This window comes from Melospiza melodia, chromosome 4, assembly GCF_035770615.1.
Source record: "Melospiza melodia melodia isolate bMelMel2 chromosome 4, bMelMel2.pri, whole genome shotgun sequence".
NCBI classification, from domain to species: domain Eukaryota; kingdom Metazoa; phylum Chordata; class Aves; order Passeriformes; family Passerellidae; genus Melospiza; species Melospiza melodia.
In genome coordinates this window covers 17,708,268-17,852,446 of record NC_086197.1, presented here as the reverse complement: position 1 = coordinate 17,852,446, position 144,179 = coordinate 17,708,268, and the positions used below count along the sequence as shown (strand labels likewise).

The 144,179-nt window shown below is 38.5% G+C and overlaps 1 protein-coding gene across 1 annotated transcript; it reads left to right on the top strand.

The window, feature by feature from the left end:
* The first annotated feature begins 63,743 nt into the window (after positions 1-63,743).
* Positions 63,744-109,171, top strand: SYT10 (synaptotagmin 10). The gene is made up of 7 exons (XM_063154086.1): positions 63,744-63,927; positions 76,692-77,049; positions 83,123-83,687; positions 94,648-94,768; positions 95,098-95,269; positions 96,767-96,896; positions 97,972-109,171. Exons 1-7 carry the CDS (start codon positions 63,777-63,779, stop codon positions 98,041-98,043), a joined length of 1,569 nt encoding a protein of 522 aa, XP_063010156.1. The 5' UTR covers positions 63,744-63,776; the 3' UTR covers positions 98,044-109,171.
* The last annotated feature ends 35,008 nt before the right edge of the window (positions 109,172-144,179 follow it).

Below are 144,179 nucleotides of genomic sequence, written 5' to 3'. Positions count from 1 at the left end.
ATAAATTGGTGTCATTTCACTTGTTCCTTTCTTACCAAAGACAAATTACATAATTTTCTTTTTATTTCTTTATCTCTTTTAGCCCAGAGAGATTCCCCAATTTCTTAAGCAAATGATACTTTTTTACTTTTTATTTTTGCCTGAGTGTAGTTTATGTACTGAGATACTTCAATCCAGATGTCTCTTCAAGTAAACTTTCTGAATAACTTTAATATACATTGAGTTAAGACTTAAGGGACTAACCTCCATAATGATTTACATCAGTATAACAGCAGCATTAACACTACTGATCTATTCCAAAATTTTACAGATAAAAATCTGTTTTCACTTATATCAGAAGCCTTGTATCATCTCTGTAGTAATATGAATGTTTCCCTTTTTTTCTTCACTATGTTCTTTCTTCTCGTGTTTAATTTACATTTTCTATTCTATATTACAATTCTTTTATTCTGCAAAAATTTTATTATGCTCCAGTTCTTCATTTGTATACTACACTGATATTTTTTTCTTACTTTCTTTGCAAGTCTAAAACTCTGCATTCATCGTCAGTTGAACACAATAAATTATTTTCTATGTGTTTCAGCTAGAGAAACTCAGGTTTTTTGAGATTATCCCATCTCTAACCCTGCTGTTGGTGTATCTACTCGATTGCTGTGGAGGCTGCAAAGTGCTACTTCACAGCCCATGAGAAGACCCTTCAGTTTCACACAGAGAGGCCACAAGTGTGGTCACAGATATCATGAGCAGTTTCCATTTGGTTTGGCTGCTGCTTTTCACCATTGTCTGAAAATGTGTTTATGTTGCTACACTTCTAAAGAGCAGTTCCAGCCAGTAAGAGAAAAGAGAAAATCAAACAAGCTGGTATGGAATGAGGTGCTGGAAAGCAGTGCCACACAAAGGGACCTGGGGGGCCTGGTCATGGGAAGTTTAACCTGAGCCAGCAGTGCCCTGGCAGCCAGGGCCTCACCTCAAGTGCTGGGGGCAGTTTTGGGTGCCACAATACAAAAAAGACATGAAACTATTGGAGGCCATAGGAAGTCAACAAAGATGGTGAGGTGTAGAATTCACATTCTCTGAAAAATCCCTTCACCCAGCATTTTTCTCCTCGGAAGCTCAGAGGCCTCAGAGGAAAGGTAAGTAATTTTTATCTCATTTGCTTCTGTGTTTTGCTCGTGTGGAATGTGTTTGGAGTTTGTTTACCAACAGGTGATTGTTTCATTGGATTCTGGTGTGAGTTGTTTTCACTCTTTGACCAATCAGGGCCAAGTTGTGTTGGGACTCTGGAGAGAGTCACACGTTTTCATTATTATCTTTTAGCATTCTGTAAGTATCCTTTCTGTATTCTTTAGTATAGTTTAGCATTCCTTAATATAATATTGTATCATAAAAGAATAAATTAGCCTTCTGAGAACATGGAGTCAGATCCATCACTCCTTCCTTCATCGGGACATTCCCAGCAAATACAACAGTGAGGGGCCTTGAGGGGAGGCCGTGTGAGGAGCGGCTGAGGGCGCTTGGTCTGTTCAGCCCGGAGGAGACTGAGGGGAGGCCTCACTGCAGTCACAGCTCCCTCAGGAGGGACAGGCACTGATCTCTGCTCTGGGACAGCGACAGGACCAAAAGCAATGGCATTGGGAGAAGTAGCTACTCGCTTTTCATAGTTTAGGAAGGTATTAAACCTTATAAAAAATACAACAGAAGACAGAAAAAAAGGTTACGGCACTGGGAGCAAAATATTTTACCTGCCTTGCGCTCAGTCCCCTCACAGCGGAGGTTTTTTCCTTTTTAACCCTTTAACCCCTCCCAAAGTTCTGTCCATCAACCCCTTCTTCACTGTCCAGTGGTGGAGATCTCCTCCTCAAATTCTGACTGGAGGTCAGGCATCACCACAGCGACAAGCCAGCCCTCCCAGATGTCCCAACTCCCGCTGTCCCTTGATACCCAGCGTGAGGGGGTACAACATAACTATAATTCTATAAACCTTTTCTTCACCTATATACACGATCTTTGTCTATTCATTGTGACAGTCAATCATCACATTACTCATCTATCACAGACTGAAGTTGCATCAGGGGAGATGTAGGTTGAATATTAGTAAAAAGTTCTTCACCCAAAGGGTGGCTGGGCACTGGAAGAGGCTCCTTAGGGCAGTGGTCACAGCACCTGACAGGATCAAAGAAGCATTTGGACAATGCTCTTGGGCACATGGGGTGTCTCTTGGGGATGGTGCTGTGCAAGGCTGGGAGTTGGATTCATGACCTTTAAGGGTCCCTTCCAACTCAATTTATTTTGTGACTTCTGTAATCAGGTGTTCTTCACTGATATTAAAAGACATAAAAGAGGCTGTTCTTCCAGGTAATGTGCTGGCTGATCCTTTTGTTCAAGAGCTGGTACATCTGTGCCTACTGCTTGCTGCTTTTCAAGCCAGGGATCACTGATTCTACCTGACTCAAACAAGAGACTCATGATTCAGGGAATTAGGGCAGTAAATACTGTTCTGATTACAATGGGTAAGAAAAACAAATGGGCAACTTTGACTAAGGAGAAAATTAGACAGCGTTTTGAATTGCAGGATGTAATTAGGCTCATTAAGGACTCATTAAAAACAAATTGTATCTGACACATACTTAAAGCACTCATGAAAATGAAGTTGTTCAAAGATAAAGCCATGAATATATTTCACCTTGTTATGTTCAAAGGCTCTTGTGCTTCACACTACAAAAGGATACACTTCAGCTCCCTTTTTTTGGTAGTGGTCTTCTTAAAAATAAAATAATTGCAAGCTAGGGTAGAAGGAATCAAGCTAACGTAGAGGAATCTGAATCTGATAAAGATTCAGATATCTTTTGCACTGAATTGGATCAGTTTGCAGTTGGCACATTCCTTGTAGACATCAACTCAAAATTTTGGAGAAAGGGGAATTGTTATATGTCTCTATGTCAGGAGAGATTAGGTGAACCCTCCCCTTATTAGAAACTAGTGAAATTTCTTACCCATAAGAATTTATAGAATATATAATAAGTATGTATTCATTTCTGGAGTTCTTTTTAATAAAAAAACAATGAACAAAATTAATGAGAAATAACGACTGATACAAAAGTCACAATTTATTGCCTTTGGCAAAAATTAGATTGTCTCTGTTATTTTAATAATTAAAGTGTAATCATTTTTAACCTCTTGCACTAATAAGCAAAACAATCCAATTACTACTCACAAGGATGGGATCTGCTAAAATAAAAAGGAACAAAAAAGCACAGCTGTAGGAAACCATTTAAAAGAGGTAAAACATAATAAATGAGTTTTTGCATAGTTTTCGGCTAAGTTGCAGAATTACCCTTTAGCATTTTAACTTTCTTTGTACTAACCTCTAAGAAGGATCTGTTGGGCTAGAGGGGGCTCAATGATTTATTCTGGTAAAATTTGTAGCACTTCAAAATGGTGCTAAGTCCAGGGGAATAAAAAAGCTTTACATGAAAAGCCTGAGATAGGAGAGGATGGTGCTCTGTGTTCCTTTTATGTACAAGCCTTTAGCTAAAGTTCACCTGCTCTGTCTGCATGCTGAAAGAAGAAATAAGAGGTTCTTGTGATGAGTTACACAGCAATCTAACACTTTCCAGGAATGCAGCTGCCTGGGTGCTTGAGTCAGGAGCAGCTTTTCAAAGGCCAGCCAGAGTGTTACTAAAGCAACAACTGTGCTTGGTGGTAAGGACTGTCCTTGAAAACAAAATTTTGGTCTTCTGGTAATGGTGCTGGGAATAAATCCCACACCATGGCTGCTCTCATGAGAGACATTTAACACCATGACCTGTGTCTAACAAGGAAAACAGCTTCAGAGACTCAGAACTTTATGTGCTGGGGATATCCCACCTGACCACCCAGCAAATAAATTTGCACTATGCCATTTGTGCGCACCCAGACATCCAGGTGCCAGTGCTCACAGAGAGACCAGCCCCTCACAGCGCTGTCACCCAGGGCACTCCTTAGATGGTGACAGTTTTCTGTACCTGTCAGAGTTTGACTCCAACCCACTGACATTGAGGGGGAGTATGTACCCCAGACCATTGCAGACCTCATGATGAAGACTACCTCCAGCTTCCAGCTGCTTTTTGCTGCTGATGTTATTTCTAGAGAAATGAAATTATTTCATACTTGGTTTCAGTGCAAAGCAGAATAATGAGTTAACCTTGAAATATAAGCGTGGACTGGGTCCCACCAGCCAGCCCTTGCCTTTCTGGTGTTTTAAAAATGTTTCATTTTTTAAAATTATTAACATTATTAAAATATTGAAATTATTAAAAATATAATAAAATAATATTAAAATATCTAAAATATATAAAATATTAAAATTATTTAAAATAAACAGTTTATTTTTCTGAAGCCACTAAATGTGAACTGCTGATCTGAACAGAAGCCAAGCTGTAAAGTCGGATCATAAGTTTTCTTTAAAGTGGTTGAGTTCTGTAACATCTGTGACTAAACCTATACTTAATTCTGATTTCTTTGTTCTACTGAAATTAGGAGAGACTCAAATGACTACAGACTGTTCTTTGCCATCATACTGTTGTCTTGAGAACATCACATATGAATAACCTTCTAGGCTATTATACAGTCTGAACTTCCTACATGATATTTCATTTGCTATTCAGTTTATCTGTAAGTGCTTCTTCCCTTGTCAGATTCTTGTGTCCTTATGTATCTTGCCTGTCTGATTCTTGCACAGCTCAGGTTTCCACTGAATGTCCTGACTTTCTCATAAAGGCAATTTGTGGAACTTATTAACTGTCTGGCACTGATCAGTGTGCTGCTAATCTCAGGAGAGAGTCAGATGCTGTTCCCAATTATAAATGCTGCACAGAAAACCTGGATCAAGGGCTTTATCTGATGGCAGATGACATCTCTATTATAAGCAATAAAGTTCTGATCAGCCAGGAGGTAACACTTGATGAATATGCAGCAGGACAGTCAATGAAAGAACATTATGACAACTCACAGAAAGAGTACTTAGAATATTGTTAAAATGTTAAAAATAAAAGCTTCTATTTAATTACTCAACAGGTTCTTTCTGTCTGTCCTATTAATGGCAAATCTCTCCTCTTTCTTGCAAACTTTTTTCCGGTTTGTCTTGGATACAAAAGGATTGTGTAAGGGGAATAATGAAGAATAAGACTGTGAAAAGGTACAGCACAAAGGTCAGCAGAATCCAATAAAATAGAGATAGACAGAATGAAGTTTACATGTGATTAGAATTTATTGGTGAAGTGATTAGGTGGAAGGAAGTGAACTACAATGTTTATTTATAGATCAGGTGTAGTTCCAAGCCAGGAAAGCAGAGAGCTCATACTCCTACTGTGGGACCAAAGTACTGAGGGGCAACACCAGAATTTTGGGAGAAAAGAGAACAAAATTTGTGAATCATGTATGTTATCCATCTTAGAGGTTTGGTAGATGATGGGAGAGCAGTGAACATTGTCTACCAGGCTTTCAATACCAACTCCCATAAGGTATTTACAAAGATGATGAATTATGGGTTGGATGAACAGACAGTGGCTGAGCAGGGCATTTGGACAAGATGACCTGTAGGTGTTCCTTCCAACCTTGACCACCCTATGGTTTCAACAATCTGATTGACATGTGGGAGTTGGAAGAATAAGGTGACCCTCTGTCTGAAGTGTGAACTTCCTCTTTTATGTCCATTTTAGTACTTTTTCATTTGATTTTTAGGCATATCCCTCAGAAAAATATCAACTGTATTAATCATCAATGTGGTGCAAATTTAATAGAGTAAGAATACCCCTGCTTTCAGCCACTCTGATCCCAGATGAGAAGTTAAGCAGTGTGTTATAAGATACCCACAGGGCATAACAGGATGGTTCAGATGAGGAACAAAAAGTGAACCTGGAGCAATGAATTGGTGTCAGGATCAGACAGGATCATTGCTCTTCTTGATTTCCTGGTATCATTCTTTCTTAGTCCAATCTTTTTTATACAGTATGAGAAAGGTCAGGTAGGCAATTCCAGTTTCTGATTGGTCTGAACACTGCCTTGGCAATCTGACACAATGGACATGGCATAGAAATTATAAAAGAAAGAAATATGAAAACCAGAAGAGCCTTCAAGGGTAGGGTGAGGAAAGAATGAGGCTGAGGGAGAATGGAAAATCAGTGTTGCAAGTGAGGAGCACAAAACTGATGCAGGACCCAGAAATAAAGATGCAAAAATAGAGAAAATCAACTGGATGAAGAAAATAAACACATTGCAAAAATAATCATCATTATTTCCTCACTGTACAAGAGTAAATCATAGTGTTTTGCACAGCATGCTCAGTGGCAGGGTAAGAAGCAGGTTGGAGAAGAGACAGGCATTGCATGGACAGGGAGTTCTTTCTGTCAGGCACCATTTATGAGTTATTTTGTGTCTCATCAAGTTGAAGGCAGACAGGGGAAGAAGATGTTTCAATCCTGGCTGGGGCCCTTGGGTGCCATCATCACAATAAGACTTAACAATCTTAATAACAGCCATTGTAGTTTTTTTTTTTTCCCATCAAAATGCAAGATTTCCAGGCTTTAGGGGAGCCTGAAAATTCACAATGAAAATCCAAGCTCTTCATGCTTTAGTTCAATTCAATTTGATTGAAAACTGACATTCTCTACAGGCTCTCACTGTTCCTAAATTATTATGGAAGAATTAACAGGAAAAAGTCCAACTTCTCTGCCTGAGCAGGAATGAACGTTTGACAGGTCTCAGGTGGTTTTGCAGGCATTCATTGAGCTCCTGGTGCAGCAAGTGTCCCTGCAGTGTGATCACTGCTGGCTGACCTGCAGCTATTTTAGCAGCCATTTTTTGCTTCCTCCTGAAGGAAATCAGCACAGTGTTCATACAGGTCAGAATGCTGAAAATTCAGACTGTTTAAGTGCATCTCTTAATGAATAAAGAGTGATTTATTTGTGTTTGGAAAAGGGAATTTAGTAATTGCAATAGACATGTCTGAGCTTTTTCTGACCAATGAATGGTGCATGTGATACAAGTTATTTCTGATGGGTGCCACAGTAAAAATAACATAGCTTCTGTTTTTCACCATAAACATTAAAACAAATCCCGGTGTCTTGAAAATAACTGAAGTTCAGCAAAAAGACACCAAGTTCCATGCAGTGAAGTCATACTACTTACAAGCACCTTGAAGTAAATCAATATTTTTTTCCAAACCATCTGTATCACTGAAAAGTTTTTGTCACTAAAAGATTACAAAAAGCCCCTCAACATCTTCAAACCAGCAGTCCACAGATGTCAGGCATGAGAAGTGAACTTTACCACTTGCACAAAAGGAGAGATATCAAGACTTTTCCAGTTCCAGGAATCTCAAAAGTGTCCTTAGGTCGTGTAAAAAGGCTGAAGCTGTAGCTTTGGCAAAGACAAATCTTTCCCCTCAAAACTAGCTAAGTTTCCTTCTACCCCCATCACTGCCTGGCTCTGTGACATGGGGGAACTCACTGAACTTTTTGGTACCACAATCAGCCTCACTGCAAAATAAATAAGAGAGAGCTGGACTCTTCTTATTGGTGCCAGGAAATGGATAGGGTGGAATGGGCACAAACTAAAATACAGGAAATTGTTTTAAAAATTACAAATACTGCTTTTTTTCTTTTTTTTTTTCTTTTTTTTCTTTTTTTTTTTTACTGTAAAGGTGATGACACACTGGGGCAGGTCGTCCATAGCCTTTATGAAGTCTCCACTGTTGGAGATTTTCAAAAGTCAGTTGTATAGTAGGGGAGAAAGAATAGAAGGCTCCCAAACTAGAGGTGCATTCACACCCCTGCAATTCTGCAGTTCTATGATTCTGTATTCAAAGGAAATCTTTTGAAATCTATGAGAGAAAATAACTGGGCTGATAGGTAAAAAAATGAGATGCTGAAGAAAATCATCAATTAAAAAATAATCATATTCTCACTGCACTTGATTTGCATGCAGTTGAACTAAGGGATTAAAGAGTTGTCAGAAGAAAATATTCTTTAGTAGTTCATTGCAGGAAAACATCAAGAGCAAATTTACACACATCTATCCAACAGCCTGCTAATCTATGTTCATTAACCATCAAAACAGTATTTAATGAGTTTGGCTTTTATCTAGTCCTCTGGATTCCACCTTGAGAGAAAAAGTTTGTTCTGCTTGGTATATTTGTTGACCGCTTGGGATGAGAAAATTCAAGAACTCTCTAACGCATCTTGGTGAAGAGATTTGAACACCTGAGTGTTTTTCAGAGTCGGGTTTGGGGCTTTACCACAATAGATGACTTCACCAGAATCAAATCGAATGTTCTGTGATTTACACTCAATATCATCGTCATACAAGATTTTGGCCAGACACAGAACACTCCAGCTCCTGACGAGAGCTGCTGTGATTTCATTGGGACCGTGATTCAAGGTCAACAACCAAACAGAAGAGCATTCTCAGAAGTTGTCCAGGTGTTAGTATCATCCAGGTATGGATACCCTCATCCATCCCCTGACCCAAAAGCACTCAGAAGTCTCAGTCTCCACTCTCATAGGCAGGAGAGTGGCAGCATTTGGCATCCTGACTGTGAGCAGCTGGGGCACCTCTGCCTTGGGCAGATTTACAGTGAATCTGGAGGTCAAAATATCAGCAGGAGAGGAAGGATGGAAGCTCTTGCTCAATAAGATGAAGGGGAAGGAAAGGCAGAGTTAGGGCTAAATGAAGTATACTTTCCTTTCATCTTTGGTTCTGTTGTGTTTTGCATTTTTGGAGGTAGGCTAAACTTGTTACTTCTTGTAAAGACAGCTTTAATGAATATAACAATAATGAATATTGCTGGCAATACAGCATTGGCAAGAAGCCCATAGCTTGGAATGGACACATGATACTGGGAGGCAGAATGGGTTAGGACCCCTTAATTTATTGCACTATTCCTACTGACAAACCTTTCTACTGCAAGGTTTCTTTCACTGCACATTTTAATGGATAAACGAGGATATGGAGAGTAGTTAATGCTCTCTGCCTGGAGTCTGAGCAATCTTAGAGAGAATTTAAATATATGGTGGCTTCCAGTATGTCTACACCTCTCAATAAATTGGCACTGGGCAACAAGCTGAAATACTAAAAGCATGGTCAGCAACACTGTGCAATTTTAATAGCATTCTCAAGTTCTCTTTTGGTGTCATTAAGTTAGCCTTCTCTTGAATGAAACTTGGAAACCACTTGGGACAAAACCTGTTCTGGGTCCTGCTAGTAATGGATATTACTGATATCCAACAGTTGTATGCATAAAATCACATGCACTTTGATTTATTCAGCATTCCAACCATCTTAAAGCTCTCCTTGTGTGCTCCTTGTTGCTCTCAAACATGCCTGAGAGTACCCTTTACATTCTTAATGCATTATATTATTAAAATTCTGTTTTCAGTGGTTGCAGAGAACTCTCTGCACTATCAAGGGAAAATTAACCTATCATAGTAATTCAGAGTTGGAACCACTCAAAAATCTAGGGCAGTTCTCATGTTTTCAATCTTTGTGCATATCCCAGGAGTCCTGGAAGCAGATATTCCTGCTCTGTTGTGATTACTCTGGCAGGTGGCAGCTTGTGGTGGTGTTTGCAGGGGTCCCAGGATGAGGGAAGGGATGAGAATGTTGACTCCATGTTTCAGAAAGCTTGATTTATTATTTCATGAAATATATTATATTAAAATTATACTAAATGAATAGAAGAAAGGATTTCTTCAGGATTTCATCAGAAGGCTAGCTAAGAATAGAAAAGGAATGATAACAAAGTTTTGTGACTGACCAACAGTCCGGACAGCTGACTGTGACTGGCCATTAATTAGAAACAACCACATGAGACCAATCACAGATGCACCTGTTGCACTCCACAGCAGCAGATAATCATTGTTTGCATTTTGTTCTTGAGGCCTCTCAGCTTCTCAGGAGAAAAAATCCTAAGGAAAGGATTTTTCATAAAACATGCCTGTGACAGCAGCTCACCTGGCACCTCCTTGAGAATTCAAGGAGTGTAGGATGGGCATGAAGCCAAGGATCAGCCCCAATAATGTACAGTATGGACATATTTATTCTGCACAGGGGGAAGGAGAGGGGAACTTGGCAGTGGGGAATCCTTGGCCCACAACAATTCCCACTTGTCACTGCTTAAGAAGAGGATGCCAGCCTACCAGGAGGAATATGGCAGATATCAGAGAAGGTTAATACACCTGAATTATCAACAGAGATTCTCAAGCCTCACATGATGGAGCAGTGTCTCCTGTGATCTGTGTTATCAGAGGCACATTCAACAGAGTTCTCAGTGAAAATGTATGCGTAGCAAAAGACTCAATACAGCTGGGTATGACATTTTCCACATGGAACAGCTTCAGAAGGACTCATAAAACAGAAGGCAATGGCCACTTTTGGATCATGGAAAGGGCCCAGGGACAAGCAAACTCCTTCTCAAAGAATTGTTATAGTTCATTGCAGTAAGCAAAGATGTGATCTTGTGCTGCTTACATGTAGCAGCCTATTGTCAGCACAAATATGGACTTGTGTCCCTCTGACATTTGACTGACATTTAAAATGAGTAGTTCTCCAGGATGATATTTGTCTTTGTATCTCCAGTTTATAATGTGCTTGTTTTTAATGATATTTGTCTTTGCATCTCCAGTTTATAATGTGCTTGCTTTTAATGATGTCCTAATCATACATGAAACACGAAGATCCTGATATTCAGATCCTACAAAAAATCTCTAATTACTATCATGAAATGCTATAGTTTTTTTATTTGAGTTGAACTAAACGCTTCATGCTTGTTTTAGTAAACAGTGTACAATTCGTAGGATTTCTTAAATCTCATTATGTAAACTGCTTGTGAAAATAACAAAGCAGCAGGGAATTGCAGTATAATGACCTTCTTCCAGTTAATGAGTATTGTTATTTGTTAAAAATAGTGTTGGTTTTAGTTATTCTGTGGCTTTGGTTTTTGGCCTTCCACATCAAGAAAGAAATGCTCAATTAACTGAAAAATATGGATAATTCTGAAACCAATATACAGGCTAATGAATAAGAGGACATAGTTTTATTTAAATACTAATTCAGGTTTTAATTACTGTTAAGCCTAGGTGCATTCATATGTCCAAACACAAGCACAGGCACACAGCACACAAGTATGCATTTTCACAGGTTTAGCATTTTATCAGTTTTTTGTGTTGTGTCTGTAAAGTTTCTGTGTCCAACTACTTGAGACCTTCCAGTCATAACCCATTGCCTGCTGTCCCTGAAACCATCAAAGTCTGGTGTAAGCTGTTACAGTAATAATTTTGGTGTTCTTTTTGCATTAGCCCGCACTAAAATGTTCTCAAATAAATATGGAAGATTTCAAGAGGTGTCTTGGGGGATGTGGCACTTGGGGACATGGGTTAGGGGTGATCATGGGGAGACTGGGTTGGTTGTTGGCCTAGATGATCTTAAAGGTGTCCAACCTTAATGATCCTATGTTTCTCTGATGTGGCTTTTATTTTTCTTGTATCATGAAGTAGTGGCTAGGATTTGCAGGAAAAGGGAGCATCTCACCTCTGGAGTAAAGTAAAAAACAGACCACATGATAAAAAACCAGCCAACTTACTGCAAATTAAACTCCCCTTTCTGATTGTGTGACATTTAGGAAACCTTGGCTCAGAGGAAGCCTCTGAAAGTACTGAAAGCTCTCTCTGTTTACATAATGTTAATGTTTTTCTTCTCAGTCCCAACTTGCAGTTTCAATGGGGAAAGGCTCACAGTAAGAGAATTGAAACAAGGTTCAAAAAGGCAGTGTAGGCAGAAAAAAGTTGCATTTTTGGTCAGAAAAGTGTTGACAGAAATTTCTTTGTTGTATCAGAAGAAAGGAAGCCAGAGTGGGGAGTAAAAAGAAGTTGGAAATAATTCAAATTCTCAAAGACAGTAAGAGCCAAGAGGATGGAAGATTAGATCCTCTACATAACATACAAGATCATCCAAAGTTCTTTTCTTGCTGTTGAAATTGATTTTTTCCCAGTTTTACCAAAACAAACAAATGTAATTTGGCATGACTAATTGCATGTCACTTTAACTAATATGCCTCAATTTGCCAGTTTTACTCATCACATCTGCAAAGCCACTGAAGTTTGGGAATGTTTGCTGCTTAAAATTCCACACTGGCTGCTAAATTAATGAAATTAAGACGTTTTATAAATTCTTGCAGCTATTAGAAAAAAGTAATTATTGAAAAATATTATCCAAACATAGAGAATGTGCTGCCTGAACACTGGGGCTCGAGGGAAATTAAATAATTTTGCTGAGTGTACATAACATATCACATTGCTGCTTCCAAATTGCCTCAGAGCCATCACTGCAGTGACTGATTTTTCAATGAACAATAGTTTTAAGCAGATCTGTTGGGTCCTGCAATGATGTCCCTTGCTGATACAAGAAAAACTATCAATTATATTTCATATAGATACCAAATTCTCACTTAAAATCACTTGGATTTCTGCTGTAGGAAGGATGTTCCAGAAAGTCTGTCCTCTGAGTATTAGAAGCTGTAAACTAGCTGTCAATATAAGTGTGTTTGTATTTGTCTAGCTTCTACTTTCCTCAGGCCCTTATTAATTAACATTAATTGGTCTTCCTCTCTCATGTTTAGTCCATGCAGTTTTAGGGAATTACTCAGCTGATCAAATCAAATGTTAATTAAATTAAATCTAATTAAAACTTAAAGGCTTTCTGTTCCTTCAAATTGTCTTTTTTTTTTAGCTCCATGCCATCTAGTTTGTTCCTTTCTTTATTTTATTTGGAGAATCTGAACTCCAAAAGACAATTTGCTAGCTCCTCACATGAAGCCAAGTCTTGACAGCTTGACAGGATTGTCAGATTGACACAAAAATACTTCCTTTTCTTAATCCCACACCACAGCAGGAGTTGCAGAGAGTTACCAAATTCAGAGTCGCCATCTGATCAACAAGTGCCTCTAAAACTTTCAACACCTTGTATTTTCTAACTGATTAATTCCTCAGTTTTCATTATTAATTTCTCAATGGAGGTATTTCCATTTTACAGTGTGAAATTTCATCTTATTTCTTTAATAATTAGGTTTTTAAGGTATTTAATAAACAAAATTAATGGACTCTGCAAAAATACAGATTTTTATGCTCCATGAGAGCTTAAAAGGGTGTGTGCAAATTAAGGTCTGTGTACCTGTCAGCCACTGCTGTGCAATTCTGTGCCCTATGCTCTGAGATCACCTTCCTTGAGCAGGGAAGTTGGACAAGATGATCCCACACTGGTCCCTTCCAACCTGACACATTCTGTGGTTTTGGAATTCTCCCTTGGTGCTCTGTTTCTTCAGCAAATTCCATCACCATACTTTTTTTAGTAGTTACTTTATTAAAAGTATTTTTTTTTAAAAATCTCAAGGATTGTAATATTTTTCCTAATTCCTATTGCTGTGCAGTATAAATAACTTCCCTTTAGCCTGTTTCTTGCTCATTTTGCTACCCATGTTATAATCCTCATGATCTCTCATTTTACTAAAAATTTTCTGTAATAGTTGTATATTGAATAGTTCTTTCCTTGTTTTACCTTTGCAGTCTTCTGATTGCTGCTCCCTGGTTTTTCTTTTCTAAGGTTAAGAATTGAAGGATAAAGAAAGAAGCAGTCCCTGTGTCCATGGAAGCTCTTACACAGTTATACAGGGGGTGTCAGCACCCTCTTGGGACAGGAGAAATGAGAAACTTCTCTTGATTAGGTGTCTCCAAACTTAAAACCTTTTACAGAGATGGAAATTACCCTCACAATACTTTACATCACAAAACAGACCCACACTACTCCTCAGATTTGAACCCAGTTTCTGGAGGCATCTGAGTTCCACACTAATTACCCATTTGGGTTTGGATTTCATACAGGTGTGAACAGCTTATTTTGTACTGCAATGAGCCAGAACTCATGATATAACAACCCCTCCATGGATGCTCAAAAACTGGATGCTGGATTTTTTTTTTTGCTTGATGTCCATCTGCATGATGCAGTCATTAAAAATTCCTGACTTATGAACGCTGGGTCAATATACATTACATAACTTGAATTTTTAAGTATTTTTCATAACAGTTTCTCTTCCTTCATCATTAACCATATGAAAAGATTTAATAAAAGCTGTGTAAACTACAGAGGAGGTTTAAGGTTTTTCATTTTATGGTTATGTGGGATTTTTTTAAAAGAGTCAGGGAAACAAGGTCTAACCCACCCGCCCATCTTTAACAAAACCAGTGCAGTTAAGAACTCCTTGTGATAGACCAGTGGGAAGAGCCATCCCACATACCCTTGGGTGCTCTCTGCCCCACAGGGACAGGGTGTGACTTCTTTATTTCCCTCTCCTGAGACCACAATCAGCCTCCATGGATTAGAGACACACCACAAGGAGCTGTGGTCACTCTCACAAGAGATGAGTGCCATTCTCTTTAACAATTCTTGGTGCTTTTAAGGACTTGATATAAAAAGTTCTGAATTTAATTTGAAGTTTAAAAAATATCTCCTCTCCTGTCACTATAGGACATGAAATAACACGATGTGGACACGCTGCTCTTTTCAAAGTAAAAAGAGACTTTTTAATTTCTGACTCCAACATTTATAGATTTCCAAAAGTGACAGTGGATTGGAGGGCGAAAGTGCCACCTCTCCAATGACATTGGGCAAACCAACAGTCCATCAAATTTCTCCTCCTCCATAAAAGAATGCAAAACAATAAGTTATTTACATAAAGTGTGTGAGAAAGTTCATTACAAGAATGTAAAGACCAGAAGGCTTAGAAAATCTTAAAAAATCAGGCTGACATTCTCCTTTCATTGTACTATTGCAGGATGTACCAACAAGCAGCAATGGACTATTATATTCTGAAATTCCTTAATAATTTGTTATAAATATCATGTATCTGTACCTCTATGGTCATACTCGCACATTTACAGAGCCTCCCATCTCTGAGTCTGCAATAATAAATTAAGTTAATAAAAAAGGCAATAAGCAGCTGTCTTGTTTATGATGTAATTATCAGGAAGGACATATTTTATATAAATAACATGACTAGGAATATTTCTATGCTAATGGAAGATGCCTCATAATTTAATTTTTGTTTCATAATTTAATTCCTCCCCATCCAACATCCTGAAAACTATATTGATGACTTTGTAGGTTATTCAATATCTTCATACTGAAAAATATCAAAGAAATACACCATTTTTTTCCCAAACTGTTTCAGTTGGTTTTGTTAGGTTTTGGGGTTTTTTTGAGGAAAAAGGATTCCTAGAAAATGTAACTTTCTAATTAAATTTTAATTTCTTTTCATTAACAGAGGTTTATCAATGTGTTTTTGCCTTTGATATTTTAATATTTTATAAATAAACTAATTAGGTAATTTTTAAAACAGCAACACTTAAACACATTAACTATATGTCAAATAAACTTATCCTCAAGAAAAAACAATAATCAAAATGTTGTCAAATGGCCTAAAGCAATGTAGAAAATACTTCCTACATTGAAGTAACTATTTATTATTGAAGTTTATGTTTGTCTTTGCAGCTTGAAAATATATTTGGCAATTCTTTGGTAATGAATATTGTAGACTAAGACCAGAGGTTCAGATTCAGAAAACTTATTTAATCTATTTTTCCTTATGAAACTGTTGAGACTGAAACATTGTAGACTAAGAGGTAAAACACATGAATAAAAATACAAAGTAGAAGTCCAGGAACAGGAGTTAAAGTTGTTCTGGAAAGTAATTTTAGTTTCTGGTATGGATTTACTGTCTCCAGTGACAAAATGAAAGGCAGCCTCACAGAGTGAGAGCAGCTGTGCTAAAGTGAAAGAGGCCTGAGTCCTTCATGCCCATCATCAAATAATTTCCTGTTAAATTCTCATCTGTGACTTCTGGACAACCTCTCTGATCCAGGTGGGTTGTACTGGTTGTCACTGGGGAAAGTGTCCGAAGGAAAAACAAGTACTGAATCCCATCTCCAGACTCATTCAGACACTGTTGCTTTCATTAGTTATTATCTTATTTGAGGAAGACAAACCTCCGTTGCATTTTTAGATTTGGTATCCAGATGTCTGTCCAGGCAGAGCTTTCCTGTAGCCTGGAGATTAGATCCCAAAATATCTAAAATTTCATTACACCAACCTAAGTGTTTCTTTTTCAGAAAGAACATGATTTTAAACACTGCATCACTGTAAATTCTTCTTTATAAATTGTATTTTATTCCACACTCAACATTTTCAATCTACTCCCACAGATTGTTTTCCTAGATTATGATATAACTGAAGCACATTTACTGAGCAGCCATAAAAGTCAAAATCTTGGTTTCTCTTTTGTCTTTCTTTGAAAGGTGGCAGGTGTAAGGTCAAGGCAGGGGGAGTCTATGTTAGATTTTTAGTTCAGATCAACTGTGACTGCTTCTGAATTTATTCACCTGGTCATCCCCATTTTCTGCACTTTGGGTCCCACCACAGAGTTTTGGAGTGCATGACTCGTTTCTTTTCAGGTGAAGCTGCAGCATCACGAGATGAGCTGATTATTTCAGGTCAAACTGAACTGGAAAATGCTGACCAAATGTTAGAGGGCCATGGGTTTAGAGTGCCAAAATTCAAGGGCATGGGATGAGAAGGGAACCCTGCTTCTGGCTCTTCCCCCAAAATCATGGGTGGTGTGTTCACTGCATCCTCAGCACCAGCAGTTCCAGCTCCAGACCTTCTCCTTTTGAGTCATGGTAATCTGCAATAGGACTGAGATTAAAATTTACAAGATATTTTTATATCTGTGAGACTGAAATAGAGTTTCAGAGACCAGGCTCAAAATTCACACTTAGATAAAACTTCTTCTCATCTAAGAATAGCAGCCATTTGGGGAAAATTACACATTGAACTGCTTCAATTCGCTTTCTTTTTTTCATGGAACATAAATCAATGTTTTCCAATTGCACTTCTTTCAGTAAATTTGAGTTATATTGAGTATTTGAGATTGATAATTCATATTACCCCCAGGACTAATGATAACTTGTCCTGTAAATTAGGGTTCGTAAAGACATGGGACTGGTTTGTTGTTCTTCTGAAACAAATTTTATTATTGTTGTTCTTCTGAAACAAGCCTTATTCAAAGAGAATCTCTCCCTGTAGCAGAGTGAGAACAGCCAGAACAGCAGCACTGCCTGCAGCCAAGGACTGAAAGGTGTAGCCCTCCAGAGCATTTGCTTTAAAAAGGTCAGTGAACAAAACCCAAAAATCCCAGGCTGTCTCCTTTCCTACTGAGCTACCCAGATGAAGGTAACAATAAAGGAGAGAGCAATAAATGATAAGGAGTAGATTTGGAGACAAAGTACTTCTCTAATTAGCCTGAATTCTTAAAGCTTGTTTAGGATTGTGAAAGATGAATACGTTTTGTCTAATGTGATGTGTGATACAAATGGATATTATACAAAAAGTAGAGGTGAAGTAAATAAGATGGAACCAAAAATCTCGCAGTGTTTTATTACAGCAAAGAAATGGTATTTTCCCCATGTCCTCCATATAATCACTGAAAAATGGGAATACTAGTACAGATCTACAGCCCTATCATTTGCAGAGGATCAATACAGCACTACTTTTGTGACAAGTGGATCTTTAAAGAAAAGAACATCCTGTCCTGGTAAGGTTTCAATACTGGGGAAAGGTTTCTCCTAATAATTCAAACCAAAGGAGCAAAACAATCATCCTTCGGGAGGAGAGAAGTGTGGACAGAGCCCAGACTGCTCTGGCTGGGGTTTGCACAGATTTAAATGAGCAAGCCCTGCCCTGACATGGGGGTTGTCTGCAGTGGTTTCTCAGCACTGTGGACTTCAGTGCAGTCAAGAAAAATTAAACAAGAAAAGGAATTTCTTCATAATCCATACTGACCTCTCTGCTGCCACACTTAGCTGTTTATCAATAAGAATTAATAAATCTATAGTTGTAGATATGTGTGATGAAAGGTCAGAGCCTGCCACCAAAACAGAAATTAGCAAATCTTAACTGCACTTAGAAATCATGAGAATAAATGTCCTGAAACCTGCAGATAGAAAAAGGAAATATTCTGAGTTTTATTCTGTATTGTTAATTACAAAAACTATTTAAATTTTGTGAATAATTGCATTTATAAAGGCTTGTTCAGTAATTAGGGAAGTTAATATATGCTTGAGCAACTACTTTTTGTGAATAACAGGCTCATTTAGTTATTTTTGCTACACTTAATATCTCTGACTATATTTTACATTCTTCTAAAGAAAATAATCTCTTCAATGCAATTTTCATTAAGGATTTAGCATAATAATATCACTTTGTTGTAATAACCCTTTATCAATCACTATTTAGCTATGTTGTCCTTGCCAGTCTGCTCCCTGAAATTACAAGTTCATTTGAATACAAACCTGAAAATGCAGACATGAATAATCAGTTCTAAATCTTTCTAGTGTTCTAATGAGTAGATAAAATTTGCTCAAATATAAGGGTAAAGCAGAACTAATATTCAAAAAATAATCAAGAGTTTTCTGTGAATGATATATCAAAGGGAATACTTTTAAGTACCAAAAAAACAAAGATAAACAATGTTTCTCATAAAAAAATAAAATAGACCAAAAAAAATACACACACTCAAAAAAATAACACCAAAAAAACCCAACCAAACAAACTTCCTTACAAGGATCTATATATAAAGTCTTCCAAGAAAAATGGTATTGCCATATTTCCATCAATGTTTGAACATTCATGGTATCTTCTCATCCTTTCTTTCAAACTGGAATAACAATATCATAAAATCTCTTTCATTCCTTTATAACGTTCATTGTTCAACAGCTATTTTTAGAGCCACTCTATATAACTTTGAGGGTTGATGTCCATTTTCTCTTATCAGATGCCATTTGAGATTGTAGATAAGCTGCCCAAACATGGCTGAAAAAGCTCTGGTTCTGTTGCTCCCCTGAGAATTTATGGGTGATTTCTGTTGCTCATCTAGGGATTTTTGCTTGTTTAATATTAGTAAAAATTAGTTGAATATTGGTTAAAAAAAGAGGCAGCTGCATTGATCATAGTGAAAGGGGTTAAGGAACCTGGAAGAATATTTCAAGACAGGGAATCCACCTAGCTGCCTGCTGTCTGCTGACTTTGGACTTCAGGGAAAGGAGGTTCTTGTTCTGATAGGTGAGGAATGATCCACAAACCAGATATTGCTAAAGCATGGCCTATAGTGCAACACACTTCCTGGAGAGGGATGTGTTTTAGGGGTACAGGGGTATTTTGTTATTTTTTGTATGAACAGCTGATGAATTACCTTATTTTTCATACATCAGCATTGCCAGTCCTGCACAGGGCTCAACTTTTAACTTCCTCTAAGCTGGTATTGTGCCAGTGCTCTGTGTTAACTTGGGTTCTCTCTCCTCTGGAGATGCTTTAAATTTTTCATTTTTCATCAGCATTTTTCATCAGCAGCTGTCTGTGTGACCATGTTTCAGACTCTCAATTATATCTCAAAACAGATTTTCTTGAAAAGCCTTTAAATGGAAAGGGTTCCTCCAACAGATTGCTCTGTAAAATGTTGAAATGTGTAAAATTCAAAACTTACTGTGTCTCAGTAATTTTACATTGTTTTTCATGATATGTTTGCGTCTTGCATTGCTATTTTTAATGGTGTAATGGATAACCAGTGAAATAACTGGGATATGATTTTGCTAGGGTTTTTTTCCTTTCAAAATCATGATGGAAAAATATTCTGTAGGTCTCATTCCTAAGTAACAAATGGCAGGACAAGAAGAAACGACCTCAGGTTCCACCAGAAGAGGTTTAGATCAGATATTAGGAAATATTTCCTCGCGGAAGAGTTGTCAAACATTGTTCAGGCTTTCCAGAGAAGTGGCTGAGTCATGTAGATGTAGCACTTAGGAACATGGTTTAATGGTGGGCTTGGATGTGTTGGGTTTGTGTTTGATCTGGATGATCTTGAAGGTATTTTTCAACCCAAATTATTCTATTATCATTGCACTTGTATTTTAGTGAAGGAGCTTGACGCTAGCTAATTAGAGAATACTTCAGAAGACACTTTACCATTTGTGAAAAACTAGAAAAGCACATAAAATAATAAATACAATTTTAAAGAAATGAATGGTGATGTAAAATTAAAATTTTTATAATCCCAAATGATATAGTGAGCACTTAGATTTAAATTTTTCAGGGAGGATAAACATACTTAATTTGTATTCAATTTAAATTAGAAATAATTTTAAGAGTTCTCTATTCCCTGTATAACTGATATGATGACTTTTGATGGAATTAATCAAAATATCATCTCATCAAAATATAACCTCGTTTTGTTGGGTTTTTTTTTTTTATTTTTAAGTTTGTTATTCTTAGTGTCCATACACAATATGGATATATTTTAATTAACTTTTGACTGAGTGGGCTGAGATCATCTGTCTGATTGACTTATGGTGGGGAAGAAGGGATATTTTCAGTCTCAAACAGAGACCTTCTCCCTTGTTTAAACAAGATTGGGCCCTTAAAGGGATGTAGAAGAATTAGCAAATTAGGTTTTTTATTAGCTTTAATTTTCAAATCTCTTTGCATCTATGAATGTTCTTTGAAATACAATAGGGGAAAAAATAGTAAATTAGTAAGAGATCTATGTGATATTTCTAATTTGGGTGCAGTCAGGGTGATTTGGATATGCCAAATGAAAAATTTTGTATTGTGTAATATGATGGTGATGCTGAGGATCTAAGTGTTGAATAGTTTGGGGAATTTGAGCAAAACCATCAAAGACTTTATGGGTTCCTCATAGCAGTTTACATCACATGGACTTAAAAATAAAGAGCCCAAACAGCATGTTTTGAGGGACATCAATAAATTCATGCTGTCAAGAACGCATCTTTTTTCTTGTATGGCCACACTTTTATCATAGAAAATTTATAGTGCCATTTGTAATGGATGTCCCTTTCTTAGATGAAAAATTGACACTTTCAGAGGAGGCTGAAAGGTGTCCTAAACCCAAACCTAAGTCTTGGAAAATGTATTTGGGCCATCAATGTACAAGGGGGCAGGGAGAGATACAAGATACTGGAGTATCTTGTATCTAAGTAGAAGTAGAAATTTAAAACATTTTTGACAATTTCTATACAAAAAGTATTTTCTTTCTCAGAATTCAGTTACTCCTTGGCCAAGTTCTTGAAATTAGGATCATTTCTTCACTGTAATGTTCATATATCTGACCTTTAAAAAAGAGGTAAGATATTTTCCATTTTTAATTGGAATGTGGAAGGCTTACAAGTGGTTCCTTTTCAGCAAAATGTCTGGAAAGGTCCAAAAGGTCAGGGAAGAAACAAGAAAGCTGAAAAAGTAGTTTTAGGAGTTCGTGATTCCTTGAGCTAGAAAGAAACAGATTTTTCTGAAATCTGGAGAAAGTTACAGAGGCCTTTTCATCAAATGTGGCAGCAAAGAAACCCTTGTAAAATCTGAGACAAGCAGAGAGAACTTTTGGGCTTTTCTTCCCTGATCAAGGAGGAGTGAAATGGTTTAGCTGAGGACTAAGACACCTCAGTCAAGGGGATAGCAGTGTCCAGATCCTGCCATTAAATACACAAGATAAACACAATATCACCACTTGCTCTTCTGCCCAGATTTCAGCAATAAAACACCTACTTTAAAAAAATTATGGCTTTTAGTGTAGTATTTATATTGTGCCAGCTTAATAAGACTATAAAAGGTTAAATATCTATATTTGAACCCATAAATGGAGAACAAGGAAAGAGAAGGGTGTTTTATGTACCTAAATCCCATGCATGACATATTTGAAGGAGACCCCACAGACAAGGTACATATTATTTGCTTTCAGTGGCATATGTCACTTTGCAAAATGGAAAACTGATAACAAAGAGGAAATATTATTGCCTCTGATTATGGAATCTGGCTAGAATATTAAACAGTAAATGGTTCTATTAAACTCTGTAGATCTCAGATCATGAGAACTCGGTGCAAGAAGCTTAAACATAAAGCTAAGCATGAAAAAATCTGAGCTTTAGTCTCATGCTATCTTAGAGCCCTCAAGGTTACAATCAAGAGTAATCAAATATATACACCTTAAAAATAGCAGCATGGCTGTTCCCCTGCTGCATGTCCCCCAGCTCAAACAATATCTTCCCTTGGGTAGTTCAGGGGCAGCAATGAAGGCAGTCCAGTTTAATTGACTTTGTGACTCTTGTGCAAACACTAATGTAGATTCAGGGCTAACCACAGAGCACTGGGCACAGACTGCACTCTTTTCCACAGGACATTTTAATATATCCATGGTTGGCAGCCTGTTTTTACTCTGTCATAGGAATGCACCACATACAAAACTTGTATTTCCTTGGCAAACCTGGATTAAGCTAGAAAAAGAATTCAGAATTGATTATAAACATCAGATATGTGCCCTTGCAGACACAAAGAATAGGAAACTAGACTGAAAGAGAACAGATAAAAAACTGCAATAAAAGTACAGCTTTAATGTAAGCTGGAAATTTCTCTTTGGCTGGTTTTATTTGTGCCAAGTTTTTAGGGTTTGGTTTGTTTTCTGATTCTTTAATGCAACTATGAAAAAAATTCCCAGAAGAAGTGCTTTGGCTTGTCAATCATTTTCTGATAGCTCCTTTTCTTCCTCCTTAAGCAAACAAAACCCCGGTTATGTGCCAGAGAAGCCCCATCTTGTGCCCTCTGCAAATCTCCATCTGTTTGTAACTGAGCAACACAGCTCTCCAGTAACTTTGCCTTTGATCTCTGCTTAATAGATTACAGGTAATACTGTGATTTAACAGTTATTTCCTCTATTCTTCCTTTAAAAGGCATGCCAGCACTGCCTGGTTTATGAAAGAATTGTATTAAATGTTTATCATCATTTTTCAGTATTTGGAGATTTTATTTCCTACTTACTCATGCTCCAGAACTCTTGGTAACCCAGATCTTAGTAATTAAATGTTAGCATTTTAAAAGCAATCCCACTGGTACTGTTTGCAGAACGAATTTATGCAGAAACTGGATATTTTCATTACAATGTCTTGTTTCAGTTTTGACCAGAGCTTCTGTCAATGTTTTGCCAAACTTTCCCCCAGCTCGGAATACTTTGGATGATAGACAGTAGGTCTCCAGAGTTATCCTGAGCTGTGCAGCATGTATGGCTCACCAGGATTTAGATGTTTTCATAGCAGAGGTTGTTATTACATGCACCACTCCTGGCTGTGGGGAATAGATCTCAGCCACAACTTAGTGGCTGTTTGATGTTTTCCTTATTATTTTTAACTTCTTCCCTGCATAGCCAGATTCCAGCTGCTTCTAGAGCTCTGCAGTACATTGGTATGGATATCAGGTGCTGCTTTATGTATCATTCCTTCATAAGTCGTGTCCAACACTTCCATTTTGTGACCAGCTGATCCAAAGAATTAACTTTTGGTTTTTCTGTGTTTTCATTACTACACCTCACTGCTACCCATAAAATCCTGATAGGTGCCTTCCTAACAAGTGGGGGTTTTTTATTATTTTTTGAAATCCTGCAGGAAAGAGTCACTCTGAGAGTAAATTTGAGTTTTCTGTGCTATTAAAGCACAATTTATTCTTTGGGTGGTTTTTTGCCCTCAAAAATGAGTAAAGTATCTTACATGTAATAAAGCTTTTCCTTGTTTCTCCAGTCTTCCTTTGTTGTCACAGGAGAATCATCAAGAAAAAATCCTGCAGGCACAGAACTGCACTGTCCTTACCATTCCTTGGAGAGCTGCAAGCAGAACAGGACAAGTTGCTTTATTTATTAAATTGTCTCTACCTCAACACTGTCACGGTGATATTTTCTGAAAAATCTCTTCACCAGGATTTCTTCTCCTGGGAAGCTGAAAAGCCTCAGAGAAAAATGAAAACAAGATTTATCTGATTACTTCTCCTGTGTTTTGCTGCTTTGGAGTGTGGTTTGGACATTGTTTACCAACTGGTCATTGTTTCATTGGTTTCATGTGAATTGTTTTTCACTCGATGACCAATCACATCCAGCTGTGTCAGGACTCTAGAAGGAGTCATGAGTTTTTCATTAATACCTTTTAGCCTTTTGTCTGTACCCTTTCTCTATTCTTTAGTATAGTTTAGTATAGCATTCTTTAATATAATATAATATCATAAAATAACAAATTTGCCTTCTAAGAACATGGAGTCAGATCCATCATTCCTTCCAATGAAGGGGACCCCAGAAAATACCACAACAACCCATTCATTTTCTCACTTTTACTCATCCTGTGCTCTCCCCTTCCCACTGGAAGTGAGTGAATGGGTGCCTTTGTGGGGTTTAGTTACCAGCTGGGGTTAAACCCCAGCACCTGTCTGCTGCCAAAATCCTCACTTATGGTTCCAACATTTGAACTGTGATATGGATCTGTTCTCAGGTGAGTATTCCCAGAGGGATGCTCATGAAATGCTGCTATACCCTCTTCCTCCAGGCTCCCCAAGCAAGGAATGCTTCTCTTTCTGTATGAGCTCTGTTTCCCTCTGGTTTTCATGGTGTTCTTGGGAGATTCCACTGATGTCTTTCCAAAGAGCAGCCATCATTTACACCCTCATTTTCTTCCTCAGAAATTGAGACATTTCTGGTTTCTCTGCCTTTCAGAGCTGGGTAGGAAGGTTGTGTTCACTGTTAGAGCATTCCTGGCCCAGTTCATGCTTTCTGCTGGCAGGTCTAGGACAGGTTCTGTTTGGGAAACTCCATCTCCTCATCTCTTTTCTGATGTCATTTTTTATTTGGGAGCTAAATACAAATCCATTTCTGGCTAGAACCTTTTAATGATTTAGTGCTATTCCCAATTATAACACTTCTAATTACTCTAGGGAATACACCCAAATGAATTGAATTTCATTGAATCATCCCTTGATTTTGCAGTTCATTCAGCTGAAGTTCAGAGGCCTTTCTGCTTGCTGCACGCATAACAGAGAATTATCTTTAGGTGCACCTAAAGATTTCTATGCCAAGCCCAGTTTTTTGTTTTTTTCCTGAAATACTCACTCAATGTGTTCAATTTGCAGTTCAAACAGGTAGACTCAGCTTATGCCCTCCACAGGGTGGAGTAGGGAGATCATTCCTTCTCCATTATCAGCTAAGAGGTATTTGCATATTGTAGGTGTTAAGGAAACCTCCTTGCATGGTATATTGCTTGCTGTTTGAAAAAAAAAGACATATTTCCTTTTTATTATAATATAAATTTTTGTTTTGCTTGCATCCTCAAAACAAGATGTAGGTGGTCTCATACTTATTTCCATTTTCAGTATTTAGTGGTTGGCATCATTACAGGCATCCACAATCTGAATTAACTATAGAGGAATTTATTACATCTATAAAAAATTTTGAGTAGAGTCCATCAACTCAAATTTACTCCCCTGCAGGACAATAAGTACTCAAACAATTTCCACTGTGCTTCTCAATTTATAAACCTTAAAGGGACATAAAATCCTTGTATTCTTTTTACATATATAAAAAATTTTACCATAAAGTCTATTATATCATACTAATACAAAACACATCCCACTATCTAGACCATTAGATGTTTTTTAGGAAGTCTGTTTCTGGCTAAGACATGATTTAGTTCACCTCCAGAGAGGCATTTCGGTCATTGTTTCTGACAATATCTGATCTTTAGTGGCTCTCCATAATCCTTCCTCCCTTTACTTCTGGAGGCTGTTTCTTCACCCTCAAATAACAAACTTGAACACCAGAAAATTTTTCTGAAAAACAATTCACATAATAATTTGAAGGCCACCAACACATCAGACAGAAGTATTTCCTGTATGTATCCTGATAGGTGTCATTTTATTTGCATGAAGTATTAGTAGAAGTTTGTTTGTTTAAAAGAAAAGCAAAATTCATAGATACATTTTTTCTTAGTTGTTAACTACATTTTTCTGCTTTACTTCATGGGAAAAGCATGTAAGTCATTGCAAATGGCATATTTTAAACTACAAAGTCATAAATTCACCCTTTGTGTGTCCATATCTTCTAAAAAATATGTGCACAAGTATTGTTACAGTGTAAATATAAACTGAAAGGCATCCTAATCTTCATTAAATTGCTACTTTCCAAAATTGTACTCATTCAATGTGTTGCTTTTTTCTTTTAAAAATATCTTCTTTATGATATGTTTTATCTTTTTGCAGTTTTACCAGACATGGCAAAATAAAATAGCAGCAAACCTCAAAGAAGGATTGACAGAACAATCTTGTTTTTGTAGAGATTCCTAAGCAATAAATTCCACCATCTCTAACTGAAATGAAGCACTGCAAAAATCCAGATTATAAGCAAAGCTAAAATCCTGTGCCTCACCATCTGCTTCCCCAGAATTCCTAAAACTGTAAGGAGGAAACAGGCCACTTCTTCAAAATTTAATTGGTATCTCTTCTTTTTTTCTCAGTCTAGGAGTGGACAGAGACTGTGATTTATGGAGACTTTGATAAAGATGTTTCATGTGTTCTGTCACATAAATTTCAAGGTAGTCTAGCTCTGAAATTATTTTCATGGACTTCTCTTATCTGCGGTTCCAAATAATAATAAAAGGCTTCTATTTCTTTGGAGTGAAACATATTTATCTGCTGAAAATAGCTGAGACACCCAACAGGAAGGGGAGGAGAATAACTAACATGTTGAGCTGAGTGAAAGCAAAACAATTGTTAAGTAATTTACACTAAATTATTGGTTATGTTGAACTTCTGTTTCTTCCATCTTTGGTGAGGAAAAAAAAAATCGAAGTCCTTCATATCTTTCCAAGGTACCTCCAGCACTGCATATTTTGTTATGCAATCCTTCTGTCTGTTTTAGCTGCCTCCTTTTGCTCTCCAGAAGCCCAGGGAGGATTTATTGCTGGGGAGCTGTGAAGGGTAATAAACAGTGTGAGCCCCTCACGTGTGGTGCTTGGAGGAAGAGCTCACCAGCAGAGCTGCTCAGTGCTGTGCCTGGATGCATCCCTGCACCCACAAATCCTGCTGGTTTTCCTTCCACCAGGCAGCAAAGCTGTCAGCTCCCCAATTCTGAATCCACTCTCCTTAGGAAATATTTAATATTTATTCTTGAGAGTTTGAGGCCCTGCTGGAAATGACCTGGTGTTTTTCATTCTTTGGGTGTGAGATGTGCATCATGTAACTGGTATTGAACCTTAACTGAGATGTCAGGGCCTGAGTGGTCTGAGGTATCTGCTGATCTATCCTTCACCTTAGACCTTCACCAGGATTGCCATGAAAAACCCTTCGGCTGTCCCTGCATCCCTTCTCCTTAGGTCAAACACAATACCTGCACCAAGGCTACAGAAGATTGTGTGTTGCTTCTGCCTTTAAAGGAATTGAATATTGGTTTCTAAACAGGCAGTGATACTTTTCATGGGAAGGGTTGTAGATCAGATTTTATTTTCCATTATAACTTCCAAGCACTCACCTAACTGAAAAATCTCAATTGGCAAATAAATTTATCTTGAGTCTCACGCAATGGGGCACAGACTGCTGCTAACCAAGTCACTTCTCTTCCTGCCCTGGTGAGGGTCAGAGATTGTTTTTAGGGGAAGACTTCTTGCTATAGTGAATGTGTACTATTTGTGCCCAGTTTAGTGCAGTTGTTCTCTCCCAGTAGATAAGCTGAACCCTCTACCCTGAACTAAGACAAAAAAATGCAATTCTTTCCTAAACAGGACAGCAGTGCAGAGGATTCCCCTAAGCATTTTAATGGCTTACATGTGGTACATAGGGCTGCAAAGATACATTTCCTGCAGAAATGCACATTTCTGCATGTCTAGTTAATATTGCAGCTGTCTGTGGAGGTGACTGTTAGTGATGGCCCTGACTTATCGTATGCAATTTAAATGAATTCCAGCAATATAAATTTTAATTCTGTAACAGGCAGGAAAAAAATAATGGGTTCATCAATGAAACCATATTCCACTTTCAAACCAGATAATAAAATATTAAGGCAAAATGATCTCCATATACTTTAAACCACCCATGCTTGGACTCTATTGGTGAGTGTTTCTAGCAGAACTCTCCACATTCTCAGCTCTCTTTCTTTTTTTTTTTTTTTTTTTCCTGGTTTATATCCTTCCTGGAACCACTTTGTCATTGTCATTTTCAGTGTGTTGTGTATGACCAGTCACTCTCACACATAAAGTTAGTCTGGCCATGTCCCTGAGTAGACAAGAATATGTGGCAGACCCAGGAGAATTGCCACATTCAAATTATTTTAGGGAGCAGTAAATGCTGGAAAATCTGAGACTGCAACAGCTGGGAGTACATTCAGATGGAAGAAGTTTTCTGTATTAAGCATCACGCAGTTGTTGAGCCAAAAAACTAAAAAGAACATTCTGTTTCAGAATCATCCTCCTTCTTAACAGACTTCAGTTTTCTGAAAAATCTGTGGTCCTCCCCTGTGTTTGAAGGTGCCATAGTTAGAAGTGCTGTGTCACAGGTATGTGAGTGGGGAACAGGCATTATCAAACCAATTTTACAAATCAATAACCCCAAATATTAAGTGTCTAAAATCCACTGCAATCAAAGCGGAGAAAATTACCTGTTTCTCACAATAACCAATGTATTGTGCTACCCACTGAACCATGCTTCTCTGAGACACCAAGAATCAGAGTGCTCAAGGTGCTCCTGTAATTATACAGCCACATGCTTCCATATGAAATGCTTTGTTTGATAATTGCACAAAGGATGAAGAGTCTGTTGCAAAACCCCTTTGGATGTCTCCTGCAAGTTGTCATTAAGACTTCATATAATACTATGGGTATTTTAAGAACCCATGAAGTTACATATTTTTTGTCTTAGGGAATAAAGCACAGCACACATTGATTTTTTTTTTACCCCATTTTATAACTTACACATCAAGGTAATTTTATTTTCTCGACAACAACCATTATTTTCAAAGGTATATTTTGAAAAGCAAACAATCGTTTATCAATTTAAAGCCTGAAAATTTTCATAAACTCCATTTGCAAGTATGGAAATTAAATATTTTAGAAATAAAAAGATAATTTGCAGAAATGCAGGGCACTTCTGTCTTTATTATTACTCTTCAGCAATTTTCCTGCGCAAGTACCTAAAGACTGTCAATAGAAAGAAAACAAAGATATCAAGAGAAGCATTGCAAAAGACAGAGAAAGGAGCAGCTGAATTAATAAAGAGAAGAGCCAGGCTACAGGATTTTCATGATTATTGGTTTGGTAAAATGTAGAAAGTCAAGACTCAAAGGACCAAGGGAGGATAATCTTCATGACAAAAATTCCCATTTCCAGGTTAACTCACAGGACGACAGAGGAGGTTGTTTTCCTACCATATATTCAGGTTAAGAAGCTCCTAAAATGTTAATTATATTAATATTTTTAATTATTATCCTTTTAATTTAACCAGAATTGGGCAGAAGCAGGTAATATATCAAATGTTGATAAAATCTCCTCTGGTGAAACAAGACAGTAGGGAAATGTATGTTTGAAAAATACATAGAGTCCTTGTTGTTTAAAGTGAGAGACATGCATTTCATCTAAATCTGATTTTGCAGGAAGATCAAAGTTCTGCAGATTCTTCCACTCTCTGGAGGTGGAGCTCTCTAGGAAATTCATGTTTCTTTTCTTGACAGCTGATTGATACTAGCAGAATTAATCACATTGTAATGTGATACAGCAATATATAGAGCCATGCATTGTTAAAGAAAGAGCAAAAATTAATTAAGAAAATCTTTGAAATGCAAATTAGATAGATAATGAATTTATTAGCTGATTTATTGTGGCTTGAAATGATAAAAAAATAAATTTGTGTCATTAGACCCTGCCTGTTCCTGGTTTCAAAGACAAACTGACATTCTTTTCCTCCTCCGCTTACTTTTTAATTGCAGCAAGTAACTTGTTAAAGTGTTCTGGTTGATGGAACTCTGCCAGCCTATTTTATTATAACACATTTTGATTCACAATGAAAGAAAAGGTTATTGCACATGTCACATCTTTATTGTACTTGACAAGCTGGAAAGCATGTATCCCAAAATGAAATAGAAAGTGAAATATCAGATTACATTTCTATTATCCACAACACGAGCTGAGATGTTGTGACAAAACAGTGCTGAGTGGACACTGGCATTCCAGAGTGATTCATTTCGGTTTTGCATTCACTTTCCAGGAAAAGGAATATTAAATGCACAATTCCACAGGAAAACCTGGACATTGATGCAAGTGGTGTTCTTAGTGAGAAAAGCACTGTTGTTGGACTTGCTTACACTACTTGAACTGGAGAGAATGTCCAAAAAATAAGCAAATTCTTATTACTCTGAATAACACCTTTATCCCTATGTCATGTTGCTACACTTTTTTTTTTTTTTTTGATAAAAAATTGTGAAAAAAAAATTTTAAATTCCTTTCTCAAAATATGGAAATATGTTTTCAATTTTAAAAGAGCTTCTGATTAGTAATGTACATGTGTTTATGCAACAGTATAAAAAAGACCTCATTTGATTAGGATCTCTGAATGCTACAAAAATATTTACACTTTGTATACTAAACTCTTGAAAAATTACTTGTAGCTACTTGGGAAATTTCTTCACCTACTGAGCAGACTAACCCTTTTTTCTCTTATTTTTTGTCTTTGATGTTAGTTGACAGAAAAGAGTTTAATTCAGATTTTGCAAGTGTAATCTCCATGCATATTCACCCCACAACATGAAAAAATAAAGTCATGGAGGTAAAAACTAAACTCACAAATTAAAAATTACCTCTGTGTATATTGTTCAGGAGATTGGGGCTTGATATTCTAATAGTTACCTTAATTTTCAGAAGAATTTTTACTGGGTCCCAAAATATTACTTCTACATTCTAGTACTAAATGCAATGAATAATTGAATATTACAATATTTCAATATCAGATCAGTAGAAATTAGCTAAAAGGATGACATGAAGAAAAATTATTTCCCCTGAAGACAGATGATATTTGAAAAGAAAATATAGATAGCAAAGAAAAGGATGCATGATATGTAGTTCTAGGATTGACAGACACACAGAATAAAGAAGAAGAAAAAAGGAAGACTGGACTTAGGCAATATTTCATCTCTGCAGTAGAACATTTAATTAGATGAGTTTTTAGTTTGCAATAATGATCAAGAACAGCACAGTGTCCAGATTAGCAGGCATCAGTGCTGCCATAAATCATTTTAAAACAAGATAATTCTTCAAAGAAACACTAAACTTGTCAGTGGTCCATCTTTAAATAGCATTTAGTATTCATTTTCATGCCACAGGGAGAGCACTTAGAAGGAAGTATTTCTGCATGAAAAATCATATTTAAAATAATACATTCAAAAAAGAATTCAAGAAAAAATCAATAGCCACAGTATGGGAAGAAGTCTGACTGTAATGATCTCTTTTGTTCTGGAAGGAAAGAGAAAAGGATTAGACAATTCTGTCATTTGTTTTGTTCATCCTGGCAACAGCAAACCCTGGCATTTAACCAGCAAAAGAGACTCATAAATTTGCAAGATTTTAAATAAAAAATGGGAACACATATGTCATGTATAGCTTGAAAACAGCACAGAAAGTTCCATGAAACCTTTAGTATTATGTGAACCTGCTTTTGTAGAATCCTGAAAAAACAGAACGTTATTTTCGTCATGGTTATTTGTACAGTTCCATTGATTTAATTGCAATTTTTTATTACAAAAACATTAAAATGATATGAGAGAGTCTCAAAGAGCCAGGGTCCACAAGGCAAGTGTAAATCACACATTCAGACATGATCTGATGGCAGGAGACAGCCCTCAAACCACAAAAATGCTGAAGGAAATAACATAGACAGTTTTCTTCCTGCCCTTTTGCATTCATTGAGAGGCCATTCAAAGAAATTTTGCGTGAAAATTCAAAATAGAATGAGCTACTTAATGGTTCCTTTTCCTCACAAAACACGAAGGACAAAATTTATAACGATATCTCAAACGTCTTTCTTTGTGAGTACTGGTACATTGTGGAAGCTAGCATCTTTTCTTAGGAACTTTTTACCTAGAATCAGCTCCAAGAAACCAAAGAGTAAGAGAAACTTGTGCCTTTGAGTGGGTCATTTTGCCAGCATCAGCCTTGTGGCTTTTTCAATGTGCTCTGGAGCCTTCAAACACTTTGGAATGCTGCATCAATAGCATGTGAGGGACTGGATGTGTCAAACCTATTCCATCATACAGCTGTCGAACGGACCTCGGGCACTCTGTTCGTAGCTCTTGGATATTTATTTGCATGGAAAAGGACAAACTTGGCCTCTGTATATGCAAGATTCTGCCCACTATAATTTACAGATGAGCTTCATAACATTTACATTTTCAAAGCAGACACCAGCGTTGAGCTAATCCCTGACCTTGAGTCCCATTAATTTCATCATCTACCTGCTGGTTTCCACCAGCTCTCTTTTTTAGCCAGATGAATGTACTGCACAAAGTTATGTTCTCATTTTCAAAGGTCTCTAACTCCTGTTTCTATTTATGGACTAAGAGGAGATTTGATGGACTGTGAGACCTTTTCTTGTGAGGAACCAAGATGTGCTCCTGTAGAAAGTCAACTCCTTTGACCAGCAGAGCAGCAAAGGCAAGGCTGATTATATGGAAATTTCCTCTTTTCAGGTAGTGAGATCCTATTTTGGAGCTTCTTACCCTGATGGCCTCTTTTGGGCAGTGCTCATGTCCTCCAGCTGGAATGGGACTGTATCTATACCCATGGATTGAGACATGTGTCTCCATTTACTTTGTTTTCTGCTCCTTTAATCCACTGGGTAAAAATAAACACACCCCACAGCCAGTGCCCAGCAGCTCTCAGGTGGCTGCAGTCACTGAGTCATGAAAACTTGAACCTGCTGCTCCTCCACCTTTGCTTACACACTTCCATAGACTCCAAAAAGCCTCACAGCCACAAATTGGAAGCTGAACAAAGTACAGGAATTTTATTCTAATGGCTGTGAGAGGGAAGATCTTTCAGCAATGCCACTGTGAGGTTAGATGAATTTTATGCTCCCTTTGTGCAAACACAAATTACTACCTGCAGTGTTTGATGGGAGAGCATTTGTTTGGCAACTGACAAGTGTCTCATCTCTCCCTTTATTCTAGTTTGGGGTGGAATTTCTGATTGTTTTTTTGCAATTTCATATTGAATGCACTGAACCTGCCATAATTAAAATGTATAGGTTAGTGATTGCTGAGGTTTCCTTCTCTCACTAAGAGATATTATTCTTCACATACAAGTAAACATACTCACTTGTGGCAGCATTTTATAAAATGTTCGTGATAACCACAGACCTGTAATTGTCCTTAATCATCTGTTGATTCAGAAAAATCATTTGCTGCTGCATTGCTTCACTTGGCTCTCTGATGTTTTCTGCTGGCACATCTTGCTCCAGGTGTTTGAAGGGTTAGTGGCTGAAGAAGTTTGTGTTCTGCCAAAGCTGCATGGGATGGTTGCTTGGTAACAATACTTGTGGCATAAAAAGCATTGCGTCAGGCATATGCCTGTTCCTACCTCTTTATAGGGGACAGGGAAGAATTATAGAGAAGATATATTTTATTTAAGGAGCCTAGGAGATCTAGAAGAATTGCTGTCTGAGAGACGAAGCTGAAAAGGGAATGCTTTGAAACCAATATATCATTGGAGACTGCCTTCAGTAAACCACTGCAGAATTAAATTAAATTCCATTGGAACTCTCTAGATAGCTGCCATGGTAAAATAACCTGCGTCCAGCTGCTTGCTGAAAATCTCACCCCTGCAAGGCAGCCAGCTCCTTTGGGGAACCATTTGGGCAGAAGGTCCTCCACTTTTTGGCCTCAGAAGGGCTTCTAAAAGATTTAAACTACAGACCACGTGTTGCTGTCTGCAGCTGTGGCAGTCCCCAGGCACTGCACCAGCCTCCTCTCCAAGGGCAAACACAGCATCACACAGCAGCCTGAGTACTTGTGAGAGTTTCTCCACAACTCCCACTGCTCCATGACCCACCCAGCTCTCTGTGCTGTGACCCACAGGCTGGCCAAAGCAGCACCTGCTGAAGAGATTCATCTTTATTAAACTGCTCTCAGGGCTGCATGGGACCTCTATTGTTTCCTTCTCATCTTCCCAACTGTGTACTAGTAGGGTTAATCCTGTGTCTGTGCACTTGTCAAGCTAGCAAAGTTCAATTCTTTAGTAATTAATAAACACTAAACACTGCATAAGGGGCAGAAGTACCCAGACAGACTGAAGGGGTATTTTGCCTGCAGTTTGGGAAGCAGTGAGCATCTATGAAGAATCTGTGAGTACCTTTACAGCATGCCCAGTTCTAGTTGTTTTGGATGGGCAGAGAGGTATGCTGCTCCCAAGGGGTAAAGATTACATGAGCTTGGAAGAAAATGTGTTGTGCTAAAGAACCACTACACAAGTGAGATGGGAAGAGACCTCCAGAAATTGTCTAGTCCAATCCCATCACTCAGAGTGTCAGCTAGAACACGTTGTCCAGCACACTGTCCAGTCCTTATTTCAGAGGGTCTCTAATCCATAGCTTTTACTCTTTTCAAGCCTCTCCTGAGTCCTCAGAAGTTCACCCTGACCTATAACATTGATGCCTCAGGTTTCAGCTTTTATGTTTTTCAGATTCTGTGCTGCTTTGGTGTGTAGTTCTGAGCTTCATACTATCCGATGGTGAGCTCTCTTCACAGAGTAGGGAGACAAAACAATTCCTTCTCTAGCTGGGGACCAAGGACAAATGATACAAATTTCAGGCCCAAGAGCATAAACAATGTGGACTGAAGAGAGAAAAAAAGAAGGATGGAACTTCATAAGCTAAAGCTGTAATTGGACAATTAACTCCAATATGCAAATGGACCAGAACTTATAAAAGTGTGAGACCCTGTGACTGGTCATGCATTTTGTGACCATTTTGTGACTATTTTGGGTTCATCTGGGGTGTAGGCCTGGCTGGGCTCTTGTGCTGCCCAAGGTGGATCCATTGAAGCCTTTTAATAAATCCCTACTTTATTCTTTAACTCCATCTAGTCTCTGTTCTAGGTCAGCCTTCACAAGGCATCACATAAAGCCAGACATGGTAATGTCAAAAGGAAGAGATAGGGTCTTTCTAGCCAAACTCCCTGTTCATTACAGTCAGAGATGCTTGTCTATTAATTGTGGCATCAAGTCCCATAACCTCTGGTTGATTAGAGCAAATCTTTCAGGATGACATTTTAATCTTCAGTCTAAAACTCCAAGTGACAGAGAAGCTAAAACACCCCTTGGACAAATTACTCTGATGATTAATTGCCCCTTCTATTAATAATAATTTTTAAAAGACAGTATTTGCATTTTTTCATGAATATGGTAAGTATGTCTGCTAGATTAAAAAGACTTCTATTGCTGGGATTTTTCTGCCAGATAGATATTTATGCACCATGATATTTATACTTTTATATGCTCTTGGCTGATACATCCAGTAGCAGCCATAGCACAGTGTTCCATGCCATTTTAATAATCATCCAATCACTGGTTTGCTCTGCTACTATGGATTTGACCAAATAGATTTGATATGATCCATCACAGTGTATTCTATAAAGAACTGAAAGGAAAGTAAGTGCTGGTCAGCTACTCTGATGTGAGGAAAAGGTCTAAACGTTGAAATGAAGTTTGTCATCAAATCTCCTGTCTTCTATATTTTGTTGTCATTAAATGGAAATTTAATCCTGGGCACCAAATTATTTTTCACCCTTTGAGATACTCTTTTACTTCTTTCATCCTCCCGTTTGCATTATTTCTGTTTAAGGTCAGGCTGACAAGCAAATTCCTACCACTATTGTTTTATTTTTCTCCCCTACCTGTTCCTAGTTTGTTTTTGGTTTTTTTAAATATTTGGGGTTTTCAATGTTTCTATGTACAGAGGACAACTGAGCAATCCCAGAGGTTGTTTTGCTAGGTGCTGGGCAGATACTTGAAAGGGACAGATCCTAACTCAAACTATCAAAGATGGACAAAAGAATAGATAGAAATAAATCATGTCTTCCTCTGAGCCTTTTTTGTGTGTCTGCATATGTCTTTTGAGGTACAGACATCTCAGAAAACATAATGGTTTCCCTAAATCTATGGAGGAAAAGTATTACAGAACCATGGAGAGATTCAGGACCTACTGTCCTGCTCTCAGAGTTTAATCACAAACCAATCTTACCTTTCTTGGTACCTTTCCTTTCAGAAAGATTTTTAGTGCTCAGGACACAGGCACAGCTACCCAGTCATGCTTCTTGTCCTCAAGGCAGATAGACGTTGTTAAAATGGATACACATGAAATTTATGTTTGCCTTTGTTCTAAGACTGATATGACAAGAGATTGGGTTAGACTTCTTCCTCAAAAAGAGCCTCAGGACTCAGATGCCATGGGGAGCTGTGAGACAGTAACAAAGAAATTCTGGAAAGGAAGCTATTAAAGCCAGAAGATTGTTCTGTTTTCCTGATGGTCTCTATCTGTGTTTATTAATGTGTGTTTTAGAGAGTGGCTTCAAGGATCAAATTGTCCAGCAGGTTCAGATTCCTTTGGGGCTTTGCAACTTGTATATGAAGCTGAAGTTGCCACTCTCTCAGACTGACATAAAAAGAATTCAATGCAAACAGAGATAGACAGCTTTTCCCACATTTGATTTCTTTGCAGGCTTTTTTTTTTTTCATTTTTTCCCCTTTTTTTCCCCCTCCATCGTAATCTGTTTATTTCAAGAACATTCTTAACAATGTAAGACTTGTCCTCAGGGTAGTTCTGAGGACTGTCTAACCCAATAGTCTGTCTTTTCAACAGCAGATCCCTCACCAGAATGGACAAGAAAGCCACTAAACCATTCTTTCTAATTTATGCTAGGATTTGGTCAATTACTGTAAAATAAAATTTCACTCTCTCATGAAAACTTTCTTTTCCCCTGTAGCTTGCAAATGTTTTGAATCTCCCTTTAGGTTTTGGTTCCTGTTACAAAAACCTGAAGTAAGAAATTCCTATCAGTCTTCCTTCTCTTCTGCGGTTTCCATTTCTCACATTTATAGCCTTTTGTTTCTATATAAACTAGTCTAGACCTATTTGTACCAGTCAGGAATTTGTGTTCCACCTGAACACTGCGTATTTAAACAAAATTCTCATACTAATATGGCAAATTTTCTTTCATTTGTTGAGAAATTAATTTGTTCTCACAACACCACAGTTCAAAGCAGGTGGGAGACATCTCCTCTAGCCCATAAGAAAGCAATAAGAACACAGAATAAACAACTCATTATTTCTGATGCTCGGCATATCATTCACATCCCATTCAGTGAAACTGAAGAAAATATCAAGTTTTGAGGAATATAAACTAATGAGTCCTAAGCATTATTCTAAATGACCTAAAATGCAGATTTTAAATATCAAGTAGTGCCATTTTATAAGGAATGGGGGGGGGGGGGAATAATGCAGCAGCATTCCACACACCATCTGGGAAAGTCATGCAATACAAATGCATGATTTTGGGTCTCTCTTCCCCCATCCAGCCTCTGCAAAGCAGTGTCTGGCAAGCCAGAGCAGGTTGATAGGCAGTCTGGCACTAACAGGGACCTTGTTAGTTGCCATCACCCAGAGTCACTCTCTAGTTCCTAAGCTTAGGCGAGGAGGAAAATAAGAATAGCACTCAAATATTCATTATTTCCCTCTCAGCAACTCCCTGTAATTGCAACTGAGAACCACAGAACACAAAGATTGAAATAGTCAGCTAAAGCAGCTGACTATAAATTTAGAAAACGCATTTTCTTTCCCTGACAAAGGGAGATGAAACCAATGATAATACTAACACCTTTACCTAGAGAAAAACAAAGTAAGTTAGGAGCACTAGTTCTCTGTAAGAATATTTTAAATTCATAAAATTTCTGTTTAATAAATAATAAATAAATTTATAATTTCTTTCTAAATAGGGAATTGCTAAAGAGCAAATTTTAAGGAGCTCTGCAGAAAGAAATTGGCATCATTATTCTTTCTTAAACAGATAGCCCAGGTACTCAAGCCTTTAATTAATTATGGAGGGTTTCAACAATATTGTCCTCCATTAAGGAGCAAATGAGGAACAGTTTCTTTTTAGGCAATTGCATTCATTTAAAGTGACTTTTAAAGGGTCTGTTTCCTAAAATTAAAAATTCCATTCAAAGGCATCATCAAAATTAATTCCACAGTGATATAGAACCTGGCTAACAACCCAAGATTCATATTCATTTGGAAAATTGGTTTCTGCATAGAGTCATGGAGCTGTCCAGAATAAATAAACAAAAATCAGTATACAAAATTTGCTATTAATGAATTAATTCATACATATTCATAGATATCTGTGTGTTTCAGACCTCCAAGTATATCATTCCATAGGCGACTATACAGAATTCCTTCTTTACCTGTAACCCAGCTCAGCTGGAAATTAATTTCAGCCTCTGCAATCCTTAATGAATTATTGGTAAATCACATCTACTCACTCCACTTATGTGAGGGTAGAAGGTATACCTGATAGCATCTCTCTGTCATTCACAAGGGATGAAGTAACAAAGCTTTCAATTTTTTCAGTCAAGCTTTTAAGAAATGGGAGAATAACACACCCCCTCAACACTCCTGGCTTAAACTAATATTTCCCCAAGTGATTACACCAAGGATTTCATTGTAAACGATTAAACTGTATTCTTTCTTTCCCAATCTCATATTTTTTCTCTCCTGAGAACATTTAATGCTGCAAAGACATTATTTCCCCTAGAAATGTAAAATCCCACCAGTGGGTGAGCATTCCTCCACCAGCACATGTAAGAGGGTGAGGATCTGAATAAATAAGTCCTGAATATTCAGGGTCAGGTTGGACAGGGCTCTGAGCAACCTAATCCTTGAATATGTCCCTGCTCATTGCAGGGGCTGGATTCAGGGGCCTTTAAAGGTCTCTTCCAGCTCAAACCATTCTGTAATTCTATGATTTTACAATACTGATTCCATTCTCTAATTAATTTAAGTAGGAGTGTCATGGCAATTTCTGAGGGAGAAAAATTCAATTATGGGTTAAAAGGAAGTGTATTTGAAGTTATTACAGATCATGATGAACATGTCAGTCTAAAAATGAATCTATGATGCTCTGGTTCTTCCTTTAAAAATACTGTTTATAACACCATTCTGCATAGCAGTAATTAGTAATTTATTTGTATCCTTATCTTGCCTCACCTTTTCATCCAAAAGGCCATTAATTCAAGCAATTCTTCCCATTACCATTTCAAATGGATTTGTATTAGAAAAATGACAGCTGAATTTGTTTTGAATACAGCTAGAAATAAAAGTCATTTATGGCTTTATGAGATAAATACAGTGATATTAATCTCCACCCAGAAATTAAATTTACATCAATACAGCCTGCATGATCTTCCTTCAGAACAACTTTCTGGTCAGTGAACACTTTGAATGATTTCAGCCTCATGTCCTGTTCAACCAATTTCTTTGCACTTTCTATGTTTTTAGAAAGTTTTACCTTCAGCTCTTTCTTGGCAAAACTTTGCTCTTAAGGATGAACAGATAATACAGGAGTAGATCTGCCCTTTATCTATATCAGCAATGCTCCAATAGCTCAATGGGCAGTATATTGATTTATGTGAGTTGGGCATGTCCTGTGGTCCCTTAAATTGTCCTCTTTGTTTGATCTAAAGACAAATCAGAATTAATGTGCAGTAGATATGTCTGAAAGCTAAATCTTTCCCATTATCCTGACATTCATCACTTACCATGCCCTGTGCACTTTAGATTGTTTTCAGATTCCATTAAGTCCAGCAAAACTTGTAATTAATGATTGATTCCATTTGTGTTTTGGCACTGTACCTGTAGGGTTGCTGTCAAAGGAGTGTTGCTGTATTACACTTTTACTTATTTATTTACTTGTTTCATTCTCAGTGCTTTGATGAGCCTGCATTGCCTCCAGAAAACTGATGGCAAGACACAAGGAAAAATGACAGCTTGGAGGGACACAGTTTCTGGTATTTTATAGCCCAGCCTGCTGGTAATGCCCTGGAACTTGTGCATGTGCACTCGTGGAAAGAGCAGAACATCTGATTAAAATTATGGCAGTTTTAGGAGCCTTTCTTTTTTTGAGTGAATTAAATTGGTACCATTTTTGAAAGCACGGAAGTATTTAAACAGAAGTATTTTAGAAACCAAGGCAAGCTGCTTTCCCTACATATACACAGTAAGCAGTAAACACAACTTTCCAGTTTCTCACAGATGTTAAGGAAGGTAATATATGCCTTTAGATAATCTCTGGGACTGGGACCAGCAGTTTATAATTTGTTTGCTCTCAAATTCAGTTTTCCAGATAGATTAAGTCAGCATTTACATTGAATGTAGTTAATGTAGTCAATGCCAAGGCCAGATCTTCAATAGCTCTAAAGGGTTCCTTTGCCTCAGTTGCTGATATATCTGTCTGTAAAGTCTTTTTAATCCTGGACTTTCCACAAGTATGCAACTGGAATTTTATTTCCATGAATGTCCGAAATGTAACCATAAGATGAGAGAATTTTCCAAAACATGTTTTCCCCAATAGCATTTTCAGGAAAGGTCTTAAGAGTTTTAAAATATTCCTTGAGTGCTTAATTTATTTAGCATGCCTGTTGAGAAATTACATACTCACTCTGAGTAATTTTACAAAAGTACATGTTTTAAAGAATTTAAATATTGGCTATTTTTATATTGAAGCTAAGTGTAACACATTGCTTGAAGCATGTACTTGAAGCATGATGAATTGAAAAGCACAGTCCAAATAACAGTGTTGCAGAATTAATATTTTCTTTATATTTGATAAAATCCCAACATACATTTCTACAGTATCATTCCTGCATGACAGTCTGACATTTGCAATGGCAGGAGAAGCTCATGGAAAATTAGTGTAAATGTGAAAACACAACTGGTAACTCAGATGTATCTGCAGCCCACACACTGATCTTAAATGTCCTTTTGTCAAGGAACAGTCTCTGCAGATCAACCATAACATAAATGGTACCTAAATATTTAGTTTTATTTAAGGCAATAAAAACACACTGGGTCACCGTGAGGAGATGTGGGTTGGTGCAATGTCCCAGCCCACTGATGAAGCTCAGGAAAGAACAGTCAGCTTAGCCTGGTGTGAACTCCTGAAGCACCCACATGCTCAGGAAGGAGCTGCAGCTCCACTTGCTTGAGCAAATGGAAATAATTTCCAGAGCTTTTTAGGGAGTTAAGTGCTTTAGAGATTCCCTCATCTATTCTGTGTAGTAGAATGGAACACCACTCCCATTTTTTCCCTCTCCATCTTTGTAGTCACTTTTAGGAACAGCATAACTGCAGCCACCACAAAAGACATCAAATAAATAAAGAAGAGGAGGTGGGTGGCAGTTTGAATGGGACGTGATTCTCTGTTCATGACCTTGACCTCTCCAGATCCTGACAATCTGAGCACAGAGAAGGCTGAATTCTTAGCCTATTTTATAGGAGGAAAATTCTCCAATCAAGTTGCAAGATAACCATCATTAGTTCAAACTCATAATTTCTATTTCTTTGCATGAAAATTACCTGTCAAGGGAATAATAAGGCCTTTCTTTGTGCTTCTAGCAGTATAAAGTGTTGCAAAGATTTTAGGGGAAAGTTGAACAAGTTCACCTTATTTAAACTTCTGTCTGCTTAAATTCTGAGAAGCACTTACATTTCTAAAATGGCATTCAATGGATAAAAGGCAAGAAGATTGGAGGAGTGAAGTGTTTCTGTCTTTACCTCTCAAGTGCCAGTTATTTCTCAGATTGCATGCTATCTGCTGAACCTGGGGAATCATAACCTCGAGCACCCAAATGCTCATCCATCCCGGGATTGCAAAGATTTGGTTTGTAGCAGAGTATCGAGAGGAATCTAGCCAAAACCCAGACTTAATTTAGATTCTATCATTGATGAGATTTAAAAATGTTTTCCAGTGGGCTAGAAAAGCAGCACACAAGCAGTTCCCCAAACATGCCAGGGCTGAACAAAGAACTCAAATCAAAGGTCCAACTGAACAGTTTGCAGAGCATTCACCCTCCAGAATGGTCTCACTCCTTGGTTATGCCCAACAAATCTGCCACCAAATTCCTGAATGCTGTGCTTTGATCCTTCTGTTTAGAAATTCAGTGTGATGTTTCTGAGCTTGTAATGGAGAAGCCAGGAATGAAAAGGAAAATGCTGACAGCTCCCTCAGTTAGAGCAGCTGTCTGTGAAGCTGTGCTATTCAGCATGGCAGTGCAGGTGCATGTGAACACTCTCATATTCATAACAGAAAAAGAGAAAACACTGATTTCCTAAGAGAAAGCAGTTAAACCTTTACACTTACATGATCTTAATGGAAAGATGTGCATTGAATCAATTTGAGTGAGTCTTAACTCATTCATGGCCTTAATTGTTCAACAGGGAATCAGGAAATCTAAAAAACCTCCCCGCTTAATAATTAATAACCACTCATAGTGGAAAGAGGTGCAAGGATCACTGTTCATACCTAACCAGGACATGCTCCAAGTTTTTTATTGTTTCCTTGGCTACCCTATGATTCTCATTTCTATGGAGTTCCTTAATGGAATAGTCCTCACTGTGATCAAGGCTGTTCATTATTAATGATGTGATTGCTTCTTTAATCCTCTCCTTTGTTGGCTCTAAACCCTAATCATGGAAGATGTAATTAATCAAATTCTTATCTCACTAAAACTGTCATAAACCGAAATATTGAGTCAAAAGAATTATTTCAAATTTATGAAGACCCAAAATAAAATTCTGACAAAGTACAGCAAAGGTAACCAAACATAAAATTCAGTGCTGCATCCTCATGAACACACAGCATGCTACAAAGATCTGTGGACCTTCTTGAAGAAAAAATAAATGAGTGGGTAACTGATGCAGAAACAAAACAAAATGAAAACAACCTTTATCAAAGATATTTTAAAAGTGCTGAACTGCCAAGCACATAAAAAAGACCACTACACAGTGACAATATCATTGCTTCAAATGAAAAAAACATGAAATCAAAATCCTCTCTGAACAAAAGAGTTAAAAAAGTACTGAAAGTTTTGTTTAGTAAAAAGTAAACAAATCCCAGTCCAACCAAACTAGGGCATGGTACTGAACAGATCCAGGGAAGCAGGTAGACTCTGAAGGTCAGGAAACATATCAATACATTTAAATATAATTTTGAAAATATTAATTTCTAAACTGAAAATTTAACTCTGTTTTAGTAACCTTTTGTAGACTATACTTCCACCCAAATTTAACCCACTGAGTATTATCTGAATTTTGGGACATCACCTACATACCACTGTACACAAAAAGCAGTAGCAGGTTGATGTGAACTCTTCTGATAAGTGTGCCATTCTTGAGAAAAGAAATCATACAAGAGCAAATGGCAGCCTAATAATGCCTTCCTTTCCTCGACTTGGAACTGTCAGGGGAAGAGTTTTATCTGTGAACACATAAAACAAGGTCTGCAAAGGGCTGCTCTCCCTGTACTGGTTAGATTGGTAACCAGCTTTGCAAGATGACGATCCTGACCCTCTATGTCACCCAGCACTGACTGAAAAGACAGCAACAAGTCACAAACCTGCCAGAGAATTTCCTTGGATCCCTGTAGGAGGTTCTCAAAGCCAATCAAGACCCTGAAGAGGTGCCCTTGCTTGCTGGGCTGCCCTTCAGAGGTTAATGTGGTTGATGCGCCTTCCTGGCTGTTGGAAATGTTTGACTGCTCTTGCTTGCAGACAGTGCAGAAAGTAAGGACTCTCCTTGGCCGCTGCAGATTGTCTCAGGGTGAGCAATTTTTCTGCCAGAAAGATCACCTTGCTGTGATGAACTTTTAAATCTCCAGCATTTAGGTATCTTCTGGGAAATCTCCAGATGATTGGTTATCCTGACATTCCAGGTTCTTTGTTTCACCACAATCATTCACAGCAAAGTCAAAGATCAGGTCCCTGACCACCCAACAATGTTCCCTGTAGTTTTTGTGTTCACACTTTGTTTCTTCACTATTTTTCTGAAATTTTTAGAAAGTACTCTTTTTAATTAAATGAAAAATATTTACATGTTTATAAAATCTATTTATAATTCAAGATTTAAAATTTTCCAGTTTCAAAGAAATGAAATAGAAGAAGAATCACTTCTTTATTAAAAGTTAGTCTGGCATGTTATGCCTGTTCTGAACTGTTAGGAAGGCTTAACATCATCCAAAATTCATTTAATTTCTGTGTTTAATGCTCTATACAAGTTCTTAGGTCTGTCTTTTCCCATCTCTGATAATACATTATATTCTATTCCTTCCTATCCAGCAAAATACAGATCACATAGCAGTTCTTTCATTATAAATCTAACAGGAACATTTTTTAAAGCTGTCACTTTGTTAATCATTTTACAGAATCTATAGCAACAGAGTGAATATTTTTTGTTTCATTTGATTGTGACAGACATTTTGAATTACCATTTATGTATAATCTTTTCATCAGCAATATCACAGCAATGTCAAATCAAGTGATTTCATATTACAGATTATCTAAAACCTGCACCTGGGGTTTTGGGCAGATCTGTACTGACCACTCATAACTTGTAGAAAGCCTTAGATGCAGAAAAGTTCCCAACTCATCTTTTTCCTGTCATCATGCATGGACTGAGCATAATTATTTGCTATTTCCAGTTAAAAGGATTTAGCCCAGATATGCAATTGCATCCTGCACTTGCAAAAAATGTCTGAAGCAGAATGCAGCCATACTGGGTCTTCACAGAGAAATTATATAATTAGGTTAAATGCATTTTTGCCAGTTCTACTTTTGTTTGCAAATACTTCCTATTGAAGCTTTCAATCTGCCACCATGCCCAGTCTGTAACAGTTCCATTTCTCACTGCTGGTCACAAGCAAACTGATCCATAACTTGATGTGATGGGTTGACCCTGATTGGGTACCAGCTGCCCACCAGAGCTGCTCTATCACTCCCTTTCCTCTGCTGAGGACATGGGGGAGAAATATCCAAGTTTACCCTGCATTTTCTCCCATTTGTTCGGTGTATGTTGTCCTGTAATTTCCTGTCAAATGCTGCAAGTGTTGGCAGATTCTGGCAACCTCATTGTCACTAGAACTGCTCTTAAAATGGGCACATCTATTTCCTCATTGCCAAATCTGTACTTGAGGAGCTACAGAATGTGATGCCTCCTATGAGTAACCAGAAACAGCCTTTGTAGAAATCCTGCAGAATGGAACAATCATGTCTCATGGAAAACCCGAGTGGAAGATCAGCAGTGGAAAGCTGATGCTGTTTAATGGATTCATAGATAGATGGATTTTGTAATGTTATTTAGCAGATATTGCATTCGGATGGACCTTGGTTTGGGGCAAAATTTTTACATTTGCATAAACTTTGCACAAGGATTTATATCACTGCCCTCGGACAGGCAGTTCTAGTCCCAAATCAGAAGTTCCAGGGCACCAAGGTCCCTGCTGGGCTCCTTGGAGCTGGTCTCAAAGCCAGTTGCAGTCCCTGTTCCTGGCATTAGCATACTCAACAGCCTTTCAGAAATGTGAGGACAGGCTTAGATTATTACTTGCATACTTGATTGCCCTTACATGTTTATAACTGATTTATTCACCTCGGTACACTCCTCTCTCTTCCCTAACTGAAGTACGTGGCATTCACATTCTCTGAAAAATCCCTTCACCCTGGACTTTCTCCTGGGAAGCTGGGAAGTCTCAGAGATAAAGGAAAACAATTCTTATCTCATTTTCTTCTCTTGTGTTGTGCTCACATGTGGAATGTGTTTGGAGATTGTTTATCCAACAGTTGGTTGTTTCATTGGGTTCTGCTGTGAGTTGTTCTTACTCATTGGCCAATCAGGGCCAAGCTGTGTTAGGATTCTGGAAAGAGCCACCAGTTTTTATTATTATCTTTTTAGCCTTCTGTAAGCATCCTTTCTGTATTCTTTAGTATAGTTTAGTATAGTATTCTTTAATATAATATAGTATCATAAAATAATAACTTAGCCTTCTGAAAACATGGAGTCAGATCCATCATTCCTTCCTTCGTCAGGGCACCCTGCAAACACAATAGAAATATTGTAAATGTTCTCTTTTCTACCCACCGATGATTGGTGGTCCAGTTGTTTTGCTATACTGCCATTAAGGTCAGTAGCCAGAGAGCTCATGAAACCAACATGTTGCCACTCTCCTCTAGTATTTATTCCAGCTGCAAAATCCCTTACATGATTTCTTTGTTGTGCCAATAATGGGCAAGGAAATAATTTGCTACATCAGAGTGAAAAAAGTTGTTTAATTGGGGTTTAAGAAGCCTCGAAAGCTGCTCACTTGCTTTTCCTCTCCTTAATAACACTTTGCAAATGGAGACAGATCTACAAAGAGTCCTGATCATTGCAAAGCTCAGTACACCAACACTCTCCTTATTTTGGGACTTGGCCTACAGTGAAGGATCAACAATCCTCACTTATTTGTTCCACCTTAACCAAAAAAAGGGAATCAACTGCAATAACACCAATTTAAATTATGCAAATTATTCCTTTACAAAGATTGTAAGGAAAATCTTTTTTTTCTATTTTGTGATGCACATTTTCTGTGAAAAAGCAGACACTAAAAGAAATTTAAACTTTTAGAAGAGTTTTTATTTTCTTCACATTTCTGAAGTAGCAATGCTAAGACTCCTGTATATGTCCACACTTTTGAAGGTATTGGAGGAATGCAATATTAATAGAGCTGGAAGTCTCTAGATAAAGCAAGAACAAGTTTCAAGAACAGAAGCCTTGAAAACTTTATTGTCCTGACTTTGGGAATAATTAACCTCCTAGGAGCACTGTCTGGCTTAGAATGTGCTCTTACATCTATAATATGGTTTTACCCATGCAGGTGGACACCATTCTTCTCTCTTCTGCTGCCTGATGTGCGTGGCATCCACCTGATCACCAGGAATAACAAGTAGCTCACCTAGAAGGGCACATTTCATTTCTCACTCTTTTAAGCATAGCACTTTGTTCCTGTATCAAATAGAATAATGAATTCTGGAGCTCATGTAGAAAATCTTGCTACTGCCTGTAAAAGGAAAATCTCATTCTATCTTGCCTGTGTACATAATAATCTTGTTGCCTCATCAACCCAGAGCCAGTAGCAGGAATTTGGCTACAATTCTTAGCAGCAGAAAGGACAGGTGAGCTTTGAAAGAACTTGCTGCACTAGTTTGAGGCATGACAATGCCTAAATATTTAATTCAGTCTCTTCTCTTTGAGTTACTGCCTTCTAGCCCTCCAGCAAAAATGGCAGGGGGCTGGCCATGATTCATATTCTTCCAGACATTGTTTAGCATCAGCACTGAGGGTGGGTTTGCACTGTGCCCCCAGACTGGGAAACAAAGGCTGTGAGCACACCAGAGCAGGGTGACCTTGCTCTGCACCAGGAAAAGGCTGCATAAAATTGCTTTGATGCTGTGATTTAAAGTTTTATCTAGGAAATATGAAAAATATATATTATATATAAATTTATTATAGATTCTGATTCTGAGCCTAAAATATGAGCTTCTGGAAAGCAAGAATTTTTTTATTTTATTTTTTTTAATTAGAGGTATGCACCTACTGGTGTGAAGAACCCTGACTCTAGATCAGGAAAGAAAATTTCAGGAGGGAGAGGTTTTTTGGCAGCAATTAGCACATTAAATTGGTTGTACATCAGGAAGGTTGTTAGAATCTGGTGGACAGAGAAGGATCTTGCAGCCTTTTTCTGAAGGAAGTGCAAAGAACTCTCTGTGTTTCTTGCACTCTTTCCAAAACGCTGTCCGGTGTCTGAAGGTAGATAAGGAGCTGGATGGACGCTGGCATTAAACAGTTTGACAGCACTGTGACTGCCCTCCTTTGTCATCCTTATCGTGCCTCTGCTGGCATCATTAACCTGATATGAATATGCACAAAAGAATGTGGGACTTGGGGCTTTTCTGCTGCTGAAATATTTGCACTGATCTGTGGCAGCAAAGACGTACAATCTTACACCATAGTAAAATATAATTCAGACATAGCAAGGATTACAAATGCCTGGTAGCTACTCTGGAGGCATAAAAATGCTCAGTGGGCTCAAATCCATTGAATCATTGAAGAGTTTGGGTTGGAAGGGCCTTAAAAGTCACTTGGTTCCAATCCCCCTGCCATGGGCAGGACACCTTCCACCAGAACAGGGTGCTCAGAACCCCATCCAGCCTGGCCTGGAACACTTCCAATAATGGGACATCCTCTCTGGGCAACCTGTTCCAGTGCTTCACCATCCTCACAGTAAAAAATTCATTCTCTCTTCTCCAGAGCCAGGAAAAACCATAAGCTTTTGAATGTCATTTTAATTCTGTTCTAGAAATTAGGAAACAGGACAAGTTTCCCATGTTAGATAAAATTGAAAATAACATGTTTGTTGGGATATATCTGATTTGAAATCTAATGTTTCTGACCAGCGAAAATTTCCTAAAAATTTTTCTTCCATAAACTGTTATTTCAAGACAAGCTCTAAAAAGAATTATAAAATATGAGATTTAAAAAATATATGCATGTAAGTAATGAACATGTTCATTCATTACCCAAGAACTCAAGGCATGTATTTTCTTGAGGCAAATGTGAGCACAAATTTGGTGCTACAGAAGTTCCATCTCAACAATGGGAAATAAAAGGTGTCAAAAAACACATGGTTAATTTGCCATAGCTTGGTGTTGTTCTGCCTTATGCCTACCATAAAAACTGAGCCATTAAATCTCTAAATCTCCTGAATACAGAATGGATAAAGCAGTGCAAAGACCACAGTTCTGCAGATGGCTTTGTGCTGACAATCTTCTGTGGCTACACAGAGACCCAGCAACAGAGCTCACCTAGAGAAAAATTTGCAGACTAAAATTTTTCCTCTTTCACCAACATATTTTGTTTAATAATTAAGATTAAAATAAAATTTAACCTTATAATGAGTGTTGTTCACAAGTTCTGTAATTCCTTGAGAAGCCTAAAAAGCCCATTCTGCTGGGACATTTACCAAAGCTTGTGCACATTCAAAAACATCTTTTAATGTAGCTGGCAGTTACAGTTTCTTCTGCATTCCCACTTTTATTCATTTATCTATGCAGGTGTGGCATCTTGGCATAAAAATCCACATAAGAGCATTTAGAGCTGTGTTTGGATGAGGTCAATGGCATATATATTTAAGTAGGAACAGACTTTTGTTTGAAAAATCATGTTTTCAACAATGTAAAATGTGTTGTGTTAGTAAAAAAATGGATAAAAGTCTTCTCTTTTGGTATTTTATTGTGTGAATACAGTAGATGCTGTTATGCAAAACAACAATGATTCCTCCAGCCATCATTAACATTTTATTTTTCAAGTGAAAATAATTAAGTTCCTTGTAGTTATTAATATTTTAACATCATAAATGTGTATTAAAACAATCAAAAGCTATGTTGTTTGCTGTTGAAAGAAATGCAGACCAAATTAGTCCTGGGCAAAGAGTGTAAAATCATTTCTAAGATTAATTTGCTCTACAATGCTTATAATCAGGAACCTTTTTGTGTTTGACTTTTACAGCAAACATCCTTTTGGCAGAAATATATAAAACACTGAACTTTAAGTGACCACTGGAGAATATTTGTGGAAAACAAACTGAATTTACAAACATAAATATTGCATTCCCATCCTTAGTTAATCAGGACATGAAGCTTCCCATCTGATCTGAATACACATTTTAAATCAACGAACACAACACAGATTTCAGCTTTTGAATGCTCATGATAAAGTGCTTCTGCATGGTTTATGGACCAAGAAATACTAGTGAAAATTAATAGGATATCTAAAGTATATGGATTTTGGGTTGTTTGGGCACTGAATGCATTACAAGTTGTAGAGCACATAAGAAGAGTGGTGCAGGAGGAAACCATTGGTGTTGAGAGCCTGATACTGCTCTCACATTTTTAATGAAGTTTAAGGTGGTTCCCTGATGAATGAATGAATGAATGAATGAATGAATGAATGAATGAATGAATGAATGAATGAATGAATGAATGAATGAATGAATGAATGAATGAATGAATGAATGATGAATAATCAATAGTGGATATAGGATGTTAGGCACACTCCTGGATCTCTTCTTCAAGGCTCTTTCACTTAGAAAAGAATCTAACTCCTAACTCTGAGAGCACCCCAAGAAGCAAAATAAAGCACAGAGAAAAGGAACAGCTGGACTGGAATAGATGACCTGAAACACAACCAGGGTTGCAGATGTGTCTTGTGTGTCCTGTGCTTGCTGTCAGAATTTATACTGCAAAGTGCTTCCATGCAATATGGAAAAAATCACTCAGTGTTTCTATCCAGCACTTAAAGTTCTGAGGCAGTCCTAAGTATTAGTGTAAGAACCAAAAATGCTTGCACATAAACACAAAATACTATTCACACAAGGATGTTTCAAAGAGCATGACCAGGTATATTTATTTCCTTTTGAGTCACAGTCTTCAAACATAGCATGTAATTTTATGAAACACACTTAAATTAATTTGTGATAAAGATTTTTTTTCCTCACCAATCAATCCAAAGCACAGACTAGCTTCCTTTAATGAGAAATGATGTGTTACTTTAATTTCACAGTATGTACTTTTCTGACATGAAAGAGAGATAATATAATAAATTTTCTTCTACTATGATCTTTAAAGTCAATACCTAAATCACCAGGGTTACACATTTGAAACAGTAAAAGCCTTGAATTATTTCACACCGCAAGACAGGACTGTCTAAATTTTTAGAGTTAGCAGTATGGTAGAGTAGTTTTCTACCTTTTCACCTCCACAGAAGCAGCCTCACATGTTGGTGACAATTTAGCTCAGAAAAAAAACGAGTTTGCAATTTTCCTGCTTATACCCAGTGGTTAGTCCCAAAGAACTGGTGCCTGGTTCTGGATGATTACCAGGGCTAGTTTAATAGAAACTTATCACTATCATAGCAGGGGGAGTGCCATAGTAATGACACACCAAATATCAGTGCTCCTCCACCCTTGATCTCAAAAATAGTGTGCTGGAGATTAACCTCAGCATGGCCAGGTTTCAAGGAGTTATGTGAAGAATTAGCATGCAGATGGAATAATTTCCTTCTTCTCCAGCAGATCAAATTTGAGTCACCCACTGGGAAAGCCATGAGAAAATTTGCTGTCTTTGTGTACATAATCTGTAGATAAAAAAATGTATAAAAATATATAAAAATGTGTAAAAATATCTTTGGAAGAAATTCTGTGATTGATGTTTCTTTCAGTGCAGATGCAGATGAACACACCTCCATTTTCTGAGTTTAATCCAGACATAATAGATGATTTCCATGTAAGCATCTTCTATGCTTTGTGAACAGAAATTAAGTGTTCATGGAACACTGTGTGTGTACAAAGTGTTGTACATGAGTGTGTATGTACATGAGTGTACATGAGTGTGGGTTCATGTTACAAAGTATTAACTCAAAAAGTATCCATTTTAGAAACTAGATACATAACCTAAGTTTAGATATTTGTGTGGAGAAAAAAAACCCAACCCAAAATCCCAGGAAATACAGCTACCCTTTCTATTTATTGAGCAAAATGGAGCTCTTATATAACAAAGAAAAATATCAAAATTTTCATGCCTTATATTTGTTACATTTCCTTGTTACTTGTTGCATGCCCTTGTAAAAGTCTTCTAAGTGACACAAGTTGATTCTTTTCTTGAATTTTATTTAAAATTAAGTTCATTTGAATCTGCATTTTTCTTCATGAAAGCAAACACAGTCAAATTGTTTTATCCAGATTTACACAGCAGTGCTCTTTTTATAATGATGCGATAGCTGCATTCATTAGGGTTATACTGGTATAAAAGTTAGATAAAGCTAGTGAGGAATCAGAACCCTTTTCTCCTCATATGCAGATCAGTTTCTGCTGGAAACAAAACCTGCATGTTTTCAACTTTACATATTTTAAATTAGCTGTACCAAAAAAGGGAATGATGTCTATTACCAAGACCTACACTCACTATTCATTATATCCAGAAAGAGAGGACAGGCTCAGTTCATTACAAGGTTGTTAAATTTTTTATTAGACCCTGGCTAGTTAATCCATTAAATGGAACAAACTTCTATTCCTCAAAGTTTAATAGCTTGCTTATATCACACTGTGAAGAACATAAGAATGTGCACAAGAGACAGCTCAAGTTTTGAAAAGTTTTATCTTTTCATAGAGTTGCTTATCAGATGAAACAGATGTAAATATATAGTAGCCTTGTTTAAGACACAGGAGAGTTTTTAATGAATACTTTGCATCATGTTTAGTGTCTTTTATACATTATTTTGATCTATGATTTGTTCTGAGTGCCCTCTACTGAAAAGTGAGACGAAGTGCTTAATTATTTAGTACCCAAAGATGTAATGCTAACAAAAAACAGTAGAGAGTTGTGTATTCTTAAAAGACACATGTATTGATACATGAAAGGCTTTAGAACAAATTTACTGCTTCAGAGATAAATGCATTATGTGAATGTGTTTATGTGTATATTAAAATATGGTGTGTTTGTGCCTTCTGCTTTCAGCTCTCTGAACATATTTTTTTATTATTATCTAAGATTGTATAACAGCAGGAATCCAGTGCATTTGTTGAGTAACAGGCATCTCTTGAGAGTTTGCACCAAAACCCCTGGAACTCAACAAGAATCTGCTCATTAGTTCAAGTGGATTGGCCCTGAGTAGGTACTGAACAATATTAATCAGGTACGCAGACAAATTCAGGACCGTTCTGCTATTGTAGGACAACAACAAATTAGAGGAAGAAAAAGCAGCAGGGGGCTGGAGTTTGGACACAAAGAAACCAGCTTTAGATGTACATATGTATTTTATGCATATACACATATATAAAAATGCAAATCTCTGTCTCTCTAAACAGCTAAAATGAAATGTTCATCTTGAATGCTAGTTGAATGCTTACTGTTCAACAAGCTTCCCATCCACCATGAATTATCATGGCTTTGCTCAACAGAGATTATACAAAACTCATACTTTTAAAGTGCTGCACTATTATATGCACTATTATATTTTTTAGTCTTTTATAGCCTGTTGGCATATATTTTTTAAAAACAGAGTCCTCTTTGATTACTCCCAGCCAAAGGACATGCAGATTTTTTTTTTGAACTAAAAAAATAATAATAATTTTTAAAACTGCATGATTTTCTGTTTGATAAAACCAGCAAGATATAATGCTTCCTCGTGGTATTGGTTAGTAAATGTGGGTAAGGGATTGTTATCTGGTACTGCCAACCCAAGTGCATGAGCTGGAGATCCCCTGCCAATAAAGCTCTCTCCATCCCACTGCAATAAATATGATGTGTCACCTGCTCCTGGATCACAGCTCAGTGCTTCTGAACCTTATTGGCCACCTTCACCAATTGTCTCTGCACTCAATGCACTGCTCACTAACATTTGGGGCGTCGGTCTCACCTCCTGTTCCAGCCTGCTTTTCTTCTTCACTTCCTGTCTTATCTTTATGCAAAGTTTTCTGCTTTTCTGGGGGGATTTTTTGCTAGTCAGAGCCGGCATAACTTTAAACATTCATTTATCTTTTATTTCCCCGGTTTATTTACAATTTTTTTGATTTTAACTTCTCCAACATGTTTCCTTAGTCCCTCTGAAGAATTTCTTGCTGTTAATTCTCACTCAAGTAGCTGACTATTACTCAGGTCAGTCTTTTTTCTATATCAGACTCTATCTTCTTTAGATTTGTTCACCAAATGTCATGTAAATATTGTACACTGCAACTTTTTCTAAATTTTTAATGGATCTCTTAAATATCAGTCTCCCTTACATCCTCATGATCCTTCTTCCACAAAAACTGCTTTCACCATCACTGCCATAAAAAAATATTGTTATGAAATGATTAGTTCACTAGCTCCCAGCTTTGCTGTTCTTTCCAATGAGTTCAGATTACCTTCAGAATTAGAAATGATAGAATGTTATTTTGTTGATGATGTAGAAAAATTGAGAAAAATTGCTACAAATATAGTTTTTATTTAGCTTAGTTCCTCACACAGAATTTGTATAAAACACACATAAGTGAATTTGCAAATGTGCAGAAAAACACATTTACTTTATTCTTTTATTGAGGATGTTTCACTCCAGACCAGTTTGAGCTCATTTTTTGAAGAGATTTACCACTTCCTAGAGGGCACACCTGTGTTCATTGTAAGTAATTCCACATACCCACACAGCAATATCAGCTGGATCCATGGATGTTTCATAGAGTCATGCTCTCATGTAGGAGACCAATGGAAGGGTTCTGGCCTCCCAGAAGATGAGTGGCTGAAGGAGAAGGTTCTACAAGAAGACTCCAAAAGTATTTTGGACTATGGCTTCCATCTCAGATGATGTTCATCATGAAAAAACATTCCAAAACTCCCATGAGATCAGTCTGTGTGTGAACTATAACACTAGTGAAAAGGTAATTCCTTTCCCCAGAACCTCTGACTTCCATAGTTTCACAGAATAATGCAACATCTGGATGCTTTCTGTGTGAGCCGCTGTCTTAGAAGACTGAACTTCTCAGTCTCAGAGTTGGACTTACTGCCCTGCACTGCAATTCCTGCTCCTGTTTGGGCTGGCCATCCCTCCCCTGTCACTCTCATATTTTATGAAAAATCCCTTAGCCAGGGTTTTTCTCCTGAGAAGCTGAGAAGCCTCAGAAACGAAATGTAAACAATAATCATCTGATTGCTTGGAATGTGGTTTTGAGGTCGCTTACCAACAGCATCTTTGATTGGTTCCATGTGAATTGTTTTAACTTGATGACCAATCACAGCCAGCTGTGCCAGGACTTTGATCAGTCATGTGTTTTTTATTATCGTTCTTCTCTAGCCTTCTGATGCCTCCTTTCTGTTTCTTTAGTATAGTTTTAGTATAGCATTTTTAGTATAATATCATAAAATAATAAATGGACTCAAGATTCTCATCTCTTCCCTCATTCTGGGAATCCTCAAACACTTCCCAATAAATGGAGAGTAGATATGCCAAAAGAAAAATTTATCTCATCTGAAGGAGTCAGTAAGAGGGCTCAGATAATTCACAGCGCAGTGCCCACTTCTGTCAATAAGCTATGAGCAGATGACAGATAATACATCTACACTGTAAATAGCTAAATGCAGGAAAGACTAAGAAATTCTTCTACACTCTTCTTTTATAGGCCAAGGCCTTCAGAACTCAAGAGCTCTGAGTTTTACCTGATTTTAAGCTGATGGACAGGCACAATGGGTTCACTATCTATTAGTGTATATTAGAAAAACATTTCAGGCTGCTCTGAAATAGAGCAAAATATGAAATCTTCATCAAAATATGAATATATTACCAGTCTCACAGCTAGACCTACAAGTAGCTTCTTTGTGAACTTCTTTCCATTAAATCAAATGATAATTTGATGTGGAGAAGAATGCAGCAATATATTTATCCTTTTTGGGCAGAAGAAATCGCTGTCTACAATGACTGCCACAGAATTTGTGCAAAAGCTTTTAAGTTTACAAAAAAAAAAAAGCCTCTTTTATGTTTTTCTGCTTTTACTTTAAAACCTGTATTTTCAAAGTTCATCTCCTAGTTTTCTCCCTAAGTGCATCATTCACAGTTAGGAATATGAAACACTCCATGTTCACAGTTATTTGGCAGTGATTCTCCCCTAAAACTGTGTCTTGATTTCTGAATTTTACAGTAAATGGAAGATGCTGTAATTGCAGTAGGCCAGTATTTTGCTCTCAGTCAGGTAATATATGACTTTATGGAAGCATAATTATATTATTTTATCATTATATTTGCTGCCTTTGACTATACACATTGTAAACCATTTGGGAAAAACATTTTTAATAAAAAAAGCACCTGTGAGAGCTAATTCTGAAAAACAAATGTAGCATTTTGCAGATATAGATTTTCTTTTGAAATGGTAAAACATCCTCTACAGTGCTACCATGTTCCTGCTCAGATAGTCATTTCTGGAATTAAAGAAACACTACAGCACCTCCCTGTAAGGACATAGAGAGCAGCTGTCAGGAGAACCTTCCCATGAAAGTTAATGAATCACATTTTAGAGACTCAGATGTCCTACCATGAATGGTTGAAACTGCTTCCACCTCTTTCATGGTGTGCCTCACCAGAATGTATTTATTTAAATACTGTTCATATACATACACCATGACTATATGACAAGTTAGACACCCCTGATATGAAATCTTGATGAAACATTCATGATTCAGCCACATTTGAGACATGATTTTTATATGTTTGGGTTATGTGTATTTACCCATACATATTTTTATATGTATGGGTAAATATCCGTATATCCTTACTCTTTCCAACATCCCCATATGCACCCCAGGACTCTTACCAATGTGGGGGGGCAATCTGCCAGCATATTCAAACAAGCTGAAAAATATTTTCTTTCCATAAACACTAAAAAAAAAAAGAAATGTGCTTAAAATAAAATACCCCTAATACAGCTTTCACATTATTAATTGCTGTGACCTTTAGGCAGGTTCTGCTGCTGTCAATCTCCCCAGTGCTCACACACCAGATCAACAAATTTGTAAATATTGTACTTTGTGATATGATTAGTAACTCAAGAGGGGTAACCAGACTTGGAGGTGAGGTGAAAGGCATCAGCATCCTTACCATTTATTTAAGCCTTTTGCAAAGCCTCACTTGTGGTCCCCACCAGGAAATCTCATCTCCTTGAGGCTGAGGGCAAAAATTTGCAGCTCACTTTTTCTGGTGTGGGAGACTTGGCCGTTTTGTCAACCTGTGCAGGAAAACACCTGATGCCACAGCCCTGTGTCCTCCCTTCCCATCCCTTCTGGGAAGCTTTGCCCACTGCCAAATAGCTCTTCCAGCCCTTCCAAAGACTCCAGTCAGCAGCAACCACACTCTGCTTTTATGGAAGGCCCCACAAGCAGCTCTCTGCATGGTACTAATTCATTGTCTTTGGGTATTGTGTCTGACTTATTCCCCTGACTGTAAACAAAAGCAGCGATTCAGGGCTAGGAAGAAATCCCTGTATTGAATGATTATGGAAAATCGGAGCTGTGTTAATTAGAATTACCAGGGATTAGCTCCTTTCTCTCACAGAAAAACAAATTAAATTACAAATTATTAGAGAATGGAAAAGCTCATTTTAAACCCAACAGAATTTATTTACCATGATCCAGGTGGGAAACTGGCTCTCTGAGAACCGGAACATGAGATATCACTTTATGTCTGGGCACACTGTTAAGGTTCCTCGACCCAGCCAAAATATTATGCAGCAGGAGTTATAAGTGCAAAAGGCACAGCAAGGGGAATCAGATTAGTTCTCAATTACCTAAAGGGACTGCTCTGGTTGAGGATTGTGAAGGACTACTGTGCTCTTGCTGGCACTGTCAGACCTTGCAAGAGCCCCTGTCACTGTGCAAGGACGTGTCAGACACCCGCAGGCAGCTCTGCCTGTCCCCCAGCAGAATGGGAAGGCAGCAGGGTGACACTCGTCCCCAGATGTGTGAATGGCACCTTCTCTCTCTAAAAGTTACTTTTCTGTGCTCATTTTCCAGCGCCTGTTGTGAACAAGGAAAGTTGTTCCTTGTTCCATGATCCGCTGGTTAAGAGCTGAGAACCGAGCAGAGTCCTGACGCAAATGAACATAATTTCTATTGTGATTAAAGGACACTGTACCCACTTAAGTCAAAGCTGAATTTGGCCAGTAACATGCACCAAGCTCCAAACTAGTGATGACAGAGCTAATTAAGAAATAATGACAGTGGAATAGAACAATGTCACAGGATAAAGGTCTCCTGCTCTCAACAAATGCTGAAATGAGGCTCATTTATCATGAATGAATGTCGAGGCAGAGATGCTATCTTCTAAAAGCATGGAGCTTCACTCTTTTGACAATGCTGAGTAATAATTATTTGTTTCTTTTATGTGGAACTTAATGATTTATATGGATGTAATAATTTTATTACCTACATGTACATCTCTACAGTGGCTATTGATAGTGTAGGTGAACAGGTGTTTATTCCATAATAGTGGATCTATTTCATTCTAATTATCTTGGGATATGAATTTAATGTATTGCAGCAAAAGTGTTGCCCTTCAAAACAAATGTTTTTGCTGTAGCTGCACTACCACAAATTATTTCAGTGAGTTTTGGGCTGTTGCATTAGGACCTAATCACACATTCACTGAATAGTGTTGCTGTGAGAGCAGGATACAACCGAATGGGCCACAATACCCTTAATTTATCAGGATTTTTAAATTAAATATTTTTTAAGCAGAATAAATTTGGAGCTGTTATAGGAGGCACTCAACCATGAAAATCAAGTAGAGAGGAACAAAACTGGAACAAAAATTATATTCACCAAACAAACTCCTTGTGTCTGTGTTTAGGTTGATAACAGAGCTTGAAAATCATTAAGGAGCATGCTCACAGCTGTATCACTAGAAGGCACACAGAGACAGAAATTCATTAGGTGCAGAGGAATAACCCAAATTAATCAGCAAAACCTGGCTGCATTGAACAATTCTAGTAGCAAAAAATACCTTATTTCACCAAAGCTTAGGGTTGGCTTGTATTACCAGAGAGTATTTTAACAAAGTTGGCTTTCAGGAAAAACTTTGAAAAGTATGCTGGGAAAAGAAAAATATTTTTTTCCTATTATTCTATGGGTTCTTCATACCAACCAACTTTGCAAATCATTATTTCAGTGTGATATCTTGTCCTGAAGCTGAAGAAACCTTGCTAATTCCAGTCACAACCTCATTCCTCAATAAGTGCAACAAAGAGAAAGAAGGGAAGGCAGTAGGAAGAAAAATGGCAACAGAGATTGTTAACATGCTATGATCCAATAGAACATGTCCTTTTGAGGCACCATGTCACACACACATGCTCCAACACGTTGCTTCTCTGTGACTTTGCTTTTCTTTTGCTCCAAAAATTCTGTGAAAATGATAAATGAGAGGTTGTGTGGAGACAGCCACAGAGAGGAGGCAAGGAAGCCCTTCAGGTGAGAAATGGCAGATATAAAAGGTTGACTGGATCCAAAAATACTTCATGTACTTAAAAAAAAAAAAAAAAAAAAAAAAGAAAAGAAAAAAAAAGAAAGAAAAGGAAAAACAAAAGTATCAGAGGTGGAAATTGTCTTAAATTTACCTTTCTTACCTCTTCCCAACAGCCTGGACACATCAAGTGAGGACCAAACTTTATCCATCCTCCCCATGAGCCAGGACGAGCTCTAGGGATCTGCTGGCTGCTCTGCCATTCCTCCTGCTCAAACAGCCATAAAAAACACCACACTCCATGCTTAGGGTTTTGCAGCGAAAAAGGGGATTTTATGTAATTACCTGCTAAAAAGCAAACAACAACTCACAGTGGATGCAGGGCTCCAAGACACCAAGAATTTGTCAATGCCATGCATCACATAAAAAGCACAATTTGAAATAAAATAAAGCAGTAATCACTTTGTCCTCTCTCCCTAACCAATTATTCTGCAGGACTTATAGTAAATCTTCATAAATTGTTCCAAGCTATACATCTTTTAAAAAGTGTTTTCACAAAACTGCCAACACTGTTAGCTGCTGGCTCTCAGAAGTGGCTTCATCTGTTTGTGCAGGTCCTGAAGGACTGTCCTTGCTCAGATTTGTAGTCTAAAGTACCAAATGCACCAAATCAAGTGGAAAAAAAATAAAGTAACAGTTGCTCAGTATTTCTGAAAATTGAAGAAGCATCTGTTTGGACAAAATATGGGGAGCTCTCTTTATGATTATGAGTTTTATTCACAGTAAATTAGTAAATTAAAAGTTGGAAGAAGCAACTCAGAGGAGGACTCTGTAGTACCACATATTATGAAACTGTGGAAGCAAGAAGAAAAAAATATAAGAATGGTAGAAAAAAAAAATTAAATTAGATGGTTTTTGTAATACTGCTTAAACTAAGGAAGAGTCCCTGTTTATAAGTGCTCATGGCAGTCTTCCTTTCTAATTTGCAGGTTAGGAACATTCAGCTTTGACTGGCTCCTGGACTGCTGTGTGCCTTTTTATTTCCTTCACTTCTTACTCAAAAGTAGAGGATTAAAAATATGTAGATAAAGCAATCTTTAATGTTTCAGGGTTTATTTTGCTGTTTACAAGGAATTTGCAGAGATGTTATCAGAGAAAAAATGTAACTGTTACAAAAACATTTGTAACTATTGCAAAGGCAAACTGTGTTTGTAACCTAGAGTTTCCATCTTTTCTTCTACTCACAGCTTCTTAAAACCTGAACGTTGAAATGTCTCTTTTCTCCCAGTCCCAATGTTTGTTGGTTTGTTGTGTGGTTGGTTTTTTTTGGTTTTTTTTGGCATACTTATTGGATTCCAAATCAAGAGACCAAGGCCAAAATTTTTATCTGTGTTTATATATAGGCTACCTATGTTGCCTAATCTTCAAAACCCCCCAGTGAAGTATCCCCATTAAAGGATGCTTCTCACAAAACCGAGCATTTTGCCCTGTTTTTCCTGTCCAGAGCATAGTACCCTTACCTGTTGTTGGGCACTTCATGGACAACATCAGGATGTGAATACGTGCAATTGATTTGGAGAAAAAGAGGAATTTTCTCCCTTAGCCAAGAGGAAGCTGTCAAGGCAGTATGAACCTGGTAATGACCAGCATCAGAACAGCAGGAGCTTGTATGGCGTGGTCTTATGGCCCTGCCTGGAACCCACTAGGCAAGAGGTTCCTGTGTCCTAAAACACTGTGTGAGACCCCTCCCACAGGGAAAATTAATGGTCATGGTGGATACCAGGGCACAGGATGCAGCTGCATGTTAATTTAAAAATTGCCAGGCTATTGAAAATCAAAGCAGTGGGAGTTGTAGCTCGAAAACAAGCTGTTATGTCCTTCCATATGCAGAAAAAGTTGTTTTCCACTGAAAGAACATATTGGAGGAAAAAACCGCCGTGATTGGTAATCTGAATTTATATTTAAGACTAAAATTCTCAATAGAAAAGCATTTACTTCATCAATAACTTGACTCCAAAAATAAAAGTTGTTTCTGGAACTGGTTTAGGACAAGTTAGTCAGCATATCTCACCAGAAGAATCATTAATCTCCTGGTGAAACTAATCTCATGGTACTTAGAATGAGAAAAACTATCCTATTGATTAATTTAAATTTATATCCATGCTGCTTACTGAACAACAGGATTTAGATAATTTAGATGCCTCTGATAAAGGTACAGTAGTACTAATTAGGGTGGCTGGTGTTTGCTATATACCTACAAGCATTTTTTAAAATATTTAGGCCATCTAAGAGAGATGAGTTGGTATCCAGTTCCAGATACCTACCTGAAAATCTTCAAAAGCAGGAGCCTTTTTTATTATTATTTACTGTAGAGTACATCTTTTTGTGCTTTTCTTCATCTATGTATATGTCAATAACATCTATAACACCAAGGTGGTGGGATTTTCACTGAAATGAAGTTCTTGTGTGCAAAGACAAGCAGCTGAGAAATGCACCAAAGTCTCACTACACAAATAAAAAAGCAGGATAGCAAACTGGTCTGTGTGTGGAACTTCACTATAATCAGGGGCAAAAATTTCATTCATGGGCTGTGTGATTCATCCATGGGCACAGTCTGTAGAAAAGTTCAAAAGTGAAGGAGCTTAGCTCTCAGCCTTTAAATGCAGTCCTTGCTCTCATTAATACCAATTTCTGATTAAGACCCTTTCTATGTATGTGTGTCTCCTGTTAGCTTTTGCTGGAGTTCTGGGTAAGTCTCAAAGATAAACAGACTGCTTAATTATTAGTTGGTGATGCATGACAGAATTTTGGGAACAGGACTGTAAATGTCACAAAGGCAGTAAATATGTTCATATTTTGATGTTTGGATGTAGGCAGCAGTTGCCTTCACTCTAATGAAAATATCTACATACATTTTTATTGCTAGCAAGTCTATTTTAATAATTATACAGATTTAGTTCCCTGTGAGGGTGAAAGGAGTCTTCAAATAGACCTCCACAGTTCTGTGCCCTGCCTAGCTACAGTCTAAACATTTTAAGATTTGACAGAACATTTTGCAGCATTAACAAAGGGTTTTGACAGTGCTAGTTTCAGGAAAGGCATTAAATGGGGAACAATTTCTTTAGTAGCATCTGATATTTCTGAAATAGGTGTTATATCTCTGAAAAAATAAAAAAAAAAAAAAAAAAAACCTCTGTGGAAAAGATTTTGTGTTGATGTTACAGTTTCTGTACAACTGCTTACTACTTCCCTAAGATTTTGAAAAGTGCATGTGTATGAATTCACCTGTGTAAATGCATGCTCCTTCAAACCACCAAAAGGCTGGGGTTTAGAAATATCTTCTTGTGTTTTTAACAAGTATCTATGCTATATAAAGTATAGAATTTCAGAATTAAAACTGGAATAATAATCCATTTTCTTATTCTGTAATTCAGGTATCAAAGGATGGCTTTAAAGTTTTCAACAGTTAAACTTGACAGTTTGCTAGAGATATTTATTTACAGGTAATAGATAAAAAATTCAAAATCCAGGGGGGAAAAAAAACCACAACAGCAGAGAAGTTAACTTCTCATGCCTATGAAACCAAGACACCCAAGCAGCAGATTACAGGCAGTGCTGCTAAGTAAACTGCTGGCAGACACCTTCCATCTATGCCTAGTTAGAATTAAGCATTGCAAGACATATTTATGCAGTCAAACTAGAGGAATCTTCCCTCAGAAACATAAAATTGTGTCAGAATTTCAGTAAGCAGATGAACAAGTTAACAGACGAAGTCTTGCTCAGCTCCATAGCCAACAACTGAAACAACCACTAGTGGTACACGCTGCGCTGATTTTTAGAAGTATATTCAAACACACACCATCGCTACAACTTTTTTACCTATAAAATAACCCAACTTTACAGAATTTGTAGAGGAAACAAACCAGACAACAGTAAGGTTCCTCTAACTCCTTTAGAAGTCAAAGAAATCGACAGAGTCAATGTCGATCGCGGGGAAGCGGAGCGGAGACGGTGATTTGGTCAGTGAAGTTACTCGACGCAGCGAAGATCACCTCGCCGAGGTCACCTGGGAAGAAGCGCTGGGGGAAGAACTGGCGGAGCGCTGGGGGACCGGCTCCGCTGGTGAGCGGTGCAGGAGCAGCGCCCGGAGCGCGCCGCTGTCCCCGCTGTCCCCGCTATCCCCGCTATCCCCCCGCTGTCCCTGCTGTCCCCACTGTCCCCGCTATCCCCCCGCTGTCCCCGCTGTCCCCCCGCTGTCCCGGGGGTGCTGCTGCCGGGCGGGGGCCGCGCTCCGCCCACCGCTCCGCACCGCACCGCACGGAGCGGGGCCGCGGGGCGGGGGAAGGAAAAGTTTCCCGGGGGATGCGAGGGCCCCCCGCCCCCCGCGCCGGGCTGCCATTGGCCGAGCCGCCTGCCGGAGCCCGGAGCCACAAAAGGCGTTGCTAAGTGGATGTTTAATTTTTTTCCCCCCTCTTTTTATTTTTTTTTTCCCTCGCCCCCCCCCCCCCCTCTTTTTTTTTTTTTTTTTGCCTCCCCCCGCTCCTTCACTACTTCTTGGGAGCACTCGCGCCGCTCCCGTCGCCGCCGCCGCCGCTCCGCCCCGCTCCGCTCCCCGCGGAGGCAGCGCGGGTCGGGCGCGGAGCCGTCCCGCTCCGGCCATGGCCTAGCGGCGGCGGCCGGGGCGCAAGATGAGTTTCCCGGCGGAGGACGGCGTGGGCAGCCTCTGCCACAAGGCGCTGCAGATCATCTCGGAGCTGTGCCTGGGCGGGCAGGTAGAGCGGGAGAAGTGCGCCGGCATCTTCCCCCTGGAGAGCGCCCGGCAGGGCATCGGCGGCACAGGTACCGGCACCGGCGGCGGACAGCCAGGCGTGGGCGGCCGGAGAGCGCAACTTTTCCCTCCGCTTTCCCTGCGTGCCGAGGGGGCGGAAGGGGGGCAGGCACGCAGCCCGCTTTAAAATCCGCTCCCTCTCGCAGCGCGCCGAGGAGCGCTGAGGGGAGCGCCGGGACCGGGAGCAGCGCGGCGGGGCAAACGCGGGGGCAGCGGGCGTGGGGCCGGGGAGCACGGACAGGTGCCCTGGGGACGGAAATCGCCGCCGGACACGGCCCCGTTCCCGCGCAGCTCTCTGGTTTGCCGCCCGCAGCTCCGCTTCGGCGAGGTTTTCCTTCCCCACGACGGGAGTTTGTCTGTACGGAAAGCCCGGAGCCGGGATGCTGCTGCTGCTGCTGCTGCATGTGTTAGCGGGGCCGTGCGGGGGGGCAGAGGTCCGTGCTCTTGTCACGGGTGGGAAGCGGGACAGAGGACTGTGATCCGTGCTCTTGTTACGGGTGGGAAGGCAGACAGAAAGCTGCGGTCCGCGCTCTTGTCACGGCAGGGCGGAGGGCTGCGGTCCGTGCTCTTGTCAGGGGTGGGAAGGGGGACAGAGGGCTGCAGTCCGTGCTCTTGTCACGGGTGGGCAGGGGGACAAAGAGCGGTGGTCCGTGTACTTGTCACGGGTGGGAAGGGGGACAAAGAGCTGCGGTCCGTGCTCTTGTCATGGATGGGCAGCAGGCTGCGGTCCGTGCTCTTGTAACGGGTGGGAAGGGGGATAGAGGGCTTAAGTCCGTGCCTTGTCACGGGTGGGCAGCGGTTCGGTGCCCAGGCGCGCCACGCGTGGTCTGCACCCGCTCTCCCTCTCTTGTCCCCTCTCTTGTCCCCCCTCTTGTCCCCGCTGTCCCTGTGCGTTTGGCTGCCCGCACTGCGTTTGGGGCCCGGGCAGGGCGGGCAGCCTGCAGGGATCGGGCGCAGCTCGGCACGTCCCGCCTCGCAGTCTCCCCTTTCTGAGTGGGGTTGGAGGGCTTTGCATCCTCTCCGCTCATCTCTGGGGGAGGCAGGAGAGCCGTCTGACAGGCGCTGGGAACCTGTGGAGTCAGGGCAGAGCTTCGGTCCGGCCCGGGACACTTGCCCAGGAAAATTTGGGTAGGGTGGGAGGAGAAAATTTGGGTTAATTTAAACGTTCCAAATTCAGAAAAACTGTCATATTGAAACTAAGATTTTGAGCCCTAATAGCGGTGCCTTTGCTCCCTGATATCTGGACTTTCTGCACCTTTTTGAACCAGCTCTGCACTTTTACATTGTCCTGTGTGGTGCTCTCTGGACACCTCGTTTTCCTCGGCACTTATTTTTAGGACAGGGCTTGAAAGTTGCTCAAAGTTCTGTGCTTAATTTCTGCTAGATGGGATTGATAACCTCTACTGTCTATCCATAGAAGCAAATGAACAGCTTGCATTATGGCCAGCAAATGCCAAGTGTAACAGTGCAAATTAAATAAATTAACACCAGGTCATGTAAAGCAGCAGGTTCTCAGCGTGTGCCCCAGCTGCGCTGTCGCTGCCACTGCTGATGGGCTTTTGGTTGGCGTCTCCTTTTCTTTCAATACCCACAGATTTTACCACAAATTTGGGGTTATTTGTAGTATCTCAGATCAAAATCACTGTTGTCTGACCCTGTCCTAGTCAGCCCAGCCAAACCCAGCTGCTGGGTCAGGGCAGCAAGGCGAGGAGGGGTGAGGGGGCTGCAGCCTTTCCCCCAGCACGGATCATGAATATTCTGATCATGCTCTGTGTTAGTCTGCATGGTCTGAGTGGGAGAAGGTTGAATGAAAACAGCATTATCCTATGGAGTCTGGAAAACTGGGCTCTGCAAAGGCGGTCTATAAACAGGTGGGATATGAAGGACACAAAACATTCCATGAGGTAAACCAAGATCTGCTGTTTGGAAAATGAGAATCTTCAACACTTGGTTCAATGCTGCATTATGTATAATAAGATGAGCTTCTTTTTAAGCATTTCTTGAAGTCAACAATCTTCTTTGATTTCCATTTATAATACCTTCCAGTTGTTGGATTAGGGAAAAAATATAGTTAACAGGAACTGGAACCACTGGGTGCCACATCTCAGCTGAATTCCTGAATCTCACTTTTTCCCCCTTAAAAGCAAACCAATATTAGATGATGGGTGTCAACTTTATTGAGATGCACAGTATATTGAGCATTATCTCGTTAACAACACTGCTAATGAACATATAGTAATACTCTGTCTCCAGAGGAGGACCAGACACACTGTCATTGCTGATAATTGACAATATTTTAACATGTAAACACTTAAATAGATGAGATATAAATATAACTTTCATCAATTTTATGAGCATAAATACTCTAAATACAGTTTAAGCTGAGAGAAGTGGTGTCATTAAAAGGTGAGCCATGCCACATCTCCTCTTCAAATGCATGTAGAGTTCCTTGTAATCTCTATGAATAAAGCTAACGTTGTCCAGAGCACTGAACAACCATGGATTCTCTTCATTAAAGGTGGAAATGTTAAGTTCATTCCATTTTCCTCATCTCAGAAAGATAACTAAAAGTATCACAAAGGTTGATTCCAAAAATCACTAATGAGATGTCACTAAAGGAGAGAAGTCTAAGCAGCACCAAGCCTGACAGAGCTCAAGAAGCATTTGGACAATAATTCCAGGCACATGGTGTGGTTCCTGGGGATGGTCCTTGTGGGTCCAAGGATCCTTCCAACTCAGAATATTCAGTGATTCTGTAAACCACGAGGAGACATATTTGAAAAGGAAAGAACAGTGCAAGCAACCTTTCAGAAAGTAAAAGAGTAGATGGTAAAAAGGAAAGGAGACCATTTCTATTTAATATAAGGATAAAAACATGTTCTGGGAGTCGAAAACACTGTGAAATGCAGCTAGAACTGCATTGGTGTGGTTATGTTAGTGAGTGTGGGGATAGCCTTCTGTTCAGCCAGACCATGAAAAGCAGCCCAGCTTCTCAGAGGAATCAGCAACTTGAGGCAGAAGATACATCACAGGCTCAAAGCAAAATATGAGACAATATTGACCCCATGACCGAAGAAGTCTCAGAAGGAAGCAGAAATGCTGGGCAGTGATTTTTTTTTTTTGATAGTGTATATGCCTAGATGAGAGAAATAAGCATAAAGAAGATAAACAAACAGAAGAGGAAGCTGGAGATATAGTCAGAAGAAAAAATGGTGAGTATGGCTCTGGGAAGGCAGACTGTAACAAAATGAAGCTACAAAGCAGAAAGGAGAGATATTCAGGTTTCCTGCCAATAAGGAAACAGACAGGTTTACATCAAAGAAATTACGGATTATTCAACAGGTTTTTTCCTCTCAGTGCCAGTACCAACACCTTAGGACCCTCAATTACTGCTCACTACTTGGGTCAAGAAGGAGTGATCATATTTAGTGTAATGAAAAATCAATCTACAGAACTCATAGCAAATTATCTTCATGAGACAGAAAATTTAGTAAATTTCTAAGAACTTTAGACAAGTGTATATAGACATCTGCTGTTATATTTTCTGCCCCAGCAATGACAAGAACTATTTATTTGCTAATCTCAGGGGAATGCTCAAGTGAAAAGATTAGGAAGATGTTTAGGTTTATAGTACCTCTGTATGATTAGATGACTGTGAGCTTTCTTCTGAAAGTTATAGCATTTTTGGCAAAATGCACAATTAGATGTGCAGCTGTTTTGTTTTTATTTTACACCTCCAGTACATTTGGGCAAAATAATTAAGATGTCAATTATAAGAGTTAAGGTGGAAAATAAGTGGGATATGGATGTGCAGGATTTCACATAATAAAATTTATCTCTAAACTTATTAAATTATTCATTTTCTATAACTGTCCCAAACTCATATAAGCAGTGTGGTTATACTGGTGTCTTGGCTCAGGTTATCTCATTAAAAAAGGACTCTAATTAATTTTTTTCAGCTAAGCATCCCTCCTCATTTTCAGTGGAACCAAGCACATCAAAGGTCCCAGTTGTGAGCATTTCTGAAGATTAAGCCAATTGCATACAGCATAATGAGAGGAGTTTGGACATTCTGCTCTAGGGACACATGTTTAAAATTCATTTTATGTCCTCTGCAAATGGTGGGTACTTTGTGCTCTTTGCCTTTTTTTTAGGCCTGCTGGTCATGCAAAACTTTACTCTCTCATTATCAGTTCCCATGGGTGACAAATGTTTGTTACAGAGCTGCAAACCCAGCTCTGCTATAAACATTGAGGGCATATTTTAGCCCACTAGAATGGGTACTGAATATCCTGAGAGTGATGTTCACTCTTGCTCCTTTGTTTCAGACAATTGATTTTTGAAAGTTGACCATGCAAAGAGCATCAGCTTCTAGGGGATCATTTGTTATTGATGTAAATATTCTACTGACAGTTATTCTGTTAACATAACAGTTTAACATACCAAGTTTTTAACCCTACCCCTGACTGCCAGTTTGCTATAAAAGTACAGAGGGAGCAAGAAAGCACTGGAGCATCCTGCCCATGGCCAGTGTGTAAGACAGGCTCACTCTTCCACGGAGAGCAATGCCTTTTGTCCTCCTGCTGTAGCTGCCATGTGCCTCCTGTTGGCTGTCAGAAGCTTCTCTGACAGCTCTCAGCCTGCTGGGTGGCAGCTGATTTAGTTTACATTTAGTCCTGGCTCCTTTGAACACGCTGTGCTCATGCACACAGTGCACACACATCCACAAGCAGTGCGAGCTGTGCCTGTATCTATTTAGGGGAGGGGGAAGAACAGATTTACCCCACAGAGTGCTTGTAAATTCTGCTCAGCTGTGCCAAAGCGTGAAGGGGATGAGAAATGGCTTGGACAAATGTGAAGGCTACAGTGATCAGGCTGTCATACAAGAAAGGAGCATTTTTCTTTGTGATAAAGTAACTGTTGCGTGAAACAAGTGAGCATTATGTTACAGAGAAATGAAACTGTGTCTCTGCTATAGAGGAATGTGAGAAAATCAAATAATAAACATTTTAACAGGTAACAGACGGACCAGATTATTTACCATGCAGTTCATCACCTGGTCAGATCAATGTTGCTATCAGAGAAGTAAGGCTTGGTGGGAAAAAAAGTGCAGGGTAACTAAAAAACATGACTTACAAAATCAGTGTTAATAAGCTGTGAAATGAAGAAATACATCTAATTCAGCAGCATAAAGGCAAAACCAGGGGGGTAAAAGTACCACTGAGACCAGATTTATTTACAGAAAATGTGAAGGTAGTCACAACAATGCAGACAGCATCAATACACAGAAAAAAAAAGGGGGGTTTACAAAATAATCTTACTCTATACACATTTCATAATGAAATACAGGGGAGAAATACAGAAAGATTTATACCATCTGGAGAACAAATCTATAAAGATGGTGAAGAGACACAGTGTTTTCCTGGGTCCTGTCATATGTGTGAGGTGTTTGTTACATAATGCTGGGTGAGAATAATCATAGCCATGACAATTCAAAGGTGACACTTGAGCTGCAGGAACCTCCTTACAGCTTTTGGTGTGCTTGTGGTGAGCAGCAGCCCAGTGAGCTCATGGTGTGTTCTGACTGAAAGAGGATAGTGAGGGCTTCTTGCAGACACAAAGAAATCCTCAAAAGTGTGAAAATTGCACAAGCATAAGGCTGTAGTTTGGGGTTTTTTTTTCATTTAATGGAAAGCTAAATGGGCAGATGTGAGTCTAGCAGAGAGTCCCTCCTGTTGAGATTAAGTGAGAGTCAACAAGCAGAAAAGCATGTAGGCCAGAAAGAGCCTTGAGAGTAAAGACCAAAAATTTACAGACCCAGCCAGGCAAAAGTGAGACCCATCATCTCTAATATAGCTTAGATAAATTGATTTTGACAAGAGATTAATAATTCTGCATGCTGTGATCATGTAGTAAATCACAGTGATCCCTGAATTCATTTGGCTCCCTTCCTGTCAGGAAAAAAAGCTATCACAGAGTTCTGCTAGCATTAAGAAGTGATCTATCAGCCAGAAGATGGTGGTGGCTGAGTGAAAAAAATTCAGACACCAGAATGAATTAACAGGGAGGGAACACATTCACAATAAGGCCAGAGTAAAAGTCTGAGGAAGATCTTCTAAGGATGCTTCTCCATGGGAACAGGAGAGGAGGTCACACCTACTCTTTTAAGTGAAAGGCTTTTTTTGCCATTTGATATCTAAGTCAGGTGTTTTGACAGGTTCAGACTGAGAGAGAAAATACAAGACTCTGCACCTGCCACTTTCTGAGGCATGCTAGAGCATCGTGTCCCCATCTGAAGGGATTTGGATGAGACAGGATTAATTGTGGAAGATCTGCTAATGCAGAGTAAAAATTAATACCAGCAAGTTTTTATGTGCTTAAAATTTCCCCAAGGAAACCTAACAGCAGAAATGATGTGTTGAACTAACTACTTGATCTACATGGGGATAGGGGAGATTTATTGGCCCCAGACCTTTTATAATTTATAAGGGCCCTGCTTCCCTTCAAATCCTAGAAAATCAGAGACATTAGTTTATCTGATTGAGTTGACTCCTGGTGTTACATACACAAGACTTCCTTTATTATGGAAAGAATGGCTTGATGAACAATAGAACAAATTCAAAGTTAAAGAAAAATATGTTTGAACACAGGTTGCAGACATTGCCCTTTATATATTTAAGGGAACCAAGAGCAGATGTAGACAAAGAAATGGGCCAGAAGAGACTAGATCCCTCCTTTCCCCAGGTGTTTCTTTCACCCCTGCTCATTTTCTTTAAAGTGGCTCATATCAGATGTGTCTGACCCTCACACCTGGGCATCTACAGCACAGCACTGTATGTGTTTCTGTCTCCATTCAGTACCATGGGTTTCTGGAGTATGTTTTTCCAAATTCAGCCTCATGAGGCATAGGTTGCCTAAAATGTAAGTGACCTTAATTTGGTCTTGAAGTGGAAGTCTGCCAATGTGCATGTTTGCAAATGGATCCATGGGCAGAACTTTTCTGAGGCAAGTTCCGAACAAAAACTTTTTGAAATCCATAGTACCAAACCCAATACTCAAGACATTACCTAGCATACAGAAAAGAAAAAAAAAAGTAACACATGGGGATATTTCTGAAGTACTTGCCTGATACGAAAAACTGACTATCAAGAAGACTTCTATGGTAGAAAGGTATCAGAGGGTGTTTATAAAAATACAGAGAATTTTTGAGGCTTCTCAATAGACATGATTTTCTTAAATAAGAAATATAAAATTGTCAAAAATTTCATATCTTGAATGAGTACTTTTAATTACAAAACCATGAGGAAACAGGATGCTTTCAGTTACTAAATTTTATCAAGACTAGAAATATGACATTTAGGACAAACATCAGTAAAGGGAGTTCACCAAGAGTGAAATGAAGCCATTGGAAGGTCTCCCTCTGACTAGAAGGGGATGGTGTGAGGCAAAAAGGTCTTCTTGACATTCCTGAGTATGCCAAGCATGGGAACAAGAATGGGAAATGCAAAATTCTGCAATGTTTCTGAATTTTCAGAGGGATGTCCTGTTCTGTGCAAATCTAAATCATTGCAGACAATCTGCAATTACCAGTTCAGAAAGAGTTGTTCAAGATTGTTTTTGGGTTTTTTTGGACCAGTGAGAACATTATTAACAATGTTGACAATTAATGCTGTACCAGCATTATTTCCTCTGCCATTAAAAACTTAGTCAGTGTTTGAATTTGTCACCAGTTCTATATCTTAAAATAATACTTTTTATGTGAAGTGCAACCCTGGTCTGATGGCAAATCCATCCTTCAGTACCCATTTTTTTTCCCAATCAGGATTCCTTAGCAGGGATGTGAAGAAGCTCCAAGTCTGCAGAACTTCATCTTAATGTTCTGCATTCTTGAACCAAACATCCTACAAAACCTTAATATAAGAGGCATATCCAGGGTTTGACTGCTATTCAGATGATTTCACTCTTCACATAACAACAAATCTCTCATAATTTCTCAGTTGAGTGACTGACAGAAGGAAGGACATTGAACATTATGATTTTTATGTAAATTTTGATTTCATGGCATAGTGATTGTTTTTTAGCAATTGTGGCAATAAATGTAATTAAGCAGTTTTTTGTAACGAAGTATTTTTTGTAATTTTTCTGGCAGTTCAAACATTTCCTGTATTTTTTCACTATGAAATTCAACATGTGAGGCTGTTAAATTTATTAATAAAATAGCAAAAAAACGAGACTACAACTGTTTATAGAATTAGTTCCTTATCTCTGCTTGTAAAACTTCAGATATTTCATGAGATTATTTTACAGATATAAAACATATTTTCTGTAGAGATTTTGGGAGCTTTTTCAACTTTGAAGTGGCTTAATGGAAATCCAGAAAAACAGCTTAGAGAAAGTTGAAGTACAGGAGTAGGTGTTGAAAGGAGACAAGAAGTTATTTGAAGGCTTGAAAAATGTCTTGCAGTGAAAAACTTAAATTAGAATTGGCTAGAAATGCTTTGATGCAATGTTTTTCAGCTGATAGTATCTATTCATCAAATTGAAGCTCTGCTGGAAGGGATCAATTTTCATATTTCTGGTTTTGAAATGTTTCCAGCAGTTTCAAAGTTGTTAAAACATCCTCCTTCAACATTTTCCAAATGGAAAAAAAACCCTACAATTTTCAGTTCTAAAAGTCTTCCTCTCAAAATAAAACCTAATTATGCCAACTGTCCCTAAACTGAGCTGGCAATATTGCAAATCACCCAAAATTGAATTTAATTTTTGTTTTCTTCTCTTTTTTTTCTTTTTTCCTAATTTTTATTTATTTCTGGTAGACCATCAACATTTTCAAGAGTTCCACTTTTTGTAGAGAAAAAAAATTTGGCCAGGTTGCCTGACAATTGGTCTGGTCCAATCTATCAAAGAAGATTCTTCAGTGAGGCCTACCTCTGTAGGAATATATTAAATTCACTTTTGACTGTGCATTGGGTTTGCCTGGCCAGGTTTTGATGGCAGGAGGGGGTTTCTGTGAGAAGCTTCTGGAAGATTCCCCCATGTCCAACAGAGCCAAGGCCAACCGGCTCCAGGATGGCCTAGGCCGAGCCCTCCAGACACAGGGGTTGCAGAAAAATGTTTTTAAGAAGGGAGAAAAAAAATAATCTGCTGTGCATCATCAGCTGGAGGAGGCGAGTGAGAATTTGTGAGGAACAACTCTGCAGACATCAAGGTCTGTGAAGAAGGAGAGGAGGGAGAGCTCCAGTGTGACGGTGTTCACAGGGGTCCCGGGACGAGGGAAGAGACGAGGATCTGACTCCATGTTTCAGAAGGCTGATTTATTATTTTATGGTATATATTATATTAAAATTATACTAAAAGAATAGAAGAAAGGATTTCATCAGAAGGCTAGCAAGGAATAGAAAAGGAATGATAACAAAATCCTGTGACTGATCGAGGCAGTCCAGGCAGCTGGACTGTGATTGGCCATTAATTAGAAACAACCACGTGAGACCAATCACAGATGCACCTGTTGCATTCCACAGCAGCAGACAGTCATTGTTCGCATTTTGTTCCTGAGGCCTCTCAGCTTCTCAGGAGAAAAAATCCTAAGGAAAGGATTTTTCATAAGATATCATGAAAATGTTATGCTGCACTCCAGGTGTGAGAGCGAGGTGCCTCCCACTGCAGGTCTTCACTGCGGCAGCCCATCCCAACCCCAAGGCAGGTGAATTCCCAAAGGAGGCTGTGACCCTGTGAGGAGCCCACCCTGCAGAAGGCCCCCGGCAGGACCTGTGGACCTGTGGAAAGAGAGAGGATCCCTCACTGGAGCAGTTTTGCTGGCAAGTTTTCCTTGTCGCCACATTTCTCTTCACAGAGAAAAGCAAGGCACAATTCTTCCCAAGAATATTTCTGGGTTTCACATTCTCTGAACTTCAGAGAAAGGAAAAACAATTATTATCATTTGCTGTGCCTGTGTTTGTGCAAAAGTAGAGTGCAATATGGAGATTGTTTACCCAAAATGATGGTGTTTTGTTTCCTTGGCCTATCAGGGCCTAGCGTGTGTCTGTGTCGGAAGTGCCGCTGACAGTCACGAGATTCTGGGCTGTGGGGTGCAGTTGAGTGTTCGGCAGATTCAGTTTAGATGTAATGTAATATAGTGTAATATAATATGGAATAATATAGTATTATAAAGTAATTAATTACTCTTCTGAAAAGATGGAGTCAGATGCATCATTCTCTCCCCATTGTCAGGGGGAAAAATATCTACAGTGAGTGCTGACCCTGCAGTGGGCTTGTGCTGGAGCAGAGTGCTCCCCAAGGTCTGCTCCCAGCTGAAGGGACACCCTGCAGCAGTGTATGGGAAGGATTCCCACTGGAGTTTGTGCAGGACTGGCTCCTGTGCCAGGGACCACATACTGCAGGAGTGTGAGGAGTCCTGAAGAGGATGGAGCAGCAGAGACAATGTGTGATGAGCTGATGCAGCCTCATTGCCCCTGTGCTGCTGCAGGGGGGAAGCAGAGGAAGCAGGAGTGAAGCTGAGCCCCAGAAGAAGGGAGAGGTGTAGAAAAGTGTTTTATGGCTTGGTTTTATTGATTTGATTTGAAATAAATTTATTTCCCCAAGTTAAGTCTGTTTTGCCCATGACAGTAATTGCTGAGTGATCTCTCCTTGCCCTTATCTTGACCCTACAAGCTTTTTTGTTATATTTTTTCCCCTGTCCATCTGAGGAGGGGACTGACAGAGCAGCTTTGATGGGCCTCTGGCATCTGTCAATCAATCCACTATAGACCATTCCCTGGAACTGAGGTCATGCAAGAGCCTCTCTCATTGCTATTAATGCCTGTCATCTGCTGAAACAGAAGGGCACATCCAAACCACCCTCTAAGAATGATCATTTACCTATTGTAATTCCTGATCCCTGACTAGGAATTGGCTGGAAGGCTATAATCTCCAGACTACAACATTTTCTATACATTTTTGCTTTTCTCACGCATTTTCATGAAGAGTGGTCTGTTTGGTTCAGTTTGGTTCTGTAAGTTCTGTTTGTTACTGAGAGATGCATCTGGATATTATATATTAACAAAGAAAACATTGCCAAATTTTCACCTTCAGCTTTCCATCTTCATCATTCTGCTTCATCTTTCTGTCTTCAATTCTCATAAGCACTAGTGAGGTACATAATGTTTCATGGAGCTAATCCATACCTTTATACTCACATATAAATCTATATAAATATGCTCAAACCCTCTTTGCACTTTTCCAGTGGTTCACTTTAGTAGCCTGTAGCCTGTAGTTATGGATACAATCAAGTCTTAGCTGTTAAACTGTCAAAACTCGTTGTAACAAACAGCAGCAGCCATTACTTGAGGGATATTTAAGCAGGGCTTAGTGAATAATTTTAAGGCATATAAAAGACTGTTTTGAAAAGAAAGGGGATGTTTTGGTTATAGTATTACAAGATACTGGAAAACTCAAATGGAAGCATGTCACATAGAATAAAACTCCTAATTAGGGCTCAACTAATCACCAGGCAGTCCTGGTGATCCACCATCTTGTAAAACTCATGTGTGTCCATGGAATTTTGTTGCTATGAAATCTGTTCTCCTATCTCTGGCCAGGCTATTGCATATTCTAAGCAGTTTTGGCAGCAAAAGTCAGACACAGGGCAGCCAGAGTAGCTCAGTGTACAGCATGATCTCTGTACATCTCAGGGCATTTTGCTGTCTTCTCTGAAGCCAGCTGCAATTCCACAGCAGAATTGTAGATACTGATATATCTGTGCTATCTCGGTCTGACACAGCCTTAGTCCAGAGCTGGTGATTTAACCACAGAAATCTCTTATTTATGACAGACTTTATCTTGTTCCTATTTACACCTAAATTTTGGGGTTTAAAATGTTTCTGAAGCAGTTGGCGCAGAGTCAGAAGTTTGGCAAATCTCAAAGAAATTTGTGCATCACCCTTTAGCAGTTTAGATGTAATCTCTCCTCATGTGTACTGATAGAAAATGTTGACTGTGACTTAACTTTTCCATCAACGTGTTCTTGATGTTCTAAATACATGTTCTAAAGAACTAAGTATCAACAACCTCTGACTGAAATTAAAGTTGTTGATGTTTTCAGCATCTGTGTCCTCCATCTGAAGCTAGTAAGCAAAGGCATGTGCACATTACCCATCAGGAGAAAGCTGTCTTTATAGGTACTTGTTTTCAAAATAGGAAATCTAGATTTGAGAACAGAATTCTCTTGTGTTTGCTTTAAATCTCAGTGAGGATATTTGTTATTTGATTATAATAACTTTGCTTTAGCAAACTAGGTCAATATTACTTACATCTACTGATCTCAACATCCTTAGCCAAGAGTGGCTGGGAGGCTTTGGGGTTGTTTCCTTACTACCTGAGAAAGGAAAATTCCTGATAAGGATGTCTGAGTATGTGGTGAGAGGTACACATACTGGCCCTTGGCCTGAACAGCTAAAGGAATGTTTGTGAAGCAGATATTAGAAAATAATAAAGAAATTGTTTATTTATAATTTATTTATTTAATTTATTCATTAATAAAGAAAATAATAAATTTTAAAATAATAAAATAATAAAATCTTAAAGGTGCAGGCTGAGATATCAAAATGAAAAAGAAAAAAAAAGACAACTCAACAACTCACAACTTTTAATAGGACCTTAAAGCTCTACACAGACATAATAAAAAGAATGCTTCTATCTTCTTGCTTGTGTCATCTTTAATATTTTTTTTCTCTGCATGTTGTCTGTCACGATGCTTTTTGTTTCTAATTCCTTGCAGATGTCTCAGTCAGTCTCTTAGCAGTGGTTGTCAGCTTCTGTGGGCTCGCCCTGCTGGTGGTCTCGCTTTTTGTCTTTTGGAAGCTGTGCTGGCCCTGCTGGAGGAGCAAACCCCTCACCTCCAGCGCCAGCAATGTCCCACAGAGCAACTCCAGCGCTCCCACGGAGGTTTTGGAGAACAGCGAGAAAAAGGAAGTCAAAGAAAATGGGAAAGCAACGACCAAGGTGCTCGAGGCAGCGCTGAAGATCAGCCACACTTCCCCTGATATCCCAGCAGAGGTGCAGAACGCGCTGAAGGAGCACCTGATCAGACATGCCAGGATGCAGAGGCAGATCACAGAGCCCACGTCCTCATCGAGGTAGGTCAGGGGCACCCACACCTGTGGCACCTCTCCCAGGAACAAGGAGAGCAGGAACACTGCTGAAAATTTCCAGGATTGCTGGATTAGTCACAGGTTTCTTAGAAGTTATGGGTAAAACATCAGTCATGTGAATGTGAAGCCACATTGTTCTTTGGGCAGAGTATTCTGAAACATTTAGTGTACCTTCAGTTACATAATCATTTTAACATATGAAAGGGAAATCTACATCTTCTACTACTTTGTAAAGATAGCTGTTGCCACTTTAAGCATTTCCCTTTTGGGTTTTGATTACAGGAAAACATATTTCAGTGCTTTTTTAAAGAACTGTGAGTCTAGATTTTCACAGAGAAGTTTTTTATAGATGCATCAGTTGTTTTTGCAGATGAAAGTTTCCCTTTCAACCAAATGAGTGATAGACTCATTGTTAATGGCATATTTCCTGAAGACATGGTTTGCTGATTGTGAAGGAAATTAAAATTCCAGTCTAAAAATACAGATCCTTATGGACTGATCTTAAAGCTGCACAGATTCCATATAGGTCTACAAATAAATGAAAAGCATGCAGCATTCCTTAGTGGTTTCTTTAGTATTAAAGTGGAGGACACAAACTTTAATTTTGCATCAGGTGCCACTTTATATTGAAAAGCAGTGAAGATGTGTAGGGACCTATAGATTCAAATGGAACTTTCTTCAAACACTGTCAGGAAATTTAATGCATGGAAACAAACAATGAACTGCAAAGATCAAATCCTGAAATAAAAAGGGGATTGTTTTATAAGCAAAGATTGGGAAAATTAGGGCTGAAAGAGGCACCTGAAGTATTGTGTAATGCCGTAAGTTACAGTACAGGTACTGTGTAGGAAGTAGCATTTTTCTCAAAATGCTGTTTGCTAAAGAAAGATATATTACCAAAAAAAATCCCCAAACCAACCATATGAGAAAACCCACTAAAACCAAAGAAACACACAAACAAAAAAAGGCTCACATTCACAATAATTAGAGGCAAAAGGAGGAGAAGACACATGCTTTACACTGAGTGGGCACATACTTTGCTGGCCTCCTGGGAGCCCTAAAGACAATGTTTTGCCAGCTCAGTGCGCTCATTGTGGCAGCGAGTGCTCAAGTGCTTTTTCTCAGCTGTTCCAGCCTCACAGACCAGCCAGCAGGAAGGCACATGAAGCTCCCAAAATGAGAGCACTCCAGCCAGAGGAGGTCACTGACTGGCTTTAGCAGCCCAAGCATCTCCTGAATTATGAGACTGTCCAGCTGGCTTCAAGCCACATTACCCTGGCTGTGCCTGGTTCCCGCTACTGTATCCATCTGCTCAGAACAGGAGCACAGCATCCAAACACTGAGGAACATTCCCACCACACTCCAATAATTCTGGACTTGCAACTGCTGCTCTAAACACAGAGGAACAAAGATTGGTACAGTTTAGCATGGCAAGCCCATTACCCAGCTCACTGCTGCCTAAAAGGGTATTAACTGAAAAAGTTAATCAAATCCAAGTTTTCAGACTGTCTGACCTCCTGAATAGATAGAAGAAATAGCTGGCTGGCAAATGGACTTGAATAGTCCCAGTTGTACTATAGGGGGAGAAAGAAGTTCCAGGGATATGCTCCAGATCTACTTCAGGCAGTGAAAATATTCTCACAGGTCTCTGGAGTGATTTGGACTGGGATCTAATTGAATACAAAATATTTGTGAAGCCAAGGACAGTTTTACATAAATAAAACTTCCTGTCAATACCAGTCGTTCTGCAACCTTGTAAGGGAGGTTTCTTTTTGTCTTATCAAGATTATCAGGGTTTAATCTCCTCTGAAAGGGACAGCTCCTGTGCTTTGAGTAACTGATTGTCCCACCACAGCCAATCAGTAGCAGGGGGATAGGAAACATCACCTTCTTTTAGAGTTTGGTGAAAAATTCTTCATCCTTTTACAAAACATGTTTAGAATGGCAGGTGCCTTAAAAATTACCCAGAAATTGTGATCTTTCTGTTTGTAAACATTTTATCTACACCCTGCCTGCCTCAAGGGAGTCCTAACCTAACAGCCCATATTAATTGCTGCTGTCAAGAATATCATATATGAGAATGAGGCTGGACATTTAGACCAGGTTTCTGAATTACTCCTTTTTTTCTTCTTTTTTTTTTTTTTTCTTTTTTTTTTGTGTTAAGCCCAGCTGGCAACAATGTACCAGCAAAATGACTGAAATCTGGCTCTTATATTCTTGACTAAGGAGCCTCTAAATAAAAAGGAGGCAAAGGCAGATGCAGAGGTAACACAACTTCCCTTGCACCATTTTCAATGCAGCACTGCTTTGTTGTCCTCAGGACTCCTGAGGGATTCAGATGCACCCTCTCCTAAATGTATTCCATTAACAAAGGGTCTGAGAGGAATGTTTGCTCTCTGGATTGCCTCCTGTGCACTCCGCTCACCTGAGATGGGGCAAATTAAAGGGTTGTAACCAGTTCTGTGATGGCTTCATGCAGCCATCAGCTCTTAATAAAATAAATTAATCCATATTAAGCAGTTGTAATTGAAGCATGAGGATTTTAATAAGCCAATCAGAGCAACAATCAAATGTGCCTGATCACATTTTTTAGATTGTACATTAGCACAGAGACAGTTAGTATGGGAAAATGATACATTTCTGTTTAGTTATAACATATTTTAGTTATAAACATATTTCTGCTTAGTTATAACATATTACATATTTTTCATAGTCCCTGATAACATGAAAAGACCTGTTTCTTAAAAGCTCTTTAGTCCTTGATGCCAATTAACCACTACATTAGAAGAACTGCAGCAGTGGTACTCATTTGCAAACAACTTTGCTCTGTGTTTTTGAGAACCACCCTATCTCCTACTTTGTGATAGTATTTTGCAATATAGTTTATTGCTTCTATGGAAATTCATTCTTATAACATTCACCTGTACTTTCCAAGAACGTGCTTTTTGCTCTTTAGTGTCAGCTGGAGAGGAACATGTTAAGCCAGTCAGTTCCCAAGAGGCACGAAGGCAAAACTGAGGTTCTTGGGTTTGTTAAGGTTAAAGAAAAACAAACATATCTGTTGATTTTAGTGGTTGCAAGGAGAAGCTTTTGTTCTGTCTAAATACCACCAGTGATCATGCTCTTTTCTGGATTTGGGCCAAAAGATTGCTCAAATACATCTAGGAAAGCAAGACCCAAGTCTTCCTCATAAATCTCAAGTCATATCATAAACCAGCACCCTATCCCTCCCTTTTGTCACACATGTGGCAGTCTCACTGAGTTATAAATAAGCTTCATAGTGTCATTAGGCCCATGGAAATACAGTTTTATATTACATTTACATACAGATTTGCTATTACTCAAAATGCATTTGTTCTGCTAGCAAGTCTACTGTAGGAGTGCTGCATGTAAGAGTCAGTAGAGGTTGACATACCTGGATTTGCATTTGTTGGTAGCTCTGCCACATTTTAACAACCTGGTTTTCTGTCATCCTTGTATTTCATTATCACAGTCATTAATCCCTTTGTTACTGCAGAACAAAGGAAGATAAATATGTTGCCATGACAACAATGAAACATCTTAATAATTAGCAGACCAATTAGCTGTCTTGGTGAAATGCTGTGACTCAGAACAAATACTAGGCACTGTGTAATTAGGACTTTGGCTTACTAGAGCAAAAGTGCTGCTGATTCCCACAGGGAACAGCCATACAAATGCATTCTTTTACTGTGTGACATCTCACAACAATTCAGTAGAGGATCTGAAGTGCATGAAGTCTGAAAATTTAAAAGAAGTCTAAAAATTTAAAAGAAACCTTGCACCTCAGAAATCATAAATTTGGGGTATCATATATTGCTTTTGCTTGCATTAACCCAGGTTGTCAAAAATGCAAGAGAAGTTGAAGAGAATTTGTCATGTACCTGTTTCTGGTCAAGCAGATGTTGTATAATCAGCTTCACTGTTTCCCCTGCAAAGGCAGTTTCAGCCACTGCTTGTGTACAGCAGGGTTTGAACACCATCCCCCATTGCAGGGGGATTGGAACTGGATCATCTGTAAGGTCCTCTCTGACTCAAACTATTCCATGACCCTGTGATCATCTGGGCATCTCAGTAGCACAGCTGCAGGTGTGAGGAGCGCTCAGGGAGCCCTCTCGGCACAGGTTTCCTCAGCACTGACAGAAGCAGCACTAACACAGATCTGCCTGGACCTCCTTAGGGGTCAAAGATACTAAAAAATAGTCCCTAAACTGCCGCCTGCTCAGGAATTCATTGCCCTGCATTTTGGGTTGAGTTCAGCCCCTTCCCCATGTTTGGCACACCCATGAGCTCTTGTGCTTCTTGGAGGCAAAAGCACAGGAACAGCTGTGAAACTCCCTGATGACAGTATTCTACTTTTCTGACCAGTCAGGACCTTTTCATTTCTCACTCCATTCCAATGTGGAAATTAGACACTATGAATTCAGGGAGTTTTAACATTTAAGAGAAAAGAAAATCTTTCCACTTGTCTATCTGTAGAGAAAGAAAGGCCAAGTGTGTTACAAGAGGGGTGCAGTGCTCATCTAAATTTGACATCCAAACACCTGGGGTTTTTTGAGCTACTTCAAGTCTAGACTATGTAGCTCTCCCTGCCCTGTTCTTGTGTTGAGCTAGGACTGCTCCCTGCACCTAGCAGGGCTCAAACAGCTGAAAGGGGAAAGGTTCTTGTCTATTATTTAATAGCTGCAGATTACCCTCTTGTGTCTCTGCTCAGCTGAACTGCAGCAGTTTTGTGCTCCTTGCCTTCTGCAACCTCTCCACTTACAGCAAAAATACAAATAGTATCTATGAAATGAGTCCTAGTTGCTTTCAAATGGACAATTTGCATTTCTGTTTTAAAGAAAGAAACACACAGCTGTGACACCTCTTGTTTTCAGAACACAACACCACAGGGAAACCAAGCAATAAGGCAAGGCTACATGTGGCATTAATAAGCAATTGATTGCAAAAAAGCAGAGGAAATTCTGACAATTGGATTGTTCTTTAATGGCAACCAAGTGTGCTCACAGGAGGAGGTGGTAAGCTTCTGCAGCACAGATTGTTGGGGTAGGGAAGTACCAAGGAAATGTGAAAATGCCTAAAAAATAAACTGGATAGTGTAGTCATAATGGCATCTGCTGCTGATAAATGCTGTGAAGTGTTTTTATACTACTCTAAGGTTGTATGGCATGCCAGGGGTTTGATTTCACTCTTAGTAGGAACAGCAAAACTTTCCATTCAGATTCATGAGCCAAGATAAGCCCATAAGTACACATGTTTATGTAACATTGTATTCAGAATTACAAGGAATTTAACATACTGTTTCTTGCTAGTGGCACAGGAATCAGCTTTCTAATTCACTGCATGGCACACCGTGAGAACAAAAGGAAAAGCAATGGCAGAAAATTGCTGGCAAAACTCTGAAATGCTTTGCAAGCAGAACAAAATATTCCCAGTGCTTCTGGAGAAAGCAGCCTGCACCTCAGTGTAGCAGATACCAAGCAAGTGTATATAAAATGTTGTAGGATGGCAAAGCACTATGCTAAAACCCTCCAGACACAGCTCTGCATTTCCCTTTCAGGTGCCTTTTACAGTCATCAGTGTGAAGGCTGGTAAATATTTAATTGGAAAACCACCATGGAATGCCTCCAAAAAAGCAGAGAGTACTGAGGAAAATTCTGCAAGTGCTTTTTTTTTTTTTCTGTTTGACCATACTTTACTCAGGCCCTGGCAAAGTGGGATCATGCAATGTTGGAACTGTCAACTTGTTCTGTGAAGGAACATGAATTGAGTTTCAACTGCACAGTCGGAAAGCAAAGCTATAAATATATTTATTTCTGGGACAGTGGGTGTCTCCTGGGCCAAGAAATTAATTCTGAATGATCATTTCCTCTCAAGGATGCTTGAACTCTGGCAAAACACTGAAGGGGGTGTGGAGAGGACTATTTTTTTTAATTCTTTTAGTCTTTTCACTAAGTTGTTCTTATAGTTTCTATTGAGAGATGGTCTTTTCCCAGAGATAACCATGGCTTGCTTTGTGTGTCTGTGTGTGTTTGTGCAGGCACAATTCCTTCAGGAGGCACTTGCCAAGGCAGATGCAGGTGTCCAGTGTTGATTTTAACATGGGGACAGACCCAGTTTTGCAGAGGGGAGAGACCACAACCAGCATTGGGAGAATAAAACCAGAACTCTACAAACAGAAGTCTGTGGATTCTGATGGGCAACAGGAAGATGTGAAAACATGTGGGAAACTAAACTTCACTCTCCGGTACGATTATGAGAATGAACTTCTGGCTGTCACAATTGTCAAAGCCTTAGATCTGCCTGCTAAAGACTTCACAGGAACATCCGACCCCTACGTGAAGATTTATCTGCTTCCAGATAGGAAAAAGAAGTTTCAGACACGAGTTCACAGAAAGACATTAAATCCAGTCTTTGATGAAACCTTTCAGTTTCCTGTAGCCTATGATCAACTCAGCAACAGGAAATTGCATTTCAGTGTTTATGATTTTGACAGATTTTCTAGACATGACATGATTGGGGAAGTTATTCTTGATAACCTTTTTGAAGTCTCAGATCTCTCCAGGGAAGCCAATGTATGGAAAGACATCCACTGTGCCACCACAGTAAGTAATGTTACAGAAGCATTAACATCATATTTTCATTTCTCTTTTGTAGTTTTTGGCAGTGCACCCTGTTTATCAGCAGAGTCCAAACTAAAAAACATTTAAAAAGAGGAGCTGTCAATATTTTCCTTTGAGCACAGAGAATAATGCTTGGGAAGATATAAAATTTAATTACCAAAAAATCTTCTGGGAGCATGCTGTCATCTTTATGGCTCACTGTCTGTATATAAATCACATTTATTAATTAAATGCTACATCATGAAAGTCATTGCTTAGCCAGAACTAATAACATTTTCCTGTTAGCAAAACACCTTGTCCTGCAAAGTGACCATCTATTAAGAAGAAGGGCCCATCCTATCCTGCTCTTGCTAGGAAATTTTCATAGGTTAGAAACCTTGGTAAGGAAAAGAGGCTGAAAATTCTTGAAGTGTAAAATGTTCTTTGCTGACTGCACTGTGCTTAGGGTCCCCAGTAGTTGTATCTGCATTGCTGATGGTTGCTAGGAAAACTCAAGAGGCAAAAGCAAGAAGAATTAGGAAATAGAAATTAACATTTTTATTGTTGCAAGCAAGAAAAGGAGGTCTGTGCACAGGTGGCAGGATGAATGACAGGCTACCAGAGAACAGCAGTCTCCAGATATTGCTTTATTAACCTTAAATTCCAAACTCATCCTCCCTGATGGGAATTTGAAAGGGGAAAAAAAAACCAAATCAACAGTTAAAATAGTGAGGTGTAAGGTGTTCTTTTGGTTTTGGTTTTCTATTTCTATAGAAGTTTTGCCATCCTTGGTTCTGTGGGCGTATCCAAACAGTGTGACTCATCCCAGGGTTTCAGCACGGGCTGGGTTTCCACATGGGGGTGAATGGAGGACAGACCAGAGCTACTCATCAGTGACAGGAGCTTCACACTGTCCCTTCCCTGCAGCCAGAGACTTCCCAAGCCTTTTTCACCAAAGGGTTTCCTGATGTTCATGCCTGCTAGACAGGTCAAGGTCTGCGTGATTAGGAGGACAAGGAGCACTAAATGTCCTCACCAGTTTGAGCATGAGCACTGTGATCCCTGAGGAAAGAGAAATATCAAAGAGTATCAAATAGTGGAGTCAGTATTCAAATGTGAATTCACAACAGCAGCTATTTATTTTGCCTGCTGGGCCTACCAAACTGCTCTGAACAGCCTTCAGCACACCTCCAGAAATCTGTGTATGCTTAGTTTGACCGAGCTCAGATTTAAGGTAAATTTAAGAATTGTGTTCTCAAGCTTAAAACTGAATCTATGTTTAAGGTCTTGGAATAATAGTCCACATAACCATCTTTAAAAATTTCTTCTAGCTTTGATATTGTGTTTAATACTTTAGTAATTACTTAAAAGCACTGGTCACTGGCAGCAGGTGCGTCTATGAGATTTTCAACTGATAACTAGAATGCTTTCAGCAAATAATGATCTCTGGACTGTTCATCACTGGTTTTGAGCAGATGGAAACGCCATACCAGGTCATGCATTTGGGGCTGACACTGAAACACATATGGATGAAAATGGTTGCTAAACTTGGCACTGGATCCTGGTTCAAGTTTCTTTCTCACTAAGAGTTAAGACATGCAGTTTTAGTGCCTAACTCACTCTGCTGGTGTTTTCTCTGTGTCAAGCTTAAAAGAAAGCATGCAGTTTTTAGATTTCAGCCTTTCAGTCAGTTTAAAGTACTACATGTGTGTGAAAAGGTTGTCTCTACTTAAACCACCAATAACAGGCACATAAAATTGAGATATGTTCTAGTGCTGAGTAACCTCATCAGCTTTCACAAACCTTATCCTATTCTCAGAAAATTATGTAAGAACTTGGCAATTGATTTTTTTTCCTAGAAAAATTAAGCCTTCCAGAAGATGTTCAGTAACTGTGTGTGCAATGTCCTGCCTTGTGTTTTACTTGAACTGTTTTATTAAATAGGGACACAGGCTTCTAGTTTTGTCATTTCAGAAGCTGTAAGTTGAGAGAGACAAACCTTCAAAGGAATAAACACTGTGTGAGATGTTAATCAGTGAGGACTCACTGTCTTGAACACCAGATATAAAGTTTACCAAAGTCACTAACTAGCAGTTAAATGACTAGTGATGGCCAGAGTCAACTGGACTTTGATAAAACTTGAAAAAGAAAGATCCAGCTGGTTCTACAGTTGGTGGAAAATCATTCTAATCCAAGCAAATGTGCTTTGGTGTTCATAAAGAATCCTTGCAAATCAAGCAGGCTGTGTGAGTGGAAAAGGCCATACCCACCCCCTAGAGCCCAGGAGCCAAGGTGCCATTCTGCAAATATATTTCTATCCTGCTTTTACTTCTTCACCTTTGCTCTGTTTTGTTGTATGTTCTGAGAAGTTTTTTGTCTCTGTTCAGATGTGATACCTACACCCAGTGGTCTGCTTGTGGTCTGCTAAATGATAGATGTGGAAAATAATAGAAGTGACAGATCAAATAATTAGTCCAAAACTTACAAAAAACAATGGAAGCAGCCTCTCCTCAGCTGTGAATTTTTACATCTCTTCTACAGTCAAGAGTTTTCTACTCAGAAGTTAAAATGAGGGTAAAAACCATTCCTATTACCAGTCTGAAAAGAATCTATTCTTATAACACCAAACTCTGCACTATTAAACACTACTAGAGAGATTTACCAAGAAGACGAATTGCAACATTTTGCCTATGAAGGAAATTGCCACAGGAGATCAGGAGATTCTTTGTTGTGCAATTCTTTGTCAGTAGCTAACATAATTTTTAAAAGATTTCTTGTCCAACCATAAGGAGTTTTTATTGGGTACAGGAAATGCAGTCTGGGAAAATCAGACTGGCTGGTTGCATTGAGTCCTTTTGGCTCTAAACCCAATGATTCTGTGAATCTACATTTTTAATACACTTCATTTGCTCCTAATAATAATTTGAATTTTTTTTCTAGAAGTGCAGGATTTCCCCCCCCCCCCCCCCCACTCATTTTTATTCTCATTGTTTTCTGATGCTGATATTTATTCACATTTTGTAGTTTGGGGTTTTGCCTTCATTTCTTCATTCATACCATTGCTTCTCTGTTGTATTTCTGTGTTGTTGTTGTTTCTACATTGAAAACATACCACATTTTATAATATGTAGCACGTACCTGTTTTAAGTGCTAAAGTTAGATTATTAATGTAAATTGAGAGGGAAATCAGTAGTGTAGGAGGAGTATCTTAGACATCTGATGTGTCCCCAAATTTTGCTTGAATAGGTGATTGAATTTCCAATTAATAATCCATCATTTGCTTCTGTTCACCTCATTAATTAAAAAAAATAATCAAGAGTCAGTTTTGGACTTCCTGTGAAGGTTGTTCATTATATTGCAATACTGTAATTCTCACTACACTTGAGAAAATTAATTCATTACATTAGAGGCAAACAAATAATATCAAATGGATTGTTTAATCAACACATGAAGCTTCTGTTTTTGTCAGGTGTTTGCAAGTTTTGCATAAATTTCTTTATCAAAATAGAGTGCATACTTTAAAAAAAAGTAATCTCTCTGTTTGGAATTGCTAACAAGCACTTCTAATTAACAAGCACTTTAAAATTTTCTTGGAAAGAAGTCCACTGCTTGTGATCCAACAATTTCTGCATGTAAACATTTATTAAGTTATTATAATACTTTAAAAAATACTTATCATCTGCTTTGGAAACTTCCTCTAATGCTGTTGCCTAAAAAAATTGGCAAGTGACTGTCGGAAAGCTTTTTTTTTCTGAAGGTATCCTGTGAAGTCTGTTAGAGTAACCAATTATAGGAAACCATGCAATTGGGAAAAAAAATAAAGCTCAGAATTTAGAGGAAAGCCATTCCTATTTCCAACAGTGGTAGTCTCTTGGGGATCTTAGTCATCAAATTGTCATGTACTTGTACCCTCTTGAATTATCTCATGTAGACAGATGGAAATTGATTATTATTTAGTTCCCCAACACCAGGCATTTCAGTGCTGCAGTTTGCTCATTTGTGAAGTGGAATGCAAAAGCAGATTTTGTAAGGACATAGTCTTCATGTGCACAACTGCTGTTTCTAAAGCAATTGGAATATAATTATTGGCATCTCTGGGAAAGACAGAAGTGCTTAAATATATATCTTTTTAAATAAGTAGGACAGTAACATTTGTCTCAGCTCATTTATATCAAACTCTTGCCAGAGCAGGAAATAACACAGGTAATTCTGCTGGCTGGTGGCCTCTGTTATGGAAATAGATTCTTCTGATTTCCTCATCAAACAAGAATGAAGATCACCTCTGAATTTCACCCAGAGCATAATCTTTGCTTCGTTTTCTCCATCTCCCCTGTTTTGTAAGTGGACAAAGCTTTAGACCTTTTTCTGAGTAAGGCAGTTGTGGTAGAGAGCTGGCAGAGACTTTTTTTGTAGCCCAGCCCTGAGGCCACATTTCAAGGATTGTCCTTTTTCCTTGTGCTCAAAGAGCAGCACTATGAGGAAATGTTTCATCACCAGCAATGTGGTGGGCCAAGCCCTACAGCTACCCATCTTCATCAGAATGCGCTGAGACCTGTGAATGTCTCTGGAAATGCACCTGAAGGGTTCAACAGAACCTCAAACAGGTTCCTAAAAGTCTTAAAAAACCTTAAACAGGTTCCTAAAAGTCCTTAAAAAACCTTTAAGCAGGTTCTTAATAGTCCTTAAAAGACTCAGGGCTTGTCAGTGTAGGAACATTCATCATCTCTGCAAATGGGAACAGCCCCTTCCAAGGCAAGAACTGCTGGCACTTGCATTTCTGCTCAGGGCCAGTGATGAAAGGGATCCATGTGACCAATGCTGCTGCTGAGCAGGTGAGAGAATATTCTGGAGGATTCTTTAAACCTTTTGGAGACCTTCATTTATGATTGGAACTGCTTTAGGTCTGGCTGATAACTAGAAAAGGCAGTGGAGTAAGGGTGGGTTTCCATCCAGTTACTGAAGGCAGAGAAGGTTTCTATTATTATAATTTAATGTTTTCATTTGGAATGAAAAATTATTTTAATATTTTGATTTTCTACAGGCAAACTGCTACTTTCACTCTACCCTAAAGGCAATAAATATTAGGTGAATGAAGGGCATGGTTTCCTCAAGGGATTTTAATATCTCTGCAACTGCAAAGTGTTTTTGCAGGCATTGCACTGCAGCTCCAGAAAAGCATCTTTCTGTGGGGGACCACAGACAATTTGGTTCATTCTCCTGTCACAGCTGGTTCACAGAAGCCCTCTGCTCTCAGCTGTTCTGAGGCAGGAATGGGCAACCCCCCAGTGCAAGACAGATGGTTCTGTACAGAGGGAGCAGCACAAGGAGCGCCCAGGAGTCTTCCAGGGCATTCTGCAGCCTCAAGGAATTCTCCCTCTGCCATCAGGGCTGCAACCAGCAGCAGAGCTTACCCAGAGCAACCAGGGTGACAGGCTGAGCCAAGCATCAGCCCCCCACAAGCAGAGGTACACAGCCATTATAGAGCACAGGCCCCACAGCTTCCATACAGTCCCCCACAGAGGCAAGAACAAACACAAACTTAATTGATTCATTTCCCAGGGCAACAGCTCAATCAGGAGCTGGTGCTGAGAGGAAGGCAAGAGCTGGGTTTGATATGCAAAGAATAACAGGAGATGAAAATAAATATTAGCGGTGGGGACAAGGTTTCCAAAGGGAAATCCCCTCGGGAGGAGGCAGAATTAGCTCTGCAGCCTGAGCCTCACAGAACTTTTAATAATTTCTGTGATAGCAAGGGTACCATTGGATTCTAAATGCGTAAATGAGAAAACAGACTGGTAGATTTCTCTTCTGTTCTGTACTATCACCCTTTGAACTCTTGATATATGCCTTAAAAGCAGGAATGCCTTACTACAGTCTTAGCTAATTTTCTCAGGGCTCGAGTCTTCTTTCTCCATCCATCCAACTCCCAACATTCATTTTTATACTTTTATCCCTGATTCTTGAAGTTTAATGTCAGTAGTTTTTTTACTGCAAAGCAGAAATATATATAATATGTTTCTAAACAGAGAAAGAGAAATCTGTGCTATGGGGGAATTATCCTCCTGCAATATTTGAGTAATCCAAAGGTCTAACTCTGCCAACGCATTTTTCTTTACATTTAAATTTAAATTTTCTTTAAATTTACATACTATACAGAAGAACAGTTTTCAGTATTACTAAAGGAAACAGCTAAAAGTTTAGAGAAGCAAATGCTTGAATACCTTCTTAGGTAGCTAGAAAATTACTATTATTATTTATTACAGTGACTTACTCAAAATATAGCAGGAAAATTGAGAATGAAATTTGCAATTAATTTGGTTAGAAATCAAGTACAAATGGAATTCATGCTGCCATTAGTATTTTTGTTGTGCTCCTCTTACATGTGGTCTTTTTAACATCATTCCAATTACAATTAATAGGAAAGTAGTTCCATATATTAAAATTAAGAACTGAATTGTTACTGTGGATTATTATAATATGAATGATAAATAAAGTAGCAACAAGTAATTTTTTTGAGGGAATCTAATTTCTGCTGCACTACTAATTATGCAGATACTTGTTATTTTAACCATGGAAATTAATGACAGACAAGTAACAACAAAATCATGTAAATTTTCCAGTTCCTGCAGCATTTACATAGTTCATTGTAAGAATAGAGAGCAAGCTGCTGTTTTAAGATTTTGTTTGAATTTCAAAGCTTGAAAAATTAATGGAAATTAATAGGAAACAAACATCAGTGACAAAATGGTCTAAAGTTCCCTTGTGACTCAGTAATGACACCTTTGCTCATATATCAGGTCCATATAAGCTTTTCACCCCTGCTGTCATTGGAAATCACTTAAGATGTTGGCACAGAAGAGGGAGACTATGAAAGTCATAGAAAGTATCAGTATAGGCAATAAACAGTTTTCCTGTTCAATTTCAGAGTATTTCTACCTGAGTAGAACCACCCTGAACATGGAAGGATACATAACCACCTTCCCCGCTGAACTTGGGGCGGTTCCTAGTTAAAAGTTGTCTCTTTTATTGAATTTTGTGGAGACTACTGAGAAAATTAATTGGCAGCAAAGCTTTTTCCAGCAACAGCAGTTCAAAAACCTTGATCAGTTTAATTGATGCTCCCCTACAAGTTCTCCAAACTTCTCTTCATATCCATATCCCTTTTATCCAATCCATTATTGTGAGTGGGGAGCACAGCCTCGGTAGAAGTGCTGCAATTTTACAGGCATATGTGTGGAAATGAGAGCACTGGTTTCCATTGGGTATGATAACAAATAGAATAGAATAAGAATTTTTTTATTTCTGACTGCACCAACTCCTGGACTGATTTCCCAGGAGCCCACAAAGCAGAGAATGTGGACAGATCCTAATGGATCCATCCTAATGGAAGTAATGGAAAAATATTATTAGCACATTCATTCACGTGGTTATTAACGTGGGATGAGAATTATGCTAATTTTAAAAATCTGCATTCTGTAGCTCAAAACCACAAAGTTCATCAGAAAAACTGATATGTGCATGTGAGACCACTTTTTTTAGTTTGTTTTGTTTTGTTCTAGACCCACCAAACCAGAAAATGGATGGGGTAGAGGTAAAAGGGTAGCTTTGAAAGTAGCTGAAGCTGGTAGAGTTCTGGGTACTGTTTCAGGTCCTTATTGCTGTGTAGTGGCTGGGAAGGGAAATATTTCACAGGGAAATAAGTGAAGGAGAGATTTGAGGTGTCAACAGAAGCTTCCATTTGCATAAGTGCAGCTGTGCTCGATGCTGTTTTTTCTGTACCTGTTATTGGAAGCCAGTGGGAGGCAATCATTACAAGAATCCATGAAGCTGGCTGTTAATTGAAACCCAAATTTAGTTCAAGAAGAAAAAGAAAAAATCAAAATAAGTCTATGAAAGAGATGAACTGTCATGGGACTTAAGTCATATGCAATTTTCATAAAATATGTGATACATGTAAGGCAATCTGAGGATTATTTTAAAATATGCAGAAATCTCAACCACTGGATTGTGTCCTGTGAGTAATGTTTTGTTTGAGGCACACTGTGATGCAGATGTGGTTGTTGGTGGCAGTCTGTGCCTTGGTTTTTCAGGTTTGCTTGCACTGAAGGGCTCCTGTGAGACTACTTGTGTCAACTTAATTATCTAGTGAATTACAAAGTGAAAAAACTTATCAGTTTTCCATAGCACTGCGATTCTAAATTAAATTGAATGCTATATTTAAATCTCAACTAAAATTAATAATGTTTAAGGATCCAGGGAATTTTAAAATGTTACTCATGATAATTAATGTGATTAACAAAGACTGTCATGAGAAGTTTAAAAAAAACCATAAAAAAACAAAGTTGTTATGTTTATCATCTAGGTCTGAATCTGTGTTTTCAGCTCCAAATTTATGAATTTCTAGTGCTCAAATTGACAATAAAAGTGTGTGTATGAAAATGAGATATCTCAGACAATTTTCAATACCCAGTTTCTTATACCATAATTATGTAGGTACCATTTTAATCTTAATTCTTCCAATGAACATTTAGAACTTTATACATTCACACTCTTGTATGAAAAAAGATCACCAGTCTTGGCAGATCCTCAGGGCAGAAACTGCTTTTCTCTGCCCCTCAAAAATGCAGAGTAACAACAGAGTGAGTTTGGCAAGCATTTTGAGCAATGCTTCTTTCAAAGTATTTTAAAATATTAGTACATAGGCTGAATTCTGCTTTATCAGCTGAGCTCACACAAACCTTTGAGTGTCTGCCCAAATCCTCTTCAAAAAGAAATAATAGAACACTCAAGTTCATACTTCTATCTGCAAAAATTATTTTTTCTCTATTCACCTACACAAACCATCTCTCTGAAGAAGAAAAAATTAGATCTTTTTATGAGCTACCCATGGTGTTTCATGATCCAACCCATCTTCATCACCTTTCTCTACACAGACCTGAGGTACCTTTGAAGCACTAAAACTCAGGGGACTCCATTTTCTTTTCAAACAAAAGAGTGAGATCTGTTTGATATATGGACATGAGAAACAACCACCAGACTCTAAATTCAGAGAGCAATGCCAGTAGGAGAAGCTCTGCTTGAAACAGTGTTCACATATGTCAGAACTGTAAAATTTAATACATCACTTGCCACTGTAACAAATGAGTGGAAATAATTGCCATTCAGTTGTTCAAGTTTTATTTGTTTTCTGAAATAGAAAATTGCGTTTGGTAATTTAGTCTCTGACACATAATTCTGCACTCTTTGTGGCAAAGAAAGGGAGAGGTCAAATAGCTGTATTTGTCTTGTGTGAACTGAATGGGCCCAATCATTTTGAAATTCTGGGAAATCTGAAATTCTGACAAGCAAGAAATTTGCCCACAGTGCATGTTCACATGCTTATCAAACTAGTAATTGTCAAAACAAAATCCCAACAAAATGACTGAACTTGTGAATTGACCAACCTGCACAAAAGTCGATATTGTATTACCACTACAACAGAGACTTTAAAGCTATTCCAAAACTGTATTCTTCAATCTAGTCTGCAATGCAGGGGAAAAAAACAATAACAAAACAAAATACAAAAACCTCACACCCCGAAGCATGTGATTAAGTTCATCTTTACTCAAGAAAGATGTGAAATACTTGTTTCAATTTAGACAGAGTATTAGCCTGAAGGAAGTCAATAAAACTGTTCACAGCAGCTGAAGAATGTGAACAAGTAGCCCAGTCTTGTCTTGTAACAGTAAACGATATATTTTTCATCGACACAGCAATCATTATTTTCATATGTTTCATTTAAAAATATATTATGTTTGCCTTCCCTTCTGATGCTAGAACAGCTGTATAGTAAATCCAGCAGCTCTCAAACAAATTTGTGCTCTCAGGGTAACTGTAGGTTAGACAGATAAAATACTGAAGCTGAGATGCTAAAAATATGCTTTTTAGTATTAGTCCAAAAATAAAAGTCCTTTAAGATCTCATGAGCATGCTTGAGAGTGGCTGCCTTACAGAGTGGCTTCCTTACATGCCCCTTACAAACTCATATCCTAAGTTCTTAATGTGCAATTTTTTGGAGGGTCGCGAGGTAGATGTAGTTAAAATTCAGAACAGGAAAAATTTAGAACATAACAAACATCTCGAAACTTAAACTTTTGCAGTGCTAGGATAATTGTATAGCTGAGAAAAGGAAAAATAAGAACTGGTAGAAACTCCCTCAGGTTACACACCTCAAGTATTGTAGTATCTAAACTGTATGGCAACATCTTATTTAATGAGTACTTAGCACATGGTCTCGATATAGAAACTGTTATTAAAATTTGTATGGAACCTATCCATCCTTCTGAATATACTATCCTCCAAAAAGTTGTTGTTGATCCAGAAAAGCTGTAGGGGCTACTCCTTTACTTTGCTTTTCTTCTGAAACAGAACAACCTCTTAAAGCACATTGAGAGCAGTAAAGAGAGCAACTTTTACGAGCATGTTCTTCTTTTTGAAGCACTTTGACAGGACTAGCTTTCTATACACATATCTGTGCAGAAATTATTCTCCTACATAAATCCCAGTGTCTAAAGGGCATGTAAATGTGCATGATCTAAATATTCCATCAGATTTCTTTCTATTTGCGCTGATGGACTATGAGCGTTTTCAAGAGCAGAACTTGACATTCTACTTCCAGCACCTTTTCATTTGTGTGAATTCAACACAAAAATATCAGGAATCCAGAAAGTTTTGTCTCTGATTTTGTTTTAATTTCTCAGTTTAGTAATTGAAGATCTTGTCTCTAAACTATTATTTTGTTGTTACTCCTCCTGTACTTTACAGAAATAATTTTTGAAAATTGCTTGTGGTGGTTTCTTCAGAAGCATCTGAGGCTGCAAAAGAATCCTCTCTCCGTGTTTAAAAAAAATATTACAGTTTTGCATGATCTGAACTGAATTTGGGTAGCATGATCAGGTTTCTAATAATTGCTATTCTTTTTCAGGAAAGCATAGATTTGGGTGAGATCATGTTTTCCCTTTGTTATTTGCCTACTGCTGGGAGAATGACTTTGACAGTCATCAAATGTCGGAATCTCAAAGCAATGGATATAACTGGTGCATCAGGTGAATCTATTTCTTATAAAAAAGGCAGAGTCATTTCAGGAAGGGGATGAGTAAGAGCTCCTTGGGTTTTGTGTGTCTAACATGGCTGTGGGATGGAAGTAGCAGAGAATGAACACAGACCCTGTTTGGATGGACTGGCAGCCAGTGTGTCTGTTCAGAATGGCTGTACCTTTCCTTTGCATTTACAGCATGATGTGTTTTCCAGGGTCACTCAAATCTTTGCAACCTTTTATCTTAGCAGTATAACATTCCTACCACAAATATTGTCCTTATGCTACCATTTGAATGGCTTTGAGTCCCAATGCATGAGCTGATTATCTGTTACTCAGATCCGTACGTCAAAGTGTCGCTGATGTGTGAGGGACGGAGGCTGAAAAAGAGGAAAACAACCACAAAGAAGAACACACTGAATCCTGTTTATAATGAGGCCATCATCTTTGATATCCCTCCAGAGAACGTGGACCAGGTCAGCCTCTCCATTGCAGTGATGGATTATGACAGGTAAGCACAGTTCACTTTCTGACCAGAGACAATTCCTGATCACTGCAAATGACTGCTTACTGCCTTGAGCTTACATGCAGCTTCAGTGTCACAAAAGATGAAACCGTGGGGCTTTTTCATGAAGAAGTTTAAAGCTTCCACACCTTTTAAAGCACATGGCTTTTCATCTGTGTCATAAATGACTGAGATAAGGAAGAAATACGGCTCAATTTTCTTCCAGGCCACTAGGCCTGACATACATTCCTGCCCAATTCTGGGGGCTGCACTATGTACAAACTTTATAAATCAGGTATGTGTTCTAGTTTAAAAGAGTTCCTCACACCTCTAATTTCTATTTAAATAGCAGGTATTTGAAACTAAAGATAATTTCAATTACTAGAAAGGAATTAAATGCTAATTATGTTATTGAACTAAGTCGTTAATTATTTCTTTAATTGATTCAGTCAAACAACCTTTCAATGTGTAACCTTCAATATGGAACCTTTGGGTTCAGCACTCACTGATAACATGTCTTAGGCTAATTATCTATGGCTTCACTAAGAACTGACAGGAAAAGACTCTTGATCAGAGTGGCTCAAGGACTGCAGGTTGATCAAGACTGTGACTGACAGAATCCTGCCCAAGCCAAGTCTGCTTCATTCAAGAGCTATTAGTGATGAGCTCTTGAGATTGCAGGGCAAATAAACAGTGAAAGTCCAATATAGTAACATCACCCTTCAGATTGTTTTCCCTTGCCATCAGATTTCTGGTTGTTCTCCAAGCTCTGCCAGGAAGGCTTTCTCACTCAGACGTGAGAGTGGCACCGTGGTGCCATTAGCAGGGAAGGAGCAGAGCAGCTTGCATGCTTCCAGTCCTCCTCAGTTCCTCCCTTCCCAGCACATGCTAAGGGGAAATTGGAAAGCATTATTCTAAGGTACACAGAGTCAAGGTACAGAAAATTACTTTCTGGTGTTCCTCAACCAGTTTGTGGCACTGTGAGGAGCACGAAGTATTAAGGTATAGCCTATTACAACTATGACTCTTACCTTTCACAATTTTGACTGAACTTCTAAAGATCACAACAGCTAGAGCTAAGAAATAGTTACGAAATTATGTCTGAAGCATTTGCAGCAGGAAATGTATTGCCCACCATTTTCCCTCACCTTCCTCTCTCACAAAATTCAAGCGTATTTTCCTTCAGATAATTTTGTGTATTATGCTTCTTTTCTGTCCTTGTGTCCTTTGGGTTGCAACCTTTTAATGGCAAGGATTATTGTTTTCATTGCTATTTTTATAGCTGCTAGAAGCACTCTGGTCGTGGCTGGAGGTTTTTGATGTTACCATTACAGAATTTAATATTACTATACTACCATTACAACTAATATCTGTAATAAATGATGCGAAAACTTTGGCCATGCATTCTGTGCCACACTAAGCCAGTAAAGAGGATTGTATATCAGATGTTATTAAAACTATTTTTTATTAAAAATTAATCATTTCTCACTCTGCAATTCTCAGAGTAGGGCACAATGAGGTCATTGGAGTGTGCCGGACAGGAATTGATGCCGAAGGCCTTGGAAGAGATCACTGGAATGAAATGTTGGCTTACCCACGTAAACCAATAACTCATTGGCACCCACTACTAGAGGTAAGAAGTTGCAAAATTTTCTCCTTGATATTGAATGGTTTTGCCCCCCACATTTATGGGCTTTTGAGAATCATGAAAATCATTGCAGCACCAATAGAGCAGGTAGAAGATCATTAGCACAGCCTAAATCTACTTGTATGGGTTTATCTATCATTTAAAAGGGCCATTTCAACAGTTTCCATGATGCTCTGATAGCACTGTAAGATTGCATTTAGGCATTTTAAATTCCCAGAGATAAAGAGCTTACAGCTACTTAGAAGAGATCATTTGCAAAAATTTCAAAAGCAATCATTTCCTATTCAAAAATCTTTAGCATAAGCTGCTGTTGCTAAAACATTAATCTGTAACTGGCCTGCAAATTAGGTTAAATTGTGGCAACATACCAGCAGCTCCCTCCAGAGTTATTCAACAGATGCTTACTGGAAGCTTGTTCAAATGTAGGAATGATTATATCTACAAGTCCTTGGGCTTGGACTCCCTCTGTGATCTGCTGTGGCCACACATTGTTGGTGCTCTGTACACAAAAATCCTCACAGCTCTGGACTCAGAAAGACACATATTGAAGCCTTAGGAAGCAGCAGGGGCACAGAGGGGCTGTTTAGCCCATCACAAAAGCAATCTGTAGAAAAATGATTTGCTGCCTGAGGCCATGTGATTCCCCCACTCTGTAGCACATGGCTGCACAACATGTCCTGTGAGAGGTAGCAGAAACATATCAAGGGTTCAGTAAATCACCACGAAGAGTGTGGGGGCAAGAAAACTGAGTCAAGGAAGTGTCTTTTGGAGGTTCATGGCTCTGTCTGGTCTATGTAAGTTAGGAGACAGAGGTGCCACCCCTGTTGGTGAAATAAACCCATTCCTGTGAAACGAGACAGAGCATTTTTAGAAGGTCACTTCAGAAATTTTCTTTCCATTATTAGTTCTGCTGGAGATTTTGACACCAGAGACTTTGATCCAGAGTCTAGAAAGGGTCTGGATGTGATCTGGATTCTTTTTTGAGTACTCTCATCCTCTGAAATGAGTGTGATGCACAGCCAGATGTGATGACATTTGTAACAATAACATTTTCTTGCAGCTACCTGGCCGAGCAACCAGTTTTGACAGCCAGGGATCCTGTTCCTCACCCAAACCACCGCTCACACCCTAGGAACCAGAATGGATCCATCCTGCTCAGTGTCCAGAGCTCCCCCCTAGCTCACATCTACATCAACGGAAGGTTTGCATTCTGCAGATGAACTGTATCCATATTTTTTTATCAAAATGCATCTTTCCTATTCTAAGTCTTATATGACAGTTTATAATGATTTGTTAAAGCGTGAATGAAGTTGACTCGAGTCAAATATAACCCTTCCTTGTGCAAATCCATTCACCTGTTTTATCTCTGGCATGTATCCAGAGTCATATTCAAGCAGTGATTTGATGGGGCCTGTATCTTTTCAGAGGCAAAGAAACCAGACAAAAAGATCCCTTAAGTAATTCAAAACTACTGCACATTTTAACACCTAATTCTTTTGAGTAAATAGTCATATACAGCTCATGTAGTAAATTCCTTCTAAATTGCACTAAAATCTCTATGACTTTGCAAGATAGCACTTCAAACTGAACGTTGCACGAAAAAAACCAACTGTTGTCATGTTTTGTGTAGCTGGAAGATCAGTTCATTCCTTGGGCAGGGAGGCAGGGCTGATTTAAAGCCCTCTGGAGCCAATGAGGCAGATCTACTGGCTTCAGTGGGTTTTATTGCAGCCCTTCTGAAACAGGTATGAGAACTGGATCTATGCAGTTATAACCTTCCAGCACTCATGATGACAGCTGCATCTCCACACAAGTCAAACTGCAGAGGAGAGAATGCTCAGACGTAAAGGAATTGATTTAATGTGATTTATCTCTTCACAAAATTGACCAAATATTGCAGTTCCCCACGTCATTTCTGTGATTCTTGATTTAATGTGACAGACTTAGATTTCTTTGAAGTTATTTTGACTGAGTGCACAGCACACATGGAATTTAGTTTCTGGTTGCTGGCTGGATGCCTCTAGACACATATGCTAAATATGAATTTGAGATGTGTGTTCTGTCAGTCTATGGAGAGGGAAATCGAAATGTGACTATTTTACAAGCAAGCAAACTCATTTATTAGAATACACAGTGACAGCAAATGCAAAAATCTATTTGCTGTAGTCGGATACTTTAAATCTAAAAGAGAACTACATATTATTTTGTGGATTTATCTCCGAACACTGCAGTTTACCTCAATCAGATAAATCAGATAATGACTTTTTTTTTCTTTCTTTCTTTCTGTGAAGAGTGTAGCACAGACAGTATGATTGGGTCTGAGGTTTTGAAAGCTGGACTGTAATTAGAAAAAGCTAGGAGGTGGCACTTTTTGTATCTTTGCAATATATATGAAGAAAACAGAGGAGACAGTGTTTTCCAAAAGAAGCATTTTACGGAAGTGCCATGCAGGAGAGAAACTACACAGGAAGATTGATTTATGATAATGAAAGGTATTTTGAGAATTCATCTGGATATGAAGGGAAAAGGTTGTTTTGGCAAACTTCTGAAGAGCTATTTTGAGTTGGTTTAGCCTGGCTGACACAAAATATGTTCCTGAAGATCCAGTTCCTCCATGCCACTGAGTGATCTCTAAGACAGATAAAAATACCTTTAAGTGTCTTAAACTGCTCCAGAAAAGCAGGGCTGGTCTTAACATTACAGGTGTATCTAAGTCAAAGAAGGAGGCACTTTTATACCTTGCCTCCTGTGCCTATGGACACAGCAAGCAAGTGAATAAACATAAAAAAACAATCTCTCAGACAGTCTTTACGAATAAGGGGGAAAAAAGAAAATAAAAGAAAGAAAAAAGGGAAAAAAGCAAAGGCTCCAGCCCAAGTTTTTGAATCCCTGTTTCAGGTTGTTTTTCATGGCCTCTAGGCAGAAATGTTTTCTCCCAGAGAGGATTGGTAATGCTGAACTCTGATCCTCCCTGCTTAAGATTGTATTTTCATCACCATAAATACAGAGCAGCCTTGCAGAATTTCATTCCTCCTTTTGCTCTGGATGAGTAATTTTTTTAATAGGACAACAAACTCTCCTCTGTGAGGTTTTTTTCCCCTCCCATCGTTGTTATGCTAACAAAATTCTGTGGCCTAGATAATTTTCAACATGATTCTGCAAGGCTGATATAGAAACAGATATATATGTGTATATATATATGTATGGAGATTGAAAAACTATTTTATGTATACATTTATCTTAATATAAATTATATCAACAGTGCCCTTTGTGGCCTAGAAAATACTTTTTGTAATGTGGTACTGTAACAGTTAATTAAATATTCTTTGCACTTTTTTGCACCTAATATCCAAAAAGCGAACAAATTCACGATCAAATGTAGCATAAGTGTTCAGCAATGAGCAACATCTTTTCACCTATTTTATTGTTCTCTGAGTATCTTGTGTGTTTCATCATAGGTAGTAAGGTATTTCAAGATTCATTTTCATAAATTTTAATTGTTGTCAAATACCAAAGGCTCAGCTTGTGCCCCCTTGTTGTGTTATTTTTGGTATTGTTAATAACAACAGTGAATGACTTCTGTGTCTAAACCTGATTGATGGGTGCTCTGCATCTAGGAGAAATCAGGCTGCAAAATCATCTGGGCATCTAGCTTCAAAAATGATCCCTTAAGTATTTATCTTTATTCTCTTAGCAGTGATTAATAGAACTAGTGAAAAAGATATTTTTTTCTCCATTGTTTCCTTAGCCATCTCAAAAGACAGGATATGTACTTAGCATAACCCATCTATTGGATTTAGAGCCTGGTTCACAAGTTACTCCCAGTGACATCATAAAAGCACCAAGGAAGAGCTTACTCAGTTTAAGTCAAGGAATGTGTTGCTTGATGCATATCTTTAATAAAGAATTCGAAATATTTTAATTTGGAAAATTGGAGAGGTTGGAAGTTCTCTCTCCCATCCTGATTTTTTTCCCTGCTTATCCGCATTTCTCCCATATCTTATCCATTACCCTGATTTGGGAAAAAACAAATGTGGCAAAAGGCTGGCTTAAAATATATTGCAGTACTTTTACAACAGTCAGAAAATCTTCCTTTCCTAAAGACCTAAGTTATTTTGCTTGAAGCAGTTTACTGGAAATAGTACCATACTTAAGAACTGTATTTGCATGGCCTGGATTTGTTTATATTCTCACACTTCACAGCTGAGCACAAGCTCAGAAAGATTTAAGTCATGTTCTGCACTCCATGACCTCAACTTTGGATTCCAGCATTTTACAGTCCTGCTGACATGGCCCTTCCCCTCACCGTCCCAGCAGCTCCTTCCTCACCATCTTTTGTCTATGCTGGTCTTAGGGATATGAATATTGGTCAGAGATAAAGCGGACAGCAACTTCCCCTGCAAAATTTTTTCTTCAATAAATGAAATTCTTTGGACTACTTATTCTTAAGTAACAAAATTATACGTTTTTCTTAAAGAATCACCACCACTTCCAATATTTTTGAAGAAAATATTGATCTACCAATAAATGTTTTCATTGGATTGATTTTTTTTTCCAGGGAAAAAGAAGCTAGCTAATTTCTTTCTGTGGATGCATTTTTGGAGCAATATTAAGAAAAAAGTTTAGTTACAAGACTCATTTGAACCATCCTTTTCTCCTTTTTCTCAGCTTTTCAATTGGATTCAATGCAATCCCTTTTAAAATTTTTAACATGATGATGTACAACATATACATCATAGTCTAGTTACAAGATTATTTTGCTATCTCTTTTTTATAAACTTTTGTATGTACTAACTTTTTATTATACTCCATTCATTTAACAGGCTTTATACATCTGAAATCATTTGTCTGTATTTTTTGAGTGAGAAAACATTCAAAATTTCAGAACTCAGTAATAGAGTTCTTCTTCTGCTGAAAATGTTACATTTTTCAGAAATCCATAAATGTGCCTGCCAAATTTGAAAATCACCTTATTTGAGCATGCAAACACCTAGGTTTGCACATACAAGCACTTGCACTTGCTGGATGTACAATCACTGTAATTTAGCACTTCTCTTACAACAGAACCCTCACAGCTAATCAGAAATACATTTCAGTTCATGATAAACACTTGACAAATCTGTACTGAGTGACAGTTTCTTGACCTGAGAAGTTCACATGACATTATTTCTACAAATGAACAGGCTTGAAAATTTGACAGCTGCTAAAATATGATGTATATGTTAATCAGTGAGGTGACTTCTGGGCAAAGCTCATGCAATATGTGTTGGACCATCCAAAATATGGATAAAATATACCATATATATGAGAAATATTAATGCAGGTTTTGATGGGACATTTTCTTTCTCATTCTCACCACAGCAGACACTCAGTTTAGCTCAAGATTCACTTTTATTTAGCTTCTGAGTCTTGCCAGACTAAGCTGAGCTCTCTGAAAACAGCTAAATTATGGCACAGAGCAGACCAAGAGCTAGGAAATGATGAAGGAAAATGTGGCAGTAGACACAAAGCTGTTCCATGCATCTGCAAATGCCCTGAAATTGAAACCTTCCTCCTGAAACTGAAATAATTCCAGTAGTTTTACCACTGGTACTTTCTTTGTCTGCTGTAAAACAGGACAAAAGAAGCACATTCCTGAAGAAGCATCAGCATTAAGCATAGGAATTTATTGAGGTGCTGATCACAGCCATTTGCCTTTTCCAAGGCAAATAATACCTTAACTTCTAAAAGTGTCTTTTGTTTACTCGTTTAGATGAATAAATATCTCCTGCACAAGGCACTTTTCCTTAACCCTGGAAAATGGCAGGTTTTTAACAGCATGAAGGAAACCAGGAGCTAGAAATCTAAGAGAAAGTGAAGCTGCAGGTGGGATTTGAATTTCACAGGGCAATCTGGTCAGGAAAATGGAACTAACACCTTCAATCTTGTGCTGAGTGCTAAGGGATGCTTGATGATAGCAGGTGCTCAGAGCTGTGATTTGATGTTTTATCTGATAGCACCTCTACAATGTTGCTGTTGCTGGGAAACCTCTTTGCAGGCTCAGAGAGGAGAATGCCTCTGCTATTGCCACGTGAATTTTTTTTTCCACCCAAGTGTAGACTGTGATTCTTGTGTTCCATGGGGCCCAGTCCCCTGGAAGGGTACAAAGCATGTTAAATTTGCAGAACAGGAAAAATCAATTTGGGACTGTGCCATCATGGGGACTAGTCACTTTGTTGGTATTAAAGACAAGTGTTTGTGCCTTGCTGATCCAAGGGAGGACATTTCTTACAGCACTCTGTGGCTGAGCCATGCTGATGCTATTGAAGATCCTCAGTACCAACATTGTCAAAATATAACCAATACATATATATACAGCTTAAATGGGTGGCCAGAACACCAAAGCTCCCTCCTGTGGAAAAGGAATGATGGCTCCCTGAAAAATAAATCAAGGCAGTATGTTCTGGAAGTTGGATCTGCAGGTAGTCACAGAGCTGCTGTGATGAAAGTGGAGCTGCTCAGTAATAATTTATGAATACAATATGTTGAGTTGACAATTGGTCCTGAGCTAGGTCAGTTCAAAAAAATCTACTTTAGGGAAAAACAGGCAGAAAATGTTTGACAGGAGAGTGTCTCTCAGGAGCAAATGAGTTGTATAAAATGTTAATGTCCATCTTGGTGGCCTGGGAGAGTCTGCTGATGCTATAGCCAGTCTGAAAAATGCATCTCATCTAAAATGGAGAAATCCCAAGCAGGCATAGGGAAAAAGGCACAGGAAAGATCAGAGCACACAAGATTTATGTTTGAGCAGGCTGGGGATGCAAGATGGTATTGTGGTTCATAGAGAAAAAAGGCTTGGTTGCTCTCCCATGAATGGGTGGGAAAGCTTGAGACAGAACAAATATGCATATAGACTGTTATTTTCAATTCCATTTATTTGAAATATTTAAGTTTGCATATTTAAGATTAAATATTTAAATAGCATTCCATTTTTAATGAAGTGGAGTACTCACAGGCCCTCTAAAAGAAAAGCTGCACATCCATTCAGACTGCCTGCGTTGGCACAGCTAAGTCAGACACAGTGTCCCAAAGCCCAGCAAAAATTAAAGAATTGTGAAATTCTGCCTCTCCCCTAGAGAGGTGAAGTCAGGAAGCCTGACATAAAAAAAGGACTGAAGACAGACCAAGGAAAGGATGAGGGCAGGGCTATTTCATCACAACTTTAGCGTTCACAAAGCCATTGATTAGGAAAGAGTGCCAGAAACATGTTTTCATGGCAGCAACCTGCCTTTTATACAAATTTCCTCTCTTTCAAAATACAAGCATTTAAGTGTCTTTGAGAGATTGCTTTTAAACAGTTCAGGACATTTTCATACCTTACAAATTCAAGACCCTGAAGTAAAGTAAATCCATGCGTCCATCCATGAGGAAAATAAGGTAAAATTTAAACAAGAGTGGGGAATAAAAACTTTCTGAACAATAAATAAAGCTCTAGAACATGCTCAAAATTGATTTCCTGTGTAGAATAATGGTATAGATATAAGACCTAATACCCTGGGACCTCTTAGTTTAAAAAGGAAAGATGTGTTTCTGACTGTAAAGCAATATTTTCCTGCAGGTATAGAATTTCTAGTTGCCGGGCCCTGTGTTATTTCAAATATCAGAAGTGTTCCAACAAATATTCATCAACATCACAGATAGGGATTTTAGGCACTTAAGATTAGCACTGACAAAAAGGAATCTGGGGTTTTTTTGGGACACTTTCTAGGTTAATTTCAGGAGAAATTGCAGGCTGTTGGATGTTTTTGTGAAGCAGATACATTTCCATAAAAGTAGTCTGCAAGAGGAGAGAGGAAAAGGGTCAAGTTGCTTTTTTTCAATATGCTATGAGTTGAGACTGATGATAAAAAAGTGAAGAGGACTGAACAAGAAAATATTTAAAATTTTGTTATGACATCTGAGCCATAACAGGAGACAAGAGAGGACAGGAAAAGCCTATAGAGTAAGAAGAGAGCTATCTGGAAAATTAAACAAACAAACAGAACCTCCAGAAAGCAAAAAACCTGTTAAAAGGCAAAGGGGAAAATATAAAAAGGGGTTGAAGAGTCTGTTCAATAGAGAAAAATATATGAGTAACAAATATTCCAAACAGAAAAGGATTTTTGACGTGATTCTCCACTTCATATCTTGTACAGCCATTTGCAAGCTCACAAGGATAGTAGGAGCCAATTTCAGAACCTGAGTCTGTTTTTAAAATAAAAACAACCCTCTGGCCCACAGATCTTGCTCTCAGAGGATTCACAGAGCAAAGAGCACTGGTAGTTGCTCATGGCACATCCTATCCACCTGGTCTTCTTCTAGCAGGACAATTGAGGCAAAAAAGGACATTTCCCACATGTGCTCTGACACATTCCTCTCTGGATGCTGTCAGGGCCTCCTATTTATTTGCACCTGACATAGGTTGGAAGCTCTCCAACAGGTGAAAAAACATTTTTATATAATGTCACCTCTTCACATGATCAAAGCTCCTGACAAAGAGTGCTTGAATAACCAATAGGAAACAGCTCTGGAAATGCTGCTGTGGTACACAAAGTACTGGTTTTGTTCTCAACTCAAGCCTCAACTAATACCACAAAATGGTGGAGAAGTCATTGGGCTGCCGCAGGTGCTAATTCTCTGATGACTCAAAAATATGAAGTCATAATTATGGTGTATTTCTCCCTTAATATCCCACAGGTCTTTGTGCATGAATAGGGTCCTGGAACTGAGGTTTCAGCCAAATTCTGTCTCCTCCTGTTCTTCCTATTCATGGAGGTTCAGCAGAATAATGAATTCTTATTCCTTTGTCCCAGATTGTCACAGAGTAGTGGGTGTACTATGAATGTTTCACCCTGGGATTGGCTGCCTCTTATTAAAAATCAGAGTGATCAACAGAGGACCATTACTTCCCTCACCACGGTTTTCTGAGGCTTAATTGTGTAATAATAGCTATGAGGGAAATGACTGCATAGCTGAACAAGACAGAGAATTGCCAGCTGTAATTATTTTTGTCAAATGGGTATGTGTGGATGGGTGTGTCTTTCTTCTCCATGTAAATGGAGATTTGGCTACCACAGAAAATGAAAAAGGAGACTTTGGGGACTCTCCAAAGAGCATGTCACACTCTTACATCTACTCCTTTCAAGCCTCATGTATTATAAGTGTTTAATGATCTTAATTACCCTTATAGCACAAGAACCTGATTAATTTATTTAAAGCTACAACCTTTTCAGTTCTTAGTCCACAAAGGTAACTTTGGGCTATGGAATCAGAGTCACTAATGAGAAAGTGTAGCTTTATCTCAGCCAGCAGCCGAAATCTGCGCAGCTGGACCTTTTCTGTGTTCCTCTGGAAGGGAGCCTGGCACTATTGCACTTTAGCTACTTGCCAGTAGCAGACAAACAGTTGTAGGTCACAGCCAGGTTTCAGAGAAGCTCTGAGAATTAACCCCTCAAATCCTGGCTCTTATTCTGCCTGCCCACCAGGCACAGGGCAGTCCATGAAGTCAAAGAGCAGTTCTACCCAAAGAGGGCTTGATGATGAGCAATCTGTGCTGAGAAAAGAGATTTCATTCAAATTATATCAACATAGCTTTTAAATTTTTCTTTCCCTTTTTTTTTTTCATGTACTGTTGTTAAAAATTGACTTTTCCTCTCAAGATAGAACATTCTTATTTAATCTCTAGCAGGGCAAAAAATGGTACTAGAGTACCAATCTACTCATGCACTGAAAATAATGCTGATGCAAAAAAAAGAAGTAAAAAAGCCTTTCAGCAAAAAATATCTGTGGCAGCAAAATACAGAGATGCTGCCAAAAAGGCATATTCCCTTATATGTGACTTTTTCTGACTAGAATTAGAATATTCCACCTCCATTTTTGGGCTGAAGAAAAACACAAAATGGTAAATGTATCTAATGTAGTTTTAATAGTTATTGGAATAATATAGCACAATAAAAGCGATTTAATTCAGCCTCTTAAGGTGTAAGTATTAACAATACACATTTATTTATATATTTTGGATTGCTAAAAAATCTATTTATCACCCTATTCCAAATATACAAGAATTCTAGCATGCTTTCAAAAGGAGCTTTCTTTTGGGCTAATCACTTGCTACTTTATACGCCAATAGTTCTTGTATTGATTAAAACAAAAATATTTTCTTAATATCATGACAATAGAGCATTAAATGGATCCAGCAAAGTCACTCTGTAGGTCTTTTTAATATGTAATTTCCTCTCAGAGCACTCTGTACTTGGCCAGCCCAACACTGAAATCCAGCAGGACCACTGCTGTTGATTTTGGTGCACTCCGCATCAGGTCACATGTGAGGATGTGCCAAAGCATCCAAAGAAATGAGCCCAGTCTCAAGGCAAGCAGAATGATTTCTCTTACATCCACCATGTTTTTGTCACTTTCTGACAGCTCAGACTATATTAGAAGTCTTCAGCACATCCCTGGGGTATGAGCTACTATTGCAAATGCTGATTTTACTAATACAGGTAGGAAAGATGAGCCTCAGCTGCCTGACTTGGTAAATAAAAATGTCTGCTGTATGTAGTCAGACATGAAGGTGATGTGTTTTTACAGATTTTTAATTTAATGGTGGCCTGAAGGTTTCCACAAAATGCCATTTTGTTCTGAAGCTCAGAGGGTGTGTGTATAGACTAAACTTTGATATGGAATTTTTAGATAGTCCTGTTGCACATCAGATATAAAGCACTTCTTTTCAGTCTATATTTCTATGGAAAAAATATTGAACAAAGTTTAATTTTGTTAAATAAATAGAAAACTATTTCTCAATAGAAGGAAAAAGCCTAGATATATATTTAGTATTGTCCCTCGTTTCTTTTTCTTCCAAGTGTAGGTCTAAATTCTTTCTATGCTTCTCTATTTAGGTTTCTGTAGGATATGTTGGACTTAAATGCACATGTCTAAGGATGAAATATGGGTTGTTGTATATCCTAGAAGTTGGCAAGCTGATTTGGAGAGGCACTTCTGACTTGTGCTTTCTCCACCTTCTGGGGGAGATCACGAGGGTGCTGAGAAAACCATGTGAAATATAGTGTTAACAATATGAACCTGTTAACCTCAGCTCCCTCCATGGCAGCACAGCCCTGCTGGCTGGGATGGGAGCCAGATGGCATCTCCTGCTTGCCCTGCTCTGCCCAGCACCCACCACCCCGGGCAGCAGGACTGCAGCATCACTCCTCTGAACCAACCAGGTGCTCCTCCAGCCCCCAGCCACAAGGGGAGTCCCAAAAATCCTCTCCTTCCTTCCCATGAGCTTGTAGTCCATGCTGCATTCGAGCTGACTGGCTTCAGTGGGCTCCTCGTGAGCGCTGAACCGGGGGAGGAGAAGAGAAATCAGCCACATCTCTGCTTCAGCACAGAACATCCTCTTTTCCTGGATATGCTTGTTTGTGGGGAAGGCATTCTCCAGAGTGTGTGCTTCAAAAGGTAGGAAGTTAAAGTGGAGTTCCTGGCCACAGGAAATATTGACAGCTAAAAAAACCCCACTTAGTATTTAAACACTTAATATCTTGATATCTTAAATGAAAGGACCCAACACAATGTCTGTCAGGATTTGCTGTGACAGTGAGGGCTCTGGATTTAGGCCCTAACTGGCCCAAACTCTAACAGAACTCCCTACCTTTAAAATAATCTTTATGATTAGATCAGAAATGTTGCCAAGTCTATGTAGCTTACAAAGAACTGCAGAGTTCTTCTAAGATTTTGTCTCTTCTTGCTATGTGGTGTTGGCTGACCAAGATCTACTATTAAATACCTGACTGTTTTAGTACCCTTTATTCAGTGTTCATGATGTGACTTTTTAAATGAAGTCTGTGATTTGATACCTAGACATTGTTCAAGTCAATATCCTTGGCTTCTGCGTTATAGAGACAAGAAAACAAAACTTTTTGACCTTGTGTTACTGGCTTTTTGTATGCGCTAAATGGCCATTTGTGAAACTTGACAACATAAATTGTACTACTGATAGTAAATGGGTTTTTTTGCACTAGCCTTTGAGAGCTGTAACACATTTCAGTATTTTTACAATGTATTCTCTAGAAAGTGTGAATCTATTTGTCAGTTCTGAAAAAAAATATGTAACAATGAAACCTCAAAAATGTTATGAAGTGTACAGTTTGTGATAATTTTATATTTAAAAAAGATGAGAAAAATCAAAGAGTTCATTTGAAATAATTTTATTCTAATTGTTTCATATGTATTTTGAACAAGAAATAAAGTGATTAAAATTATTCACTTTTTTTCTGTCATTCTTACAAAAGGACACTTTGCAAAGGTCTATAAAGATCTGTGGATTACAATGCCCCCAAGTTGAGCAACCCTGTAAATATCCAAGGTCTTTTCTTCTCATTAACTTGTTACTTTAAAATTCTACACCTTGAAGAAGCAAAGCATACTTTTGCCACCAAATTTGCAAGGTTCAAGGGAAAATGCCCTTGAGTGAAAACAATTAAATCAAGCGACTCCATTACTTTGTGTAATTCTCTCCACATTATCTTCCATTTCCTGCTATGATATTGTTTACTGTAATCTTCAAAGTCATTTGACCATGCTTTAAATAATGGATTAACAATTCAATTAAATATTTTTAAAGTATTTAAGAATATTGAAGTATCTCACTAAAGAGACACAAGCCTAATTTCCATCTTCCTCGTTTCTAGTTGCACAATCATATAGATCAAATAGACAAGAACTTTAACACCATTAAATGGAAAAGAATGGACAGATTTGAATAGGCTTTATGTTTAAACTCATTTGGTGTTAATGACAACACCTTATGAAGCAATGATTATTCAGGGTAGATAGGCTCAAGCATGGCAGATTTTTGCTGGCACTTACAAGGACTGTTTAAAGAGGAAAACTAAACTGAAAGTGTTCAGTATCAGCTGGATGTGATCTATTTCCATTCTACCAAATGCTTAAATTCCATATTACAAACACTGGGGGGGGGGGGGGGGGGGGGGGGAACAGCATACAAGCAATTGACCTTTGGCAGAAATATGTAATTCTTCTGAAGAGAAATGAGATATATATATATATGTGAGGTTCCCACCCTCTTTCTGATCTCTAATGGCTGAACATCAATTTATCCCAAGTCAAGTTTTTTCTAAGATATTAAATACAATTCTGTTCTCTGTTTCAATTCAAAAACTTGGTCCACATCTGTGATTGAGATATTCTGTTTCCTTTGGAAAACTCCTTTCTCTGTCTAGCAAGGCTAATGTCTTTCCACTTTGCCACTGCCTTTAATCTTAATATTCTCTCTCTCACATATAAAATGCTGATTTTCATTAGAGTGATGGGTTTTGAGGGTTATGAATATTACAGTTTATTTTGAAAACCTGTCTGTAATTCATGCAGAGGAACACGATCATCTTTAAGATTTCACAGGAGTCTGTGAAGTATAATTTCTGCATGAAGTCCTAACCCTTTAGCTTCAGTCACTCCTGAATATATCTTCATTCCTTACAATAATGAAATTTACTAGCCCACAGAGAAGCTGAGCAATGTGCAGCTTAAAATGGTGCAAGAACCAGAAGGAAGCAGATTTGTCAGGAAGAGAGGAGAAGAAAGAAAGACAAACAAAAGCCAGTGAAAAGTAAACACAATAAAATCTTGCAAATTATCGAATAGTATTGTACATGCACTATCTTTCAGTCACTGAACAAAATATACCACGCCTTTAAAAGTGATGCAGAGAAAATCAGGGATCAGAAGTGAATCCAGATCTCCCATCTTCTAGACCATAAAACTCCCATTCCTCTACTTGGATTTGTACTTTGCATGGAATTACGTGACAGTCACCCAAAGGAAAAGCTGTGATGCATAAGGAGGCAGCAAATGAATTAAAAATATATGTGTAGTAACCTCTTATCCTGCTAAAACACATTGGTTCAGATAAGGAGACAGAAATATGATTTTCACACAGTATTGTTTATATGTCATTCTGAAAGTTGAATAAATGCCCTCCTGCTGCTACTGCTGTAGATAACAGGACCTGTTTTTCAACTCAGAAGACAGACACACATATTTTCAGAACAAAAGATCCTGAAAGAGCTCCCTCCTCTGAGCTCAGTTGATCACAATGCTGGTTACAGTAATACAAAACATTTTAAAAGCTTTAAGTCTGTGGCATAATAAAGACAGAAATCTTTATCCCTTATCACATTCTGAATTGTGGCATTTTGGGAGCAGTGCAAGTGCTCTGATTTGCACATGCATTGATTTTGCTTAACATACCCACCATGCTTAAATTGATCTATTACTCTCCCCCTTGGAACTTCAAAATGCAGCAATCACAGCCTAAACTCTTCTGCTGAAGTGATGAGCATACTCACTCACACTCAGGTGCTTCATTTGCCTTCTCTAGAATATCTTTCTTATGTCCTCAGCCTTCAAAAAATGTCAATTCTCTTTGTGTCTCTTTTGTACATCCCGTGGAATGCATTTCCAGTTAAGGTTACCAGCCACAGTTTCCCATTTTAATTTCTTTCATAGCTGTTCTGTATAAATTCTCTTTGCTCTACTGCTGTTTCTCAAGAAAAATGGTCAACACAATTGCCTTGCTCCAAAGAGTGAGACTGACAAGAGTTTGTTTTCTGTCCCAACTCTAATATAATGTCAAGCTCAGAGCATTTGAGGATCAAAATTGGAGTGACTGAAGATTTTCTATGAGGTTTTCTCTTATGACATGCTCACTGACTTACAGGAACCAAGTCAATATCTGAGACTTTACATATTAAATGCTGTATGTGATGTTATATAAAGTATTTGTGAAGTCCTGACAATAGTGGGATTGTGCAGACATGTTTTATGCAGAATTGATAGTGTTTCACTCATTGAATATTAGTTTTGTCGGTATTGACAAAAAAAAATCCCCAAAAATATTGAAATACAATAATGGTTTTGTGCTTAATTATAGATGAAACTAACAGAACGGTATTTACATTTGGGAATTCTTGACTTTTTGACTCTTTATTTATGAACTCTGAGCACATTAAGTCCACAAAGAACCTGCCTAATAAGTTTCTGTGGCCTTTAGCCTTGATCTTTTGAATGTGTTTGCTAAATCCATCTGGTTAAAACCAAGTCATAACTATCAGTTTTGGACATCTCTGAATCGTATAGTCATTAAATATTTTTTGTTAAGGAAACATCCTACTCAGAATCCCTGTGCTACCAAGTGTGAAGCAAGCTGGATAACCATCCTAGTCACCCAGCACCTTCCTCACCATTAACAAATTTCTTTTAACAGGTTCTTAGGGTCGGGGCCTGACCAGCACAGCAGCCAACCTCACAAACCTGGAAGGCATCCAGAGGGACAGCACCAAGCAATTCTTTGCTTTTCTGCTGCAGCTTGTGTCTCTGACTTTAACATGCTGAGGTTTAGACAGTGCCAGGTCTTACAATTGCTAAGGAAACACCTTGGCATGCTGTTAGCTGGAGAGCATCACCTCCAGGCAACCAACTGCTCCCTGCACTGGAAGGAGTTGGAACAAAACTTTGGTTAGGAGCTGTGGCCACTGGCTAGAAGTTGAAAGTAGGTGCTCCTGGAACTGTATGTCCATTTTTTATTATTAAAATTTTATTCCTAAACTCCTGATCGGTTCTTTATTCCTGAAACCTGATAAATTCAATCCACGAAGGTTAAAGGTTGGGAACTGAACCTGTCACACAAGCATGAAACAGTGGCAAGCATCAGAAGAAACATTTGTTTATCTTCTTCCCAAGCTCCATGAAATCACTTTTGTATTCAAAACTGTCCATTGCAATAACATGAGGGATCATTCTCTTTGTCTCACAAATGTTTTTGTTGGCAGCAGAAACTGAGTCATGTGCCCTAGCTGTGGCACAAAGGCTCCTAATGAGATCAGCATAACCATAAATTCAACCACTATTCAGGAGGTCTCAGAGAAGCAGCCTTTGAGGTGAGAGAGAAGGAAGAAATCCAGGGTAGATAAGAAAAAGAAAATTAAATATATTGTCAAACTACACCAGGTTTGGCTGATTTCAGCTCGCTCCCATTATTCCCTTGGCCTGATTTTAAAGTGGTTTTAAATAAATATCTCTAGCAGGAAAACAAATGTCATTCAGGCATATGAAAACCATTTATCTGAGCAGCAGTAGAGCTTGGTTTCTAATTCTTTCAAATAAGGGAAGGAAAGCTGACACTGCCCAGCCATGGTGCCACACGGGGTCTTAGCTGGGGGATTGTATTAATCTGCCTACAGCATGGTAATGCAAGCTAATTTTCATATCCATTTAATTGCATAAAGCACTCACAAGCTCATATAAACTCTGGTTATTTTGCAAGTGCACTGAATTATGTGTAATTTTGACTGACATTGTAGTCTGATAATATTTATGTGTGTGCTTGTCAGCTAGTAAAAATTAGATTAAAATATTTACATTGAATTCTTATTGAATTTTGGATATTTAAGTTCTATTATGCAGACAAATCCAGGCTGCATACTCAAGTAAAATGATACCAAGCATAGCTTTCAGAAAACTAATTGAACATCTGCAAGTAATGTTTTATAAGTGCATGCTATATGAATAGCTTAGTCAGCATATTAAGAAATTAAAATATTTTTGACTATATTTATTTTCTCCTACCTCAAGAGCTATATATGTAACTGGGAAACTCACATCTAGATTCTTTCCCATTTGCCAAAGAATATAAATTTCTATTTTGTTCCAGCTAGAGACCATGCTTCAGCAAGGTGTGGGATTGAAAGGAAAAGTTGTCTTGCTCCCTTCTAGGCATGCCACCTCTGCACCAATGAGCTCCTGTACTTGCCCTCTCTGTGGGTGACATTTAGGGGACTGGATTGAGCCTCACTTCCCCCTCCGGAGACAGAGCTGGCAAAGCCCAGGATCAGCCTGGAGCAGTGTGATCTGTGGCATTTCATTGTCTTCATGGGATCACTCTTTTGCTTCACAAAGGAAAGCATGTGTGACTCTTCTCACGACAAGTTATTATCTTCTCACAACAAGTTGTTGTCTTCTCACATCCAAGTCATTTCCACTTGAAATGACACTTTGAAAAAGCCAAGCTGAGCCCTTTCCCTACCTTCTCTACCTCCCCACCTGCATAGAGAGCAAGAACTTGACATGGAAACAACCCCACTCTGCTCTGAGTGACTTCACACACAACACAGAGCAGTTGTAGGAGATACTGTGGGATTCTGCTCTTTCTCCACTGTGTAAGCAAGAGCATGTCCTGTCCTCAAAGGAACTGGCTGCCCCAGCTCCTCTGTTCCTGCAAAAACAGAGTCCCACCAGAACAGCTTGTTTCCTACCAACACAATTTTCAGTTGCAAGGGTGACTCTCTGCCTTGCCCATCAGTACCTGCTCTTATTAAACTCTACTTCCATCCTAAATAGATTGATGAAGAGTTGACAAAAAAAGAGGAAAGGAAGGGAAAGGGACGCAAAGGGAACATACTAAATTCCAGTGAAAGTCATGTGGTTTTTATTCGCTAAGTGCACCACGGCTCGTGTTGCTTGGTTTTGTTTATAAAATTCTGTGCTCAAATCAGCACTGCAGATTGCCAGATATGTCTAAATAACTGGTCTGTCCAAAGAAGTTGAATTTAAAAATGGATCTATCTTTAAACTGATTGTGCAAGGTGAAATGCTAAAGGGTAAGAATATATTGTTTCATATCTTCAAACACTTCCAAAGTTCCTGCTGATTGTCTGGTGAGTGATGACACTTGCCAAGGGCTGGTTTCAGTCCTAGACTCATGAGAGATCCACTAAAAATATTTTTCTGTGTTGAATTCAGGCTGCCTGCTCCTGTTGGTATTGAATTAGTCACCAGAATGTGCTATTCTTCTTTTGCTCCACTGGCACAGGGCTTGGTGATGTCAGTACTAATCCAAATGCCCTAGGGCAAGATTAGAGGAACACAGACACATTTCCTTCTGCTGTTTACCTAGGAAACAGAAAATCTCAAGCAGCTTTATCTTCTATCTTCAGAAGCAATCCTTGGTAACAGCAGTCAGACAAATTACTCTGAGTGCTCAGTGTCACTTAGTATTATTTAGATTTAATACATCAATAAGACATCTTCCTTTGGAACATCCATTCAAATTGCAAGCATTTGGATTCAAATATAAATATGCATTCCAGAGAAACAAATTAGGTAGGTAGGTAGGTAGGTAGGTAGGTAGGTAGGTAGGTAGGTAGGTAGGTAGGTAGGTAGGTAGGTAGATAGATAGATAGATAGATAGATAGATAGATAGATAGATAGATAGATAGATAGATAGATAGATAGATTAGATAGATAGAGTGAGTGAGCATGTCTCTGCATACAAAGGTAGATTTTTCCCAGGAAGAAGAATATTCTTAGTCCCTGCATCCCAAGGAGAGATCCTGAATATGCAGTTGGATTCACTGCAGCTCACAGTCCTGTTTCTGGAACAATCCCATTGCCCTCTGTGATGATTAAGGCCAAGGTAGCACTGTTCATTTCTTGTTTCAGAGGCACACTGGCTGCTGTATACAATCTGTAAAGGGTTTTCAAATTCACAGATTTATTTATTGCCTATCAAGATTACTACAGCCTTGGTTTTAATCTTGGATAGGGCTTTTGTCTGTATAAGGGACCAATGAAAACACAGACCTGCTCCCTTTGACCAGGGAATTGCCAGATATCTCATGTTTCTTATGAAACCTACAGCACTTATTCTGAGGCATTTGGGGTTTTTTTTCCTAAAACTTCAGCCTTTGACCCCACAAGAAGGTACTAGGTGTTAAGTCAAAAAAAATTGAAAAATATACAACTGAACCTGAAAATTGAAAATTTGAAACTCTAGCATACCTGGAAGGCTACAAATTCAGGCACATGTAAATACTGACATAACCCGTAAGTACTGCTTCGGTTTTCAGGTATTCCCGTGAACTTGGAACTACTGGAGATTGATATTTACTCTTGTGAAAATTCTGTAGTTTTCTTCACCTTTGAAGATTTTTGGCCACCAAAGCTAAGGATTTCCTGTGTGGATTACTGAAGAGATGATGGGCAAGAATTTGCAAAGTAGCTTTTTCTGTCTATGAAAGGCCAAATTAAGATCCCTGAACTGTAGAGAGTGTGAACAGACCTCAAGTTTATGCATTCATGCCCTGTCCTACCCATCTTCATGGACAAATATTTTTGCTCATCCCTGAGAAGACCTGGTACTCTTCAAACCCCCTCAGTCCCCCTCTGCCTCCCCCAGCTTCATAAACCTCATCCTGCTGCACATCTTTTTATTTTAAAAATGAAAATAATATCTTCCCTTTTTGTCACAACAAATGGAAGAATTTCCCTTTCCCTTTGCTGCATCTTCCCTTGCATCCAAACCTTGGAACACTGCAAGGTCTCTCTGGTATATTTCCTCCTTTACTGAAGTCTCCTGAACAGCCAAATGTAGATGAAGTTAATTTGTTTCACTGAAAAATTTCACCTGCTAAGTTGTCCCAAAACCATATGTGAAAGTAAAGTAGATTACAAATTATATCATCTTCTTAGGTAACCAAACGAGAAAAAAGGCAACCTCAAAAGAAGCCCAGGACAAACCCAAAAATCTTGAAGCAGCACAATTTAACACTAACCACATATAACAAACATGTTGGTAATATTTGGCATCTAAACCACAAAAAAAAAAAAAAAAGAGAATAGCCCATTTATTCCTTTAAAAAGTTTTAAAGAAATTCTAAAGGCTCAAAAAAAATATAAATAGGGAAAGCAAAATACTGCTTGAGCCTGCCTGACTCTTATATTGCAGATTTACAGACATTTTTATATGTATCAAATATTCACTCATCTCTGCAGTAAAAAAGGCTTTTTTTAACCCAGAGAGGATCAGGAACAAGGCAGTGAGGAAAGCACATTGAATAAGAACGGGCCCCAGTGGCAGCACCCAAATCCCTTATTTCAGGAGCCCAGCCCTCATCTTCCAGTCAAGTCAAGCTCTGTCAGGAGAGACCTTGGACACAAGCACCATCCACAGCTGTGCATGAGCTAATATTCACATCAGGTCATGATCTTACTTTTGTATGTGTCAATAAGAAAAAGCTGGATAGTTCAGTTCACAGTGGTTACCTGGGCTAGCAATAGGAGTCTAACTGTCTTACAGATGCAGGATTAATTCTTGAATGAACAATGAGAACATTTGCAGCAGTGAGAGTTTGGAAGCACTCAGTATTCCCACTGCCAATTTATAAAAGCATAAACTGCAGCCAAGAGCCAAAAAAGAATCAAAATAAAAGCAGCAGGATGGAAAAAGTTCTTGAGAAATAAAAGAGAATGCAATCCTTTCTGAAGAGAATTTTTCCCCTGAAGAGAATTAAATTTCCCCTGTGGTTCCTCCTCACATATAAACTGCAATTCCACCTGCAAGTTTGCAGTTCTATGTCTGTGTTTCTCCACCAAAGATGCCAACATTTGTGCCAGGAAGGGCTATACAGAGAGATTCCCAGTGGATGAGTCCTCCACGAACACTGTATCTAAAACTACTGAAGTTCAATTTGAATTTGGTCAATAAAATGAGAATGAGTCCTCTGACAAAGAGCTAAACTGATTAGGTGCCTTTTGAGGTTTTGAGAAAAGTAAACATATCCCTCTTGGATGTCTTCTTCAAAGCCCCTTGTATACCCAGAGTTTCTCGTGTAATCAATAATAGATGCAGGTAATATGCTGCTTTATCTGTTTTCCACAATTGGCCCATGGATACCTGCCTAGGGTAGTAATCTTGATAATCACAGCTGACACTTCACTCTGTGCCTAAAATCAGATGTTTTTCTAGGTGCAAAAAGAAATCCCTGCCTTGCCATGTGTGGGATTGTTTGATAGGCCCTTTCTGTCACTTAGTCCATGGTGAGTTTTATCTAAGATTAGCATCTCGTGAAAGGTGATGTGCAGGTTTTACAGCCACAGACCAATGTTAAGGTACCAACAGCCCAGTTTAGCAAAGAGCTTTGGTTTACCATCCCCAATGCACAGAGATCTGCTATGCAGCTGTGACCTTACTGTTACAAAGACTCATCTAGTGAGTGATTATGGATAATTGAATTCTGAACTCGCTGTCACATGTGAGCTGACACACACTTGTTGTATCAGATCTGCCATTCACACTGTGTCCGCTGAGCATGTGATAGCCTTGAGTGTGCAGGGACACACAGACTTTCTGCAGACCCAAATAATTACCCCAGTGGAAATTTTATGGAAAGCAGTACTTGGAAAGAGGACTAAATTTCCTTTTTACAGTTTGGCTTTTGTTTTGTTTTGTTTTGCTTCTGTCAGAAAAACAAATAATGTGGTTATCCTTGATCCCAGGCTATGCAGTGTGAGAACAGAGGTTGACTTATTTTCCATCTGACACTGACATTTTGGGCCTGAGTGTAGTTCCTTGCAACAATTTCCTTCCTTACCTTGGCACTGCTCTGCACTGGGCCGTGTATTATACATGCATTTTCATGATTACCTGATTCAGATGAATTGGTTTTTGACTCACCTGAGGAACATAGGGTCCTACACAAAGTTATGTGTCCCAGATTTTATGAAAAATCATTTCCTTAGGATTTTTCCTCCTGAGAAGATGAGAGGCCTCAGGAACAAAATGTAAACAATGATTATCTGCTGCTGTGGAACGCAACAGGTGCATCTGTGATTGGTCTCATGTGGTTGTTTCTAATTAATGGCCAATCACAGTGAGCTGGCTCGGACAGAGCCCAAGCCACAAGCCTTTGTTATCATTCCTTCTTATTCTATTCTTAGCCAGCCTTCTGATGAAATCCTTTCTTCTATTCTTTTAGTATAGTTCTAATATAATATATATCATAAAAATAATAAATCAGCCTTCTGAAACATGGAGTCAGATCCTCGTCTCTTCCCTCAGCCTGAGGCCCCTGCGAATACGGTCACAGTTATTTCTGTTGCTACTGTGTTTGTCTATATCACTACTGCAAATAATGGACTCAGCTAGAACAATCCCCACCTCTGCTGCCCTTAGAGCCAATGTGCTAATGCACAGACTAAGGGATCTCTTGATTGCTCACTGTCTCCAGCCCATTTAGTCTTAAAAAATGCACCAGCCAATGTGAGGCAAGCATGTAAAATTTATGCCAGTAAATTTAATCCTGTTCTCAAAAGGAAGGCACAAATGTAATTTTGCATTCTAATTTATTTGGATGCATTTGCGTGCTCCTTCTCCTCAAATAAATGGTGTCAAGCAAGCACTCATGTAATTTACTTTAGTCACAAACTGCAGCTATTTGCAGTGACTAATATCTTGTTGCCCATCAGCTGGGCTATTACAATGCCAGATATGCTAATTACTTCCTTGAATGTGCAGTACAAAATGTGCTTGCCTTGAAACCACTCTTTAGACAAGTAAAGCACGTTGGTTTTCTTTCCTGGCAGTTTAATTGCACGACTGTCAGCTGCATCAGAGCAAACATCTTTTCTTCCCTCATCCTTCATGCCTTGGTCTGTCTTCTTGCAGTGTGCTTGCAATTGCTAAGTAAAAAACACAACTAAACAAACAAAAACCCAAGAAAAATAAAATAAAAAAAAACATTTACAGTTTATAAAGCCACATATGTAGTCTAAATACATATAAATACAGTTGAGTAACACAGTCTTCAGGACAAATGAAGAAACCATTTAGGAGAAGACAAATTTCTGGAAGTATTTTTGGTATGTCCATGCTATGGAGTTTACAAAGGCCACTGAACACTTTCACAACTGAGGGGGTGTTTGATCTGCCTACATCAATTGCAGCCACCTGTGTGAAGGCTCTCCAGAGAATTTAAAATCCGCTTTGCAAGAGAGTAGGGATGGAGGTCAACTGACTGGCTGACTGCTAAGGTGTCATCCATAAGTACCCAAAAGCTGGAACAGCAATGTGGATCATAGAAGGACATGGATAAATGTCATCCCAAAAGCTCCTACTTTTTATAAATATAGTATATTAATAATACTATATTAATTATATTATATTGTATTGTATTGTATTGTATTGTATTGTGTTGTATTGTATCATATCATATCATATCATATCATATCATATCATATCATATCATATCATATCATATCAGCTTATAAAATATAAATGCAAAATATAGAATCATGCATCTAAACTGGCTAGAAATAACTAGCTTTTATAATTTTAGATGCTCAGAATAAGAGTTTTGGCTCCAATCAATGCACTTGCACTATTTTAAAAGTAGTTGCGCTTTAAAAAGATTTTCCCCTGCTCCATGTCTCCTTTGTTCTCCAGACAAAAATAGTGAGTTCTCTGAGTTCAACCATAAGGTTTCTGCTTTAGAAAACTACCAAGATCAAGGTCAACTTTTTAATCCATTTTATCTATCCCCCAGGGGTACCCCTTGTCCACAGGAAAAAACTCTTCATGTATAAAATAACCCAAAAAGGTTTTAACTCTTTGTCTGGCCCCACAGCCTCCATCCAAACTCTGTGAGCTGAGGTCCTGTGACCATGATAGGAGGACAGGACAGTCTGTTGTGGCTTCCTCCTTGAAAAAACTGGTGGTGGGGGGTGAAAAGACAGCTGGGTCTGCATTCTCTTGAAATTCCAGCTGAGCATCAGCCGCCAATAAGGTGAAAAGGGACATGAGATGCCAGATATCCAGAACATGCTGGGTGTTGAAATATTGTTGTCACCAATTGTTGTGGTGTTCTGGGGGTCCCCAGGATGAGGTGAGAGATAAGAATTTGACTCTAAGTTCTCAGAAGGCTGATTTATTTTTTTATGTCATTATATTAAAAGAAAATTATATACTAAAACTGTACTAAAAAAGAGAAAGGAGACATCAGAAGGCTAGACAAGATTAATAATAAAAACCCATGACAGACCAGCGTCCCGACACAGCTGGACTGGGATTGGTCATTAAATTAAAACAATTCCCATGCTGGTTAAACAATTCTCCAAATCACATTACAAAGGAGCAAAACATGGAGAAGCTGAAGCTTCCCAGCTTCCCAGGAGAAGAAATCCTGGCAAAGGGATTTTTCATAAAATATCATGGTGACAAGCTTTGAAGGACAGCTATCTCAGATGCAATGTTAACATAGACCTGACCCTTTCTCTGCATTGTTAATGCATACAGAGGCAAAGAAAGTCCCTAATATTTATCCTTAAGAAAATGAACACTCTAAAGTACATAATTTTCTTCATTTCATTCTGCTTCTATGTTGAGATAGGAAAGATCTCTGAACTTTGCTTCTTAAGAGTGTTAGCATCTCTGCAGCCAGACTGAATCTTCTCTGACGTTGCTCAGATCCTCTGCACAGGCTTGTAGATGTTTTCTGAAGTGTTTCTTTCTTTGAAGTTTGTGTTCTTTCACTTGCTGATAGGTTGATAGTGCACATCTTGCCTTGGACACATCGAGCTGCCTTCAGGTAGCCAACACCTCAACAGTGCTCCAGCAGTCTAGCATAGCCAGAAAAAAATCTACAAAAATGAAGGCACTACATAAAATTATGGTTTACTGGGAAAGGGGGAGAATGGTGGGAAATGGCTTTTGTCACTGCTTTTTTGTCCCACATCCAGGTGCCATGCCCTGCAAACCCCATGAGCAGTTGCCAGTGAAGCACTGTGGTAGTTCAGAGTAGTTATGGCCACTACAGGTGCAGCAAAAACTCTGCAAATGAAAATTGTGCCCACCCAAGGAATCCACAGTTTAAAAACTTCCTGTTTCACCTAGAATCTTAATTTTAATGTAGCATGGTAGAAGACCTTAAAAGGAGAAAGAAAAAAAAGCCTCTAAAAGGAGGTTATAGGATGTGTTCCTTGTTCACTTGAAATGAATTAGATTTCAGATTTCTGTGTGTGTCTCACATGCCCCTGAATTCCAAAAATGAAATGCTGGGTTAATAGGCACAAAAACAAAAAATAAAGAGAGAAAAGGTATTGCAAAGTGTGCTTGCCCTGATGCATTTTGTCCTGTAAATGAAGAGTTGTCAATCAAGATAAAAGAAGGTTGTTATTTCTTCTTCTGCCATTGTTAAATTGTGCTAAGACTGGAAGTGTGAGCCCTGTGCATTCAGCACTGGAGGTGTAACTCATTAAAGGCACATTTGGCACTTTTGCTTATTACAGTGTCATCATGGGTCATTTCTCACTGTGTACTTTCAAAAAGATGATTGTCAGATCCAGAAAGAGAAAGAATAAGTATCAGCTAATTGACTGTTCACACAGCCAAATAATTGGCTTCACTGGAAAAGGTAAAAAGAAATAAACTTGAATGAATATAATTTCTAAAGTTCTGCAGAGGGCTGATCTATGCAGAACTGAAGTTCTGTGTTTACATGAAGGCCCATGTCCCAGAAAAAGCCAGTCCTGCACCAGTGAGTCAGTGGTGGGCTAAGCCAGCAACCCATGGATTTGGGAGCAATGTCAAAGAAAATCCTTCCCTGCATCCAAGTGCTGCTCAAGTGTAAAATTCTGGGAGTCAATTCTGTTTGTCTTAGTTTGCTCCACAGTGATATTAAAGCATCCAGAAGCACTGGAACAGATAAGATAGATTTTCCTCACAAACTCTGTCCTCTTCTTGAGTGCCTTCCTCCCTGGTATGTATGTGGAAGATGGAGACTGAGTGGCAAGGTTTTATCTGTGATAAACTTCTCTTTCATCAAGGCAGTTCTGCTTACCAGGCAAACCTGGGCCCTTTGCTGTTTCTGAATGGTACAAGGGGGATGTGTTAGCATTGAGGTTCTGTCTGTCTTTCCCATCTCCACTGTAAATACTTAGCATGCAAAATCTGTGCTACCAAATGTTACCTGATCCTCCTTCAAGTGGAAAAGGTGTTTGAATTTTGCATAGTTTTGTTTCTATCCTTATAAATAAAAGGTCAGCCCATACCTGAATATCTTTTGTGTACCGTGATAACATGGTATAGGTTTCACTGAGAGTAACAGTTATGACAATAAAGGAGGAATGAAGAGATCAAGAAACCAGTAAGAAAAAATTATATGGATAAACACTGGGAGGAGGTGTAAAATAAAGAGCATAGAAGAATGGACAGATAAAATGCAAATATGTCATATAGGAAGGCTTTCAGGATGTGAAAGTGCCCAAACCAGGTGAACCAAACTCTTTCATCAAAGAGGTCCTTTGTGCATCTCCTCAGCAATTGTCTCCCTGCCAGACCTCAGGGAGCCAAGACACAGAAGGGTCCTCTCCACTCCTGGGACTCTGCAACACTGTTCCAGCCTGAAGGGTTTAATGGAACATGGATAACTTTCCAAAATAAAATTTGAAAGGGAAGAGGAGATTTGCTTATGAGCAGCCCAGGTTTATCATGGACAGTGGATGACCCTCAAGAGGACCTTCCCTAAAACTATAATTTGAACTCAGTGCTGTTCTACATCTATCATAAGTAAGTTTTTTCTATTTCTCCTCTTCTCTAGAGGAAAACACTAGCAATAATTTTTTTAATAAAGTTTTGAGTCATAGCAGTTTCAGTCCAGTCTTGCCCTTCTAGCAGATTGATGAGGAGCATTTTAACATCCTTCCCTGCTGGTTTGCTGTAGATTCCTTTAGTTTCTGTTTATTACTATTTTGTTTTCAAATGAAATGGTAATGGTAGAAACTCAGCACCAGTTTTATGACTTCAGTTTCTTCTGGTTTCTGTGTTGTCAGTTTTACTGTTAGATCGTTGTGAGGCTACAAATAATCCTGGAGTTTGGGGTTGGGTTTTCATTTTCATTTATGAACAATGTCATGAAACTGAGCTGTATTCCATAGCCAACTCAAATCCACTGACTACAGTGAACATTTGGCCAGAAGTCATGGCACAATCTAATGCACAAAGTTGAAGACCACATACTATGTATCTATCTTGGCTAAAATGTTTTCATTTGACATCTCTGCAGAAAATGTCTTTGCTAGAGGTCAAACAATTCATTTAGGAAACAACTGGTCTGAAAATTAACTGCATAATTAACTGCTTGGGTGCATTGTAAATAATGTTTCACTTCAGACAAAAACAGCTTTAATTGACGTGAATTTCCCAAATCCTCAGACAAGTCTGGAAACTGACAAGTGATGGAGAGGAAAGGGCAGAAAAATCTAAGGAAAAGGTATTTACTAATGTTCTTTTATTTATTAACAGTTTGGGAGTGCTAATCACACAAACCTTCACTTTGCCAGTCTGGGAACTATCAGACATGGACTTCATTCATTTTCTGTCTTTTTACAGTCACCTCTAATTCCTCTCTCAGTTACTGGGATCTCTAAGTATCCTCCAGCATGCAGAACCTAAAGGTCTTCCATTGGAGGTAGACATCTTTACATAGAAATTTTAAGCTGGAAGATTCACTTTTCTTACTTATTGATGTCTTTACAGTCAATTTCTTGTCTTACATAACTGTAAAAAATAAAAATTTATCTGATCTTTGCAGGAAGACAAAAGAAGGCCCCAGACTCATCCCAGAGTGCCTTCAGCTTTCTCTGCAAAGCACAAGGAGAATTTGAACCTCCAAGTAATATATATGAAAATTTTATTTCTGGGATGTTTTACATTATTTTATTAGGAAATTAATCAATAAACCAAAAAGCTTGCCTAAAGACTAAACACTGGGAAAAATAGTGACAGAAGCTGGAGTTAAACACAAGAGAACCCAAAGTTGCAGCTTTCAAAACATGGAAACCTTGGTGTTGAAATTTGAATTGTCAAATAGAAACTTTCTTTCATTGCTTTGATAGCAGTTGTACTTTTTTTTTCCCAAGTTCTGATTTTTGTGTGGCCAAGGTTCCATGAGAAACAGTAATTTTCTTAAAAAGTTGATAAAGTTTATAACAAAGACGTCCTGAGTTGCTCTTTTAATTTCCTAACAGCAAGGGCAGAAATTTTGAAAAATAGGGACCTCAACACTGAAGTCTAAATTTTATTAGGCTGTGATTTTTAGATCTCCACTGTGCAAATGTGGATTCTAACATTGCTTTTTTTAGACCTGCATTTGGCAATTGTTTGGCCAGACTTTCTGGCAGAACAAATGTGCAAACACAGCAGAAGTCAGTGATACTATGCAGGGTGACACCAATAAAAGCTTCCTGGTAGCAACAAAGCTGCTCTTGATTGCTGATGTTTTCCAAAAAACCTGAAAATCAAGAAAAAGTGGATATATGATGGCATCTATATATAAGGTATCTATATTTTCCCTTGGACAAAACAGCAGCTTTTCTATGATAGAAGCAAAAAATGACAAAATACAAAAATGAAATCACACAAGGGAAGAAAGAACAACAAAAAATACTTGTGTCCAAGTGTTTAGGCATTTATAAAGTGTGTATATATATATATATATATATATATATATATATATATATATATTCTGTACATTTTTTGTTTATTACGTATGGAGTTTTGATGTTCTTGTTGAAGCTTTCTCAGTTGTTTTCTCTTGTTTTCCATTTCAAGTGTCAAACTTCCTTCAAGAGGTCCCTACATTTTAAATGAGACAGCAATATTGCAGTAGGTTCCTTGACCATTTGTGTAATAAATTAAATAAATATCATATGCACCTTATATAAAATAAACCTTTCAACCACAGGACCCAGAGGTACATGCATATTAGCAAGTCAGTTTTTTTAAACAACTCTCTCTTTGAGTCAACCACTTTCAAGTAGAGTGGTTTAATTTACACACAGAAGGACCCTTTAGGGAAGGAAAATCTTGTAGAAGCTGTCTGGATAGATACTTTCTTCTTTCATTTACTTCCCCATGGAATAACACACTTCTTTTCTGTGCAGTCAATAGGCTTTTATGGAGTTTCTTTGAGTTAAATTGATTTCTTTAGCACTAATCAGCAGGTTTTTTAGAGACCAGGCTTTGAAATACATCTTTTCTTCTCTCAGCAGGACATCTTATATTTGTGTTACTTCACTTTAGGAAAATATATTTGGTCTATTCTGATAACCTGTTCAGTGGGATCAATGCCAGCTGCTTGCCTGCTCTTTGTTAAGCTCTGCATATGATGGATGAAGCCTCTCAACAGCTCCATGAATTATACATAAGTATAGATCTGTCCCCATATATGCAAATCCATACCTGTTTATATGCTCACATGTATGTGTATGTGCAACTGGAAAAAGTAGACAATTTTCTTATGATTATGGATTTTTCATGCCAGGAGTGTCTTGATGATTGTGAGTTAATTAGAAGCAGAGAAGAGCTGTGGCATAAGATTTTTTTTATCCTACCTGCCTGGTCCCATCTGACAACTCTATTGGAGACAATTGTGCTCAGTGTATCAGGACAAATCCCTGAGTAACCCTAAACACATCTTTGCAGGTCACCAGCTGGCATTACACAGGCAGACCTAGAATATGTTGCTGTTTTATTTTGAAGATTATTTTAATATCTGCAGGAAAAAAAAAAAAGGTTTTATTTTGCCTGCCTTCTTGCTGAACAATAAAATAATTAAAAAGGTTTTTTATTGTCTTTGTGCTTGCAATCCATATACACATACAGGTGAGCAGACACTAAGTTTTCCTGTAATGTGACTTTGTATTGTTCCATTGTCTCTTGATAAGTACTAAAAATTTTAACAGCTTTAATTTTACTCTGTAATAGCTGAAACCTCTAGAATCCTTGAAATTCCCCCATGTTTCCTGAACGGCATGTAGTTTTGGAGTCTATTATTCAATTATTTCTGGAATAAATATGTATGATTTTTATTTTACTTGATCTGCAATTAAGCACTCTCTTATGCACAAGCAATTGAACTGAATTCTGTCTTCACTGATAGCCAGCACCCCAAAGTTCACTGAGATCTACAGGAAACCAGGGAAAATTCCTATTAGGAAATGCTATTCTCTATTAATACTTACAGATCCTTTGTGGTAGAGTAAATGTTATTTATTCACTCGATAGCCAAGGACCATGACTGAAGTTATGTGATAAATAGGTATTCAACTCTGTGCCTCCCTGATGACTGGCTACCTGGAATATTTCCAAAGCTACTGCAGACTGTTTTATTTTCCTCTAGCCACTTTTTAGTTCTTTCTATATGAACACTGTGAGAAAAGTCCAAAGTGCTATCTTGTTTTCTCTAGCTGTGGTTGTCTTTGTGTGAACAGTATTTAAGCATGCTAGAGCTGTGTGTGATGTCTTCTACGCAAAATGATATCATGACCTTCTGGAAGGACTGGAGACAGTCTGACTTTGCCCATATTACCCTGCTTCTCTGAGACATAAAATAAATAAGTAGCAATAAATAATGGGATATATAAATTTAAATACTCAGTAAATTAAGAATGAAATAAGCAGATGACTAGGCACTTTAGGCAATGATAAATGATGTGCAATTATGTGTTAGATTGGATGGTTTGGATCACTATATAGTATGATAAGATAAACCAGTATGTGTAAGCCACAGAATTGTAGCAATTCCTTTAAAAATATTTCATTTTAAAAATTAATTATTGGTCAAGCATATAATCTGTTTCTAATTTAAAAATAGACCAGAAATTATTTACTCCTGAATGATATCAGTGAAATTCTGTGAAAATAGTGTGATATTTCAGTGTCATTTTTGTCATTCTGACATTAAGGTGAATAAACTTAGTTCTTCACTTTAAAGCAGTGTAGTGCAATTAAGTAGCGTTGTATTAAATGCAAAGAGAAATACATCAGAAACATTCTGTTTCAGATTTTTTTTTAAAGGAATCTATTCACATCCCTGCACAATGAAATTTTAGGGAAGGTTTCACTCTTCTAATAGTCAGTATAACATCCTTCTGGGTTTTTATTGAGTCACTGGGACATCCATCACTTGCTCAGTTCCAGCTGCACATCAATTATGCAGTTATGCATTCTGCCCCTGATCCATGGAAATTGCTTGTCCTTAGATGCTGCTTCCATGCTTTGCTTTCCTCTTGAGTTGCAGAAGTTCACATTTTGAGCTGTGAAGATTCAAATCCCAGTCACAGCCAAGATGGCTACAATTACAGAGAGTCAGGAATAGCATGATAGAGGAATTCAGGTAATATATTTCAGTAAATAATTTAGACTGCTTAATTCATTCATAAATGCAGCCTCCTTTCCTGCTTCTACCACCTCCTACTTGGAATATTCTCTTCTGTATGCACTAAAGTAGTTTGTGCCTCTACAGGAGACCAGCAACAGCATAAATAAATAAATAGCCAGCAATGTTCATGTGGAGATTGTTTAAGAGTTATTAACTTGAGGTCTTGGATGCACAAAGTGCAGTTATATAACAGGAAAGCATCAGAAAAAATCAAACTCATAAAGTGGAAATGCAGCATAATCTGGCAGAATGAACACACCCAAATCAAGCCCAGGTTTTCCCCATGCCATGTATTCTGCTGGGGAATACATGGAATGTTGCCTTCAGCTTCTCAGTTCCCCACAATAACATGTGAGGAGCATCACTTGTACCTCTCCTTTTTCTATCACTGCTTTTGGGACTTGATATTTTCATCAAGTTATGGTCATACCCCCAAATACCTTGACTGAACCAAAGAGCCCTTCTTGCTCTCAGTAGCAGCTAAGCCTCCCACTGACTTCATCATAAGTAAAGAGCTCCTAAAGATTTATCACAGTAATGGCCACACCTCAGCTATTCAATATCCATTTTCTAATTCTCTATGACCTCAGAAATCTCAGTGGGTACCCAGTTACTCACTCTTATAAAATGAAGTCTTTCTGATATGTCAGACAGAATGGCAGCAGCTTCAAAGTTGTCTTGCCCATCACCTTTCCCCACAATGTGACTAACCATACCCATCAGATATCTGTTTAGCCTATTTTTAAAAGATTCTAGGGTAGGATTTAATGATTTCCTCAAGCAATTTTCTCCAAAGCTTCCCTATCCTCGCAATTATAAAGTTGTTATAATGTTTATCCTAAATCTCTTTTTCCATTGGCAGATTCTTCTTGTCTAATTGAAAATAGACACAGAGAAAAATATCTGTGTAAAATATTCTCAGCAGTCCTTTTTTCAGGTATTTAAGACTGTCAGTTTCCCTGGTTTGCTTTGCTTTGTTCTAGGCTCAGCAGCACACTTATTCCAGTCTTTCTTCCCAGGTCATACATCCTGAAATTTCCACACTCTCACTGTTCTTGGTGGTCTATATTTCAGTTTGCCAAGAAAAACAGGTGGTGCCACAAGCAGTTTCCTCCTGGAGCTCTTACCAGCACTGCTGAGCTGGCACAGAGCTGTTGGGTGCACCAGGAGAAATCAATCATGGTGTGATTCCAGATTCCTGTGGGAGCAAGGTGGCAACTGAGCAAGAGCCCTAAAATGACCAAGTGTGTGTTAACAACCAGTAGGATGCCTTAGGGGAGAATCTGAAATTGAGAACCCAGTGTCCCATGCTCAATGGGCTTAGGGGAATTACTTTAGGTTAGCTCCAGTCTGTTCCCAGGCACTGAGCCAGTAATTGTAGAAAATTGCAAACTCAAAGCAGATTTCCTGGTTTGGTGTCATCCAAAAGTCACCCAGTTCTCCTGCTCTGACAGTGCTCCATGATGCCACCAGTAACTAAAGATGTCTGGGATATGTGACTGAGACATCTGAACAAAAAATGTAATGTTAAATGCCTCCAGTGGTATTTTTTGGATATGCATTATGGTTTTCATAATAAGTGTGCACAGTGGTTTTCAAAACCAAAACAGGTCTTGCCAGACCTCAACAAGGGGGCTGATCACCCCAACCTGAAAACCCTGCAGCAGGTGAATCAAACCAGCCACACAACATGCTCAGGGACGTACATACAAAAGGTTCAATTTCCACTTGTTTTCATGAGTGAAGGAGAAGGGCTGGAAGAAGAAATTGGGCTCATTGGCAGCTTTTTTTATATTTATAGTGGTTTCTGTGTTTTCTGCTAGATTTCTTTTAAACATCAGAAGGACAAAAGGTAGCTACAACAAAAAATAAAATGTGTCATATGTATTTTTAATAAGTGTTGTTATGAAATTCTAGTGTAGATGTAGAAGACTTAAAGGCATAGTCTTCTAGTAGCACAGTATTCAATTTCTTGTGTTGGACATTCAAATACAGCAATTTAATTTGAAGAAAGAAGAAATCAGCAAACTCTGGAAACATGAAGGAAGCCTTTCTTTGAGAGAGAGGATGCCATCTTATGAGATACCACTTACAACTCCAAAAAAAAGAGCGCAACACACATTTGATTTTATGCCTAGGCAATAGGGAGTAATTCTTTCTCAGCTTTCTCTTGAGATTCTTCTCACTACTTTATTGACTAAAGAATAGCTGCCTTCCATATCCAGGCTGCTTCTCAAGCTGAATGAAAATTAGCCACCTAGGAAACAAATTTGGTGTTCTACTGGTTTTCTGCTCTGATTCTCTGAAACCTAAGAGACAACTGAGGTTGAGAGGTAGTTGTTTGTTTGTTTAAACAAAAAACTTATTCTCCTGGCTTTCAGTTATGTTCTTCAAAGTATGAATATGCTATGTCCAAATTAGTAAATTTGGTTAGGAGGATTTGTATGAATTCGCTTTTATAGAAATGTCCATTTCAAATGTTAAAAAGGATCAAGACATTTTTCCTTAGCTTACAGGACAAGGTAAATAGAATTAAATCCCTGCATCTCCCATATCCTCAATCTCCCAGAATCACCAAGAATAGAATGTAGAAGACAAGACTTCAAAAAACAAGTCCTGGACCTGGGACTATTCATCCTGATAGTTCAAACAGATCTTATAAAAGATACTAAAGTACTACAGAATCTGTGTATTTAATTTATATGGTCTATTTAATAAACATTAAATACCCTGAATTTGGTTACAGAGGGACAATGAACATGCATTCAATCAGTTCAAAACCAAAAATTGTGATGATAATAGTAAGTACAAGAAAAATAAGAGGCTACAAACAATTTTTCTTTTCCCTTCTCATTGCTCCAGCTATGCAGCTACAATGTGTACATCCCTCCCTTTATTTGAAGTTACTGCATATCATACTCTGATGTGCTAACCATGTTCATTTGCAGATTTGTTTTTTAAGTATATGGGACTTCTCCATCACAACATAAGCTCTGCAGAAATAGCCATATGTTAGAAACCTGAGCTTGTGAATATTTAAGTGCTGAAAAACATATTGCTATATTTTTAAACAAACTTCCTGCAAAAGCTTTAATGTTCCAGTGCTTTGAAGCACTTTTACTTCTGAAGGCATCCAAGAGGAGAGAAGAGAAAGGAAGAGAAGTAAGCATCACCTTTTACACAATATTAGTGGAATAGTTTGGTGTTCTGAAGATGTATTTTCTAGATCTCTGCCACAATGAGCAAATGCTCTGCATGAGCATGCACAGACAGCCAAATAGGTTGCAAGATGTGCTACAGTAATTTCTTCTTTGATTCTTCTCAATTTGTTCTAAAATATTAGGAGTGCTGATATAACCATGTCACTGTTCATATTTTCCTTTCTCTGTTCCTTCAGAAGTTCATCCCAATACTTCTGATTGTCATGGAAAAGCTTGGCATGACACTGTTTTTGTTCTTTGTTGAGATTTCCAGGACATTGTTTTAGACACAGAGTGATTCTATCCTGGGTGAAGTTATCACAAATTATCAAAACCAAATACTAATTAAATATTTAATTTAATAATTCAGTGTGATGGAAGGAGTCAAGTTAAAGAACAGCTGATAGACCAAAACCTAATGGGTGGAAATATGCCTAAGCTTTGCTAAATTTTAGTGATATCACTCAGTATCCATCCATACAGTTGTGGTAACATTTTTGTAGAGTCACACTTAATGGGGGATGTGAAATAGCTCAAAACCTGAATGCTCCACAACATTGATTATATTGTACAGACATTACTATTTTGCCAACTTGTTAACTTCATTAACCTTCTTAACCTTCATCTTCATTCTTCTAAATTTGGAGGGCAAACTTATGCTTTCAGTTTAGCTAAACTGAGTGCAGTTGATGATAATTCATAATACAAAATAAGCCAAGGTTATAGTCAAGATTATACAAAAATTCATATGCTACCCAGATTTTCTGTAATTTCTGTAGTAATTTCTGGGACCATTTGCTGTGGTTCCTACTGAGACTGTAACAGAGAAAGTGTCTGTGGATGATATTTGAAGTTGTGCTTATGCTGGCACAAGTATTGACAGAACTTATCGGTATTGGAAAAGGATGTTTGCATTTCTCTTATATCCCTTTTATTTTAAACATAAGTTTTCACAGAGTATGTCACTGTCATCTGAAAAGCGACACTCAAATGAATCTCATCTTTAATAACAAAAAGTTAGAGCATATCTCAGAATTGTAATCTTGTATCTTGTAGGAGAATTCCAGGGGTTTTTATTACCCGGCCTCTTCTTTGCCATATTTGGATAATTATCTCTTTCATAAGAGAGAAGTCATTTTGTTCACCACTGGAGTGCAGCAGTCCTTACAGACCAGTTGTATGTCCAAAACAGACCTAAATACAGGTCAGGATCTGATATCTGCCACACACAATTATCAACCACAAGGAACACTCTCTCTGAAAATGGTGTTTCTCAAAATGACATTAACACAAACTGGGAGATATCAGTAGAAGCAGGACTGACATAAAAATGTGTTCCTCACAGAGGAGTGCTCCCTAATAACATAGCCAATATCTTTTATCATTAGTTTCTAACACGTACTGCTAATCTCAGGTAGTGAAAAGCTATTTATTGAGCCAAGCTGCCTTTGGTTTAGGAGCCTTTAGGAGGTTTTTGTTTCACAGATTTGAGCTTTACTCCACAAACATGATGTCTAGAGGCTTTCTGCTAAGACTCAAGATTCCCACTCAGCCTCCTAATTTTAGAGATTGATAAAATGTGGCTTGCAAAAGGGCTATTCCTCTCCAAGACTGAAGTAAATCAGTCTACTGGAGTAGGCAGGAGTGGCAAGAGCAGTTCTTGGTTACAGTCCTCCTCTTCCTTTCCTCAAATCTGATGGGCAGGACATAGTGGGTAGCTCATTTCCCACTAAACTCTCCTGCAGGTGAGAAGCTGATGCCTCTATGTTGAAGGGCTCCAAAAGCATTTAATGACTTGCAAATTTGAACAGCACTTAGATGATACTTTATTTATAAGATACATTTGGGACATGGTGTCTCATAGACACTGATGGAAGAGGTGAGTGAGTGCCTTTTGAAGAGCTCGGTACAAGTGTCAAAATAGTACATCAGAATATGCAGAAGTTGTTAATGGATCAGTCTTGAAAATCCACATTGCAAGTCAAATATTCATACTTGCATCCAAAACCTTCCTCAAACACTGACAGGTGTGTATTTCTTGAAATTACTATTCCATGACTCATTCTCCTTTATCTTCTTTCAGGAATGTTATTTCTAGGGGAGAGCAGCTGATGTGAAGGGATGAGGTCATATTAAAGCTAGCACATGCCAAGCACAAGACACTCTGTGCATAGCACCAGTCCTATTCCTGGTGTGAATCCTCATCTATTATTTGAGGATGATTGTTGGAAAGGTTTTCATCATGGAGTTCACTGCCTGCTGTCAACATATCCTTCATTCCAAGGATATGTTGACAGCAGGCAGTTAACTCCATGGTGAAAACCTTTGCATTAACTTCCATTGCATTGAACATCTCCCAAAGACAAAGCAAAATCTTAGCCAAAATCCAAATCCTGAAGATGCAAATGATGCACGACAGAAGTCTCACCAATTCTCAGCCTGCTGGAAATTCCAGGTGGTCATTGACCAGTAAACAGTGCTTTGATAGAGTTTCCATCTACTGCCTACCACTGCAGCACAGTATTTTCTAAAACAAACTGAAATAAATTATACAGATCAAGCAAACATGGGAATTCAGGAATGTGCAACAATCTTAGTTGCTACTATTGACACTTTGTTTAATGAGGAAGCAAAAATGCAGTAGTAATCTTTCTGAGGCAAGGACTTGGTATTAAATCACAATTTAATACCAAAATGTCTGCGTTCCTTCAACTAATAATTTGTCAAATCTATACAAACCAATTCACAGAGAGCAGAAGTCTAGAACTAATATGACACTGGCATAAAGGAAGTCTTGTCGGAAATTTTAATATCTGCTTTTCCACTTAGACATGCAGTGTTGACAAGCTTTCTGTCTCAGCTAGTATGGAAAAAATATGCCTTTGGGGATAAACACAAAACCAGTATGAAATATGAATAGAAAACCTTGTGAAATTATCAAATCAGAATAAGCATTTGGGACAACCATTTTTTTCCCTCTGACTGGAAAATTCTATTCCTGTTGAGTAAATCCACAAGGCACCTAGCGGCTTTTCCTAATTTAAGATACTTTTATAATCTGTTAAAAACCATGTCAAAAGCTGGTTCATCATCTCAGATGGTGGTGCCAATCTTCCATGCATGCAGATTCATCATAAACTTTCAGTCTCCTGCAAACAACTGCCAGAAAGGTCCTTTTACATTTGGGAGAGGACTTCTGACCTGGCTACAGCCATCTCAATTTCTCTTTTTTTCCATGTTATGAAATCAGTGTTCCCTTAGTATTGTGACAAACTCATTTCTTACTCCACTTCTCTTTTTAGCAGACAAAAAATTCAGTGCAATTATCTATTATCAGTGCATTAGTAAATTCTCAGCCTTTTCAAGTTTTATATATTGAGAGAAACAGCTCTTGTCTTGAATTACACTGAAGGTCTTTTTTTAAGAACAGCAGATCTTAAACAAAAAAGTTTTGGGTCATAATTACCAATTGTAAATCAAACAGTCAAATGTTAAAAAATTACAAAGATGAGGTCTATACACAGCTAAGCTGTGTAGAATGCCAAAATAAGGGATAATGTTGGTTTTTTATAGAAAAGATGAGATTCTGTAGGTATTTCTTTATTTAGCACGTCAAAAGTACTTATTGTATATTTACTCTGAATGACATTTTAGGAACCTCTCATGGTGTCAGGGGAAGAAGAGGAGGCAACAGAAGGTAGTTTAGAAATCAGTATTTTGAGCATTTTTCATCATGTCCTTATTTCCTTTAATAAAGTAAAGGAAGATTCATATAAAATGTTTAAAATGTAGTTTCTTGTTCCCATTATCCAGGATTTGCCATTGGTTTCAGGTTTTGTAGGTTTCACATTTTTCGGGATAAATCTTAAGCTTAACTACAGTGATTACACCTTCAAGTATGCTATAGGTTTTGAGTACCCCTGAAATAATTGAATTAAGGAGACTGTGGCATTTGAATTTGCTTAACAAAATGTTCACTACAGCTTGGAAGATGAATTTTATCATAAGACTTTTCCTTCATCCATAATCTTTAGTGGCTCAAGTGTGCCAGAAATCTTGATTTGTCAGCCTAGTTGACACTGTGGTTGCTACAGCTTCAGATGATCTGTATTGTCCATAAGGGAGCATCTCCTGATGCTGAGCACATCTAAGAAAGTTGGTTTTGGTGGCATAAAATTATGATAACTTATCTGTCACTCTGTGCAATTACATTATGTAATTTTCCTTTTTTTCCCCAGGAGAAAAACTGCCTTACAATTGAGATGGTCTGACAGGTTTAGAGTTATACATGTTCTCTGTAGTGCACTTTTCCTGATGAATTTATCAGAAAATTACTTTGTTACTGCAGCAACCATGAAGCGACGCTGAAGCAATGAAAGAGAAAAATAGTTTTGCCAAGATACAAGAGAGAAGGAATATTACTGCAATCAGTTAAATTCCTATTAGTGTTTAGTGCTTTGTGTGTATATACATATAAATGGGATGCCCTCTCTATTAATAAATATGATAACAAGGACAAAAAATGAGATTGTAGAGCACCAATTATCTTGAAATTAAGCTTTTATTCGTTCAACAAAAATGACATATTTTTAACATTGTAAAATTTAATTTCTGAAGAAATTCTAAAGAATATGTCCCCTTTTCTTGTTTGTTGGTTGGTTAGCTTTGGGTTTGGGTTTTTTCAATTGATTTAAACACAACCCCATGATCTATCATTTTCTCTACTGAGGCTCCCAGCTCTCATGACCTCACATCTAAATACGTTTTGGGCCTGTTGAAATAAGTTTGGTAAAGCAGGAAGGGCATTTTCTACATCCATTCTGGGGATGAAGTTTGAAACTGCCCCTAGGGTACAATATATGCACAATTTTTATTATCCCTTCACAGAGAAATTTCAGAGCATTTCCTTGACTTAAACAAGACTTGGTTTCAATAAACTTTCATGCTGGACAATATACATAGACCGAACTCTGGACATATTAAAAACTAAGTATTTTTTATGCTGTTATCTTATTTGGAAAACATTCTCTGGCAGTACATATAAAATCTCTTTTTTTGACCTTGAATTTTGTGTCCTTTTCTGATTTAACTTTTGCTTCTGCATAGCAGTTTGAGTTTACTGTGATTGGCAAAGCTTTCTTGATCATTGTGCTGCTCATTTCATCCTTTGGAAAACATGGAATTAAAAAATAAATGAAGAAACTAAATAACTTTTAATTTATCACTTCATCAATGAGAGATCCAAACTTATGTGGTCTAGTTTTCCCATCCCATATTTTTATGTGTTCATCCAGAAAGAGCAGCAGTCAGTCCCTAAAACGGAGAATATCCCAGACAAGCCTGCAAATGAAAGCAGCTTGTTCAAGTGCCTCATTTTCCCAAGCCTTCCTATTTTGTTTCTTTACACCTAGAACATGAATGGTCCAGATATACCTAAATTAAAGTTGGAAGCTATTGTGCTGGGAGAGACAGCTGGGAAATGGCTCCTAAAAGTTGTATGAAAAATGGGACATTTTCCCAGGATAAGTTGGAGTTTTGTTCATTATTTTAAGAAGAAAATAATGACTTATGAAAGATCTATTCTCATATATTTGATTCATTTCACATTTTAAATTCACTGCAACAGCTGAGATGTCTTGGAAAATGGCCAAGGACAAGTGTACTTGCTAAATTTTCACTTCTTTCATTTAAAATACTAAGGCTTCTGTACATAGGTTGCAACACTTGAAACTCACTGTTTTTTCATTTAAATCTTGATTTAATAATTTTTAAAAAATATTTAACCTTTTAATATCTTATTGAGGTAGCTCTTTCCTTGGTAAAGTACAGTTAACCATGGCTGACAGTTCAGGCTGTGCAGACATGGAGGTAGGAGGTGGTGTTCTAGTTTCTGCTTTCTTTCCCCTATTCCTGTACCTTGGACTTGTCCAACTTTGTGGCAACAGAAGCTGACAGATGGTACTTGAATTTCTATTGGGAGCATGAGTAGGGTCATGCCAGGGAAATCTGGTTTTGCTGCTTGTTCCATAAATGGCCAATATGTCACCACTTGCAGGGAGTAATTGCCCAAACAAGAAATGGAGTAACACCATTTACCTGCATCTATGTTTTATTCTGGGTAAAATGGAATGTATCTGTGTTTCTTTTTGCCTCAACTCCACACCTCTGCACTTAGGCTACTGAATGATGCTCCTTGCCCTGCATTCTGCTAAACTGAGTAGATGTGCTGCCTGAGGAAGGATAGACACTTATTTATAGTGTCTACTTGGTCCTGGGGTTCTGCAGGGCTGTGAGGACCTTCCCTGACCAGAATCTACACCCTGGATGGGTACCCCAGCGATGGAGGAAGCCCTTTTCTCTCCTCTTACCACCACAGATTGCTGCCAGACTAGTGTAGCTGGGGTTTTTAACATCATTCTTCAACAGATACACCTTTCTCCTTATTCTATTTTGACATTTTTGCATGTAACACTGCAAGTACTTTTGAAAGGAGAAGTACACACGGTGAGGGTTCTTAACCAGATCAAATCTTTTGAGTTAAAGTTGAAGACAATACAAGATCTTGTACTTAATTTTTGAGTAAGTGGTTGCAAGCATTTATCAGCTTGAGATGGCTTTCACTGGCTGAATATAGATTTTGTAGATTTAATGTCAGCACCAGAGGTGCCACAATACTAAGGTTCTGCTGAAAATATAGTAGCACAAGGTGGAAATAATCTCCCTGGTGTATGCTCTGAAACTAAAAAATTTTCTATTTATACTGAGAGGATTTTAAAATCTATCCACTCTATCAGTCTCTCCTGAAACCAAATCTAAAGTTTACCCTAGCCTATCAAATGTTAATTTAGTGAATTTTTCCTCATCCAAGTATGTATGAAAGTCAAGGAGGGAAGAGGGAAAGTAGCACGAAGTAGAACACAACATGTTTAAAGGTGAACAGAGTTGTCTGTCATTCTAAATGTTTCAAATCACAGCAAAAAATATAGATTATGCTTCTATTTGAGTATATTATGCAAAATATTTGCCTGTTTTCAAAACTTCCAGGACAAAAGTAAATACAAATCTTGCAATATGCTAACAAAGATGCAGGAATATAATTAAAGTCAAGCCGTCTCTTTTGAGACTTATAACTCTGGGCAGAGTGAAAAGCAGATTCTTTAAATTAGTAATTGACAGTGGAAGCTTTGGAATCTGAGTCTCCTCCTCCAAGACTTTCTTCATCCTGACCTCCCAATGTGATTCCAGCAGGAGGTGTCAGGGGAAAGAGTAGAGGTACCCTAAAAGTGCCTGAGAGGAGAAGCATGACTCCTCTTTCATTGCTTCCTGAAAGAGTACGTTCAAGTTCAAAGGAATTTCTACTCTGCAGGAGGGAAAGAGGCACACAAGGGCTTTCATAATTAGCAAGGTTAAGTAAAAGGATGAGGCACCTCACAACAAATTGGGAGTTAAGTCAACAGGGAAGCTGCCTTTAGATCACAGGACCAAAAACTTCCTGATGGTGATTAAACACAAAAAGGCAATTTAGTTTACTCTGTGTTCATTAAGCAAGCCTGTGTGTGCTGAGGTTTGAGATTTGCTGTAGCTGTTAGGTCATACATTATGGCAAAGGAGATTCAATTAACAAGTAATGAGACAAACCCTGCACTGGAGATGCAAAGCTGCTCTCAGCCAAATGCATTAAGGGTCTAGCCCAAACTGGGTGGCTGCTGCTGTGTTGAAATAGGGAGATCAGACAGGTGTCAGTTCCAGGCAGTGGGTACCCAAGCAAGAGCAGTGCCAATGGCTGACAGAGTGATGCTGAGTGCAGCTTTCCAAAGCTAATAGAAATTCTCATTAACACAGCAGATAGCACTCACAGCAATGATGCAGCTGAACCTTGAGGGAATGAACTGAAAAGTAAAAATAAACTTAAAACATCTTTACTGTTGGGACAACAAAAGTCTATAAAATCTTTGTGATTTTTGAAAATCTTTGACTCCCTCAAGTGCCTAAGGAAAATAGGAAATACTTGTAGGCATTGCGTATAAACAGCAGATGGTTTTCCCCATTTTCATGGCTATTGTAACTCTCCTTGGGCCAGTATAATTTGTGCCCTTTCCTGTTTAACTTGTGGTCTGTATTTAGCTCCTCTGACTATGGTGGGAGCAGCAATAATTTGGTGTTCAGCAAGGGCATTAATGCAGATTTGGAACAGGTGAGTGAACTAAAATGTGCTAGAATATTACTTGGGTAGACCAAATTTCTGCTGGTAAATGCAGTAGCATTGACCACATCAGGTAGCTTTTAAAAAAACCAATAGTTATCTCTAAGCCACTGGAATTACAATCAGCATCCCTCTTTTTCATCTAATTAACTTTTTGCATAAATTCAACACCACCGGGTTTTTGTCCTTACTTTGCTGAGTTGCATTCTGAGTCAGTCCATAAAAATTCAGAACAAGTTGTCCCACGAGCTTCAGAAGAAAAGTATTCTGAAATTCAATTGGCCTGTGTACAGGGTAACACATTGCATGAATGGAAATAAGAATATTAGTGGAGGATGATCACTTTACTGAGCACATTAAACTTTTTTTTTTTGTTTGCTAGTAACCTTACCTACTTTTGCCAGGATTTCTTATGCTTAAGAAAAATATTTATTTTCTTCCTAAACACAAGCAGGAGGTAAGGTAAGGATAGATCTGTACAAGACAGGGAAAGTGGTATTTGACTGATGGGGAGAAGCAAAAGGTTTCAATGAACAGAATCAGAAGATATGGAAAAGTTGATAATTAACACAGCAAACAAAATATTTTCTTACTGTCATTTTAGAAAAGCAATAAATGAAGTCAGGACTGAAATTTCAGCAGAGTATTACATTACTTTGAAATTGTTTTTCAGCACAGCCTGTGTCTGTCTTCCTTCAGTTACTCAGCAGGATTTTTTTCCCTTCTAGCCAGTTCACTCTAAAGTAAAAAAACAAATTAAAAATATGTTTTTACATGACTTAGTACTTTAATCTACTAATTTGTTTCAAAGCCAGAATTTCTAGGACTGGGCATATTTGGTTTCAATTAAAGGGCAAGCCAGAATATCAGTTTTTCCTGGGCCAGCATTGCCATTATATACATGCCATGGCACATATTTGTGACTCATTTTTATGAGTCACTTTTTTCATATTTTTCTTATAATATTCATCATGTAGAGGAGGAAAAATGCATGCAAAGTAGCAGCTGCTCATGACAGTGATGCCTGTTCATTGTTTTCTTCCTTTTCCTTTTACAATATGGAAACTGAAGACCTATATTTTTTTCCAGTTAGCAGGCTGCAATAACCTGTAGTAAATGGGAATTTTGGACAAGCCATTTGCTGAAGGGGTTTGAGGGCATTTTTAAAATATTGAGACAATTTAGATCATGTCCTCTAAAGGGTCTGGAACTTCCCCTTGGTGCACCACAGTTACTGCTGACTGCTCATCCTGCAGGGTTTCAGACACATATCTCAGGCTCTTACTTTGTGCCATGGGTGACTAACACCAGACAGAATATCCTGTATCAATAGCAGCAATTACCAAGATTAGGAGCTACATTTATGCTGAGAGCATCCAGGGTCCCAGCAGTTGTTGACCATGCAGTCAGCACTGTGGTTTCACAAGGGAATTGTGTTCCTCTCAGGAAGCCCATGAAGGTTTCCATTAATTGCAGAGGTTCTTGTGGCTCATCTGGTAATTTGAAGGACCTTAAGTAATGGGTCTCTTCAGGGGTCAGATAATCTGGGCCCTACCATGAGTGGGATCGCCTGGCAGGGAGCTGCACCCTGCAGGACATGAGTTGTCTGCTTCTGCTGCGCACGGACATTGCAGCTCGTCCATCCTCTATTGGTAAAACCTCACTCTCTCCGTGTCCCTCCACATACACAGCACATTTCAGGTGACATCTTCTGAGAAAAAGGTCTTGAACTGTGTTGGGAGCAGTCTGGTGTTGTGATGGATCCATCAGATCCTGCCCACCTGAGATGCAATATAGCCCTTGAGTTAGGTGGTGCCTTGGAGGCCGCATCCAAAAAATATGATGAGGTTTTATGACCCAAAGAAGACTCTGCACACCAAATGAGTCTTTGCAAGCTGTTGTGGCAGATTCAGTCCCCATTCCAGTATGGTGTAATTATTTTATAAGCCAAGATATATTGCATACAGTGTATTTCTTCCACAGCTCAAAGTTATTTATAGGGAAATCAGTAAAACACTTCAAGTCAGCTGTCATTGTGGCAGTTATGGAAAAAATATTAGCCTTCATTTGCTGGTGGAATATTTAAGTGTTTTCCAAATTAATTATTCTTCTGAGAATGCAAATGATCCACCTTTAAATAAAACAACAGAAAGATCATTTTTATAATGTATGCAATCTTTAGAAAAATCCATTAGTGTGCTTAAGTATCCATTTTTATGTTGCACTTCCCAACATTTTTATCTGGTATGGACTTTGTACACTGACACCAAATACCCCCAAAATCACAAAATATATTCTGCTGAGCATTTAAATGTATAGAAAATAAATACTTTTTATTTTTAGTTTCCAATACATTCCTTAGCCAGAGTGCCTGATTTCCACTTCATAATGATGATGATGGTGGGCAATGAAACTGAGACCCTGCCCTGAACCCTGCAGTAGAAGTCCACCTGTTTTCCACGTGAATAATATCTGTCATGTTTTCAAAGCTGATTCTTTCAGCAGGTAATTAATTTTTCACAGCATCCTGCTTGCAGATATGCCACCAGTGGGGAAGGTCCAAGGAATGAGCAGGGTCAGATCAGGTTGGCAGGCAGGAGCAAAGACATCCTGGGGGCCCCCAAATGCCACAGGAACAGAGTTCTGCTCCAAGCTATTCCTAATATAGTGCCACAATGTGATTTTGCATTATACCAAGTAAACAGGGTTTGCCTCTTTACTCAGTGCATATTTCACCTGTGGTTAATTCTTTGCTGTCACAACAAATGTAAATTTGAATGGTTGCCTCCCTGGATCCCCTTTGCTTTCTTATTGGTACATTATTGCTATTTCTGCTCTCTTGCATGTAGTAAGCCTTCTTTGGATGCTTCCAAAGAGGGAAAGAATCACATGAAAATGTTGTGTGTTGGGAAAAAATAGATTTTATTGCAGTGGGTATATTGTTTCAAATGGAGATAATTCTTTGATCACAGTGAGAGTGAAAGAAGTGAGGAACCAACAGCACTTGGAGGAATTTAATGAAGGAGAACAAATATGATGCAGGACTTTCAAATGCACTAGAAGCAGTGAAAAACAATAATTTGTTCAATACATATGGAGAAAAGTCAGGTGATAAATGGTTAAAACAGTTTGAGAGGAAAAAGGAGTAGAATTAAGTTCTCAGCAAAACTATAAAAACCTCCCTACTTATCTCTTTTTAAATTTAATTTTTTAAAAAGATACATTAAGACCATAAATCCTACAGAAAATGATCCTAAGGTGCCAGGGAGCTGAAATAAATGAGACATTGGAAATCAAAAATATTTTCTGATTTTTGTGACTCTAACTTTTATAATGTCTAACAGTGTTCTATTTTCAAATTTTTGTTTCTGTATTATGCTTCTACATAATTAGTTCAGTATATATTTAAGAGTGTGCCTAATTTCCTCACCTCATATTCAACAGTTTAAAGAAAATGCAAACTGAAACATTTATCATAACTTCTCAAAAGTACTTCTCTGAAAAGGTGATAATGTCTGACAGAAGAGATAACTCTAAGTGCCTTATCTGTGTTTGAAGAAAAAGGTCAAAATAACTGTATTAAAAATTCAGACAAAACTATTTTCTTTGCCAGGCAAATTCATCACATCTCAAAGATAATTTCTGAAGATGGGCAAGGAATTGAAAATAGAAAGTGAGCTAAAAGCCGTGTGAGGGTTATAACTTTAAACAAGTAGATTCATAAATAAGTTCTACTTGATCACTGCAGTTTATCAGACTTCAAGGGTAAAGAGTGAAAACAGGGAGTATGACCTTCATCCAAAGCCAGGCTGGGCATTATTCATGTGCTCAGACCTTTAGGATGTGATTAGTCAAGTCCCAAAAGAAACATAGAGGTATGAAAAGTGCAGCCTGTTCCAGAGTGCCTTAGAAGTGATAAAGGCACCCATATCTCACCAGGCTCACTCCCTCATCACTCCACCTCCTTTGCCTCACTTGACTGGTCTCCTGGGATGGAAACCCATAGCCTGGTCTTTCTGGTGGTCTAAGCCTGCTTTCCTTGGAGCCCAGGGGTCAATCATCATGCAAACAGACTGATCTCATTCAACATTTTTGAAGAAAAATCATCCTTGTGGTGCCAGTGCCATTTTCTCCATTCATTGCTGGCTGCCCTTGGTCTGATAATTTTCATTCAGAGAGGTACAGAAGGCCAATGTCTCATATTTAAAATTTGGGACAAGATTCTGTTGGTTTCCAGTCCTGTGGACTTTGCTGCCCACTACCTGGGATCAGTAGCGCATGGCATGTCCAGTGGAGCTCCAGTATTTCCTCACAGGGACCCTGCCTTCCTCCACATCTCTGCCCTTCCCTCCTCCTCCTCCTCTACCCAGAAAATCTGACACCCACACAACAAAAGCTGTTGTGGACACACAACTTCTGAAAGTTTCTATCAGGAATGACGTGAGTTTATGAAATAAGTGATGTTTGTTTCATTGATCCTGCAGAGTGCAGGGAGTTTTCAGGCATTCAGGGGTGTGAATTCCTCACACTGGTGCTGTGGATGTGTCTGTCAGATCATCTTGTACCTGAAAGTGCAGCAGGTTTCAAAGACATACAAGCCATTGCCACAATCATCCTGGGTTAGAGATATGGAATTTAACAACAGGTTTTTATGGTGCTGGTTCTTTCATTATTAATAGTAATGAAAGTCCAAATGGTATCTGTTGATACTTTTTTTGTAAAACTTTACCTCAGAAACCTCTCAGTAACAGTGAAGCAAATGTGTGAAGCACAGTCC

Bases quoted from the DNA above. Each gene is read 5' to 3' on its own strand.
- SYT10 (XM_063154086.1), top strand. From the start codon at position 63,777: ATGAGTTTCCCGGCGGAGGACGGCGTGGGCAGCCTCTGCCACAAGGCG. The intron at 94,769-95,097 runs GTGAATCTATTT...TCTGTTACTCAG, and splicing joins GGATATAACTGGTGCATCAG to ATCCGTACGTCAAAGTGTCG. The intron at 95,270-96,766 runs GTAAGCACAGTT...TGCAATTCTCAG, and splicing joins GCAGTGATGGATTATGACAG to AGTAGGGCACAATGAGGTCA.